The sequence below is a fragment of the Tubulanus polymorphus genome, chromosome 4, assembly GCF_964204645.1.
Source record: "Tubulanus polymorphus chromosome 4, tnTubPoly1.2, whole genome shotgun sequence".
NCBI classification, from domain to species: domain Eukaryota; kingdom Metazoa; phylum Nemertea; class Palaeonemertea; order Tubulaniformes; family Tubulanidae; genus Tubulanus; species Tubulanus polymorphus.
The window spans coordinates 24693284-24801937 of NC_134028.1; the positions used below are offsets into that span (position 1 = coordinate 24693284).

At 38.7% G+C, this 108654-nt stretch overlaps 9 protein-coding genes across 12 annotated transcripts; 5 read left to right on the plus strand and 4 right to left on the minus strand.

The window, feature by feature from the left end:
• Positions 1-268: 268 nt before the first annotated feature.
• LOC141903696 (ubiquitin carboxyl-terminal hydrolase 39-like) lies at positions 269-21109 on the minus strand. Its single transcript, XM_074791933.1, has 14 exons — positions 20951-21109; positions 4987-5059; positions 4627-4721; positions 4332-4468; positions 3847-3943; positions 3607-3662; positions 3300-3525; positions 2666-2811; positions 2533-2578; positions 1945-2168; positions 1610-1671; positions 1082-1223; positions 680-766; positions 269-574 (listed from the first exon to the last, which is right to left on the minus strand). Exons 1-14 carry the CDS (start codon positions 21033-21035, stop codon positions 362-364), a joined length of 1689 nt encoding a protein of 562 aa, XP_074648034.1. The 5' UTR covers positions 21036-21109; the 3' UTR covers positions 269-361.
• Positions 21110-21172: 63 nt separating this feature from the next.
• LOC141904013 (UPF0561 protein C2orf68 homolog) lies at positions 21173-23527 on the plus strand. Its single transcript, XM_074792452.1, has 4 exons — positions 21173-21390; positions 21568-21698; positions 22069-22322; positions 22910-23527. The coding sequence occupies exons 1-4, from the start codon at positions 21320-21322 to the stop codon at positions 23042-23044; spliced, it is 591 nt and encodes a 196-aa protein (XP_074648553.1). The 5' UTR covers positions 21173-21319; the 3' UTR covers positions 23045-23527.
• Positions 23528-25484: 1957 nt separating this feature from the next.
• LOC141903853 (piwi-like protein 1) lies at positions 25485-37623 on the minus strand. 2 transcript variants are annotated; one of them, XM_074792199.1, is made up of 20 exons: positions 37509-37623; positions 37081-37196; positions 36621-36795; positions 36099-36147; positions 35740-35922; positions 35079-35274; positions 34739-34863; positions 34407-34487; positions 34189-34302; positions 33648-33836; positions 32912-33092; positions 32410-32661; positions 32229-32249; positions 31384-31572; positions 30829-30924; positions 30372-30488; positions 29934-30128; positions 29413-29669; positions 28796-28973; positions 25485-28421 (listed from the first exon to the last, which is right to left on the minus strand). In XM_074792199.1, exons 2-20 carry the CDS (start codon positions 37186-37188, stop codon positions 28335-28337), a joined length of 2793 nt encoding a protein of 930 aa, XP_074648300.1. In that variant the 5' UTR covers positions 37189-37196; positions 37509-37623; the 3' UTR covers positions 25485-28334. The 2 variants fall into 2 exon arrangements, with proteins under 2 accessions (XP_074648300.1, XP_074648302.1); XM_074792201.1 differs by lacking the exon at positions 32229-32249.
• Positions 37624-40489: 2866 nt separating this feature from the next.
• Positions 40490-50723, plus strand: LOC141903997 (EF-hand calcium-binding domain-containing protein 6-like). Its single transcript, XM_074792426.1, has 15 exons — positions 40490-40880; positions 43777-43874; positions 44246-44343; positions 44435-44689; positions 44793-44915; positions 45047-45162; positions 45587-45744; positions 45905-46101; positions 46266-46376; positions 46720-46896; positions 47129-47401; positions 47655-47898; positions 48200-48372; positions 49020-49191; positions 49873-50723. Exons 1-15 carry the CDS (start codon positions 40490-40492, stop codon positions 50119-50121), a joined length of 2835 nt encoding a protein of 944 aa, XP_074648527.1. The 3' UTR covers positions 50122-50723.
• A 3001-nt stretch (positions 50724-53724) lies between these two features.
• LOC141903092 (S-adenosylmethionine synthase-like) lies at positions 53725-61114 on the plus strand. The gene is made up of 8 exons (XM_074791040.1): positions 53725-53851; positions 55905-56084; positions 56307-56384; positions 56825-56947; positions 57520-57776; positions 58323-58724; positions 59123-59256; positions 59807-61114. The coding sequence occupies exons 2-8, from the start codon at positions 55997-55999 to the stop codon at positions 59910-59912; spliced, it is 1188 nt and encodes a 395-aa protein (XP_074647141.1). The 5' UTR covers positions 53725-53851; positions 55905-55996; the 3' UTR covers positions 59913-61114.
• Positions 61115-68556: 7442 nt separating this feature from the next.
• On the minus strand, positions 68557-88638 carry LOC141904492 (uncharacterized). Its single transcript, XM_074793082.1, has 16 exons — positions 88487-88638; positions 77750-77992; positions 77246-77349; positions 75719-75804; positions 75341-75469; positions 74255-74579; positions 73470-73565; positions 73016-73115; positions 72667-72822; positions 72110-72339; positions 71791-72015; positions 71077-71350; positions 70393-70561; positions 69922-70084; positions 69045-69137; positions 68557-68619 (listed from the first exon to the last, which is right to left on the minus strand). The coding sequence occupies exons 1-16, from the start codon at positions 88500-88502 to the stop codon at positions 68557-68559; spliced, it is 2472 nt and encodes an 823-aa protein (XP_074649183.1). The 5' UTR covers positions 88503-88638.
• Positions 88639-89129: 491 nt separating this feature from the next.
• On the plus strand, positions 89130-93170 carry LOC141903673 (cleavage and polyadenylation specificity factor subunit 4-like). 2 transcript variants are annotated; one of them, XM_074791901.1, is made up of 8 exons: positions 89130-89270; positions 89501-89610; positions 89968-90171; positions 90570-90665; positions 90743-90836; positions 91262-91445; positions 91756-91983; positions 92408-93170. In XM_074791901.1, exons 2-8 carry the CDS (start codon positions 89508-89510, stop codon positions 92561-92563), a joined length of 1065 nt encoding a protein of 354 aa, XP_074648002.1. In that variant the 5' UTR covers positions 89130-89270; positions 89501-89507; the 3' UTR covers positions 92564-93170. The 2 variants fall into 2 exon arrangements, with proteins under 2 accessions (XP_074648002.1, XP_074648003.1); XM_074791902.1 differs by having other exon boundaries at positions 89504-89610.
• Positions 93171-93784: 614 nt separating this feature from the next.
• LOC141904183 (uncharacterized) lies at positions 93785-101757 on the minus strand. Of its 2 annotated transcripts, none has more exons than XM_074792734.1 (8): positions 101651-101757; positions 96256-96380; positions 95928-96030; positions 95629-95717; positions 95285-95342; positions 94996-95144; positions 94653-94826; positions 93785-93997 (listed from the first exon to the last, which is right to left on the minus strand). In XM_074792734.1, exons 2-8 carry the CDS (start codon positions 96298-96300, stop codon positions 93878-93880), a joined length of 738 nt encoding a protein of 245 aa, XP_074648835.1. In that variant the 5' UTR covers positions 96301-96380; positions 101651-101757; the 3' UTR covers positions 93785-93877. The 2 variants fall into 2 exon arrangements, with proteins under 2 accessions (XP_074648835.1, XP_074648834.1); XM_074792733.1 differs by lacking the exon at positions 101651-101757 and adding an exon at positions 96873-97187.
• On the plus strand, positions 97354-100518 carry LOC141904493 (meiosis 1 arrest protein-like). The gene is made up of 8 exons (XM_074793083.1): positions 97354-97399; positions 97814-97971; positions 98418-98615; positions 98914-99027; positions 99387-99627; positions 99804-99883; positions 99988-100131; positions 100360-100518. The coding sequence occupies exons 1-8, from the start codon at positions 97354-97356 to the stop codon at positions 100516-100518; spliced, it is 1140 nt and encodes a 379-aa protein (XP_074649184.1).
• Positions 101758-108654: the final 6897 nt, after the last annotated feature.

Sequence of the window (108654 nt, forward strand, 5' to 3'; positions counted from 1 at the left end):
TTGGGGCAGCACCTGACGGTTAGGATTTACTGCAAACAGTAGTGTCTAAAAAATCTACTGTGGCAGGCTAGTAATAGGTTAGTTCACGTTTTTGCCGTTGATATGTATAGGGGCAGCACTTGACGGTTGGAACCTTACACCGACTGCGGCATGCGAGTTATGTGGATTTTGTCCTCAAGAGGAAAAACACATCAAAACTACATCGTTTTACTTAAACGAGATTTCCATAAGATAATTTACAACTGAAGCAATTTTCAACAATATCAAATCTTTATTTTCGTAAATTTTCTAAAATTCACATTTTTTCTGTATAAAGTTGGCAGTGTTTTTGTGTTGCGGTGATATATCATCGTCATCGAGTTCAACTAGTTGTTGTTGTTGTTGTTGTTGGTTTAGTCATAGAACTAGTCTCAGAAGTAGTTGATGGCTTAGATGAGCCGGTCTCAGTTGGAGGTTTAGAGCCGTTACTACTGCTGCTGCTGCCACTGTTAGCGTCAGCCGCATCAACTGTAATATTACTGCTACTGTTGTTCAATGTGGATGAGGAAGACACCTCTTTTTTTAATTCATAGATCTGAAAAATCATAAAATCATACGTGCAAAACAGTGCCAGATAGAAAAGTTCAGGTCAACTTGAAGTAAGATTTCGTAGATGGTAACCTAGGAAAGGGATGATTACCTGTATATATGATTCAGACAATGTAATCATTTGGGGTAAAACATCGATTACATGTAAATCTTGTATTTCATGCCATTTTCCACTTCCCTAAAAATATACAAATGCATGTAAATAATATTCCTTAGATTATATTGCCAGCAGTTGATATCAAGAGTGAAATACACCAAGGAAAGAAGATTTACTTGGAAGCATTTTCAAAACGATCTTACTATTTCACAGGGTGGCCACTTTAGAGTTGCTTTTCCCTGACTATTCCCTCCCTGACTCGAAGAATCAAGTAGCACAGTTAAATACATAAGACATAGACCGAAGACTGTTTTATTTTACGTGCGATCCAGCAATCTCTAGACTTTCCCTGATTTCCAGGACAGTGGCCACCCTTGATTTGATTTAACGATCTACCTTGTGTAGTATATGTACTCTGTAAGTTCCTTTACCGGGCTCCGGTTCACCATCATGTACGATATTACACAATAAATCATACGCTGTGTGAGGATGACGCGATTTCACTTCAGGCGATAATAAATCACCGAAATCTATACCCCTGAAAACACGCAATCAAAACATATTCCATGAAGATTAGCATTTATTTTTGGAATCTAGAATGTTGTAAGGAAGCCACTTAATTTGGACCAATGATTGTGAGAAATCCTGATCAATATTTCACATATATTTATTCATAATTAGACCCTAAACAATATCTGGTTTAGAACCTGAACGTAACCAAGTGAAGACTTATGGAAATAGGAATCTGGACTAAAAAATAAAGACAACCAAAAGTACCAGTAATGTTGATGACTTAACCGAATGATGCCTTACACTTCATAAATTGAATTGGTAATACTAATTGGGATTAAAAAATAGGGACGAGTAAAAGTAATGTGACGACCTAACGGTGTTTCGATAGTCTGTCTGCCTGTCTGTACTCACTTGACGGGGAAATTCACGATCGTGTTATTTTTCTCAATCGTGTATCGATTTTTTGTGAAACGCTGAAAAAAGAACAACGTGAAGATATAACATTTATTTTCTCATCGACCCAAAGAAAACCGGCAGTTCCAGTTACAATAGATACCACTTCTTAGTATCAAATTTGCTCATTTCTCAAAACTGAAGGAGTTTTATAAAGAAAGTGTTTCAGGTATTTTCCTCAAATTAAAGGAGTATCAAGCACCTTTAAATGCATTTTCCGTTAAGAAGAAGTTTTTAAGGAATGAAGGAGTCATAGAGAACTAACTCCTGATCTACCACAGTGAATTAATTACCTTTATATATAGAATCAAATACGGCGGTAATTTCGTGATTTCGAATCGTTTCATCGTTGAATCTCTGAATGTTTTATACTCTTTCTCGTTGACGCCGTTGAATTTCGCGAGAATCGTAGCTAACGGAACTTGAGGAATGATATTCTCCTGTAGTTCATCCGGGTACAAACGAGCCGATGGCAGATCACACGTCAAAAACAGGAACGGTGATTCGATCATTTGTTCTACAATTAAAATGAATTAAGACATCAATACGACTAATTCATCAGTATTCGATAGCGTGCTGATAAAATGTCTAATGTCTGGGTCCAGTTCCACAGTTCCGAGATTCGACTCTGAGTTAATTAATTGAAAATGAACTCACTTTAACTGAGAGTTAACTCTTAACTCTTGGTCCTGGTGTTTGTAGTTTATTTTCAATTAAAAATGTCTCATGTGAAATACTGAACACATGTAAAGCGCAAACCAGATTTGAGTATTCAGAATTCAGTGGTTTTCCGATTGATAACTACAGTAATGACTGACTTTTAGCTACTTTCAGTCATTTGCATCGAAAATATCATAGATATATCGCAATGATCAACATACCTTTATATTCATCTGTTTGTAACAGTTTTGCTTTTTCTTCCTCTTTCTAAAGAATTATACAAAAAGAAATAGTAAACAGAAATCATAATCAAACAAAAACTAACAAAACATTAGAATTCAGAAGAGAACTTACTAAATCAATGGCCGGCACTTTTCTGTAGAAAACTTTCATTTTTCCACGGAATGTTTTGTTGATGATGCTGCTGTTGATTTTCTTATTTCCATTCAACGCCGAATGCAGGGCGTTTAAAAACCACGATAGGAACTCGATTGGGTCGCCTGAAAAAAATGAATCATCAAAAACATTGTTGCATCTAAATCTTGGGACGAGGTTTTTGGTTTTTTATTTTACGTGTATCTGCTAAATGAGGTACTGGCATTGATATTGCAACAAGTGAGGATACACCATTAGTCGCTTGTATTTCATCTACATTTCCATTAAATTCAAATCAACTTTTCCAATAAGTAAATTTTCAGTGAAATCTTTACCGGTACCAAACACCGAGTTAGAAAGTCAATTTAGCAATCAATATCTATTTAATGAGACTTGTTTGATAATATTCGGATTTGAAAGCCTAAAATTTCAGTTCAAATTTCATTCAGATATAAACTTATTTTTACTACAAATTACCGAGTGTATAGTTGCCCCATCTAGCAATCTGCCAGAACCCCAATACTTTCCAAATTTTTGTAATAAAATTCAGACATTCTACTGTATGTCAATAAAGGAAAGATCAATATTATGTACAGGTTATTTCTTCACAAACCTTGTTGCGTGATCTGATATTTCTTTTGACTGCACAGTACAACAGATTGTAACATTTCGTGCGGACTGACGTGAGCTTTGAAATTCTTCGGGTTCCACAGTTTACGGATCAGTTCTCCGAGCCTCTGCACGAGTAAGAACATCTGATCGCCCGGTGGACGTTTTATTGACTTGTAATTGTCTTCGTTCAGGAAATAGTTCCTCAGCGGCGCGACGTGAGACAATGACTGAAAGTGCGCGATATTCGATTAAAATCTGATCGTGGCAAAAGTGATAATATTCTTTGGAGAAATTCTCGGAATACAAACCTGTAAAATTACATTACAATAATCGTTGAATTTGATATTGTTTAAACCAACAATGCCTAAAAATATGGAAAAAATATTTTTAACGTGCAATAATCACCGGAAAGGCGGTCGATTTTAAAATATTCATTCATTAAGTCTGACGTCTTGAGTTGAACCTTGATACTCTTTTGGGTTTCACAAAATTTCGAACAAAGTTTCAAACTAACTCGGTGAAAATTCTGACACGTCGTCGGTATTTACCTGGTAGGTAGGTAGTGCCGTCGTAAGCGCGAGATGCTTTAGAGCTCGTTTCGAAAGCACGAATTTCAGCATGTCTGAACGTAGGATTTAACACATACTAAAACATGGATGAATATAAATACCATGATTTTTGATTAGAAAATCCTACATAGAAATATAAAATAAAACATTGAAAAGCATTTACATCCACTTCTTTTTAAAATTTGAAGCTGGTCCCAGTTCCACAGTCCTTGGTTCAATCTGACTCCTGAGCGAAGTTCATTTTCAACTATAAACCCACAACAGTGGAACTGTTTCAACAACCGTGGAACTGGCTCCAAAACCATGGATCTGGCTCCACAACGGTGGAACTGACTCCATAATTCAGAAAACGATTCCACAACTGACACTCCATAACTCTGGAACTGCGCTTTACTTAAAGATGACTTAGAAAACATGACTAAGAAATAAGTTGAATTCAATGGCAAAAATATTTCAATACTTACAGTAATATCCTCTAAGGAAGAATCAATGATTTCATAATTATCCGGTAAACAATAGAATTTACGCGAGTCTAAATTCAGGAATACGTGATGACTGTCCTGAACGCTGTGAGTGTACGCGTGAGATTTAAACCCTCGTCCTAAAATTAATCATAAAACAGATAGCATTCGTTAAGAGCTTGATGAAATTTCAACGAGAAATCTTTCATTTTTCGCCAAATCAGATTAACATAAAATTCGATAGGTCAAATTATCATATAAAATTTTTTTCGATGAAAATATAATAGTTTTCATTTACCTTGAAAATATTTTCCACAAACTAAACAGGCGTAGACGTTTAGATGTGACAGAGAAACTGAGCACAACTTCTCGAAATCGAAGTCTAACAATGACCTGTAATTAAGTGTTATACATCATCGATAATCGCACTAAGGTTATCTGCGAATTTAACATGGAAAATTGGAAAAACGTCAGAGGCTGCAGTTGCCTAAAAGTAGGTCAACCAGGGGATCATTCATTTATTACATACGCATGAAATTTGACTAATTTCAAGTAAGTTTCAAAAACTAGTTTCAAAAAAACTTTAGAGCAACTGGCCCCTCAGTTCTATCGAGTCAAACTTGGTCCTCTGTATCTGTTGTGGTATCCGGATACTGACCTGTTGATTGTATCTAGATACGGACAGTGTCGACTTCTTTTATCTTCTACGTTTCCTTTTCTACTGATTTTCACTGAAATGTTTTAAAACAGGTTGAAATGATTAGCTGTCAAAGAGTTATAGTCTTTAATTTCTATACGTTTATGGTCCGTTTAATGAAATGACCACATTCTGAGGTCACTTAGAATCTCATATGTAAGACTGGTGTGTTACTACTTAAAATGATGTGTTCTATACAGGCATCGTACATCAGTGAAAATATTAAAATATCATATGATAGATTAATATACAAAAAACCTGGTACGAAGTGAAAATAATTTGAACATGCTCAAAATATAATTAGACATCGATATGCATGGAAACATGAAACCAAAAATGCTACCTGTCATGTAGCTGTAGATGGTAATTACTGCAGGGAAGCTTGTTATTTTCGAAATCGAAAATTCTAATGACTGCCGGTAATCAGATATTACTTTGCAACTGCTGAGGGAAGCAATTAATTCAAATCATATGTTAGTTTATTCAGTTAACATTAGTGGAGGCCGGACTTATGCCTGGTGTCGACAACCGAGCAGTGAATTTGAATAGTGAAGGAATTTCGTACATTGTTGAAGTTGCTTGTTATGGAGCACCGACTGAGAGCGCGGCTTATAGCGTCGCTGATCATCTGGATCATCTGTCAAGTTCTCATCACACACGCTGATCATGCAGACTCTATCAAGGAAATGTCTGTGACGGTCAGTTCGTCTTGTAACAACACGTGGTACCAAGTCGATTCTACGTCAGGTTACATCGTTTCACCGAATTATCCGTCATTAACGCGCGGTGTTGAATGTCACTGGTTCGTCAACAGCTCTTTATCGGGAACTTTTCACGTTCAAGTTCATCACGATATCGAGCCGTCGATATTCTGTAGTGATAGCTACCTTCTCGTCTATGAGTCTGATAACCTATTGTGCGGTGAAGGAAAACGTGAAATCCTCCAGAACAATTCCATTTCGTTTATGTTTAAAAGCAACGTCAATGGTGCGCAGGGTAGTTGGGTTTATATTATATATCGTTATGAACACAGCCATTTGCAAATTAGTCATAACTGCAGAACACATAATCTCAGATTGAAGGAATTACTAACATCGAAGGGATACAAATACAGTATAAACAGGCTACATATTTGTCAGTTGTTTCTAGAATGGATCGGGATGCCTGATGGTTTTGCTATGAACTTGACATTGAGTGGGATAACTATAAAATCAATTCCATCTGCTGATCCAGCGACTTCTATTGTTAAAATCCACGATGGATGGAACAGCAGCAGTGAACCAATAGCTCTTATACAGCATCAAATCGGACATCCACCTTCATCCTTTCATACTAAAACTAATAAAGCCATCATCTCTAAGCTTGATTATCAAGTGGTTTTCAGGTCACAACTATCAGTTCAGATGTATAAAATATCAGATTGGAACGTCTTTAATCCATTGATTCAGATTTCTAATAACGAGTCTGGAGCGCTCATTCCTGATGACAACAGTTTACATGTAATAACTCGATCAAAACATTTACACTGCTGGTCTATCACAGTGCAGGTGTTACAGTACGTAGTCTTCAACTGGACACATGCACTCAACACATCCAATGACGTCATTGGTGTATATAAACTAGAAGGGTTACGCGTTGTTGGAACTGATATTTTACTCGGTTACAACTACCTGGAATCACTGAGTGTTAAATCTGATGGCTTTCTTGTGATATTGTGCATTCTTACCAGACCGAACATCAAACCATCAATCTTGAGAATAGATTTCAGGATGACACCAATGTCGATATCAAATCTACCCGTCACCAAGTACACGGTAAGTGCATATATAATTATGGGGAAAATAGTTGTTTCAGATTTTACCCAGTGATAACCTTTTTTTTTAAATTTCCTCAACCAACTTAGCACCACACAGTACATAATTAGCAGGTTCGATTTTTCCTTTCCCAATGGGGAGAGAGACCAGAGAAGAACCATCGACCTCTCTGTCGCTGCCAGTATTCCAACCGATAAACTGTGGACTGTGACCGTACGCGGCCACTTCACCTCACCCAGCGATTATTCATTATAGTTATATTACATTTATTATATTACATATATGTCCGTTTAGCCAAGTAAAGCGCATCTAACTCATCCATACTCTACCGTATCTTCCTCCACACTACGAACAAAATTGTCATCTAAGGCTAAAAAAAATTGATACCTTGTTTCTCCGCTCTGCTGAGCTTAAATGTCTATCTACCCTATACATTACTTGTTTTAAAATCGTGATCAATTTTACCATAACAGACCCGGCCGCTATAGAAATGAACTGTTTATAAATTTTATCATATTTTACAAAAATGACCCGGCCGCTGCGGAGAAACAAGGTATCATTTTTGTTTAGCCTAAACATCAAATACAATAATATTATTTCTGTATTCATTGTAGATTCGTAGCCTCAATCCGCTATTCATACGTTTCTCGCTGCCTGCACGGCCGAAACGGACTCTAGAATATAGCATCAAAGCATATGATTCGAAATGGAAAATGGAAATCCATGATAGTGAACTGAAATTACCAATGCTATCTGCGAACTGTGAGCGAGCTGGATTTTACATATATGATGGTGGAAATTTCACAGCTAGACGCTATGGTCCGTATTGTCCCAACTTATCATTACTCGATTATCGACGAAGTCTGGTTAATATGATTACATCAGGCAGCTCAGTTATCATAGTAGGATATATTCAAGGGCGCCAAAGCCACGACTTCGGCACGGGCAGGTTGGTGATACGTGCGTCACCTAACTGTGACGGCTACACTCTGCGGGAAGGAGAACACAAGGTGACAGTGACATCAAACTGTATCAGGCTAACACCCGAAAACCGCGGCGTTCCATTACATGCAATTCATGTATTATCAGCGTATGAATATGAATTCAACACGTGTTGGCCTGATCACTTATACGAATATTCCATGTGTAGAGTTAATATGCTTGTACGTGCCCAGCGTCTCAACAACAGTCTCGTACTAACCACAGTGTCATTCTCGGATGTCCATTTGTTCGTAAGACGCGCGTACATTGTTGATTTGAGACGTACTTGTCAAACATTGAGGAGACATAACACACCAATTGACCGGTGGAAGATTAGTAAAAATGACTGCGGAATCGTACAGTCACCAAACTATCCAAGATCAGTTAGAATTCCACAAGTTATTATCACCTACAGCATCAAGTTCATATGGAACACAGGCCTGATCCAATATTACCGATTTATTATAAAAAATATGAGCACGACGGCATGCATCAAGCCACATTCAGGGTCAATGGACTCTGTTATATATTTAGAGACAATATCGGAAGCAAGTAAAAGCTCTGCGCAGCACGAAAGAAAACTATGCGATACATATAGACAAGGAGTTATATTTCACAGCTTGGGGGAAACATCGCTGTTTTTCGAGGTGAAAGAGGAAATACCCATATTCCGCATACAATACATTTTAGAGAAACAGTCACCGAAGAAACAGCATGATAATGTCTGTAAAATAGGATTTCTAGATTCGGGAATTTCATGCGTCAAATACATCAGAGATGAACGTCTGAATTGGGAGAATGCTGAATTGTACTGTAGGCAGAACTACGCGGGACATCTACTCAGTATCAACTCAGAACAGGAAATGATTTCTATTAAAACATTGTTAGCTACAAAACCTTTGCTCAATCAGGCGTATTCAAGAAAAGCGTTCGTAATGATGATTGGATTGAAATTAAAGGTAAGATGCCATATTCTAAGTCATAAGTGTATAACAATATTAATGTGGAAAATGTGGTTTAATCTAATCCTCATATTTTTTTCTAGCTCGATACTGGTTATTACACGTGGACTGATGGGAAACCACTGAGCTACACAGAGTGGTTTAAACCTACAAATAATGAAACAATACCAGACGTTATTCAAGGATTGATATCTCCTCTTAGAAAACAACCGATAAATGACGTCAATATGCCGTGTACGGCGATGATACTGAATAATCCACGAGGATCGGCGAACTGGGTTCGATTCCCCTGCAAGATTGAAGAAGTTCATGCAAGTTTTTTCTGTGAATTGGAAAGAATTGATCTCGAGAATTCAACAGTAGTAAATGAAAAAGTAACAGACAAAATATCAATTTCAGGAAACAATGTCACTATTTCGATAGATGAAAATATATTGCGAGTCGCTGGTTTCAGTGATTCAAGATGTACGATTGGTTGGACAAGCATAAATAAAAGGTGCTATCAAATACTGACAAACTGGAACAAACATCGAGGTTTAGATTTAAAAACTGCCACAGAGATGTGTCATGGCGTCAATGGTGAAATTGGTTTTGCAATAACCAGTAACATAGAAACGGAAACTATGAATCTTATAAGCTCATTTCACTATCAATATCAATATAGCTCTTTACTTATGATGACTAATGACAGTTTGCAAGTAGTAAAACCAGTAATCACTAGACATGAAATCACTTATATCCAATCAGTTAAATGGATGATGAAACAGTTTGATAATGCGAAAGATTCAGCGCATTCTGTTTTGTGTTCGTACAATGTAACTGACGAAGAGTTAACTTCTATAAGCGGTTGTAAATCCTGGCAGTTTGAATGTAACGATCAAAGATGTATCAGCGACCATCGCGTATGTGATACCAGACACGACTGTCAACACGGTGAAGATGAACTCAATTGTACGGATATAAATCTACGTAATCACTTCCGTTGTAACGATGGTCAGGTCGTATCAATAAGTGGTTTCTGCGATTTCATACAGGATTGTGTTGATGGTTCCGATGAGAACTTGTGTTTTCATCCCCCGTGTTTGTCCCAACAATTCCGCTGTGCTAGCGGTCAATGTATCAGTAGTTCGAACAGATGTGACGGGGAAACTAACTGTAAAGACGGTTCTGATGAAATAGGATGCTCCGCTCAACTGTGTCAGGGATTCCTATGTAACAGTGGAGATTGTATCAGTTCTCAGTTGTATCAGGATGGTGTTGTGGATTGCACTGGAAGCCTTGAAGAAGATGAATTATTAACAACTACTAATGTTATAATGAATCCTACGATTCAGTGCAATAATGAGAACCGATGTACGGCTAACTTCACAAATCTCTGTACAGAATCTGATGAACAAAGGTGCTCTTTTAATTCTCCACATTGCTATTCTAGACGCCACAGATGTATATTAGAAAGATTAACAAATGGTTACCCAGTTTGTAGGAATCTTGAGCATATATTGAGATGTGGAGAATTTGAATGTCCAGCTGGAACTGTTAAATGTCCAGCATCGTACTGTATACCAATAAGACAGGTGTGCGATGGTCGATCGGATTGCCCGAATTCAGAAGATGAGCAAAATTGTGAGACACTTTTATGTCCAGGAATGTTTACATGCGGTCAGGAAAATCGATGTATTCCGCAATCTAACGTTTGTGATGGTGTTGTGCATTGTAAACATACAACTGATGACGAGGCTTTCTGTAATGTCACATGTCCGAGAGGCTGTAAATGTCAAGGTCAATTGGTTGATTGTGAACATATTGGCTTATCAAATATTAATCATCTTTTTTCAGCATCAATTCGAATTCTCATGTTAGCAAATAACAAAATTATCTTGGACAAGTATACATTTGTTTCATATGTTTATCTTCATATACTCAACATCTCATTCAATGAATTGTCTTACATTTTACCAAACTCATTCCTAAACCTGCATAATCTTCATTCATTAGATCTTACACACAACAACATAACAGCATTGTCCACAAACACATTCAAGGGTTTGTATAATCTGAAAAAGTTACTGATAACTGAAAATCCATTAAGCCATTTACAAGATGACACTTTTCAAGATTTAAAGTCATTAACAATTCTTGATCTCCAAGGCCTTTTCTTATTGGAGCTTGGTAGAAATGTATTTAGAGGTTTATCTACACTGCAGACGCTAAATATCAGCAGTAACAGAATCCATCGTATTTCGCTTTATGCCTTTGCTGAATTAACTTCACTTGAAACCCTTGATATAACCAACAACTACAAGGTTATTTCTGTCGATAGAAAGGTCTTTGACAACCTGACATCATTAGCATTTCTGATGTCTGATGCTTACAAATTTTGCTGCATGGCTTCGAATGTAGACCAGTGCCTTCCTGAAGCCGATCAATTTTCAACCTGTTCTGATCTGATGGGTAACACAGTCCTAAGAGTTATCATATGGGTCATTGCTTCATTCAGTTTTTTCGCTAACCTAATAGTCATTTCCCTTCGTGTTCAAGCAATTCGATCCTCCCCCTTAAATCCATCATCAGACATCATCATCATTAATGTTGGAGTATGTGATTTTATGATGTCTGTATATTTGTTTTTGATCGCTGGAGCCGATTACGTTTATAAAGGTAGCTACTTTCTGAAATCAGAATCATGGACGGGTAGTTCGTTGTGTAGTCTCGCCGGAGTCGTGGTCTCCATTTCTTGTGAAGGATCACTGACATTTTTGCTCATCATGACACGTCATAGATTCTCAAATATTGTTAATCCATTTTCTGGAAGCCTGATTGCATCTCCGAGATATGTATCCATCATTTGCTGTATATGTTGGATTGTCTTGTTCATTATTGCATTACTACCATTTTTGCCACTACCTTACTTTGGAAGCAACTTCTATGGTACCACGGGAGTATGTTTACCTATGAATTTAATTTCAATTGATGTCAACGCCTGGCAATATTCATTTGCTATCTTTTCCTTGTCGAACGCTACAATACTTGCAACAATAATGGCGACATACGCGCAAATGTACAGACTTGTATCTGGAAGCAGGTCTGGTTCGGGTAGAGCTGATCCTACCGAACTGATTTTGGCACGCAGGAGTTTGGTGATTAATCTGTGTAATTTATTTTGCTGGCTGCCGTTAATAATCGTTCAGTTTTGCGCGGTTTTTCGGGTAGAAATACCGAATCAGGTGGCGGCTTGGCTGGCAGTACTTTTCTTACCAATTAACTCATCCCTAAATCCTATTCTTTACACCATACTGACTATTGATATGAAATCCATACGAGCAAAAACTAAACGCCGATTACATCAACTGAACAAATAAACTGGTATCTAAGCATTATAGAGATGTAAATACTCCCAGTAAATCACGTTTCAATTTTATTTTGTTGCGAGGATACGACAGTCGTTATCAATATCTAGATCACAGACATTTCATATTCCTCATTCAGAATATCCACTAAAAGTAATACATGAAATCTCATTATACGTATATTGATGATACAAAGTGATAAACAATATAAAGAGAATGCAGAATAATAATGAATACTGAAATTAGCTGAAGGCAATAATTTCGTTATTTAAGCTACGATCACACAAGCTTTTTTGGCCCGGGCCAAAGCAACCTCTAAAAGCATTTTCCATTGAGAGTTTTAAGAAATCAAGGAGTCATAGGGACTCTGGTCAATCAACAACATCAATATTGACACAAAAGTTGACTTTTTTTCTGCACACCCATTCGAAAAAATTGCCTCTGGATAATGAAGCAGGATAAAGTCACTAAAAATCAATTGTATGACGTTGAGATTTGAAATGAAATTTCATTATGTTCAAATTCAAGAATTCACAAAATGGTGGTTTTTCTCTCTTAAAATTCACCTCGACTAAAGGAGACTCTTTGCCAATCCCTTTTATTGGAACAGAATTGGAATAATATCGAATATTCAGTTGTTGTCCACGATATTCATTGTCATGTTAAGAGCTAAATGAGTAATGAACCCCAAAAAGCAAAATATCCCAGAAAAACTGGTCTCATCATGATCAATTAAGCTTACACATGGAATAGGCCTACACCAATTTGAAATTATAAATAAATCTCTTTTGTAATATGCCCACAATGGGGGACCTGAACACCAATATCAGTTTCACCCAGTTATTGAATCCAAAATCTAATAGCCTTTCAGCAGTTTTATTTGAACTGGTTGAAATGATTAGCTGTCAAAAAGTTATAGTTTTTAATTTCTATATGTTTATGGTCCATTCAATCGTGGACTCTAAAACGATTTTCGTTTTAGAGTCCATGATTCAATGCAATGACCACATTCTGAGGTCACTTAGAATCTCATATGTAAGACTGGTGTGTTACTACTTAAAATGATGTGTTCTATACAGGCATCGTACATCAGTGAAAATATTAAAATATCATATGATAGATTAATATACAAAAAACCTGGAACGAAGTGAAAATAATTTGAACATCCTTAAAATATAATTAGACATCGATATTACTGCGATGCATGGAAACATGAAAACAAAAATGCTACCTGTAGATGGTAATTACTGCAGGGAAGCTTGTTATTTTCGAAATCGAAAATTCTAATGACTACCAGTAATCAGATGTTACTTTTCGCAAAGACCAGTTAATGTTGGATTTTGCAACTGCTGAGGGAAGCAAATAATTCAAATCAAATGTTAGTTTATCCAGTTAACATTAGTGGAGGCAGGACTTATGCCTGGTGTCACCAACCGAGCAGTGAATTTGAATAGTGAAGGAATTTCGTACATTGTTGAAGTTGCTTGTTATGGAGCACCGACTGAGAGCGTCGCTTATAGCGTCACTGATCGTCTGTCAAGTTCTCATCACACACGCTGATCATGCAGACTCTATCAACGAAATGTCTGTGACAGTCAGTTCCTCTTGTAACAACACGTGGTACCAAGTCGATTCTACGTCCGGTTACATCGTTTCACCGAATTATCCGTCATTAACGCGCGGTGTTGAATGTCACTGGTTCGTCAACAGCTCTTTATCGGGAACTTTTCACGTTCAAGTTCATCACGATATCGAGCCGTCGATATTCTGTAGTGATAGCTACCTTCTCGTCTATGAGTCTGATAACCTATTGTGCGGTGAAGGAAAACGTGAAATCCTCCAGAACAATTCCATTTCGTTTATGTTTAAAAGCAACGTCAATGGTGCGCAGGGTAGTTGGGTTTATATTATATATCATTATGAACACAGCCATTTGCAAATTAGTCATAACTGCAGAACACATAATCTCAGATTGAAGGAATTACTAACATCGAAGGGATACAAATACAGTATAAACAGGCTACATATTTGTCAGTTGTTTCTAGAATGGATCGGGATGCCTGATGGTTTTGCTATGAACTTGACATTGAGTGGGATAACTATAAAATCAATTCCATCTGCTGATCCAGCGACTACTATTGTTAAAATCCACGATGGATGGAACAGCAGCAGTGAACCAATAGCTCTTATACAGCATCAAATCGGACATCCACCTTCATCCTTTCATACTAAAACTAATAAAGCCATCATCTCTAAGCTTGATTATCAAGTGGTTTTCAGGTCACAACTATCAGTTCAGATGTATAAAATATCAGATTGGAACGTCTCTAATCCGTTGATTCAGATTTCTAATAACGAGTCTGGAGCGCTCATTCCTGATGACAACAGTTTACACGTAATAACTCGATCAAAACATTTACACTGCTGGTCTATCACAGTGCAGGTGTTACAGTACGTAGTCTTCAACTGGACACATGCACTCAACACATCCAATGGCGTCATTGGTGTATATAAACTAGAAGGGTTACGCGTTGTTGGAACTGATATTTTACTCGGTTACAACTACCTGGAATCACTGAGTGTTAAATCTGATGGCTTTCTTGTGATATTGTGCATTCTTACCAAACCGAACATCAAACCATCAATCTTGAGAATAGATTTCAGGATGACACCAATGTCGATATCAAATCTACCCGTCACTAAGTACACAGTAAGTGCATATATAATTATGGGGAATATATGTTTCAGATTTTACCCAGTGATTATCTTTTTTTTAATTTCTCAACACACTTAGCACCACACAGTACATAATTAGCAGGTTCGATTTTTCCTTTCCCAGTGGGGAGAGAGACCAGAGAAGAACCATCGACCTCTCTGTCGCTGCCAGTATTCCAACCGATAAACTGTGGACTGTGACCGTTGGCTTAAACCACGCGGCCACTTCACCTCACCCAGTGATTATTCATTTTAGTTATTAAGTAAAGCGCATCTAACTCATCCGTACTCTACCGTAACTTCCTCCACACTACGAACAAAATTGTCATCTAAGGCTAAAAAAAATTGATACCTTGTTTCTCCGCTCTGCTGAGCTTAAATGTTGACCCGGCCGGCCGCCTATCTACCCTATACATTACTTTTATTTAAATCGTGATCAATTTTACCATAAAAGACCCGGCCGCTATAGAAATGAACTGTTTATAAATTTTATCATATTTTACAAAAATGACCCGTCCGCTGCGGAGAAACAAGGTATCATTTTTGTTTAGCCTAAACATCAAATACAATGATATTATTTCTGTATTCATTGTAGATTCGTAGCCTCAATCCGCTATTCATACATTTCTCGCTGCCTGCACGGCCGAAACGGACTCTAAAATATAGCATCAAAGCATATGATTCGAAATGGAAAATGGAAATCCATGATAGTGAATTGAAATTATCAATGCTATCTGCGAACTGTGAGCGAGCTGGATTTTACATATATGATGGTGGAAATTTCACAGCTAGACGCTATGGTCCGTATTGTCCCAACTTATCATTACTTGATTATCGACGAAGTCTGGTAAATATGATTACATCAGGCAGCTCAGTTATCATAGTAGGATATATTCAAGGGCGCCACTTCGGCACGGGCAGGTTGGTGATACGTGCGTCACCTAACTGTGACGGCTACACTCTGCGGGAAGGAGAACACAAGGTGACAGTGACATCAAACTGTATCAGGCTAACACCCGAAAACCGTGGCCTTCCATTACATGCAATTCATGTATTATCAGCGTATGAATATGAATTCAACACGTGTTGGCCTGATCACTTATACGAATATTCCATGTGTAGAGTTCATATGCTTGTACGTGCCCAGCGTCTCAACAACAGTCTCGTACTAACCACTGTGACATTCTCGCATGTCCATTTGTTCGTAAGACGCGCGTACATTGTTGATTTGAGACCTACTTGTCAAACATTGAGGAGACATGACACACCAATTGACCGGTGGAAGAATAGTAGAAATGACTGCGGAATCGTTCAGTCACCAAACTATCCAAGATCAGTTAAAATTCCACGCATTATCCTCTACAGCATCGACATCAGATGGAACACAGGCCTGATCCAATATTACCGATTTATTATAAGAGATATGAGCATGACGGCATGCATCAAGCCACATTCAGATTCAATGGACTCCGTTATATTTTTAGAGACAATATCAAGTAAAAGCTCTGCGCAGCACGAAAGAAAATTATGTGATACATATAGACAAGGAGTTATATTTCACAGCTTGGGGGAAACATTTCTGAAGTTCGAGGTGAAAGACAGAATACCAAAATTCCGCATACAATACATTTTAGAGAAACAGTCACCGAAGAAACAGCGTGATAATGTCTGTAAAAGAGGATTTCTAGATTCGGGAATTTCATGCGTCAAATACATCAGAGATGAACGTCTGAATTGGGAGAATGCTGAATTGTACTGTAGGCAGAACTACGCGGGACATCTACTCAGTATCAACTCAGAACAGGAAATGATTTCTATTAAAACATTGTTAGCTACAAAACCTTTGCTCAATCAGGCGTATTCAAGAAAAGCGTTCGTAATGATGATTGGATTGAAATTAGAGGCAAGATGCCATATTCTAAGTCTTAAGTGTATAACAATATTAATGTGGAAAATGTGGTTTAATCTAATCCCGATATTTTTTTCTAGCTCGATACTGGTTATTACACGTGGACTGATGGGAAACCACTGAGCTACAGTGAGTGGTTTAAACCTACAAATAATGAAACAATACCAGACGTTATTCAAGGATTGATATCTCCTCTTAGAAAACAACCGATAAATGACGTCAATATGCCGTGTACGGCGATGATACTGAATAATCCACGAGGATCGGCGAACTGGGTTCGATTCCCCTGCAAGATTGAAGAAGTTCATGCAAGTTTTTTCTGTGAATTGGAAAGAATTGATCTCGAGAATTCAACAGCAGTAAATGAAAAAGAAACAGACAAAAAATCTATTTCAGGAAACAACGTCACTATTTCGATAGATGAAAATATATTGCGAGTCGCTGGTTTCAGTGATTCAAGATGTACGATTGGTTGGACAAGCATAAATAAAAGGTGCTATCAAATACTGACAAACTGGAACAAACATCGAGGTTTAGATTTAAAAACTGCCACAGAGATGTGTCATGGCGTCAATGGTGAAATTGGTTTTGCAATAACCAGTAACATAGAAACGGAAACTATGAATCTTATAAGCTCATTTCACTATCAATATCAATATAGCTCTTTACTTATGATGACTAATGACAGTTTGCAAGAAGTAAAACCAGTAATCACTAGACATGAAATCACTTATATCCAATCAGTTAAATGGATGATGAAACAGTTTGATAATGCGAAAGATTCAGCGCATTCTGTTTTGTGTTCGTACAATGTAACTGACGAAGAGTTAGCTTCTATAAGCGGTTGTAAATCCTTGCAGTTTGAATGTAACGATCAAAGATGTATCAGCGACCATCGCGTATGTGATACCAGACACGACTGTCAACACGGTGAAGATGAACTCAATTGTACAGATATAAATCTACGTAATCACTTCCGTTGTAACGATGGTCAGGTTGTATCAATAAGTGGTTTCTGCGATTTCATACAGGATTGTGTTGATGGTTCCGATGAGAACTTGTGTTTTCATCCCCCGTGTTTGTCCCAACAATTCTGCTGTGCTAGCGGTCAATGTATCAGTAGTTCGAACAGATGTGACGGGGAAACTAACTGTAAAGACGGTTCTGATGAAATAGGATGCTCCGCTCAACTGTGTCAGGGATTCCTATGTAACAGTGGAGATTGTATCAGTTCTCAGTTGTATCAGGATGGTGTTGTGGATTGCACTGGAAGCCTTGAAGAAGATGAATTATTAACAACTACTAATGTTATAATGAATCCTACGATTCAGTGCAATAATGAGAACCGATGTACGGCTAACTTCACAAATCTCTGTACAGAATCTGATGAACAAAGGTGCTCTTTTAATTCTCCACATTGCTATTCTAGACGCCACAGATGTATATTAGAAAGATTAACAAATGGTTACCCAGTTTGTAGGAATCTTGAGCATATATTGAGATGTGGAGAATTTGAATGTCCAGCTGGTACTGTTAAATGTCCAGCATCGTACTGTATACCAATAAGACAGGTGTGCGATGGTCAATCGGATTGCCCGAATTCAGAAGATGAGCAAAATTGTGAGACACTTTTATGTCCAGGAATGTTTACATGCGGTCAGGAAAATCGATGTATTCCGCAATCTAACGTTTGTGATGGTGTTGTGCATTGTAAACATACAAGTGATGACGAGGCTTTCTGTAATGTCACATGTCCGAGAGGCTGTAAATGTCAAGGTCAATTGGTTGATTGTGAACATATTGGCTTATCAAATATTAATCATCTTTTTTCAGCATCAATTCGAATTCTCATGTTCGCAAATAACAAAATTATCTTGGACAAGTATACATTTGTTTCATATGTTTACCTTCATATACTCAACATCTCATTCAATGAATTGTCTTACATTTTACCAAACTCATTCCTAAACCTGCATAATCTTCATACATTAGATCTTACACACAACAACATAACAGCATTGTCCACAAACACATTCAAGGGTTTGTATAATCTGAAAAAGTTACTGATAACTGAAAATCCATTAAGCCACTTACAAGATGACACTTTTCAAGATTTAAAGTCACTAACAATTCTTGATCTCCAAGGCCTTTTCTTATTGGAGCTTGGTAGAAATGTATTTAGAGGTTTATCTTCACTGCAGACGCTAAATATCAGCAGTAACAGAATCCATCATATTTCGCTTTATGCCTTTGCTGAATTAACTCCACTTGAAACCCTTGATATAACCAACAACTACAAGGTTATTTCTGTCGACAGAAAGGTCTTTGACAACCTGACATCATTAGCCTTTCTGATGTCTGATGCTTACAAATTTTGCTGCATGGCTTCGAATGTAGACCAGTGCCTTCCTGAAGCCAATCAATTTTCAACCTGTTCTGATCTGATGGGTAACACAGTCCTAAGAGTTATCATATGGGTCATTGCTTCATTCAGTTTTTTTGCTAACCTAATAGTCATTTCCCTTCGTGTTCAAGCAATTCGATCCTCCCCCTTAAATCCATCATCAGACATCATCATCATTAATGTTGCAGTATGTGATTTTATGATGTCTGTATATTTGTTTTTGATCGCTGGAGCCGATTACGTTTATAAAGGTAGCTACTTTCTGAAATCAGAATCATGGACGGGTAGTTCGTTGTGTAGTCTCGCCGGAGTCGTGGTCTCCATTTCTTGTGAAGGATCACTGACATTTTTGCTCATCATGACACGTCATAGATTCTCAAATATTGTTAATCCATTTTCTAGAAGCCTGATTGCATCTCCGAGATATGTATCCATCATTTGCTGTATATGTTGGATTGTCTTGTTCATTATTGCATTACTACCATTTTTGCCACTACCTTACTTTGGAAGCAACTTCTATGGTACTACGGGAGTATGTTTACCTATGAATTTAATTTCAATTGATGTCAACGCCTGGCAATATTCATTTGCTATCTTTTCCTTGTCGAACGCTACAATACTTGCAACAATAATGGCGACATATGCGCAAATGTACAGACTTGTATCCGGAAGCAGGTCTGGTTCGGGTAGAGCTGATCCTACCGAACTGATTTTGGCACGCAGGAGTTTGGTGATAAATCTGTGTAATTTATTTTGCTGGCTGCCGTTAATAATCGTTCAGTTTTGCGCGGTATTTCGGGTAAAAATACCGAATCAGGTGGCGGCTTGGCTGGCAGTACTTTTCTTACCAATTAACTCATCCCTAAATCCTATTCTTTACACCATACTGACTATTGATATGAAATCCATACGAGCAAAAACTAAACGCCGATTACATCAACTGAACAAATAAACTGGTATCTAAGCATTATAGAGATGTAAATACTCCCAGTAAATCACGTTTCAATTTTATTTTGTTGTGAGGATACGACAGTCGTTATCAATATCTAGATCACAGACATTTCATATTCCTCATTCAGAATATCCACTAAAAGTAATACATGAAATCTCATTATACGTATATTGATGATACAAAGTGATAAACAATATAAAGAGAATGCAGAATAATAATGAATACTGAAATTAGCTGAAGGCAATAATTTCGTTAACAACATCAATATTGACACAAAAGTTGACTTTTTTCTGCACACCCATTTCGAAAAAATCGCCTCTGGATAATGAAGCAGGATAAAGTCACTAAAAATCAATTGTATGACGTTGAGATTTGAAATGAAATTTCATGATGTTCAAATTCAAGAATTCACAAAATGGTGGTTTTCTCTCTTAAAATTCACCTCGACTAAAGGAGACTCTTTGCCAATCCCTTTTATTGGAACAGAATTGGAATAATATCGAATATTCAGTTGTTGTCCACGATATTCATTGTCATGTTAAGAGCTAAATGAGTAATGAACCCCAAAAAGCAAAATATCCCAGAAAAACAGGTCTCATCATGATCAATTAAGCTTACAAATAAATGGAATAGGCCTACATCAATTTGAAATTATAAATAAATCTTTTTTGTAATATGCCCACAATGGGGGACCTAAACATCAATATCAGTTTCACCCAGTTATTGAAACCAAAATCTAATAGCCTTTCAGCAGTTTTATTTGAACTGGATCACTAGCTCTGAATAAACTGAATTGAATTGAGATTGACGAACTCCGAGGAGAGGATGGATGTGATCTTACCTGGTAGAGGTGAAGAGACTGGTTCATCGTCATCATCATCTAGAGGATGTTCTCTTTTAGTGGCAGTTTGAACCACATCAGTCATCGTCGTTTAAGAGTCGAAAAAGCGGCCCTTAATTTTTAAAAGCGGAAAACTTTCGGAACAGCAATTCAATTCAATATAGCTCGTGCTGCCACCTAGTGGTCGAACGGTACACTAACCCGGAAGTGTTCTGGGGGTTTTCCAGGTAGTGTGCGGCGGAGTGGTACGTGTAATCCCTCCTCCTAATCAACTAACTAGAGAATGACCCCTCTAGAAATTGAAGTCAAGTAGAATATCTGCTGTTTCTGCAGCTCGTCCTGCTGTGAGCATTGCCATCCATCCAGAAAATGAATTCAAAAATGAAGCTGGACATGTCTCACGGATTCATCCAGTCAATTATCAAAAATCAAGTTGACAGGTCAGTTAGGCTAATTAATAGTTGATTAACAGCAGCCCCTCCCTTATGACAGTCCCTCAGTTATAAGTGACTGTTAGGCCTTAATCAGATTGAGTCCGATCTACTTCTACCGGGTAGTAGACCTACCCACTTCCAATTTCCTGGTAATTTCTGTAAAGTTGCTTTCATTATATTCAGGGATAAATACGATAAAGAAGTGAAAGCTAAGATCGAGAAACCGCCGAAGCCTGTTGTCAGTAATCAGTCGTCGCGGCCGAAAAAACCTGAAAGACAAACATATGTTCCTCCAGCGAAGGGAAATCGACAAGGTGAAATATGATCAGGAGTTTGAATAAAGTTCTACCTGCATCCAGGTTCACAAAAACGATTATTTCTCAATTTGCTTTAATTATTTCATTAATTCAGTTTATCTTAGGATTTAAAAGTTAATCTTTTTTGTAAAACTGGAACCTGGAGAGAATTCCTAATTAGTTTTTGAAGACAAGTGACTGCATATTATTCAATTGTCAAATGTACTTGTGACGTCTTGACTCAACTGCTTTTTGAAAACGCAAGTTACATCATTTTGTTATATATGTATCTTTTATAAATTGATATAAACCATTCAAGAATAAATTATATGAAATATATTTGGAATGGCTGACTGTAACTCGGGTGTTTAAATATTTGTATTTTCAGTAACGTACCCGACCGTGAGCTCAGCCGCTGAAGATCTATCAGAAAGGAACATGACGGAACAATCATCATCGGATAGGTTAAACAACAGTGGGGAGTGTAACGGTTCGCTACCGTGTCCCTCTCCGGACGAGCAGAAACAACTGACACCCGACTACGAACGATCTTATCATTACGAGCGCAGTCAGCCGGTTCCGATGTTTCTGTTACGATACGAAGATGAATGCGGTGATTTTCATGAAACAGTCGTCCATCGGGTGAGTAACAGTATCAGGTTCCCTACGACTCCTTCATTCCTTAAAGACTCCTTAACTGAAAATGCTTTTGAAGATGCTTTGACCAAAATGCCCTAAACTCCTTTAAAACTCCTTCAATTTTGAGAAATAGGCAACCAGAAATGGTCTTTAGTTGTACAGAAAACTACACCTAAATCGACAGTTGGGATTTGGCCGTTCCGAATCAGAAACTGAGCTTGGGTAGTGATGAAAATTGGTTTACGAAACCACTGAATCAATGGTTTACCGAGATTAACAGTACGGAGGAGAATTCAGTCTAACGTTGTTATAATGACCAAGGGTCTAATGGGAATATTTTAATTGGGATTCTGTGGCGTTCAAGGATACACCAGGTTTGCTAGTGTGTATAGTTAATGATTTTTCAAACGCTATGGATGATGAATAAAAACTGTTGAACCCTGAAGATAAATCTGAGAGGTGGGAGCAGGCCAAACTAGACTTTTGACATAACCTCCAGCTGAAAAATTAATCATCGTCAAAATCATTGGCCCGGCCAAAGCCGCACTAGATGGCAAGCCTGATTGTTTGTGATGTGTTTGTTTTTGTAGAGCGATGACCCGTTTGTTTTGGCTCGTCGATTCGGTAATGAACAAGGTTTGACCCCTCCGATGATTAAAGCTCTCAGTAAATGTTTACGTGAGGAGATGAGACGCCGAACACGCCAGCCGGAATCGGAGCAATGAACTCTTCCAAACCAGAGCCATTATCTGGAGCAGACGGAATTTATCTCGGAATATCACTGAGTCGTGGTTACAATGATATTTTTCTAGTCCCTCAAGTTTTTTCGGTTCTGTTTGATAAATCCGAGTTCCAACAAATACCAAACCATTGAGCATAAACATTCATCAGTCCATGAATCCACCAAGTAGCTGCATCTGCAGCAGCCGCACCAGTCATCAGATGCTTTTCAGGCATATGTTCATATTGGGTTTGAATTCTGTTCAACTCAGATGTTTGTTGAAATAGTTTTAGCACTATTTAGGATATAGATACCAACTCAGATATCACTGAAGTTGGACATATTCTGATGGTCCCATAAGATCCGAATTGAGCAGACTGTACTTGACTGTACTTGAATCATTTTCAAAAACCTTGACATGTAATTTATGCAAATCAGCTAATGTCTATTTATCAATTGATGAGACCTGTTTTTCTTGGATATTTTGCTTACTCTTTGGGGTACATACCTCATTTATGTCTTAACAGAATGCCAAAAATCGGGGACAACAACTGAATATCCGATATATTTCCAGTTCTGTACCATTTAGATGGATTGGCAAAAAGACTCCTTAAGTCCAGTTGAATGAGAGAGAAAATCCTCCATTTTGTGAAATTTCTTAATTTTTACATTATTGTCACCATGCCTACGAAATGAAGTTATTTTTCTCGTGGGGTCTCAACAATCAGGGTGGCGTAGGCATGGTAACAATGTTCAAATCCAAGAAATTTGACAAAATGGAGGATTTTCTCTCTCATTCAACTGGACTTAAGGAGTCTTTTTGCCAATCCATCTAATTGGTACAGAACTGGAAATATATCGGATATTCAGTTGTTGTCCGCGATTTTTGGCATTCTGTTAAGACATAAATGAGGTATGTACCCCAAAAAGTAAGCAAAATATCCCAGAAAAACAGGTCTCATCAATTAATAAATAGACATTAGTACTTTGTATGTGAAATTGGACCTAGAGAACATCTTTATTCAATTCTTTCGTTTATACCTCGGTGAAACAATGAAAAACAATGGAATTTTATCTAAAAGATGTCTAGATGTGAACACCAATGGTAGTAATCATGATGCGCAATGTGTTTGTGATTTTTTTTCACCGTGCATTATCACTCGGTTTCATCCAGTAACGTTAATATTTATTAGTATCACAAGGTAATGTCGCTCAAAGGGTGTTTAATGTTAACGTAGCCAATAATAGCAATAATGAAATTTCAACACCATAACACTGGTTAACCTTAAACATCTTTCAAGCTGCCCAAAACCCGCTTATCTTATAATGTATAAGTGTAATAGAATTCTTTTCTATGATCTCTAGTATTTTATATCAATTGTAAAGTTTATGTTTGCGTTTATACATTTTGTTTTACCATTACTGTTTAGTTCGTAGGAGACCTTACCCCGCACCGAATTGAAATTGTGTCTAATATACCGAACAACATACTATTTAATATCGTTGTTCATGTCGAATGAAGGTACATATTTTTCTCACTAGGTGAGGTTTTCTAAGAGCGCTTTTGAAATGCATTTGACGACTTTCATTCGTAGATGATCAGTACAATTAAATTGTATCATACAGAATGTATGGAAGACCTAGCTGTTCGGGCTGAAAATCGGACAATATTATTTCGTTACGAATACGAATAAAAAGCTTGTTTTTTCTACTAAAATGGTTTGTCTATTATCTGGTCGAATGCTTCATTCAGGCATTTCTGAGTTTAAGGCGATATTGGTCACAGTTAAATAGGTCACCGTCAAAGCAGCCGCTTTCATTTGACTTGCCTTTTCCAGTCATGTTCGTTGATTTCCCCGACTCGATCTGCTGAGAATGCAATCAGTTAACATGTGTAGTACATAGATGTAAACTGTTTGATTTTTAGCAATCTCCCCATTAAATTTCCCTGATTTTTATTTAGCTTTTTACAAAATAAGAAAATTCCCCAACTTTTCCCTGAATTCCAGCTACTGTAAACAATACACGTGACAACGGTGAATGGACAAGATTCCACAGTATACACTCCGTTTAAGTCAATTGCCTCAGATTATCCTGTGCCGATACATCACACATTTTTGTTCCCAATTCATCATAACGACCCCTCCACGCTCGGACTGCTGCTTAATTTGCATACTGCAGAGAATTTATTGGTCCTGTGAGATCCTTGGTAAGCTCAGAGTCTGCGTTCGAAGGTGATCAACTAGTAGTAGTTCAGCGAACAGTTACAAACAGTGAACCTTAAGATGGCCTTGATCGACTCGACTGTCCAAGACGTGACAGTGTGCGACCAGTCTTAAGTCACGAGTCACGTCTTGGTTGCTGCAACTACGACTTAAGCCAGAAAACTAGAACAGGGTTGCATCGAGATAAAAACACTACTAATAAACAGAACATTCTTGCTATTAAGATATAATCAAGTTTATTGAAGGTAAATCTTACTTTCCTGCGTGCACTGTATATACATAGAAATTCATATTTACAAATGGGCTTCTCCTCTCCGGTCTAGGTGGGTAGCATTAACGTACCCCTAATATTGCATTTAACTAATGGAGTTTAGCAATTGTTCCACATCTCGAGTTCAAAACAATCAAATTAATGAAGATTTCCTGGTTGATAATATGTAGAATAATAAGATTTTAAAATCATTGAATTTTGAGTAGGATTTAACGTTGTATCATACAAATCAAGTATAATATCACAGTTTGCCTATCCTGTAGTTGAATACGTTTGAATATTAACACGTGGTTTTATATTTAGATTTTCAGAGATCAGGGGAAAGTCTGCGAAAAACAGAAAATCACAAAACAAAAAATTTTCAAATGTCAAATTACCTTGATTCATATAAATACATTGATCCGATAAACAAACTGAACTTCTTGTCCATCAAAAAAAAAAAAAAAATTTTAAATCATGAATTTTCAAGTTTTCACGTATCACACTCGTGAAGTTCACACAATCTGGTGAACTCAATGAATTCCAAAAAACGCAAAACTAGCTAGGAAATATTTTTGATTCCCGTAGCCGCAAATAGCTGTATAGAAAGATCGCAAAAACCGTTTCATTTCCTAACGCATCAAGTAAATATCAGCATTTCGTTTCAAATAAATAAATTGATGTAGAACATCCAACTGCCTAAACGCTGTATGATGACACCAGTTAGGACAGTGGGGGATTCTTTCCACCTTTCAACAAATTAACAACATTATCGCCACAAAAACAAAAAGGCAGACGTATCTAATGGAGAGGAGAATTAGTCCCATAATGGGTTAATGGTGGACTAACTGTCTTCAACTCTGGCCGGCATTTTATGCTAAACCAACCATCCATTCATTTTAACTTCTGCATCGAATCTTATTAATTGCAAAAATTGCTTCAAATCTAAAATTCAATTCAAATTCGACTTATTTCGAGGGATCATCAAAAAATACTCGACCAGCCGTATAAGTATAAACAAATACATTGTTTCGTTACGTTTTTCTAAGTTCAGTCCACCCAATCACTGACGATTACGCGAAGCCGTCTGCTCTGCAGTGACCTTCACCCGGCAGACGACGCCCGTAAGGTCATGTTGTGATTTAACCCAATCACAACAAGTAACAACTAAGCTTCAGTTTATATCAACTATATATACACATACAAAATACATGTACATTAGATATGTGTACATGTATTTTAGAGCCTGATTCATGAAGTACATACTTAAAGCTAAATTCTTCCCTTCAGCACAGAGCCTATATAAAGCTAGGTTTAACTCCAGTCAATTCATATGCAGTAGACTCCAGATATTTTGTGGGTTATCAATAGATTCATCTCTAGATTAATCAATAAATTGCGTGCTGCTCAAATGGCCATTTTTTTAACACCTTCGTCAAATGATTACTCCAAGTTAAAACAAAGAATATGAAATACCAAAATACGCGGGATTAGTGATATTTGTTTGAGTTAGGCGATTATTCGAGTTCGACTATCAATAGAATTCAATTCACATTCTGGTTCTATAATTTGAGTTCTAGTTAACGGATAATTAAGACTTGAAAACATTTGAGTTATGAGGAGTGTCTACTATATATCTCATTCAGGGTTTATTATACGGCACTAGTCATACAAATTCACTGTTATTCCGTCAGTGAATAAGGTTTTCAATTCACCGATCTCTCTAATCCATGTAGGCCTAATAAACCCAGTTATAGTTCTAAACTTTTACCTTTTCAGTACTAATAAGGCATAGAATAAAAAGATTTTTTTTGTATTTGAAAATGCTGACCGTAGTCACACTATATCAGCCTATGTACTTCATGAAAAGCCCTTATGTTCATCTTCTTTATAAAGACATATCATCCTTAATCTATGACATTAAAATGTCTGAAAGTTAACAAAATAACATGTCGACTTCAATGAAAACAAATGCCGACATTCATCTAAAATGAATTCGGCAATTCATTTAAAACGGAGCCGTATCGTGCTCCTACCAGTTATCTTAATTCAAACATGCCGTATCGTGTCATATTTTTAAAACATCATATTAAAAATTACAGTTACAACTAAATACCAGCGATATAATATCTAGCTTTCAACAGAATTGCATAGAAAAACCTCAACTGAGTTGCACAGAAACAACATTAACCACCATATCTTCTACAGAACTAAGATCTGCTGATTTCGTGAAGTTACAGCGACTAAAACTCAAACACTTTCTAAGGGCGAACTCTTTTATCAAATCGGAGAATCCGTTTGCCTCCAACTTTTTAGAGTCTCCGAAACCTCCGGTGATTCGGATTTTGTGTGCAGCTAACCGGAGATTTCGGGCTGAGACTTCTGAGGTCATAAAAGAGTACGCCCTAAGAATGTCGAGATATCTCCATCAAAACCAAAAAGTTTATCTTAATTTCAGTTGCGAAGAATCCAGTCATAGACCGACAACTTCTCAGTCATTGATAAAAATAAATTCATAGCCGTACGCGGACGCTTAACTCAAGCCTATCCTCGACTATCTTCTTTTATTTACACTATTAAAAAACAAAATTAAGTCAGCTAAAAGAAATATATACGCGATATAAAAGACGGTTTCATTTAATAATACTTTTGACAGCAGTAGTATTCCACACCACGCGAGAGGTATGGTTGAATCGCGTACTTCGATAATCATCGTAGCGTCCAGAAGAGTACCGGTAATAAGATAGCGAATGTCACTAGTATTTCGGGTGTTAAATGCATGCGGCACGTACATAACAGACACAGCTGATGATGTACGTTTATAAGAAGAACAGCCGGTTGGACAGCTCCTCTGCGTGCTCCTTGTGAGTGTTCTGCCCAACGAGATACGCCAGTTTATGAGCATACTGCAAAAGGAATATAACAAAGTTTCGTCAGACAGAATTCATAACGTGTTAGCATGTATTTCTTCATCCTCAACTCAAACAATATTCAGCTCTGTTGTTTAACTGTATTCTATTAAAGGATCATTGTACAATACGGATGTTCAAGAAAAGATGATTAGCCATTCAAACGTGTTCAAATTAACAAAGTTTTACAACTGAGAAGAACTACAGAAAATGATTAATACCATCTACGTAGTGCGTATATAAGAACCTCAACCACAGTTTATAAATGCCCTGATTATGTTGCAAATATGGCTTTGGTACCGTCACGTGCTAGGCCTCTATGAATGCTTACTCAATTCAAAATGCAGCTGTAGCCAGCTGTATATACGTACCTGGCAGGGAGCAGGTACTCGCACTGTACCCGGCCAATTGTAATACAAGTGCGTCAGTTTATAAGTGAGTTTCTGTATGTGATCGGTCAACATTCCCGAATTATCATAGATGACGATGTAATGAGTTGGCGACACGGTGCCCTGTCTGACGTGTTGAGATACGAGGAAGAAATCATACCTGAAATACAACAAATAATGAATTAATCGTTTAACGTTTCTGCAACAGAAAATTCCCCGACTTCCGAGGTACAGGATCCCTACACATCAGTCATTCCAGAAGACTTTTCAAGGAGTTTTCACCGTATAAATTTAAATTTCGAGGAAGTGTCTGCATCACATTCATATCTCAATTACTGTAGACTCCTCTTAAATCGGCACTGTTTATCTTGGATGTTATGTGTGAAGCATATGACTACTAAGGGATTTTTCAAGGACTTTTGGGCATTTTGCTTAAATTCAAAGATATTCAAGGACCTTGAAAAACATTTTTGGTTTTAGAAGGAGTTTTTGAGGAATTTAAGGAGTCGTAGGGACCCTGAAGTAAGTGGCTGCCCGGTGGAGACAGTGACCGCCCGGTGGAGACAGTGGCTGCCCGGTGGCTATCTGGCTAAACTTACATCTGTCTGCGAGTGATGACATCATCAGCGATCGTACCCGGCGGAGGATTATCTAATTTACGATTGATTTCGGCGAATAATCTCGTGTTGATTCGTTTCGAAACGACGACGAATCCCATTTTCGGACGATAGTTGTCGCCGAACGACGCGAAACTCTCCTCTAACTGACGAGCTTCGTAATCGGCGGTCATCTTCAATCTGCCGTCTCCGACACCGTCGCGGTAGATCATGATTCTGCTCGGTAACTCGCCGTGGATCTATAATACAGAAAATATGTTCGAGTTGAAATCGTGAGGTTTATCACACATGGGTCATCTATGAATATTCCCCGATAGAAATATAGCCTTCGCATTTCTGGTTACTGGGAGAACTAATATCACAGGCATCAACGAAGCTGATGCTGTAGACGCTGAATCATTAACGAGTCATGCAATAAAGTTACCGATTTAAGACTAATCAGTGATGTTGGTCTTGGGAAAAAGTGTTCACTCACGTGATTATCATAGAGAAGGTGAACTTACGGAGTGATACTTGCGAAGACTAGCCACCATACATAGTTTCAGTTTGTCTCCTAACTCTTGCCCGGGAAGCTGTTGAGATACTTTACTGTACCAGGACGTGAACGACTGGTTCATCGACGCGACGAATCCTAACCACGAACTGTGTTGACCAGATTTATCGTGATACACATCGATTCCTATTATCATCATGTTTTTCTATCGAATAAAAGGAATATCGAATTTAAAACGGGTTTTGAGTCGGGTCTACGAAGTGAATTGTAGCGCTGAATTAAGTAAACGGTACTGAACTCGGTAGTGTTGGGTCTGCTGCAAATATTTCACACCGAGCTGAGAATTAGGGAACTTGGAAGCATATATTTGACTAAATATTTTAGCAGAACCGAGGCCGGAGGAGCCATTTACTCGGAGCAATATTGGACAGTATATATTAGTACTTACAACAGGAATATTGACAGCCCACAATTCACCACCTAGTTTGCAGTTAATCTGCAAAGCAATCTTTTGAACGACCGATCCCAGTTTTCTTTCGTCACCAATCGTTTTGCTGATGATAACCTAATAATTCAATCAAAATACAAAATGAGTATCTTTCAGTCATATTGGTGGCAAAAAGATCCATTCATAGGGTTCTCTATTCAGCGTTCTTACAAATTAGAGAATCCAAAAATCCCCTGAATAAATCATTAAGATATCCTCAGCGGGGGCTGTTTCTTACTCAAGAGTCCTCGTCCCACTCGTTACCAGTGAGAACAACAACACACCAAAAATATCAATCACAAACTTCTGCCTTATTTTCAAGAAGAGTCGGAATTCCCTAGTTTTCCCTGCAGGGAAAATTAAGCGTGGAATTCCGTGATGTGTAAGAACCCTGTGTGATTGCCGATGACAAACATACCTGCGAAGCTATCGGACATTCGACTGTTGCTAGTTTCTTAACAGCGTTGTAGCGGTCGTCTCTGTTGGTCGGGAATATGGTCACTATACACTGCACCTAAATCATGATTTTAAACACATTTCTGAATTGGTCTTAATTCTGAAATCTTTACAATACAGGTAACACCTATATCAACTCAAGACATGGGTAACTCAAGACTTTTGACTAACTTGGGCATCATTTTCTGACTTCCTCAAAGTATTTTCTGATTCTTAACTCGGAATTTCGCTTAACTACATATGAACAATTTTTCCCGTCCCTTATTGCCTGAGTAAGACGAATACTACTTTATTGAACATATCTAAGAGTCCCAAGTATATTGTAGTACAAGCAATTATCAAAGGTTAATAATGAATATCAATAAACATTACAGTACATAGAATCTTTTTAACCATCACCCAGAGATAAATAATTTGAAAAAAAATATTTCTTTTCAAATAAATCTTGACGATGGCCGTGGAAATATTCCCCCCCTGAAATTTCAGAATACATAATGAATAGTTATCGTTCTCTTACCCGTGGGTTGATTTGTTCGCGCATTTTTCGTATATACGACTCAGTTTTATCGTCGGGCAGTTCAATCATCATCGGGTTTTTGACGCGAATTCCCATACGCGGAGCCTGCTTCATGTACATCTGTACGAAATTGTTCGCCCTCTGGTTGTCACGACGATAGTAAATAATAATCCAGTTCTCCAAGTGCACCTAGAAATTATACGACAAAATTACATCATTTTAGGCGTGCATACTTTCCAAACTACGTCACGAAAAGATGATTCGATATAACTTTTTTACAGCGGAGGTGGAAATATATTGGCCTGAAAAATTATCCGAAATATTGTAAGCGAAAAATAACACCCGAAAATTTACAATCTTGTGAATGAAACTTCCTGAAAACCTGTCACGAAAATTGCTGATAAGATATTAGAAAATAAATTGCATGCGCAGAAAAATCAATGTATATCGTTCAACATCAAGAGCAAAGTTTCACAACGAGGATCTCATAACATTGATACCGAATTCATGAAGAAATTAAACAGATGTTCTAAGAAACCTCCTTGTGAAACTGATCCAGCGAATAAATTTGTTCCAAGGTGACAAAAGGAGGACATGGAAAACTGCAAGCTTAGCCTTGAACAAAGGTACGTTAAAAACTTCAATAGTAGAAAGAAGACAAATTAAATTTTCTATGAGGAATTAATTGGAGGACGCAACAAATTATGTACAACAACAAAAAAATTTTCTTTTTCAGTTTTCCTAATGCGCTTATCATTATCATCATCATCATCATTATTTTTATTATTATAATTTAAGAAGCACACAGTCACTACAAGGAGGTGGCAAAAAACATTGAACCATACCACTGTCTTCAGAATTATGCTCTAAAACGAAAACAAGATGACATAGACAAGCCGGCAGCAGCTGATAAAATCCTTATAGAATCCAGGGCCTAATAAATATGTTCCCATAGCTCATCTTAGACACCTAAATATATCTGAATTCATTGAACACCTTTTTTTTAAATAGGAGAAAATAACTCACCGGAGTAATGACTTTATGAGATAAACTTCGACCCCAATCAGCTTGCGGACCGGCGGATACGCTTGTGTTTCCGAATAGAATATCTTCGGGATTTAAAAGTCTACCCGGCACGGTTACTGTTTCTGTCGACAGTTCTAAACCCCAATCCGTTAACATCTTCGACGCTTCCGGCGTACTCGACACGTTATCGATGAATTTCTTCAACGCGAATTCCCTGCGTTCAGGCGTTACTCTCGTGTGAGTCGCGATATCCTATAACAGACAAATTATTCATCATCGGAGGAGAAATTATTTCTGGTGGACATTCTTATTCGATTCGCTTTTTCCGAACTATTCCCAGACATACACATTGTTTACCCTGACTTGACCTGGTTACAATCCAATCAATTATCGCAGTAAAATATGTAAAACATAGATAGAAACTGTTTCATTTTACGCGCGATCTAGTGATCTTCACTAATTTCCCTTATTTCGAAGAAGACATTACTAACAATGCTCATACCTTCATAATTCTGAAGTCTTTCCTCATCTCATCGGTGAGACCGGTCGAGTAAGAGAACTCTGGTATCAGACAGATTTGCTCTAATCGTTTCACCGTGCCGTGACTGTTATCTTTAGGCTGTTTCGGGATGTGTATCAGAAGCGGTTGACGCATGTCGGTAATTTGTTTGTTGTAGTTTTTCCTAGGAATGAAATACGCGACAAATCAAAACGACTATGATCACCGAGAACCCTCGACCCACTTCCATAGAGACTATAACTGTAACGCCGGGATGGGGAAAACATTTTTTCCTTACCACGTTAGGCTTACGCTAACACGCCCTATCAGGACAATTCCCCCTGGACAATTGCCCCCCCCCCCCACCTGAAGTAAATCCTTTTAAAACTGGATTAATACCACCTAAATACATATATCAATAAATTTATCTGAATTAGTTTTAGTGTAACTTTAGCAGATCTAAAATCCATTCTCAAGTAATTATAATGCACTTACCAAATCAAAGGAAACTTAGTTAGTCCACTTATAAGTGACTAATTCATTGGAATGAGTTTTAGTGTTTAACAAAGTATTTAGCTAAAGTTAGTTAGCTAGTCTAAATTTAGTTAGTTCTAAGTTAGTTAAGTCTAATTCAAGTTAGTATCTGTGCTACTTTAGGGTTAAAATTTACTTCAGGGGGGGGGGGGGGGGCAATTGTCCGGGGGGAATTGTCCTAGAAGCCCAACACGCCGCTACTTACTTGTAATAATCACAGTACGAGATTTCGCCGCTCTTCGTTGAGAACGTCGATGCCGGAGACAGGTCCCACGCGATGTCGTGCACCATATACGTCTTATTATTGTAGCGCGTCAACACAGTCGAACCGACGATAGCTTTCATTACCTCGTCCCGGAAACTGTTACCGCGACTTTTGTTGGCGATATCAGCGCTAGTGAGTGCGAAAAAGAGATATCAACCACACTGTTTATCATTGTACAAATATGAAGACAGTCGCGAGAGCTGAGAGGCAGAAACAGAAACGAGAGGTGACAGGCAGATTTGGGGGAGGAATGAGACATATTTGGGGGAGGAATGAGACAGATGTGGAGGAGGAATGAGGCAGATGCAGAGAAAAAGAAAGGTAATAGGCAAATGTGGACAGAGTTGAAAGACATATGTGGGAAAGGAGAAATGACAGAGGATGGAGAGGAGAGGCAGATGAGATGTGCGGAGGAAACTGGTTAAAGAGAGAGAGGGAGGGAAAGGAGCAGAGAAGATAAAGTGTTTGGGTGTAAACTTACATGACGTCCAGCACAGTCGTCGTGCGTAATACTCTATGATGTACATCTGCCAGCAGCATTAACCCACCTTCATGTTCTTTAATCGCGGTTATGTATCCTGGCCATATTTCCAGCCTAAAATCGAAACATCGAACAATGATCTCATTTAATCTCTGTTAAAACTCGTATTTCGAGCCAATATCGATATTTTTAATCGATCGATCGTGTTGGGTACTTACTTATGCTGCGGCACGGATTGTGGACGTTTCGGATCGTAATGATGTCGTCCGACCTGATACAAACTCAACGTAGACATCATTCTAGATGACAAACAACATTCATTGAAATATCACTTACTAATAATAGAGAAATACACATCGACTACTGACTGGGATGCAGTCACACGGTCATGGCTCAAGATACAAGACCAGTCAAACCGCATCCTCGATCTAACAACTTTAACCAAATTCGGACTTCCACAGTTCTTGGTTTAGTTAGTGAACTTACAATTAATCAACTTAACAGTTAAGTCGTACTCAGAATGGTAGAACTGAGTCCAGTTTTCCCTTACCTCTTAAAGATCGTGTTGTAAACCGGCATACACAGTTCACTGGCAGGAGGTATGATTTTAACTAGTTTCACTAATACTTTGATATTCACATTGTCGGTCGGACGAACTGAATGTAATACAGTTTCCTGAAATCAGTAATCCACACAATCTTAAATATAGACAGCGCATCCATGAAAACAGCCGCACTACAGATCAGTCATTACTTCTACTAGATATAAGGAGATTTCGAAGGGAAAATTTCAAGCAAGTGTCTGAATCACTTTCATATCCCAATTACAGTAGACTCTTCCTAAATTTGAGTATAAGGAGATGTATGGACCCTACACGGCCTTTTACTTACGATGTGTGGCAGTTTTTTCGGCAAATATAAAATGTTTCCGTCGAACGCTCGCACCTCGCCGATGACGTCAGTGTGGGTATATAGCAGACGGAATCTCATTCCTTTACTGTCGATTTGAGGAGTGAAATAAATCTGATACTGATAAATAGCCGGGTTTAGACTCTTCAGACGAATGTGATTCGCGCGCAACGGAATCCTGAAAATACAAACAATACGGAATCATAAATCCCCGTCTGAGAGTTATGAGAAGAATATCGCATATAGACTTATGCCGATTCTTAGCCCATTTCCTATCAAGTATCATAAGCTACGATTACGCAAGCATTTTTGTGGCCCACGCCAGATTAGGCCCGGAACAACCTTTCGCACAGGTGCCAAACAAGCCTGTTAGGCCCAATTTCGCACAGATCAAATTATTGCTTATGAATGCTTACTGTTTCTGAGTGAATTCACTCGTTTTGTCACAGCTTATATTTAATTAGCATCCATCGAGTGAGTGGTTTTCCTGTGAATGCACTCTCTAATTAGGTACGGGCCAAATCAAACTCGGGTCTAATTCCTGCAAAATTGCCTCCGTCTTATGGCAGCTTTATACAACCAGACAAGTGGTAGCCGACTTATGATCCCCTGGTGCCCGTACCGAGTATCACCCCTTACTTACTGTTTTCCGCTTGTTCCCACACAATGCATCACATTTTCTTCCTGGACCATCAATTTACTGAAATCATCCGATAAACTTCCCGGAGACGTCGACCCTGAAGGTTGAACGGCGGCTACCGGTCGAGGAGTGACGACTCCCGACGATGACTCCGGAGTCGTCGTCTGAGGCGACAACATCGACGCGCTGTAACAACAAATTCTCGTTGTCATCACAAAAATAAACTAGAAAGCAATTTTTGAGATCATATATTTATACGTATTATCATATAACTTTCCTACATCGGAACGCAGGGAAAATGAGTATACGCACTAAAAGTGATACAATAAAACTGTTTTGGGTGAGAAAGCGTTAATACATACTGAAATAGTAGACCTCTTCCTCTGCCTAACGGTGCTGCACGTCCAATACCTGAAATTCAGATATGTCTTCTGATTAGCAATAGTGATATCAAACCTAGACAGGGTCCCTACAGATATCAGCAATTCCTGGATATGAGGAGAAAATTTCGAGGAAGCCCTTCTGCGACACTTTTATAATCCAATCGGTACTGCGCCACGTTCATAAACTAGCCTATACTAATTACTGCAGTTACAAATTGCTACTATTTATCCTAAACTCAATTTCTCATCTGGTAACTGCCTTATTGGGTAAAAACAAATCCTGGTCCCACCTGTTTTAGTTTACACTATACAACTACAATCTAGACAGAGTTTCAAAGTAGGATTCAGGTATGTTGCTCACATTTAAGGAGATTTAAGCACCTTAAAAAGTTTTTTTAAAAGGAATCAAGGAGTCGTAGGGACCCTGCTATACTATGAGGCTTAGTTTAGACATAAGTTTATCAGCATTTAAGATGGCTACACCGTCCATCAAAAACGTACCTGATTGAGCAATATCTCTAGGTGCTGCAGGGGCAGCGGGTACTGAAGCCACAGCAGCAACAGGTGCGACGGACGTTTGCTTCAGAGCTTGTAGCAAGCTCTGGTTGTAGGCGCCACGACCCAGTCCTCTTCCTAACCCTAAAGTTGGCGTCGGCGCGGCACTCGGCGGAGGTGACTGAAAAAATAAAACCGATTACATGCTTGACTTGATTTGATCACAGTTATGGTGGCTGTGACAAAGATAGCACTTTTTATACAATACCTGATTTATGTATAAAAAGTGCTATTTTTCCAGTTTCTTTTCCAAAAAGGTAGCATTAAGTGGCACTTATTAGACTTGCTACGAACCATAGAGGGGGATTGAGTGAAGAGAGAGGGGGAGACAGGAGTAAAGTTACAGTGAGAGGTGTGGAGAGATACGAGTGAGAGAAGGGAGGGAGGGAATTGAAGTGAGACTGACCTGTTTTTCCGGGGGAGAATCAGATTCACCCGGACGTCTCTGGGGCTGCTGAAAGGCCGCCAGTAAAGCAGCCCCTCGCCCGCCTCGCCCATATCCAGGGCCTGACATGGTCTTAACTGAAACGAAAAGAGGGATGCCTATCTATATACCTGCATAAATTATTGCAGGACAAGTGCCAATAACATCATAACGCTTGTTAACTAATATATCACTTTACAGGGTCCAAAATGGACCCAGGAAAAGAAATTCAAATTGTTTATTTCTTTCTTTTGAAAAAGGTCACATACGGTAGATACTGAAAGTAACTGCAGCAATAAAAACAAAATGGCGCCGAGTCGTGGTGGTTCTGGTGAATCAGCTCAGATACTAACACTTCGTATTTATTGAACACAAACGATATTCTTATCAAAATGATGCATAATACTGACCTTAAAATACTGAATTCGCTAAATAACACCTCCAAACGATAAACAGTGTTAAAATGTGGATAACGTATCGTGATTTATCAACTGCTTTTCTATAAATTCTACTCCATTCCTTCACCTCATCGACTAGAGCTTAAAACCTCGCGTGCCACGGAACAGTTACAGGTGGCGCTATCAGCTGGTCCTGCACTATCATATATAAAGAAAACCTTTGATGACTGTGGTTAAGCCTGCATTTGGACGCAGCAATTCATGACTAACAGTAACTCTTTTTCAAAACGAATGAAACAGATACTCCGTGACCAGCACCTTCAAGAAACTGTATCTGCCATAAATACTAATCCGATATACACTAACTTTAGGCAATATAAAAATGATATTAGGTTAGAGAGGTATATAATAGAACTTGGTGATGACTTAGGAAATAGTTTATTTGAATTTAGGGTCGGGTCCTATATTTTACCCGTGAACAAATTTTCAAACCTTCATTTAGACAGAGCCGATAGAATATGCCCCACTTGTAATACTTTAGGTGACGAATCCCATTTTCTGTTTGACTGTACCTTACTTAACGAACAACGCAAAAACTTTTTGAATTTGAATACCTTTAATACCCTTGATATTCTGAAAAACCCAACGGTCAACTTAGCTAAATTCATTAAGACCGGCTTAGATGTATATAGATCCCTCCAATAGTATATATAGTATTGTATATAGTTGATGTTATATAATAGTATATATAGTATTGTAAATAGTTGATGTATATATATATTGTTACGTTTTCATTCTCTAAATTTTAATCACTTCAGTGTTTTTTGTAAATATTTGTATATACATGTGTAATAGTTTTTCTCCATATACCATGGAAATGGTTGGAGTAAATAAATCGTAATCGTAATAAATCGTAATCGCACTTTTCATTATTTCAATATGTTTATAATAACTTCACCTGTACCACCATACTACGTTTTTCGTAAAAAATTGGAGAGCTTTGTCGTCAGGCATTTTCACCGAACGCATTTTCGATTATCGATATCATAAGCCGTAAAAATATGACAAGCTAAAAACGGATCTTATTAGTGAACCATCCGTAAAATTCTTCTATCTATTAGCTCCGGATTTCAAACGTGATGATTTCGAACGGATGTTATGAAATTGCCATATTAAATAGTTAAATATTCAAAATTGTATTTTTATCTGTAAAATACTATATTCAAGTGATAGACATGGTTGTGATAGACATTAATATGAATTCATGAATTTATTTCAGCTACTCGTAGAGTTGCTAAGATGAGAACATTCTCCAAATACTGGGCTTATCGTAAAAACCCATGCCACAAAGCAATTTTCTGGGCAATTTTCTGGTACATATTTTAGGTATTCGCATTTTTTTTAAAGATTGAATAACGCCCAATGAAATAAACTAGACAATATTTAGACAATACCAAATACGTTACTTTCTACCGGTATTCGAATTCGTTGTTCTTCTTTCTTTTAGACTGAATATCGCTCAATAAAATGAATTCGGTGCATCGTTCAAGCTACAATGTTGGACGAAACAGATTTTGCTGAGTGATCCTGTCAATTTAGTGTGAATGGGAAGTTTATACTGATTTCCGGGCCGCGACGACAAATAGGGCTTAGAGTTTTCAGAATCGGCTTTGATATATTCGAATGTAGATTGTTAATAGTTTTGTTGCTGTTTATAATTATAGTTATTGCGTTCAGTCTTCCGAGTAAAGAACGCCATTCATATTCACGATGGGATATTGGACCATTCTGGACATGCTGTAACATTCGACTCAAACAACAGTTCATTCTTTCGGGCCATTCTATATTTCTAAAACAGTGCCGTGCATATCGCGGGAAGGGGAGGGCAACTGCAGAACATAACCGAACTTTTTGGAAATATTATTGTCATCCAATAAAAATGTTATGTAGAATCCTTCATTTGAGACTGACAAGCATTTTGTTATAGACCTAACGGAGTCGTTGAAAGAATGCTAAGAACGACCTTGCGAACTCGTAGAAAAAAACACAAAACCTACATTCAGAATTATGATACGGGACTGACTTCCGAATTTGCGAAATCAGGGCGGTCAAGTTTAAGCGTGGTTAATTCTGGAGGTCTTCGTAGGGGCCGGTTAGACCTATATTATTCGTATTGATGTCGCTACCAATTAGCTAACGAGTTTATTCAGACGATTAGAACTATTAATTCCGGGAGAGTTAATTTTAATCGTCAGAGAGAGAGTCGCATGGTAAGATTATCTCTGAGCGTTGCTATAGTGCTGTTTGCTTTATATAGATTTTCTCCTACACCGGCACATACCCGACAAACCGCCGGCGCGCGATCGTTTTCCCGCCAAAACAAATATTTGCCCGCGAGCTCCAAGGAATCGACGAATTGAAATTTTCTATATTTTGTTCGATTAAAAGGATTTTGGAGCCTAATGTCAAATAATTCACTTCTTTAGTTTACTTAAGTTTTTAATAATTTCAATCGTTATACACTTTTTCTTTTTCTTAGTACAAATGATTGCATGAATAGTTGAAAAATGATTTTTCCTTTTCATTTTCATTTCAAAATTTTCCAAAAGCCTCAACAATTTCTAAAAACTTTTAACCAACGGCGAATAAGGTTAAATGATTATGGTAGAGATTATCTAGGGGATTATCGTTGGATTTAATCCGGTTTCGTCAGTTGTATAGACTGTTATATATGTTACTGGATTTTGTCACGGTTCAGTGATTTCCACCTGTAGCACGTCAGACATTTCAGAACGTATATAATGATAACAGTACCAGTATATTACAACCAGTAAAACCCGTGTGTGTAGCGGCTTGAATTGGCACAATTCATGCGGCAAGTCACCGAGTTGTCAGGGACAACATTGACTACCAGCACGTCAACTAAATCAAGTTCGCCAGTCGGTGTTACCGCGTATCAAACTTCAAAAAACGGGCCCAAAACCGGGGCAAACATGGCCCAAGTTGGCGTAGCTTCGCGCCCGAATACGGGAATGAGTACATCTAGTAAAAAATTGTTGCTGCCGCAAATCGAGCATCCGCTATCGCGAATGTCGAATCCGGAAAATTTAGGAATACGCGGAACGTCTCGAGGCGGGGATAGAGCGCTGTCTAGATCGCAGTCTTTGATGGGTAATATTCGTCCGTTAGCCTCGGAGAGGGCTTACCCGGTCAGACGGTCTATCAGTCAGGCCGGTGGTAGACACTCGGTACTCAGTCAGAGCGCTCCTATCCATCCTCTACGCGCTGATGCGATTCCGGAAGGAATTGAGGTCAAGCATGGAGATCCCTGCACGACGAGACTCCCTATTTTTGGTAAGTGTTCATTCGATTGCTTTATAGCTAGTTTCGTAAAGAAGTAAATGTATATTTACACGTTAATTCTCTTGTATTTTCTTTTTTGAAATTTGTCGATTTTTGTTACTATATCAACGATATAAAATGTAACGATATTCTATTAATTGTATTGAGAATTCTTCAACGAGAAAAAGATATCTCACATGTTAGGAGAAAACCCAATGAATAGAAATTTAAGAAATCAAAAACTAAATTCAGCTATCAAAAGTTAAAAAAGGTGTGATGCACCTGACGATCAATCTAGAGAGTTCGAAACGTCGTGTCTTTCAAGTTTTAGATTTTAACTTTTTGACAAATGAATTTCGTTTTTAATCTATTCAATTCCTGTAGAGTTAGTTATTCTACACATTTGAGTAAACGGGATTGTTTTTCTATTCCGACATGGCGCCAATGAATATCTTCATTTACAGAATTGTTGATTGTCCTGCGATTACACCAAATCAATTGATGCGAAAATATATATATATATCGACTTTCGACTTGCTGGGGAACAGCTAATTTTTCTTTTAAACATCGTACACGTTATAAAGATGAGGTCAAACATAAAATCGTCTATAGAAAATCACAAAGAACAAGTGCATTTCATTATTTGAGTATCAGGTTTTATTCAGTATAGCATTCTTAGTGTTTTATTGTACGCGTATGATTACGGTGTTTTATACCTGTTTGACTGAAAAACTACATTTCCAGCGATTTTTTACCTATTTAGATATACATTATGTATGTTTATATACATCGCATTGCACGCAATACGACTCTGAACATGATTTCAGAGAACGAGTCTTCAGCGCATCCAAAAGCAAATTAACCATTTCAAAGCGGTTCCCTATTCTTGACCAGAATTTACTCAACAGTTGGTTAAAAGTACTTATTAAAGTGAAAAATGCATTTTTTATGGCCACTATGTCAGGTTTCCACTCGTTTACCACTTTTTTAGTATCATAGCCCAAGGACATTTCTTTCAGAAGGGAGACACTCCTATAACCGTGTACTAAACTTCGTCCAAACATACGTTTTCGGCACACGTACTTGGTTTCAACCAATACATATGGTTACATTTGTCTGTATTACCTAATATGCCAGGATGGTTGAACGAAATCATGAAAGAATTTATATTCAATGCCCGACCATGTTTTGTCAGACTTTTTCGATATGTTTTCTAAATATATAGTTATAAGATAGTTGTTACATCAGATATTCTGCACAGTTGGTGTTTATAGATTTCAGACTCAGCGATATCGACCAATCTTTTACAGTATTCATCGGGCTAAATCGAAGTTTTATGTCTCAATCAGGACTTTCTTTACTACATTTATATTCTGACACATCTAGGTGAATGGAGTGGCAAGGTTTGCCGTTAATTGCTGAAAGAATCACCCGTCTCCAAAGGGCCGATTTAGGTTAACCATAAAAACGACGGTCAAGGTCGCACATCTCCTTCTTCGTCAACCTTACTGTACCAAGAAGCTTCCATCTAACATGAACTGATTAAAAATGTTTCCAAATATAGGAACCGATAACGGCTAATGCAATGACTGAGTTTGCAAGTCTGTAGACGTCTGCCGCTGAAGTTCGCTGTTGACAGCTAATAATCCGTGGCTATGGCAATAATCAATTATTATATTAAAATCTCTCACAGGTGAAATTGTCCAATCGCCCATAAAGATAAATTGATCTAATTTGATATAGCAACAAAGCAACATTCGGAAATCTCATTATAATACAATGTGGTCACTATAGACCTTTGCAAACACTCATTATTAATGTCCATTAACTTTGATAATATCCTATACGTGTAATTGATATACTAGAATCCATGGCCGTGTATAGCATTTGGAAGTTCGGGGTGGGGCAAAAAACCCAAAAGGGCAGTTCAACGCCGATATAACGATTCTTCTTATAGGCCCTAACAACAAACAACATGCATATAACAATGCTTGATCAGTCCCAAGTAAAAGAATTTCAATACGGACATATTTTTAGAAAAAGCCCGGCACAAGGAGAGGCAAAAAGGGCACTTTAACCACAATTCTTAAACCGATCACATTGGGCCCAGGGACTTCGAATCTGATTCAGGTTTCTGTCTGGGAAGTACTCGGTCGAACAAGGTTCCTAGGTACACGTGTGTTAAATAGACAGTCATTTATCATCCATCTTGAGGCATACAATCTAATAAATATAAGTGCTACGTGAAATAACCATTGCGTGATGCATTTATAGCGACGGGAACCGGAACATTGGTTATATCTGGTTTCCCGAAGTAGTTGCGAAGATGACACCATTCCAAATTACCTGCGAATTTCACGTGAAAGGCGATAGATCTGAATTAGCTTTGACATTTTCGCAGGACCAGTTTTTATTGAAAAAGTGAACCGTAAAAATATACGTGCCGTCCTTCTGTAATTTATGATTGCCTTTGAAAATGAAAAAAACCAAAATCAAAAGTGGGGTAATTTTTTATGAAATACAGTCAAATTCCGTTATAACGCCATCCTTTTTAATGTCACCGCTTAGAACGCCAACGCTTTTCAGAGAATAGATTTGTTGAATCTTACTAAAATTCAATGGAAATACCATTCTTTATAACACCAAATTCATTATAACGCCATTTTTTCCAATGGTCCTAACAATATGGCATCTTAAAGGACTTTTACTGTATTAAGGATAACTAATCTCAGTAGAAGCGCGCTAAAATGCTTTTGCAATATACCAAATATCTTATGTTTCATTAGATCCCATGTTTTCTCTGGTGCGCTAATGCATTGCGTGGATCGTATTTGCGACGCGACGGTGAAAATGCATCTGCGACATTTTTCAAATCTATAAAAATCACCAGTTCGGCTTATGGATTAAAAACGCCTGCGTCACATTCGTCTATTTTCAGGCAGTCGAGCCGGTATTGGCACTAGAGACGGAGGGATGGAAAGCCGTATGTCATCGAGGTTGTCTATGGTATCACAAGCTCGGCTGGAAATTGATGAGGTATGATGGATTCGTGATAAGTTAAGAAACAAAAAACAAACCGAGTGACATTTGACGACGCGCAGTAGAAGTTGCGTATACAGTCTGAGGGGATAAAAACAAGCGCTGAATAGGTTCTTAGTTCGTTTCATTCATTATAATCCTTGTAACAAATCCCTTCATAATAGCCGTAGAAAGTTGTATTATATCATATAATGCAAACTATCGCGCATCATGGTGGTCGAAATGGTTGAATTCCCAATGTATGAAAAATATCTAATCTTAAGAATGCTTTATGGTCAAGGTTTATCCCTCGTGGTGAGAGTTCGCGTTACGGCGAAAATATATTTCAACATCTGATTGATCTATGATATTTCTTTTTGCTGTTGTAGTTGGAAGTTATGTTAAAAGAAAAAGTGCACAGCGGATTTTTCGAGATACGAAACCGATTCAAGATGAACGACCCGGAACAAAAGGGTAACGTTACCAGGTATAAATTTTCGTAAATTTTTTTAGAAAAATAATTTCAGCATGAAACGATTTAAAGAAATTTAATAATGAACAATTCTATTTATAAACAGGGAAGCGCTGGCTCGTATCCTGGTGTCGGTTCTGGCTCGAGCGATCAGCCAATCACAGTTCAATCGTCTGATGGACCGAATCGGTTTGAAGGAAAAGCAGATGGTCAGCTATACGGAATTCTTCAGCTGTTTCAGAGAGCCCGGGGACGGTGAAATTCCGCAATGGATGGACCCGGTACAACGACACTTCCAGGAAAAAGTGAACATGTCCGCTCAACAAGTTCACATGCACCTGAAAGAAAAGGCAAAGATGAAGTAAGTCAAACATGAAAGAAAATTCAAGGAAAGAAGATTTAAATGAGGAACTGTAATTGAGCTATAATGGATTTGAATAATATTGTTTGTTTGTTGTTTGTAGTATGTTAGGTGTTGGAGAAGTTATAGACACCACTGGTAATTTACTAAAACCTGAATTCAGAAACATGTTACTCAAAGACAATCTACCGATGGACGACGAAGAATTCGACAAGTTATGGGCCAAGTAAATATAATCTTAATCTCTGGAAATTTCAGTAATATTTTTAGCCTGGAGAGAATTTCTAACGCCCGACTACAGCTCCATATTGAGTCCAATATCGAATTCTAACGTGTTGAAAATTTCGGTTATTCCAGGTACGACACACACGGAACCGGGTGCATCAAGGGTGAAACACTTTTGAAAAAACTCGGCGCTGGAAAGAAAAAAGAGGCCGCCGCACAGAAACCTAAACCAGCACAGGAAACAACAGGTAATTGCTGTCTGATTCAGACACATTTCTATGATTTCGCTGAGGTTGTTGATGAGAAATAACAGAATTCGTAGAAGTTCTATGCAAGTTGAATATAGTTTATAATTACAAATCTATAAATATCCACAGCTTTAACTTAATTGTTTCAAATCTTGATGGATTCTTGTATTGTACAGTAACTATTGATAAGCAAATGTTCATACCGCAGTAGAACAAGTGCATCGGCCAATTAGTCAAACTTCTAAACATTTCGATCACCATGAAGAGATTTGCTCCGTCCAAAAAGCTCACGACATATGTATGAGGATATAATGTTGAATACTTCCAGAAGGCCACTGTTGTAAAATTTCTTCAATACTACCATTTAAGACTAGAAGATTTGTTCAACTGCCAAAATTTTGAAAAAGCGAACATTTTCTTTCAGCTTCAGAATGCGGCGATGATAAGAGAACACCTCGTCGATTAGAGTTGGAACGTCAACAGTCGATCAACGTGGAAAACTGGCTGAAAAATAAATTCCGCGAAGGCTTCAGCGGCATGAAAGAAACATTCCAAAAACGAGACCCAGAAAATACCGGAATGGTGAGACCAATAGCAAATATGTTCATGTTAGATCGGATAAATAGTGCACCCAACTCTTAGACAAACCCAGTCTAGACGGTGTATACTTATCGTTTCAACGTGATATGTCAACATGAAAATCACTTATTGACAAACCTTATTCCCTTTTTTCTATCACCAGGTTTCGCACGACGTTTTCCTCGAAGTACTAGCCGAATACGGATTGAAATTAGATCGACCCTACATATATACATTCATGGCGAGATGCTGCGTAGAACTGCGACCACAAGGCGTGCCGTATAAAGATTTCTTGTACCGCTTTTTGGACCGAAGCGAAGCGGGAATGGCTCACAATATACTCTCAAATCCGAAACACAGGTGATTTCACATATTCCTCTATCAAATTGTTCACGCTAAAATATATCTTTATTGTAAGTTAAGTTTTTATCGTAGATTCAAGGTATAGTTTTCTATACACGAAGCAGAGAGTTCAACGATTTAATCATCAATATTCTTTATCAATTGCCATTTTGTTCGTTCAGGTACAATGAACGTGGAAGGTCAGCGACGAACAAATCAACGGTCAGCGCCATTGAAACGCAGCTGATGAATCTCTTCCAGAGAGATTTCCTGAAACTTTTAGGAACTTTCCAGTAAGTAACGAACGCCTGTCTTGACCCAGCGGTCCGAGCCCAGAGAGTATTTTACATTAACGGGATCTTGAAATAGGAAATTGTCCTGTTACTTATTCGAATTTACTTTGATTTGATATGAAGTTCGTGTCCCTTAGGACCCCCCCCCACACCTAGGGACGAAATCGAGTTTTATTTTGAAATTGGAAAGTACAAAATCTGTTGGTCGGACGAATTTGACAATTTCTTGGTTAAATCGAAACATAATATGGAAATTTCTGTTCCAGTTCGTTATAACATAAGGACAGTCACTCTCTACCTGCAAGGCCTCTCTCGACCTGCATGTTCATATTCTCTCTTGTAGCCAAATAGATAAATTTGGAACTGACGTCATCACTCAAGAGGAATTCCGCGCGGCAATCGAAAGCAAATTCGACCTTGAAATGACAGACGACGAATTCCGTAGTTTTGTCGATAAAGTGCCTCTAACTGACGATGGTCTCGTGAAATATGGCGACTTTATGTCACTTTTTGACACCAAGTAAGTTCCCATCTGACATTCAGTCATAGATATAGCGATCACTGATATTTGATAGTAACTTATCAACCCTAACCGCAAAATGCGAATAGAAAATCTTCGAAACGAATCATAATTGAAGATGGAAAAAGGAATACGAAAATCAATGATAATATTAGTAAAATTCCAAAACCCATGAGCTCCACAGAAAATCTTATAAAACAGTAAGTTGTATTTTGTTAAATGATATTTTTAGGGGTCAGGCGCCAAGTCTTTTTGATGCTAAATCCCATAAGATACCCCTCGCCGAGTCAGACGACGGCGGTAGTGATGTCATCGAAGCGGAGGATCAGCTCGTAATGGAAGCCGAACCTACGAACGTCATTCACCGATCGACTCCTGAACTTTTCAAACTAATTCGAGAAGTGATCAAAAACAATTATCAAGAAGTCGAGAGAAAGTTTCACGAATTGGATGAAATGAACACAGGACAGTTTACACAGGAAATGATGTATCAACTGTTCAGAAAGTAAGACATGAACCAATCTCAAATTGAAAAATCTAGATTACCAACCTTGATATATATCTATCCTTTTATTCCCTACTATTTAAATGTTTATTCATTTATACTTAATGTAAATTAATGAAAATATATCTGTAAGATTATTATCATAATGTAGTGGTTAAATAGAATATAATGGGAGGTTTTGAGGAACTGTGCAAAAACCTGGACCACTTTATGCTTATGTTTAATGATCCATATTTTTGTCGTCGATTGATAGGTTTGACATGGCGCAGGAAATCACTCGTGGCGAAATTCGCGACATTTGGAAAACGTTCATAGTCAATCGCAACAAGACGTTGAACTTCTACGAGTTCGTGCGTCATTTCGGCTGGACCCTGCGATCGGCGGCGTTCCCCAACGCTAAAGTATGTCCTCCCAGACGCGGGGATGCCGATTGTATGATGCGGTCCAGGAAGTTGAACGGCGTGTCCGACATGTTACAAGACAACGTTAGAGCAAAGGTAAACGAAATAATTCGAAGAGAAAAGCTGTTGGATCTAATAGCAGAATAGGAACACTCGAACGCGTTGAATAGATTTATGAAAGAAATTGTGTACAAATTCAAAAGCAAAATTCATCCAAATTAGAAATTAAAAACGGTGGATACTAGTTTTGAACTCTCTAATAAAGTCCTACACTGAAATTCTATGCGAAAAAAATTTGAAAATCCATTATGGTTTCGTTTAAAAAGAAATCATTACGGGACGTGGCTTCACTCACAATTCGATCAAACCTGAAAATCACTGTTTCGTCGTTCGATAGGTTGATTATTTATGGGAGGATTTGAGACAGGAGTTTGTAGCTATGGATCCGTACGTCACGAATAACGTCACACGGGAAGAGTTCCAGGATGTTCTCACTGAACTCAACATTCACCTCAGCGACTACGAACTGCAGCTTATATCGAAGAAATTTGATATGAAACGGGATGGCCGGTAAGAAAATCAGTCGTCATTTTGTCCTTTTGGCTGTAGAATCTTTTCTTAAGAATTCCTTTTTTAACCGAAAAATATCTTATAAGAGATTTTTGTTGTCGATGTTTATGTGAATAGTTTTTTCGTGAAAATTATATCACGCACTTTCTTACGCCATTTCTTACGCAGATTCTTTCACTTCCATGGGAGCGTTCCTAAATTACGTACCTCCATTGGGGGAGGGGGGTTACTGAATTTTGGTACAAAGTGGTACATGGGGGGAGGGTTCTCACTCAAATGAACTCAAATGAAAATAGCCGTTGGTGTTTTATTAGTGCCCGCATAATCTTTTTCGTAGGAATTCACCCTAACCCTAATTCAGATAAAAAATGGGAGATTTTGAGGTACGTAATTTGTGAACGCTCCCCATTTCACCGCAAAAAAATTCATTTTCTCATTTCTGTTTGAGATGCAATGTTTATGCAAATGATCTTATTCTGAAAACATTTGAAAAAAGAACAAACCTTCCTGTGGATTTTGCAACCTTGGTGTCGGTAGAGTGGGCTTGAATCGGATTCCAGGAGTGATTATTCATTTCTAGTCGCCAAAAAATGTATTCCATCACGTTTGAGGCGCCCAGTGTCTAAATGTATTCATCTCTTTTTTAGAATTAACTACGTCGAGTTTTTGAAACCGTTTGCGTTAAAACGACAAGTATGGCGTCACGGAAACAACATGTTATCGCTGTTAGCTCATCCGCAGTCAGAATTACCAATTCCCGATATTGTTGAACCTCCTCAGAAAGGGCTGCACGGTGTCACTGCCAAACTCAGACAAAAGGTACCCAGAAAATAGTTTCGATTGAATTTTAGAACTTTTTCGGATCTGTTTATCATAAGAATAGTAGAATGCTTAGGAAAAATTTGACGAGGAACCCGTGCCACCAGCTATCCCGCTAGATGGCGTGTGCTGGGAGATCTGCTAATCTTAAGAATAGTAGAATGCTTAGAAAAGATTTTACGAGGAACCCGTACCACCAGCTATCCCGCATAAATGCATCAATACAACTTTGAGTTTTAGCCACTTTCATATCAGAAATTAGGCAGATCATTAATTGATAGACTAAGATTGATCTTTAGGATTCATGAAGATATATTCATCAATTTAGTTTGACAAATGAATTCCCGTGGTCGACCTCAGTAACCTGTCCGTAGTTTAGTTTCACGATCGGATATTTTCACAGTATTTATAATCCCATCCGATTATAAAAGCTTACTACCAACGATTAGGTCACTAACTAGTGGATGACCATAACCGAAGTTCGCCCTGAATGCACACAAGCGAACCTGATGGATCATCGCAAGTAAAAGTTTACCACGAGCGGAATCCTCGATTTCCACACTAGTCGAACAGTCCTCATTCCCTAAATTGAAAGTTGATTGCCGAATCTGGATCTCTTAATTCGAGTAATGATCGGCGTTTATATTCATTATGAAATGAATCAACTGTTATGTTTTTTAGATGGCTGGAGATTGGAAAAATCTGCGAAGAGCGTTCAAAAAATTGGACGCCAGTAACCTGGGTTATCTATCACTCCCAGAATTCCGCTCCGTTCTCAAACTGGCTAACGTTGTTCTCGACGAGGACGAGGTATATCACGTGATGACGAGATTCGACGAGAATATGACCGGAAATATCGCCTATCAGCAGTTCCTCGACGAAACGTTTAAAGTTCCGCCGTCGCGCGCATCCAACTCGCGAAAAGTCTGAGAATCGAAGGATGAATCAAGTTATTAGATTTTCGGTCATGGTTTCTAAAGCCCAACGCACACGACACGGGAAAAAACCTTACTTTGAAACCTGAATAATGTTTCGTTTGATCGATTGCGAGTAAAACTTTTACTCAAAAACGTTTTCTTTTGTGAAAAACTGTTTTCTGTTTTGATGAAGCAAACGTTTTAGTAAATTAATAGTGATTGTTATTCAATTTCTATAGCGCCCTTTCCACTGATACAATATTCAACAGTGCTTTTCATTGAATTGGTATTATTAATCCCAGCCTAAACTCTTACCAGTCATCTCTGCTTGTGGCTAGGTACACGCGAGCATGTGCTAGGCGCTCAGGAGTCATCTATCAGATCAGGTACCCATTTACTACTGGGGCGATGAGGATAAGTGTCTAACCCGAGAACACGATCGGGCTTCCCGGAGTCAAACGCTCCAACCACTCGTCCACACCGCTCCACTTTCGTCGTCGTGTGCGTTTGGTTTAACATTCCTCAAACAAAACCATCGACTCAAAACATCACCTAAAGTAGTTAATTTTCGATAGTTATATGATTGAATTCATCAATGGTACGTAGGTCACCTTATCGCTGCTTTGCATAATCTTAGTCTGATAGAGCTAGCAATTTATTGTTCAGTAAAGAAGTCATCAGATCTTTTTGCGGGCGTTATAACGCTGTGACACTAAATGGAAAAAACGAAAAAAATGTTTTGGATGTTTTGAAAGTCAAGTTATATTTGATTGATTTTCTCACTGGAATAATTTTTATTCGGTACCTTCGCGCATAATATTCATTATTTAAGCTAGAATTTTCCTGTCAAAGCACTTTATACAATATTTGTAAATACAATGCACTATATATAGATAAATAAATATATATATACGAATATATATCCGTTTGGTAGAGTAAAGTTTGCCGTCCAATGATTTGTGATAAATGTACAGGTCCCTTATATTGTAACGTAGCCTATAAAAAAACAAAATATATAAGTTAAGTATATTTTTCTAATGTCAAAGCTCTTGTGATAACTTGTACATAAAATATAATCATTTAAGTTTATATTCTTCTCATTTATCAATATACCAAAATGATGTATAATTCATTATCTATTCTTATCTATGAAATGAAAGTGTTTTTTGACGACGATTGGTGATACGTTGTATTTTGTTTTAATTGATGTTGAGAGTGCCAATTACTGTTTTAAATAAACTGTTGACCAGTTCTAAAATCTGCGAGTTGTTTTCGATTTGTTTTTCTTGTGAAGATGATTCGTTTGATTATCCTCGTTGGCGACGACGACATCAGTCCCAGTCCACAATGCCTCTATTCTAAAATAGATGGCGTCGGACATGTAAAATGAAATGAATGATAATACAAGCACCTGAGTCTGGTATTTAGGCGATCATTTATAAGGAAGACACGATTTTCAAAGAAGTATGAAATAAAAGATATTTATTCTATTTTCACAATTAAAGATTTTCTTACGTCATATCCCATTTCATTTCTAGTGTGTTCGTGTGTTTCCCTATCGTGTGTGTTTACGAGAAACATGGTTTTTGGGAAACAATGTTTCCGCGATCAAGAATGTTTGAATCTGCGCGATCGTAAAGGTCTTCCTTTTTCGAATTCGCGTCCACTATTTTCAAGAGTTGGCGAATTCAAAGCCCTTCGACATATAAAACACAGCTGTGATCTGAAGGATGTAACTGCACTGATAAATCTCGTATTATCTAGTCATCAACTAGTTCAAAACACTTTGAAAAGGAGATAGTGCGGGTGAAATTTACCGGTTGAGTTCGGTTTCGCATAGACTTCGATCAGCTGATTTCGCACGAGAATCGCGAACATTTTAACCTTTAAAATTAAATTCCATAGGTCAATTATTTTTAATACATACAAACAATTCAACAAAAATATCAGTGACAATTTTCAGTGACAACTGGTTTTTGTAGGTGACCCCGTTGTCCGTAGCTTAAGATATCAAATAATAAATTGCACTACATTGGCCGTTGCTTGAATAATACAACTTAGATAAGTACAAGCTTTATAGGGCCCGATTTCACTAAAAGTTAAACTCAAATTTCTGTTTGTTCTATTCATGTTTTCGATGAGGAAAACAATTCAAGCTTAACCGTTTCAAGCTTTTTTTGCGAAACCCGAGGACGATATTTCAAGGACCTTAATTCCAAAGAGACTAGTCTATGAATTTAACCATTTTTACCATTGGACAGTCCAGTCCAGCCTTATATACTATATATGGTAAAATATGTTTTGAACACATTTATAACAATTATACAAATACACGTGTTATATATCTGTGGCAAAGAAACAAATGATTAGTATGATATAGTTAATTTACTGCTGTTAATCAAAATCGTCTCAAACTCTACTCTCTATCAAAATCGTCTCAAACTTTACTCTCTATCAAAATCGTCTCAAACTCTACTCTCTATCAAAATCGTTTCAAACTCTCTAGTGTGTCTATCCATATTGGCTCAAACTCATCCTTCCTTAGGAAACAATAGGCGAGTGCCTCTTTAGGACCTGTCGCCATTTGTTTTACTGTTGCCACTGATTTGTTTACATGTGTTTATTCCTACCCGTGACTGGACTTAACAACGACGGGTCGGTTTTAATTACACACAATGGAATCCGTTGACAATACAGATAATGAATTCGTCCAAGCGTACGAGAACATGTACCGGACGATATTGTCACTGTTGGCCCAAACCTTTCTTTATCTGTTCATTTACCCGGAAAACCAAATAAAACATGTATCAATGTTATTAAGCCGTTGATTGGCTCGTTGTTTCACGTTACTGTTTAAATCCAGTTGAGGCATAGCAAAAAACAAAAAAGTCGCATGATTTGCTCCCAGAGCCGGAGCGAACTATACTACCACCCTACTTATACCTCTAGTGATGGAATCGAATTTATCGGTCCTGTTTTATAATGAAAACTTATCCTAGTGCTTTTTGGAAGAAAACACAGGGTTAACTTGAATAAGTCCATAACTTGACCAGAAATGTGTCACTAAGTAGATTCTGTAACTTTCACTACTGCAAGGGCATGGTTGAGCTGCCCTTTTATTCCAAAAATCGAAGGAAGGTCAAATAAAAATGGGTTTGACCGCGGTCACGTAACCGAGCGCCTGGTCCTCGTAGTAGTGAGGTGGAGGTACGTAGACGGCTTATCCCGCGGGGCTTATCATCAAAACCACAGGAATACAAACTGATAAGAAATGAATTCTGCCTCAAACCGGGTCTTTATCAACAATAACGGTGCCCTACAATACTGATTGTACTGAAGCCAAATCTTAATTCACGCGAAATGCGGAATATTTCCCAATTAAGTTATTTTTACTTCTCAGCGCGGATGGCATTCTGAAATATAACCTGTGGTTCTCAGGATACAGATTCCTCTCTGGGAATCGTAACCGCGCGGTTCAAGTTAGCAAATTATCTATTTTTGTACGAAAAGAACCACACCAAGATATGAAAATAAACGTCTTTGCTTCCAAAATCTGAAATTTTGATCTGACCTCGCGGAATATATTACCAAAACTTGCAGTTAATCACAACAAACAGAAACGAAGTCGTCCAGGAATAAACACATGCGTGTTGTATTGAAATACTTGTCTTTCATTAAAATTCTATAGGAATTATTACGTATTATCAGTTTAGAATTTTTCTGAAGTTCGAATCCTTCTGGCGGTAAGTAGTAACTTGAATATCCCTCCAGTTAAAGTCCGCACATTGCAGAAATCCCTTTTCTTACTAATCTCCATTTAACCCTATCTGCGCGTGAAGTCGAATTTGGCTCGAGCTCGCAGAAAATAACGGTCGCATCCTTGTTTACTTGTTTTGAAACTATAGATGTATCTGCACATAGTCAGATATAGTTTTACAATTAAGTTAGATCGGAAACACATTTAACATATATACATGTTTAAACTACCGAGATCACTGTTCCACAAACTTAAAACTTTGTAGATCAAGAACGATCGGTGCAATGATAAGACTTCCTTTAAAATCGATCGTTTAATGGAAAATTTTTGTCCACGATGAATTCACGACTGTCACACTTCAACCACAGAATATCAAAATAGACGTTTGAGACAATAATCATTCTTTAAACTTTATAGCTGGTACTTTGATAAGAAGTACCAAGACTCTAACCAGACGTTCAATGAGAAGACTTTGGCCTCATTGGTACGTAGGTTACATTGTTTGAAATTTCGGCTATCAATTAAACTATGGGCCAAAGAGCAGACTATAATAAATCATCGAATTCACCTTGGAACTTATACAGCGAATTATTCTAAGAAATAGAAACATTAGTCTGTATGGAAAGATTCGGAACTGATGATAATGTGTCTATTAAGCCAAACCGCGGATCAGTGCGGATTTCGGTTCATGGGTTTTAGGAGGAGCTGCGCCACGAACATGCGCGAATCCAGGCTGTATTGAGCCTGATTTGGCAATGTGATAAGTCCAAGATTATTCTATTCGGAAAACCTGTAGTTGTGGCGAGTGAAGAAGATGTGACCCTTTCCCCTGAAAATGCCCTTTTGGATTTCTACCCAAAATAAACAATTCTACAAAAATATCTCTGCCAAGCATCTTATCTTAATCTAATCCCTGGGTGACCACACAGTTGTAAGGCCGTAGAGCTGGGTATTTCTGTTAATTGTTGAATGGCCGTAAAAATGTACCCTGTGTGTTGAATAAAAATGGTCCTCCGGAATACGGTGGAAAATATGGTCCTGGATCACCCGCCCTCGTACAAAAAGTGTCTAAAATCAATTAACAGCTCATACGTAAACCCGTTTAGTTTAGATATGTTACAAGAAAACAAAAAGCCCTCGCCGAAATAACACTCTGCTCAGACTGGTTTGCAATTAGCCTCTCATTAACGTAGATAACAGTAATTAATCAATCTCACTGTAAGTAATTGTTTGGTCACGTAGTAAATTCGATCCCCTTTTAGAGTACCAGATGTTGTTATGGCGCGCGTGAAAACATTGCTTTTTTCCGTGAAAATCCTTAACTAGAATGATGTAATTTAAACTGATGCAATCATCAACTTTCTTTTTTTCTGATGAAACTTTCTAATTTCCCTAGTACATGTATCTAAAAAATCAATTTCGGATGTTTTGAAGAAATTGGGGCCAATGATCGAAAGGCTAGACTGACAGTTTGTGCAATTTAAACTGTCTTGCGATGAATTGAATATTTTGAAGTAATTTTCCAACTGATCAACGTCATTGTAATTGTCTCCAATCGAACGGTCAAAATGGACCGAATAGATGGTCACAGGTCAAAGGTTTAGCTGGGACGTGTTCGAGTTTGTTTACGTCGCATTCCACGCAGCAAACTTTCCATCGTAGCCAACGTATAGGGGTGGAAGCATTCGCGACACCTTCCTGGAAACACAACCAAAATCATTCCTAACACCAGATTTTAATCGAAATTACTTCTAAATTACTAAGATGTATGTTAATTAACTAGAGGTAGACTGAAATAAAGTGCTCTTTCCGTAAAAACTAAATGCGTCATTTCTGGCGGCAATCTACGCTTTTCTGTTGGCAATGTTCTCGTCCGGAAGAACTACTCAACCTATATTCGAATGAACTTGCCCAGTGAGTATGATCCCTATACTCGAATGAACACGCCCGGACCAATCGCCTGTGTCGAATGCGATCACGTGATGCGAGTTGACTATAAATAGCGGAGTGAAATTTATATCGTCCTCTTTTCCATACAGTTTTAAAGCTGAACAGGCGACGCTGAAATTTCTCTTGTCTGCCGTGGGATTACTGTACACTATAAACAACAGATACATAAACTACAAGCAAGATGGAAAACGGATTAATACTGAACGGAGATAATGGAAAAGACAGAACCTTTTTGTTCACGTCAGAATCAGTCGGAGAGGGTCATCCAGGTGAGTAAAATGATGCATCTTCTCAATCGAGGTGGTGCCATTTTCGGGGAGAATGGCGGCTGATGGAGATGACAGCGTCCTGTGTAACTATGACAACAGGCGTACCTGGGCCACGGTTTTTTACTGATGGCCTGCATCTTCGAGATCCTCAATTTATTGACTATGGTTTAGAAGGGTTTTATTAATGAATTAACCCAATGTTTATTTTGTAAAAATTTGTAGATAAAATTTGCGATCAGGTCAGTGATGCAGTTTTGGACGCACATCTAGAACAAGATCCAAATGCTATGGTCGCTTGTGGTAAGTTCATATCTAATTCTCATTATTTATTTACCAATTATATAGAATAATTAATATTGTGCATTTAGTTTGTCTTTGGTCACGGCCAGGTTACCGAAAAAAGCCAAAACTAAAAATCAATTTGTTATTAACTTTTTATGTGAAAAGTAAAAATCTCAGGTATAAAGATCTTGCAGAGACTTTTCCGAATTAATCAATTAATTGTGGTTATGGTTTGGGAAGATAGAAAAAATTAGAATTCGGGAAAAAAAATACATCAGAAGATGAATAATTTTTGATATTATTAGTTAGTGAAATTTGAGAAAATGGTATCCTTTAAACATTAGCATTAGTAGTGTAATCAAAAACAATTTTTCCCACGTTCACGTAAAGAAATAAGTTGCGCCGAATATTTTTACTGAAAGACCATATTGAATGTATTTTTGTTTTGTTATTCGCAGAGAGCTGTTGTAAAACTGGAATGATTCTGGTTTGCGGTGAAATCACGTCTCAAGCCCACGTCGACTATCAGCGAGTCATTCGCGACACGATCAAACATATCGGTTATGACGATTCCAAAAAAGGTACGATATTTACAGTCAGTCACATCTTTAAAAAACATTAGCAGTGTATTTTGCACAATAATTAAATCAATTGAGTAAAATAATGAATTCAGTTTTTAGCGGAACTTTACATCCTTTAGGTTATCGTGAAATTTTGCTTACTCTGAAAATTGACATTGAATGATTCGAAATTAACCGAAAGTTAGATCTAACAATTTAGGAAGGCATTCGTGACGGTTTACGGGGCTTAATATTAATCGGGGTCTGTGGCCACCGAATAGAACTTAGAAAACTCGACTGGATTCCATAAAAATTAGAGAATTTGACAAGTTTTGCCAAAAAGAAAATTCATGAGAAGCATTTGACGCATTTCGTTAGTAATACGTTTCACGAAAAAAGAATGGAAATTTGAACATTTTATACTAAGAACTTTCTCCATTCACCTGCAGCAGATTCACTTATGGAATTTTGAATTAGAACATTTAACAAAAAAACTTGGGGAATCAATAAAAAAGCATCCCTGATAATTCTTGAAAATGTCGCAATGAAAACGATGAAAAATAGCCGCTAATATTTCGATTTCTCCTTTCTAGGATTTGACTACAAATCGTGCAACGTTTTAGTAGCCATCGAACAACAAAGTCCCGACATCGCTCAGGGCGTCCACGTCAACCGAAATGAAGAAGATATCGGCGCCGGTGATCAGGGTTTGATGTTCGGTTACGCGACCGATGAAACTGAAGAATGTATGCCTCTCACCGTCGTACTGTCGCATCAACTGAACGCTAAAATAGCTGAACTGAGACGCACTGGAGAGCTCTGGTGGGCTGGTCCAGACACTAAAACACAGGTAAATACAACGCTTAACATTCTTTCATTTGAATATTCGTTACTATTGACAGCCACTATCTTGACAATTGATTGAAGTGCTTTGAAAATTACCAATTAAGATTCTTTTTCAATTGGAAACCAAGAACCACTTCCACAGTAACAATTTGATTTCCAAACATTTAATTCTGAACTGTTTAGAGGCAAATCAGACCCGGAACTGTTGAACTTGGTCTAGTTAGGGCCAGAGCTTGGACTAGTTTCAGACCATGTTAGTTCTATAGCCAATCTTAACAAATTTATAAGACCACTTGTGGACTCAAAATCACTACTGTGCATCTGATTGTTAAGTTTTTAGTTGGTTAAGTTTGGTTTTAAAGTACGTTTTATTAAAGTTCTTCATTCAAGCCAGTGTAGGGATGTATCTCTATGGTGGTCAGTTATAACTTAAACTTGGGCTTTCAATGGGAGCCTGGGTAGAATTGGCCCCTGAACTAAGGACAGGTCCCATTGCGTAGCTTTCACTCTACAAGCGGAAGATTAATAGTTGTTTAATGTTGATTCGCAGGTTACTATCGACTACAAATTCCATATGGGTGCTTGTATACCCCAACGCGTTCATACAGTTGTCATTTCTGCTCAACACGCCGAAGAATGCACGATGGACGTCCTACGCTCCGATCTCATGGAGAAAGTCTGCAAGGCGGTGATTCCCGCGAAATACATCGACGACAAGACCATATTCCACTTGAACCCGTCCGGTCGTTTCGTGATCGGCGGACCGCAGGGCGATGCCGGTTTGACCGGGCGTAAGATTATCGTGGACACGTACGGCGGATGGGGTGCCCACGGTGGCGGAGCGTTCTCCGGTAAAGATTTCAGCAAGGTCGATCGATCTGCTGCGTATGCTGCTCGCTGGGTCGCCAAGTCTCTAGTCAAAGCTGGACTTTGTAAGCGAGTTCTCGTACAGGTATGCAATGCATTTTCTCGCTTCGTAATAGTTTTCTTAGTGCAGGGTGGGGCCACTTACTTGGAAATCACGGAAAGTCGGGGAGTTTTCTTTACTTAAAAAAAGTGAGGAAATTTTGTTTAACAAAAAATAACAAGCTAAGAATTGGGGGAATTTGTTGAGACAGTGGGAGAAAAAGCAGGTCACCTGCAGTGGCTTAAACAATCTTTTTCTCATATCTGGGAGGGGCGTAATTTCTTGTAGTTTTAGAAGTTCTTCATTGATGATTGGATGGCTGTATATATATATAGATGTAGCTTGGATTTACTTAATTTATGGCGTTAAACAGTTAAAGGGGAGTTAAACTGAATCTTGGTGCTTGAAATGACTAACGGAAAAATGTATTTGTTATTTTCTAGTTATCGTATGCTATTGGTATCGCTCAGCCGATTTCCATCAGTATATTCAGCTACGGAACATCGACGAAATCTGAAGATGAATTGCTGAGAATCGTCAAGAAGAACTTTGATCTCAGACCAGGCGGTATCGTCAAGTAAGTTGATTGATTAAACTCGCGCATCAGATATCATCAGAACTTATAAGGAGCCCTTTAAATTATTGCACATAGGGTATGCATTCATGGAGAGGGGTCAAAAATCAGCCATTTCTACTGTGCTGAAGATGATAATCAAAAAAGTTTTCCTATGTTCAATTTCTAGGGTCTCTTTAAGATATTAGGAAATCATGGTTTTTAGCAAATCGACTTTGTGCAACTACTTGGGAAAAATCTGTTAAAGCCATGATTAATGCTTACTTCCCAGAAAAATGTAAACAAGTGACTTGTATGCCATCCAAAAAGTGTTGCAGTATTTCTAATTGTGATACTAAGCGTTGGTCAAATATTTAGAAGCCAAGCACACGCCACTTAATTGAGTGATTTTGACAAATTGTGATGAGCAATTACAATTGGCGCTATTCACTAACAACTGCTTCTACACAACACTACTACAAACCATGATTGAACTTTAAATTCGAACAGTTGTTTTCTCCAAATCTAATTCTGAAGTTCTGGAGTTGTATATCTATTATTTTTCCATTTGCAGGGCTCTGAACCTGAAGAGACCAATTTACCAAAGAACTGCCGCATACGGACATTTCGGACGCAAAGAATTCAGCTGGGAACAGCCGAAGGAACTCGATTTAAGTTAAATTACGAAAACGAATGAACATTTTTTAAAAACTGTACACGGTGACTGCTGCACACACACGCATAACGTGTACAACTATATTGATTTATATCGCGCGCGAGAGAGAGGTGGCAGGTCAGGGTCTCAACAAACTGGCTCGCAAGTCAACGGATCACAGTTGTGGGGGTTAGCAAAACATGACGGACATTTTGTCGTTGGCGATAATTGAGGGTTCGGGGGGTCATTGAGAAAATTTTTAGGTCATCTTCACGTTTTTTTTTTTTTTTCGCGCACATTTGATATCTATATATATTTTTTATTACGAAGAATCATTCTTCACCGCATGTTTAATAATCACCAACGCATCGAGGGTCGGGGAAATTATAATATCGATATACGACGACAACGACAAAAATGAAATGATAAGAAGAGAACGCACAAAATGTCCTTCCGTTCTGTTCCGGCTCCACAATCTGCAAATACGCCGTCATTTATTGAACGCGTATCTGTCTTGTGTTCATAAAAAAGCATTGGAAAAGAGCGCCTTTATGTACACTCGGGTTCGTTCTGAAGTTGTGCCGCCCGTATCGACGTCACGCCCTTCACTCAAATCTATTTTATATATCGTCGTACTTTATTTTTTTGTTGTAAATAATTCTTATATATATATACGTGAAGTGGTACTACTCGGTACGGAGGGCGCGCGCATCTTTAGGGTTTGTTATGATCCTGCCTGGTCGAAAATAATATCATAATAAAATCTCAACGATTATATTATTCGAAGTCTTAGAATTAGGATCGGAAAATTCGGAGAGGTATTTCTCGATCGTTTTCTTATGACCCCGGTTACTTTTCAAACATTCTTGTAATTATAATATATACTTGTTTCGACTTGTGTGCAGTTGATCTACTGTTGTTTTACGATGTCCAGCATATATCTTCTTATATTGTGTATATCTGATTTGTGCTGTAACAAGGATATATTTAATGATTTAATAATATCATGTAGTGTTATTATTATTGACAAATGAAAATGATCACTATATTTAGGTGTATAGATTACAAACGCACTTGAATTGTTTAAAAAATTCGGTCGGTCGGTTGGAGCAATTAAGTTTATATTATTCTTTGTGTATTAATGTCTCGATATTCCAATTTTAAAGAGTTCTTTGGTTTAATTTATGACTATTGCTTGAATCTGAATAAATGTTACTCTTAGTGAAATTGAACATTTTTCGTTGGATTCCTCGAGACACTTGCCAGGGCTTTCACAACCCTTTAGCTTCCTTGCTAGTTACTTGGATTTTTGCCTGCTTGCTAGGGCTTTTGGAACTTCTTCCCTCACTTGCCAGAGCTATTTGGAGTTGTTTACCTCACTTGCCAGATAATTTTGGGGCTTCCCATCTAGTTCTAGTTGTCGTTCAATGCAAAGCCGAGATATGGCATCTAGGGCACTGGAATGACAGCGAGTTTGAGTGGAGGAGTTATTGGTTAAACTGGATGGATCCTAATATGATATCTTCCCCAAGTGATTCCACTGGCACTTCTGATGTAGAAAGATCCTTGGTGTTGTTGGGATTCATTTGAGGTGGAAGAGCTACAACATCTGGAGTGTGTGCATATAGAACAGTCGATATGACTACCACTGACATGAGAGGCTTGATATCTGGTAGATGGTCAGACTAGTTGCCTCCCTGTTTTGAAATGGCAGTGCATAAGGCAATCCTCTAACTTAGGCAATTAGAAGTTTACAATGTGGCAGAGACGCAGCCAGGATTTCTTGACCGCATAGTCACTGCTTATCAGGGTCCTAAGTGTCTCCTTACTTGCTACAAATAAAAACAAAGAAAACTGAATTCATTTAATCATTCAATTTATTCAAAATTTCAGATTACAAAAAATCGTCGACTCACGGGAGACCAGAAGGACCCGGCACAGTAGAATTCTGGATATCAGTGAAATTTGGTCACTATCCCCCAAAATATGACGGCAAAATCTCCAAACAAATACATTCATCATTTTTACCACAGTATACATTTTTCATCATCTGACACAATAAAAAAATACACTACTGTATCAGTAGGTAGCTGATTCGTGCTAGTGCAAATTTAGGCCGGTTTCGAACTAAACCAAACCTGCTCTGCAATCAAACACAAGGGTTTGCAATAATACGTAACAGCATTTGTGGCAATGTGAAAATATTTCATTACATCTATCAAGGCATTTTATCTATTTATTTCAGCATTTAAAGAGAATTCACATTTTCATACAGCTATCAGTGGGCAGTAGAATTATCTGCCCATAGCTGTAATAACTTCATATACACACCTATTTCAAGATATGAAATATTCATTCGAAGTCCTCGAAAGAGGATTTACAGTTATGACTAGACGCTACAACACTATCACAACACATATATGCATATCAATCATTATACATACTATCAATTTTAATGTATACAATGATTATTTGAATATTCAATATAAGCCAAAGCTGATTTACATATTATCACTTAAACATTATCATCATGATCATCATTATCATCATCATCACAAACACCACGCGTAGAAACATGCGAGAAACACCTGCACAGAGATAAACAAGTCATCAAGCAATAAACAATTGAGAATAGATAGTTTCGGCGCCATGTTATACAGATTTAGACGTCCGCGTCCTAGTAAGACAGCGGGCCGCAACTCTATTGTGTATAAGTCTGATAGCAGTCTTAAGCTTGTGTGGGGGAATTACCGGTAAGGTGCAGTCAAAATCTGGTCATTCAAATGCTTGATCATTTTGACCACCGTTGCCAGTTCCTCGTAGTGCTGGGACGGTATGCCCTGGCTTGAGGAGTGGCAAATTTGCTAAACGATCGAAATATTGTATTCCAACCTGTGAAATAAGAGGCAATACGCTTTGAGGGAACTGCATCAAATATTTGAATGGTACGAGCTCCTAAATTTAGGTTATCGAAGGTATCTAACAAGACTTTGAATCGTATTTTTAGGTCAACTACAATAGAAAATCGTTACTACATTAAGTCCATTTTTTTTAACCCTTTTTTCATGATTTTAGGATCGTGGACATTGATGTATCCTATTCAGTAAACCGAGTGAAGGGTCCTGATATCATCAATTCACCACATCCAGGTGAAGCTGTTCTTCTAATATATGCTGTTCTTCTTCTCTGACTGTACATTTTTATTTCTACTACAACAAATCTTCATATGTGTGATTTCTTATGACGCATGCGCGAGGCCCAGTATCTTCACACCGCGAAGGACAAGATATCCGTGGCCCACATTACTATCAATAGTTCATTGTATATTTACAACAGGACTGGTTTTGAATTATAAGCGCTGTTAAAAACGAAACTCACACGCCGACAAAAAACATGAATCTGAATATGAATATACAATATTGGCATTCCTATTTACACAGCAGAATCAGAATGATTTATATTTATATATATATATATATGAATTAGAACGGCGCTTCAACTAGTTTCGAACATCAATCATTTTTCCGTCCTTTGGTTTTCGATGATTTTCAGACACAGATGAAATACATTCAGCGAGAAAAATGTTTTTTAAAAATATTCATGAATGAAATGATTTATGAAAGGGCAGTGTAATCACGTTGTGTAGACGATGACGTTTCAAGCAGTGAAAATTGAAAGCACAATCGAAAACTCTTTCGCCCGGACGTGAACTTCGATACTTCAAATTTGAATGGCCTTCAAACCTAGACACATATTCGAGACAAATAAAATTCCAATCCAAATGAAAGACACAAAAGCATTTGAAACCGATCCAACGATTGTGATTTGAAACAGAATAAGAAACAACAACATCTTTTGAGAATGAACTTATTTAGAACTCCAAGTCATACTTAACAACGATGGAACTGGGTCCACCATTACCTACTACTAATTCTCAGTTTAACCGCGAGACCTAATTTTTCTCAAAATATTTCACAAGTTTAAAACCAATGTTTAAGCAGAAATGATATGCATGAAAATTAATTGATATGCACTAAATAGAAAAATGCTTATACAACTAGAGTTGATATGAAGGCACTGACCATACAAAAGCAATTTCAAGTCTCATATATATCGACATATAAGACTCGCGTTCTTGCACAGACAAAATGTGTCAATTGATATGAAAAACCTGTTTCAACATAGGTAATAACTAAATCATGTGACGTATGAAACATATGACGTAGAAAATAGGATTTTAGTGACTAGCGTCATATACAAAATTGAAATAAAAAAACAACAACAGGGGTATACTTTCAGAAGCAATTCATTCAAATACTAGTTGATACAAGGTGTCGTATGCAAAGCTAATACGCTAAAAGCAGGATTAAGTAGGGTTTACATCCCTGCAAAATTCAAACAAATACTTGAAGCTTATCGAGCTTAAAAATTCATAGGACACCAAATATATGTGCTTTATTAAGCCCACTGCACACAGCAGAACATTTGTTTCATCAGAACAGAAAACCTATTTTTCAGACAACATTTTGAGTAAATGTTTTACCCGCAAATGATGAAATGTTCAAAGCACCCCGCATAATAGTAATAGTAATTTATTTCATCGTCAATTAAATTGAAGCATAATTACAAATAGAATGCATAACGCATAGGTAGATTGATGATAGGGACTCGAACAGAGCCATCACTAGGACGTTCGGACCCCGTGAGAAAAAAAGGTTAATGATGATAACACGTAGAAAATGGTTGTCGCAATAAAACGATAGACTCAGTTATTTACGTCAATTTTTCTGTATATCACGTGATGCAGTAGTGTCCCTTGATTGGTTTCGGCCGTGGATATTTTGCAAAACATCCAATGTACCGGTACACGAGAAGAAAGACGTTTTCGACGTCACAAAACCTTTCAGGTGCTTGTTTCGTGTTTCTGTTCGGCGTTTTCTGTTTTAACTTCACAACGCACGAGAAAAAAAAAGAAGTTTTTTCCTTGCGGTGTGCACTGGGCTTAAGATACGGGTTAAAAATGCATGAAAGACGATTGAATATGGATTCATCGAAGTATGGATGCAAGATCTAATCAGTTTTCTAATCACTTTATGTTTCTCTACAGTACATTCATAGATAAAAGTTTTTGACCCCTACACGTTGGTGTTTTGTATACATACTTAACGAACTGTGGAATGATTCATGAATTGACTAGGAATAATAATTTCTCGTATGTGATGTCGTGCAGTGGGAAAAAAAAAACAAAACAAAAACATCATTAACATAAAGCAGACAAAACGTGTAAAAAAGAGACACTTTCATAGTCGTTTTAGTAAAATATGAGCAACAGGAATAAAAGTAGAAAATAAATACTCTAAGTAAACGTGTAGGAAAAAACACCACAAAAATACATCGGTACCTAATACAACGAAAACACATAACAATGAAATGCATTCATAAAATTATCAATTTATCAATTAAAACTTCAATACCTCATGAAAAACATGATCCCACAATAAACCCTTGTACCTTAAGAATGGGCCAAATCTGTTTATTTCATTTCCTCAATCGTGAATCCGACTTGAGGCATGTTTTATAGTATTAAAAGGACCTAATCAAGTAGAAACTAAAAGTAGCATCGTAGATGAATAACATTAACAATGCACAAAACTATAAGTATTGACAAAAAATACTGAATACTGAATAAATGTTTACAAATTATAGAAAGCCATATCGAAATCTGAGCAACAAAAATGACAAAAACTATGTATTATATTTTCAATGACCATTAAAAAGGGTTGCATTTCTTTTCCTCTTAGATATTCTACTGACTGGTATTTGACTGAATCGCAAGTAACACAAGCAACACGGTAAATCATAAGTTTTTACGGTATGACTAGAGTTAGCAGATGATCATAAATGAAAGTTTCCAAAATAAACAACTTGCGCGCTTCTCGCGTTCGTCGCAAAACAGAGGAAAAACCAATTTTTCTACGTACATGAATTCATACCGATTTGTGCTCATGTTTCAGCTCCACATTTTTGAGCCGACTGTTTCAGCTATATCGGAGAGGTACTGATTGAGATCAGAAAGATCCATCCAGTTGACGACGATAGGATGAACCAAGCTGCCTGGTGACGAATTATCAATATAGTCGATTTCACATTCAGGAACGAAATGATCTCATTGGTTTATAAGCTCTAAAGCCTGCTGCAGATTGTCGCATAATTGACACTGAAAGCCATACCACGCACACTAGCAACAAGTACACAGCTACGCCTATCAGTACTCAACGCATGCAGAGGCAGATTTAGGGGGCCTTATTTGCCAAAATAACATCATTGTTGGTAAATTTGTTTCAGAATTACTCACGATGCTCAGAAAATAAGATATCTTTCGGATTCTCTCAGGGCCCAAACTCAATAAGACTTTGTGCTGTAAAACATTGTATCCCCTATTTTAAATTTCTGCATCAGTCCCTGGATCGAAATTGAAACTAGATACCCTTGAAAATTCTAGCCGCATATTACGCAAATCCTACGCCGGTGTATTTGCTGTGGCCAGTGGTGCACTTGTCACTAGCGCGCGGTGGGTTTCGCATTCAAGCCAGCAATAAACGAACCGAGTTAGTTTTACTCATGTATTGGGTCCACTGTGGAAACAGGTCCCGATATTTCAGGTATCTCTGTGTTAAGCACGATGATATACTAAGTAGCGAACGTTTTAACTTTGCACGAATTTCGATTCGATAGAGAACCGAACTCGAGCACCGGACAATGTCTGAAAATTAAACAACAGCGTATGACGAATCCCATTGAATCATTCAGTTAAAATGAAACGCATGAGTCTACTGCAAAATCCTTATATCTCGCCGAAAGGTTGGGAGATTCTTGACAGCTATTCAGTAGAATTTATTCATTTTTAAAGTACGCCATGAACGCTCCGCAGTATTCAGTCAGTCAGTATTGTCTAACAGTAGACGTCTCTGGTGTACTAAGTGAACTACAGTACTGGTGTACTAAGAAGTTGATTATTTTATACAATTGTCGTACGGCGAAAGGTAAAGAAATTGTTTCCGCTTTTTTTCCTCCCGATTGAGACGCGCGCCGATCTCACGACGAGTGATCGCTATATTTTCGTAACGGACTGTATCTGTATCGACGGTCTCTCTCGTATCAGGACTGAGATTCGAATTGCTGAAATATGGAAAACGAAAAAGACGATCATTAGTACTGTTGTAAATAGTTGAAAAATGTGACGCTTAATTTGAAAATTCTTATTTAATGAGAACTTTGAGTATATAAAATATCACATTCAAGTGAGACCCTTTTTTTTCTCATGACATTAATTACTATCAAGATTATGTATTATCATTTTTACTGTGAAACTTTTATTTCTATGAGGAACCGGTTTTGAAAAGCATTAAAAAAATACAGTCACCAACTTTGCGTCAAACTGAATGAATTTCATACAATAAACATTTGAGCATTTTGCTGAAACTTTGGCACTTTTATGAACAAAAGCCGAACGTCCTGTAGTTCATTGAAGTGGAGAGTATTCACAGGCCATTTCTTAACTCAAAAATAACAACTGACCCAAATTTGAGATTAATTCGTCATATTCTTGTATAAATATCCTGCTATTTGATTTTGTTCTCAGTACGCCTAATGATGGCTAACAGTTGTTAGCTGAAACGTCGCTCCTCAAATATAATCAATTTTGGCTTCGTTATTGTGGGATTTCTCTCGTCTTCATCATACACGGATATTGTGTATCTTCTCGTCTTATTGAGATTAATGTCTTGAAATTCACAATATGGAACTACAATTCCACTTCAAGAAAACTACGGATTGCACAACTAAAAGGGCTTATCAATCAATACAGCTCAAATGAGGGGTAACAATACGATATTAAGACGATGTTAATATAAGCCCAGTTCACCTGATATTTCTGTAGATTAAAGCAGCAGGAAGAAAAAGACAAAGCAGTGTTAAAAATAAATAACAGCTATTCACATTAATCCCTACAGATTTACACAGAGAGACATAGTGTGGGACTGAATGTTAGTAAAGTTAGTTGAAGCTACGAGCAATTGTTGAGATAATTGCTCGTAGGTTGAAGCTTATGATAGTATAGTAACTTAGCTGTGACCCAGAAATGGAGTTTGAACCAAACCAGACAGAAGTAGTGTTGGGAATCACATTCGTACCCCGAGAAGGTGTGCAATGGAGACTGGATGCATGAACGGGAGGGTTGGTTATGCCTCATAAAATGTTCAAAATCTAAATCATATTCATTGCATTTTGATCAATGGGCATTTTAGGCTTTGCTGATTATGAGTTTATTTCTCTGGAGCGAGTTCCACAGTTTCTGGGTAGTATTTGACTACGAATTAACTCGTTGAAAATGAAATTATTTTCACTCAAGAACTACGTCTAACTCACAGCTGTGGAACTGGATAATGTATTTTTCTATAGGGCACCACAAAATTCACCAAGACTTTAGATTTATTGTTTCATCACAGATATTGTGATCTACTGATTCAACCGTAAATATTGTCTGGATGTTGCATGACACGGATTAAAAAACTTAATTTGAAAAATCCAAACTCCAAATCAACAACAATCCTTCCTGGCAGAAATGATAAAACATGTAGTAGTATCGTCGACACTCACCAGGTGTCAGGTCACGTGTGACAACCGTTGCATTCGTTATTACTGAGAAAATATTCGGTCAAAAACGAATCGAACTAAAAACCAGAAAAACACGACATCGAAAATGTTTACAACATCGAAAACAAACTAAAAATCACATTAAAGCACACATACATCGATACATCAATCAAATAATTATCATAATTTTGAGAGGTAAATAATTTCAATGGACTTAAATTTTCAATAACAGGGGCGTAGTAAGCAACAAAGAGTGTGTTCGAAAAAATCAGTTGAACTGAAAGTTTAAGAATAGATTTTTCAAATTTGACACCTCAGGCACGCATCCTCCTCTGGCAGGGATTTGAACCTGATGACATAATATTGAAAACATCATGGCAGAACTTTCGGGCGCGTTTGTTTGAAACTTGGCTACACCCCTGAATAAGGTCCAGATTGTGACCCGTGAATTTATATGTATAGACACAGTGAAACACCGTGACAGTAATTAACACAGACTAACCTTCATTCGTTCTAAAACGCTTTTTCTACCGGAATGTGGAGAATGTTCACCATCGCTCACGCTAGCTGAACGCACATGCACAAAATCTAAACTCTGTCAATGAAAATCATAAATCATTATTTTCACACGATTAAAACCCTTTCAGTGCTGACTAATTAATACTAAGACTAATTAATTCAGTGCTGGAGATAATTTGAAAATTTGAATAATTCCACCCTAGTGTGTTGAATAACGGGAATACCACTATAATGCGTCTACACCGCAGCGCAGTGTATCGTTAGTTACTAGTATTTCACTATGTTTGACAAGTGCTGCCATTTTTCAAGAGAGATAATTACTAATTACATCAATACACCGCAGTGCGGTGTACTAGCAAAATCTATCACTGATTTTACACTGCACTGCGGTGTAGACGCACTGAAAGGGTTAACAACAACAGAGGTATTAAGAATAACAGTAACCTATCAGTGGTTTAGTTTCAAGATCGGATATTTTCACAAAACGCATTGGTTCATATAAGCCTATCCGATTATAAAAGCTTACCACCAATGATTAGGTAACTAACTACAAAAGGAAGAGTCTAAAAAACAAATTTATCATGGTTTCCAATGCAAGTAAAGAGAGAAAGCCAAAAAGGACCATTGAAACCATAAGGACTAGTTGCATGAAGCTGGGGTTAAATCATCCATTTGTAATGGTACCACAAAAAGTTTTGTTTTTTCTCAGTGTATGCTAGGATACTTGGGGTTGAGCTTTGATTTTCATACAAGTTGGTCGCTACAGAATCTGAGCAGTTTTCAATAAGTATTCCGGGAAGAAATATCGAAATTTGACTCGAGCTGGCAATGACTGAATCGATAAGAGAAGATATCGGTACCTGTGATACAGTTCTATATGGACTCTGAGTTAACTGACGTTCGAATTGTGATATATCGCAATCGACCTCTTTACACAGATCATCAACGCGATTAAACTCGGCCGCTAAACGTCGCTGTTCTACGAGAGTTTCCGCTTTTGCTTTTTGTAAACGAATTTGCGTCCTGCAATAAACAACAGCCATAGCAGTTCAAATAAAACGAAACCATTTATTTTTGGTCGGGCCTTGTTTAGCACGATGTTTTCTGATGTTTCCTAAGCGAAAATATCTAGAGATATTATTTCAAAATTTCATCAACCATCAGTATGCGACAGCGTAGCACATGCAATAAGCCTAGGCGCTACCAGCCGGCCAACCACCCGAACCAACTGGTGAAAGTTTCGCCATCTTTCAGAATAAATCAGAACGAATTTGTCGCGATGACTAGTGCTACGCAGTGAAAAAGGTTAACATTGATTTGATTTTGATTACCTTTGTTGTCTTAAAGTTGATAATTTCTCGCGTAGTTTCGCGAGCTCTTCTTTGATTTGTTCGTGACTCGTCGCCACTTTACTGATGCGTTTTTTCTGAGCGCGTATCGAACTGAGGAATGGGTTCTCGGTCATCTCGAGAATATCTCGATCTTGATCGATCGTTCGTCCTAACAACAACAGAGAGACACAAAATATCATCATTACAATCGACAGAAAATTTGTCACACATTCACTGACTCAGGATCCCTACTGATCAGTCGTTCGTGGATATAAGGAGTTTAAAAGGAGATAATTTCAAGGAAGCGTCTACATCACTTTTATCTCCCAATTACAGTAGACTCCTCTTAAATTGATACTTTTTATTTCGGTAAACCGTTAATTCAGTGGTTTTGTAAGCGATAATCATTATCAGCCTTAACAATGGTAACCGCCTAATTGGGCTAAATACAAATCATGGTCCATTTTGTAGCGATTTATGGCCATTTATTATACAACATAAAACTAGACAACAATTTCTAACTGCCTATTTCTCAAAAGTTCTAAAGAAGTTTCAGGCATTTTTCTTCAAACTAAAAGCAGTTTCAAGCACCTACAAAAGATTTTCTGTTTATGGAATGGAGGAGTTGTAAAGACACAACAAACGTAGGAGACAACGTCTGCGAGGGTACTGTATCTCACTAACCGGTTGAGCAGTGTATAACCTCGGGCTCTGATTCACGTCTGGTAACAATGCGTTCGGTAGTCATGGCTTTCCGCGCGGCAGGCGTATCTCTCATTATACGATCTCGCTGTCCGAGTGTGTACGACCTGAATACCGGACGATTGCGGTCTCCGAACCGGTACGAATGTTTCGCAGAGTCGCCTCCGACGCCGCCGGTGTTGTTGTTGTTTTTACGAGTCGTCTGCACGTCCATCGATAGTCGATTAGTCGCCGCTGATAAATACTCCTCAACTTCCTGCAATTAATACAAATACGTTCTCAATGAGGACTACAAATCAAACTAAGCTTAATAAACCTTTTCATGAAACTGCACCTAGATCTGCTATAGGCCTACAGATCAGTAACCATTGCAGGTAATTATTTATAATAGTTTCCTTTGAGTCATCTTCAGGACTACTCGGATAGTCATCTTCAGGAAAACAGGACTACTAGGATAGTCATCTTCAGGAATACATGACTACTAGGATAGTCGTCTTCAGGAATACAGGACTACTAGGATAGTCATATTCAAGAATAAAGGACTAGGATACAGTCGTAACGTTGAATAGAATGAAATATTAGCTCAAAGGAAACATTTCAAACTTTATCTAATCATCACCGATGTAATGTAATTCTCTATACATTTATTTCACAATACAGACATAGACATTTCATCTCTATCTCTAAAACACTTACTAAAGATAAACTCTTCTCATCTTTCTTTTCTTTCATGAACGGTGAATCGTAAACGTCGTCGTACTCGTTCTCAAGGTCGGTGATCGATTCCGACGTTTCTTCCTTGTCGAACTTCTCGTCGATGTAACAATATTCCATCGATTCCGGGTCGGTGTCGGTCGCGCAGCCGCCCGTCTCTTTCAACAGCAGACGTATCCAGTCGCTCATGTCTAACATCGTCGGAGCCTAAATGAATAAATTATGATAATAATGAGGCTTATGTAGCACTAAATCCAGCCAGGCTTTGCTTCCATAAGTTGGTATTATAAATAGTACTCACCTCCATGAATATGCGATCGTTCGTATCGGTGATTTTAAACGTAAGATTCTGATCGTTTTTGTCGTCGACGGGAATGATATCACAGCCGGAGAGTAACAGCGAGAATTCGGGATTGTTATCCGGCTGCGACAGGTCGTTTAACGTGTAAACCTCGAGGTTATTGCGACGGATCAGACACCACCGTTTCGACCAGTCAGTACTCTTACCCGGTATCATCACATTCAAGTTTCCTAAAAATGTACGAATACAAAAATCCACCACAACGAAAATGTTTTCCCGGGTCCAATTCACAGCTTTTTCACATTTGACCTCATGTCTCTCCCAGTGAAAAATCCTTTCTAAACTGCTCCATTCCATTTTAGAACAGACCAATTTTAGACCGAGCAGAAAGACATTTCTAGGCCGGTTAAAATTTTAAGATGGAACCTTTCATTGAGTTTGAAAGCATGTGTGAATGCATAACATTGACTTAAGTCCGTTCTGAATTGGTTCTTCCAGGTACTGGTCAAATCAAAATGGACTAACTAGCACTGGTGTGAACACGGCTTAGCACTCACCTGATATAACAATGTCATCCGCCTCCTGGGCGTTGACAATGTCGGCTAGATCAACTGCCATTTTCATCACTTTCTTTCCTTTCTTTTTACCGAACGTTCCGAGAAATTCAGTCAGTTGAGCACCAATTCCTTTCCTTCCTTTACCGTCCAAACCATCTACATCGACATCACATCAATCAATAAACACCCGTAATCAATACAAAAAAAATACCACAATAATTTCAGCCGAAAATGTATCAAGTTCTTGAGTAGGAGTATATATCAGAGTATACATCAAATTGGCGTAACCCTCAGAGCTTGATCCTGGAACTGGCCAGTACACTCTTGGCTTGGCGTTTATGTGTATTACCTCTGGATGTACTGTTTGGCATACCACCAGGTCTCACTAAACCATCACAGCTACCACTATCACTGCTCGAATAACCCATACTGGGAGACTTAGTTTCACACTGAAATATACGTCATCAAAAAACGCGATTACTGGCTGTAAAACGTCCCGAACTGACTATCTGGCATTTCTGTTTGGGAGTAGTTTGCAACACGAATGATTGTTATTTGACATCAAAAACCTGACTCCAACTGCTGAGAATCCAATCAATTAACACACAGCCAAATACGTAAAACACAGATGGAAACTGTTTGATTTTACGCGTGATCTAGCAATCTCAACAAATTTCCCCGACTCTTCCCTGGTTTTTAGCTTTTTTACAAAATTCACGGACTTTTTTAAAGAAAAGAAATCTCCCTGCAGCCGGCAATAGTTTACGTTCATTGTTTGATTATGAAACAGATAATATACTTACAGGCTGACTAGTATTACATACACCACTGTCAGTACTACCAATACTAGTGTTTTTATTGTCCGTTTCCAGTGACGCAGTTGCAGCAACTCCAAGATGCTGAAACGGCAAGTCAACATTTAAATATTAATGATCGACGATTTATTCATACGATAAAGTATTCATGTAACAATGGACGGATATTTTCTCAAATAACATCAGAAAAGAGCAAGTGAAATGGAAATCTAATATGTGGCAAGTGAGGATTCTGTAGGGATCAGCCTGCTATTCTAGTTTGCAGTAAGATATCAGTTACTTAGGCAACCAATGATTCCAGTGGCAATTAAGGATCCGCCAGTCATCCACGCTTCATTCTACATTTCGATTGAAATTGAAGCAACTTTTTCTCTTTAACCCTTTCAGTGCATCTACACTGGAGTGCGGTGTATAAATCGATGATGGACTTTGCTTGTACACCGCAATGCGGTGTATTGATTTAGTTAGTAGTTTGTTTTTATCTCAATTGAAAGATGGCAGAAACTGCCAAACGGTACAGTAATTAATACAACACACCGCACCACGGTGTAGACAGTAAAATGCTGGAGATGGCGGTTTTCCACGGTCTTACTATTGGCATTTTCTAATTTAGGGAAATATTTTTAAAAAGCGAAATTTCACACTCCGCATTAATAAGATTAACCCTTTCAGTGCTGGCTAATTAATACCCTATAGTGCTGAGAAGATAAATTTGAAAATTCTGAAAAAAGTGCGTAAACATTTTCATTTAAATACGTTTATATAAGGTTTACCTGCATCCAGTGGTCGGCTTTATCCTTCGTTTCCGTGCTGAGAAAGTGCGTTTCTAAACCGGGAAACGAAAGTCGGATGACGTTGTTTCGTTTGCCGTCTTTATCGAGATACGTGACGTCGTAGCCGTACACGGCGATATCCAACAACGGTTTATTATCCTTCTCGTTTTTATAGCAAACCAAACGCGCGTTGTTGATTCCGCACCAGCGTAATTTCGTCCATTTGTTCTTCAGTTTGTAATACGCCTCGCCGAGGCAGTACGCGTTCACGAGGCTCTTCACGCCGAAATCTTGCATCGATCGACGCGTCGTTTTCTTCGATTTTCTGTAGCAAGAAAAACAATTTCAACTACCATAAAATGTATATGAACTGCTACTGGTATAGTACCTTAGATCTGAAACGCTATTGCAATGTATTCAGACTTGTTTGGAAGAGTGAAAGTCTAAAGGTAACCTTGGTTTAAGGCAGATTGGGGTAGTCAAAGTGTGAAGGGGTGTTGCCTAATTCAGGGCTGAAGGGGGCGGTGAATGTCTAGGAGGCTGTTTAAGGCTGAAGGGGTGTAGCCTAGTTCAGGGTTGAAGGTGGCGGTGAATGTCTAGGAGGCTGTTAAAGGCTGAAGGGGTGTAGCTAATTCAGGGCTGAAGGGGGTGGTGAATGTCTAGGAGGCTGTTTAAGGCTGAAGGGGTGTAGCCTAGTTCAGGGTTGAAGGTGGCGGTGAATGTCTAGGAGGCTGTTTAAGGCTGAAGGGGTGTTGCCTAATTCAGGGCTGAAGGGGGCGGTGAATGTCTAGGAGGCTGTTTAAGGCTGAAGGGGTGTAGCCTAGTTCAGGGTTGAAGGTGGCGGTGAATGTCTAGGAGGCTGTTTAAGGTTGAAGGGGTGTAGCCTAATTCAGGGCTGAAGGTGGCGGTGAATGTCTAGGAGGCTGTTTAAGGCTGAAGGGGTGTAGCCTAATTCAGGGCTGAAGGGGCAGTGAATATCTAGGAGGCTGTTTAAGGCTGAAGGGGTGTAGTTCAGAACTGCAGATATTTCGACATCGAGGTTCAATGGATTTAGCGGTACAGCGAGAATGAGTAGAAATGACTTACTTGACTCTAGGTTCACCGCTGCACTCTCCATCCATCGGCTCATACGACGTGTTACTGTCATCTGAATGTTCGCCGGATTTCTCCTCAACCGGAATCGGAATCTCATAAAAATTCTCATCATCAGCACCACTAAAACATAACACGATCAATATCAATATCGAAATATTCTATACACATGTCGATATAGAATACAGATTATTTGAACTGTGGATCAGTGACCAGTTGCACTGTCAGGACTTAATCGAAGCACATATTGGTTCTATCACCATTCCAACAACTTATGACTGTCTTATGATTTAGAAACTTTTGCCTAAGTGATAACTCAGCACTTCATCCTGGGCTTAGGGCTCATCTCGGGCTCAGGTATTGTTGACTTACTTTTCATCAAATTTCACAACATCGTAATCCTGATACGTCGGTTCCGCTTGCGGTTTTCCGTGGCTTTTGATACTTGGATTAGGACTCTGAAAATATACGTAAAATCAATTCGATAACTTACTTACGACAGAAGAAATAGCGATATCGATTTTTAAGTTTAGCTTAATTCCCAGGCAACGAACAACACCTTCGAGCAATACACTATAATTCTTAATGTCAATATCGTTCATTATCTCGGTCGGCATTCTTACGGGGAAGGATAATTTTTAGAAAATCGATCGCGCTTTTATCCAGACTTCTATAGATCGTATATCTATTTTTGAGTTAGCGCATCACGTGTAGATTTTACCACGTCACGTAGCCTATCACAGCCTATGACTATATTTAGAAATATCGACAAGGAAAAAGCTGAACGAAGGCATTTGAATAGGCTGTATTATTGATTTGATCAGGGTTCTTAAGGGATTCCCAATTTCATTTTCCATACCCCTAAGTTACACATGGTCAACCTAGAACAGGCAACGTAGGCCCATTCAAAGTAATATAATAAGTGCCAATTATCGATTGCATCGACAAAGTGTTTTCTGAAAGTATGGTTATCAAATGTGTAATAAGACATTTAGGCATACAGCCTAAAATTCAAAATAGAAGGAAAATTATATTTTGAGACCATTTTATGATTTTTCATAGCCATAGAGAAAAAAAAAAACCAAAATTTCCATGGCTTTTCCAGGCACTGGATAAAATTCCCATTCTCCAAAACCTCCCAAGACTTTCCAAAACCCGTAAGAACCCTGTTTGATGTAGCTAGCAGTCAGTATTACTCGCACCGGTGGAGGTAGATATAATAAGTTCGATGAGACTTTCAGAACTCGTTGGTTATAATGATGATTACTACTGAAATCGACTCGCTCAATTACAGACAGATGTTCGTTCTAAGCGTAGCAAGCTGTTCTATGATTAGACAGGTTAAATACATATTTATATTCCGAAAAAATTTCCTTCCAGATGATATCTATTTTATACTTAGGAGTGCTAAAACTACTGACTTTAATATACCAGATATAACAACAAAATGCATATGTATTTGTAGTAGAGGTCTGTTCAGAGAGTATTTATGCAAAATATTGCTGATTTGCAACTGCCAACCTCTGGAAAGTGCTGTAAGTAAGAAGTTGAATGTTTTTTAAGGAATATTTCATTGAAATATGAAAGAAAATGTTCATATTAATCCCTTATCAACAGCAAGACCCTCAGACCATTCACGATAAAGACCGATCCTCATCCAGGTTCATTCTAAATCTTACAATGGGCCATATCTCTGTCCACCTTCTATCAATCACAGTATTGTGTGTAGCACGGACTCATTGACTTTGGTCTGTTTAAGTATGGGCCAAATAAGAACTAACTAACTAGAGTCTGTACGCAGGTCAAGTTGCTTTAGAAAAGTATGATCAGCCAAATCTGAGGCTCTTCACCAACCACCAGAGATTGTTTGTTTTCATTCGAGTTCTTATTGCCGTTTACCTTTTGTGGAGGAGTTGTATTAATATTGCGATTAAGAGGACTCGTCCACGGGTCATCGTACGACAGAGCTGGAAGAGATGCACGACCTGCTCGTACTGGCACTTCTAGAAAATGAGATACAAGAAAACATGACAATCTTTAAAAGAAGCTTTGGACCGAGCTTTCTAAAACATTTGATAAGTTATCTGTGATCTTCTAATGTATATCATCCAGGCTCCGCCCAGGATTTCCCAGAGACATTTGAATTGGAAATGAACTAAAAATACCAAAACTGATCTTCCACACTTAACATGTGTTCAGTGCTTTCCAATTGAAATTGACATTTCCAATTGAAAAGTGAACTACAAACTGCAAACACACTTTCAAAAACGGATCCACATTTCCACGTAGGTGTGAATATCCTGAGGATGGAGCCAGGCTGCAGATGTCGAGGAGGTTTTACATTTCTTCAATGTACTACAAATCATGAATTTTCAAGATTGAATGGAACAAAGTAAAACTTACTGCTATCATTTCTAGGTGGAAGACTAGGTGGTACTTGTGGTTTTTTACTGCTAGATGTCACAGTCGCAGGTGACGCTGCTGCTGCTGCTGCTGCTGTTGTTGGTTTTGAATTTGATGTCGTCGATGATTGTTTCAATGTTTCGATACTCTCCGCGTAGTAGACGCGTTTACGTTCCGTCACTACCGATAATTTCTCTTTCGCCAAAATGCGGCAGATGAAATCCTCAATTCCGGGCAGCTTTTCTACAAAAACAGATAAATGAATAATGATAATAAATATAGCTGCAAAGCAGCGATAACTAGTAGTTTATTCAACGTTTCGACTATATCCTAGTAGTCATCTTCAGGATTTCTAATAATACTAGGATATAGTCAAAACATTAAATAAACTACTAGCTCAAGGCAACATTTTCAGACTGTATTTTTTGTTATCGTAGTGGGATTTTCTTAATATCATCGTCTCAACACACGCATATAGAGTCTTATTATTGGTGAGCCATGAAAGTCTATCGTATTTTCGATATGTGATGATATTTTCTATGCCCGATGTATTAAAAATACATGCAATACGATCACTTTCTAAGATAATCCGCTGCTACGCCAAATGGAAGCTCACCTGAAAAAATTCTTACGCCGAAAGAAATTGGACAGATTTTCTTCGGCAGCAATTCTTAGTAATTTCTCAAATTCTACGTATGAAGATTTTCTCTCTCAACAGCAATAACAAGAAATGTGACAATATTTTGCTCCGACAGATTCAATGGAGCTTCACAGTTATGTTTGGAGGATAGAAGTGCTCAGTAGTAGGAAGTATAAAAACAAGCTTTGATAAAAGTAAAAAAGATCTCATTACTGGCGACTGGGTCAGGTTTATCTGAGTCATCGAGATGATAAAATGGAAGCCGATACGTCAACATTCTCAACACGTTGATTTTATTGATCGAAGACGACGACCGACGACGAGGTGTCGTTATCTCTTACCATTACACAGTGAGTCAATACTCACAACATGAGCAAACCACCTGTGAGGAACGCACATTCACAGCAGACACTGACAACCTGCCAGACACTCATGAGTGGCAACAACCAGTGAGGCACGGACACTCACAGCAGACACTGACAACCTGCCACACACTCATGAGTGGCAACAACCTGTGAGGAACGCACACTCACAGCAGACACTGACAACCTGCAGGAGTTTTATCAGACTGACACTCATGAGTGGCAACAATGTGTGAGGCACTGACACTCGTGTGTGACAACAACCTGCGAGGTACGGCAGACAGCAGTTTACTCTGTTTGCAAGTGAATGGTATGACATCACTGCTGCTGCTGCTGCTGCTGCTGCTGCTGCTGCTTCCGTCGCTGTCATAGAAAAATTCAATCAATCGTTTTACGGTAAAAATGAAAAATTGTCGCTTGATCCGTAAAACGTCTCATGAAATACGAGTTGATTCGATTGACTCGGTGCTTGTGTAATACAACATATATTCATTCAATCTGTACTGATAACAGCTTTACTTCGCTCAGCCCTTACTTCGCTCAGCCTTACTTCGCTCAGCCTTACTTCGCTCAGCCCTTACTTCGCTCAGCCCTTACTTCGCTCAGCCCTTACTTCGCTCAGCCCTTACTTCGCTCAGCCCTTACTTCGCTCAGCCCTTACTTCGCTCAGCCCTTACTTCGCTCAGCCCTTACTTCGCTCAGCACTTACTTCGCTCAGCCCTTACTTCGCTCAGCCTTCACTTCCCTTAGCCCTTACTTCGCTCAGCCCTTACTTCGCTCAGCCTTTACTTCGCTCAGCCCTTACTTCGCTCAGCCCTTACTTCGCTCAGCCCTTACTTCGCTCAGCCTTCACTTCCCTTAGCCCTCACTTCGCTCAGCCCTTACTTCGCTCAGCCCTTACTTCGCTCAGCCCTTACTTCGCTCAGCCCTTACTTCGCTCAGCCCTTACTTCGCTCAGCCCTTACTTCGCTCAGCCCTTACTTCGCTCAGCACTTACTTCGCTCAGCCCTTACTTCGCTCAGCCTTCACTTCCCTTAGCCCTTACTTCGCTCAGCCCTTACTTCGCTCAGCCTTTACTTCGCTCAGCCCTTACTTCGCTCAGCCCTTACTTCGCTCAGCCCTTACTTCGCTCAGCCCTTACTTCGCTCAGCCCTTACTTCGCTCAGCCCTTACTTCGCTCAGCCCTTACTTCACTCAGCCCTTACTTCATGGTTCTTAATCTCACTCCTTTACGCCTCTGTTCGCCGGTAAAAATTTTTCGAAACAAGATATGATGATGGCGTAGAACTTGGCGGTGGTAAAATGCATTAGTCGTCCCGGGAATTCAACCGGCGTTCCACCGAAACAATATTCAAGGAGTTCAGTTACTGAATGTCAATCGGTGTTCATGCATCGGCGCAAGATAAGGTGGAAGAGCTGAACAGTGATTCATCAGTTCACTCGAAGAATTGAAGAGAAGATCAGAAAGGAACTGAGCAGTAACATCAAACACGAGATGGATAATATACAGGATAACGACTATACCTCGATAATCTCTGCTGTCAAACTTTAAGTCTTATAAGTCTTTTTGTATTGAGCCATGAAACAATATTTCTGTAACAGCGAGGATTTGATGGGGCCTCGATTTGACGCCCGTTGCCTGATTCGGACCGGACTATAACCCGATATCTCTAATTGAAGTAGTCTTCATGAAAAATGAGAGCGACCTTGAAAATAGCAGTTTAATCGAAAATGAGTCAGAAATCATTTCGATTTTGAAAGTATTTTGAAATATTTGGGAGAAGTTGAGCTATCAAAAAGAGTAGAAACTGCTCCCAAATAGTCGTCATTGTTGTTAGATTGGCTATAGAACTGATCTGAAGTTGTTAGATTGGCTTCACTAAGATGGTCATGGACTGGTCTGAAGTCTAAGCTCAGACTATAGAACACCCCCCCCCCCCGAGTACTACAGCTCTTAGTAAACAATTTGACTATAACTGATTTTAATTCTTGAGTCAAACTTATTCTATTTCACATCAGCTCCTTAGCACAAGAGCTGCTTCAGCTCCTGTGCACCTGGATTCAGGAGCTTGAAGTGTAATAGAATATATGTCTTCGGTAAGAATGAAGTTGAGAGGGATTCTTCAGAGGTGGTCCCTTTCATATAGAAAATGCTACCACCTTTCAAGATGATCGCCATTAACGAGATCGATTAGATTACGAGCAGGAAATGTACTTGGAAAATGAGCCGGTAAAGTATTACACGCGTGAATGACCACAGCGAAATGAGCATCATATACACACTATACCACTCTACACTAGAGAGAGAGAGAGAGGTCGCTAATTGCCTGAATAAGTTTCAATCACTGATTCTGAGAGAGGTTGTATGTATGCTATCAGAGCCCGGGGTGAAAACTTCCGACGACAATAATAATTACATCATGTCTAACATTAGTACTAGAAGCAGGAAAACCTTCCCTGCCCAGTTGCACTGTTCCTAGGGATCAGGGAATCCAAAATTGCCTGCTATTTCTTTGATCTTAAGACCCGAAAATTCCCAGATTAAATCGTAAGATATCCTCAGTGGGAGCTGTTTTTATCAAGAGGTTCAGAACTTTGGAACTGGATCCTGATTTATTTTTACGGGGAAGAATAATTCCTGTAGATCACACAGATTTCACTGTAAGTGACAGTTTCTACTGCTACCAGTCTACAGTAGATCACACAGATTTCCCTGTGACAGTTTCTACTGCTACCAGTCTACAGTAGATCACACAGATTTCCCTGTGACAGTTTCTACTGCTACCAGTCTACAGTAGATCATACAGATTCCCCTGTGACAGTTTCTGCTGCTACCAGTCTACAGTAGATCACACAGATTTCCCTGTGACAGTTTCTACTGCTACCAGTCTACAGTAGATCACACAGATTCCCCAGTGACAGTTTCTACTGCTACCAGTCTACAGTAGATCACACAGATTTCCCTGTGACAGTTTCTACTGCTACCAGTCTACAGTAGATCATACAGATTCCCCTGTGACAGTTTCTACTGCTACCAGTCTACAGTAGATCACACAGATTCCCCTGTGACAGTTTCTAATGCTACAAGTCTACAGTAGATCATACAGATTCCCCAGTGACAGTTTCTACTGCTACAAGTCTACAGTAGATCACACAGATTCCCCTGTGACAGTTTCTACTGCTACAAGTCTACAGTAGATCACACAGATTCCCCTGTGGCAGTTTCTACTGCTACCAGTCTACAATAGATCACACAGATTCCCCTGTGACAGTTTCTACTGCTACCAGTCTACAGTAGATCACACAGATTCCCCTGTGACAGTTTCTAATGCTACAAGTCTACAGTAGATCATACAGATTCCCCAGTGACAGTTTCTACTGCTACAAGTCTACAGTAGATCACACAGATTCCCCTGTGACAGTTTCTACTGCTACAAGTCTACAGTAGATCACACAGATTCCCCTGTGGCAGTTTCTACTGCTACCAGTCTACAATAGATCACACAGATTCCCCTGTGACAGTTTCTACTGCTACCAGTCTACAGTAGATCATACAGATTTCGCAGTAGAACGTGTAATGAAAAGCTTTCTATTATCCCTCGTAATGTGAAGCCAATAATTTACAGATGACGTTGATTTATAATCGTACTCCGACCCGACATCTCTAGTAGAAGATGAAATGCAATGTCCTCACAAACAGAAAATTGGCTTAGCACATTCATGTTAATTATCGATCATATATCCTTCAAACTCAGAATGTCATTATTAGCGCCATCTTCATGGTCACATGGCCTGGCATAACTGAAGTTACCTGGAGTATTCTAGATCAACATAATATTTATCCGAGGGGTCTCTAGTGAGAGACTAACTCTTTCCAGTAAACTCACTGGCTCTTCGAAGACAGGAAGGTACGTACTGCCCTCAGGTGCTATTTCGGAATTTTAGTTAAGAAGTAAAGAAGTAAATTGATGACTCAATGAACGGATCACACAAAAAACCGAAATATTGTCCCACTCTGAAAGGGTTTATCTTAGATTTGCGTGTTTTTAACTGTACTATTTCGTTAAGGGTTTACGAAGTTGTAGCTCTTCTTCACAATACAGAATTAGATGATAGCAGATTGAAGAGTGAATCCAGTGTAACGGGTTATCACAACAGTATCAGTAACGCAGTACTATACCAACGCCTCAGGACATATTGAAAGGACAGTCTGCACAGGGTCACAGTGTATCATCAATTGATTCGCACTTTAAGACTCTTTGATAATTATCAGCGCAGGATGGCGGATGATGGACGGATAGTTCAAACATGGACATTTCTGCCTAGTTTATGTGTACATCCGTGGTTCACCAAGATGATGATTAGAAAGCAATTCAATCTCGTGGTATCCAGTTCCAGGTTTGTCCTTGAATTTGACCGTAGGGTCAATTGAGTGAAATGTAACTGACAAACGGATCCTAGGTCAGAAATCATTAAAACTGGTGTCAAATCTGAACTCAAATTTCGATGGCACTCGATCCAAATCGCCCTGATCACAGTCAAAACTGAATTCATAGTTCTGATTACACATAGTCAAGGCAACAGATCTGAATCCGCTGATTGCAGCAGTCAAATCCAAAGATTCCATGGAAAGTGGGTTCAGATGCCCTGATTACGGTGAAGTCATTCACTGAAATATCGCGGAATAAAAACTGCCGGCTAGTCATTCAGATAATTCGGATTGATTGAGCGTCTCTTGACTGTTTGAAACTGGATGATTTTTCTATCCCCACATGACCAGCCATCTGTGCAGCAGATATCTGCTGATGTATGACTAGTAGTAATTAATAATCGGGAGAATGTGACACTAGACTGAGACACGAGAGGCTGTTACACACACAATCACATGTAAAATGATTAATCATTGACAGGAGTATCTGAGTTTAAGAGAACTAGTGTTAATTACAAACAGGACAGTAAAACCCTGATACAGGACAGTTCAACCCAGATACAGGATAGTTCTACCCAGGTACAGGAGACATGACAACTCAACCCTGATACAGGAGACAGGATAACTCAACCCTGATACAGGACACAGGACAACTCAACCCTGATACAGGAGACAGGATAACTCAACCCTGATACAGGAGACAGGACAACTCAACCCTGATACAGGAGACAAGACAACTCGACCCTGATACAGGAGACAGGACAACTCAACCCTGATACAGGAGACAGGACAACTCGACCCTGATACAGGAGACAGGACAACTCAACCCTGATACAGGAGACAGGACAACTCGACCCTGATACAGGAGACAGGACAACTCGACCCTGATACAGGAGACAGGACAACTCGACCCTGATACAGGAGACAGGACAACTCAACCCTGATACAGGAGACAGGACAACTCGACCCTGATACAGGAGACAGGACAACTCGACCCTGATACAGGGGACAGGACAACTCAACCCTGATACAGGAGACAGGACAACTCGACCCTGATACAGGAGACAGGACAACTCAACCCTGATACAGGAGACAGGACAACTCGACCCTGATACAGGAGACAGGACAACTCGACCCTGATACAGGAGACAGGACAACTCGACCCTGATACAGGAGACAGGACAACTCAACCCTGATACAGGAGACAGGACAACTCAACCCTGATACAGGAGACAGTACAGCTCGACCCTGATACAGGAGACAGGACAACTCAACCCTGATACAGGAGACAGGATAACTCAACCCTGATACAGGAGACAGGACAGCTCAACCCTGATACAGGAGACAGGATAACTCAACCCTGATACAGGAGACAGGACAGCTCAACCCTGATACAGGAGACATGACAACTAAACCCTGATACAGGAGACAGGACAGCTCAACCCTGATACAGGAGACATGACAACTAAACCCTGATACAGGAGACAGGACAACTCAACCCTGATACAGGAGACAGGACAACTCAACCCTGATACAGGGGACAGGACAACTCAACCCTGATACAGGAGACAGGACAACTCAACCCTGATACAGGGGACAGGACAACTCGACCCTGATACAGGAGACAGGACAACTCGACCCTGATACAGGAGACAGGACAACTCAACCTACTCATCAATGATTACAAGGGCTACAAGAAACTGTTCATTAGAGTCACGATCATACAAGCTTTTTTAACCAGGTCAAATTTATTCCGTGCCAGATTATACCAGGCCAATTGTTCCAACAAATGTGTGCGTGCGGCAGAGTGCGAGTTAGACCAAAAATGTCAGACCAGGCTCTTGGCAAATTTCGTGGCATATCTTGTGTGAATGCTACTTGGTTTTGGAAGCAACTCGGCTCATTTGCCACAGCATCGAGTGAGTGAATGCACTCTCTTATTAACTGTGGGCTAATTTGACCTGCACCAAATCATCTCCGTGTGTGATTGCAGCTTGAAGCAGTCAGTAAAAAACTTTGAATTCGACTTATTCTGGCTCGTAAGTCAAACATAACACGGGATAAATGGTCTATTACACTAAAAATATAAAAAATCGTATTACTTATACTGGATATAACGAAATATCTTTCATTTGTATGCGTAGTTTATGAGGAATGCAGGGATGAAGGTTTTTTCATGGATATGATATAAATATAGACCACTTGTATAAAACCACGAAGAAAATCTGATAGCAGCAGAAAAAAACGTAAATCTCGAGAGAACATTCGAATCGCCGGAGTCTGGTAACAATTATCAACATGTTCAAAATGCCAATAAACATTCAAAGCTATAATAGTTGAGAAGTTGTTTTCAATTTCGGCGGGAAGGTTCATTTCATCGCAGAACCATCAGAGGCTGCAGTTCGATCAAAATCAAAAGTTAGTTATATAGTTAACCAGTGAACCAGTGGATAGTTGACATAGTGACAATTAAAACTTCATTGTTGATTATGGTATTAATCCGCCGGTTAACTTTAACCAACCGTTGAGCAACTGCTGCCGTTGATGAAACAACCCCGAAACATTTCGTACAATTTTCCAGAGGAGCCAACCAGACGAACCGCGCTATCGGTCTGTATTATCCAAGGAATGCCTTTTCTTTTCTTTTAGATGCCAACCTTCCAATTTTCCTATATCGGCACCTGATATACATAGCACAGTCACACGCAGTTTTTCTACCATCAAGGTAAATTCATGAGTACCACAGCAACAATATACCGCTACAGCTGCTGACTCAATGTAAGGATGGACGAGTAGCTGCGTACAGTGTCTCCATCATCCACAGACACATCCATTCTTATAGTTACAGTACATGCACATATGATAAGATGGACCTGCTACTAAAAACGACAAAGCAAAATATTGGAAAAACGCTGACACCGGCGAGACCAAACGGTGTTACAACGCCGGTATAAATACATTTCACGCCCCCCCCCCAATCTCTGTGACATCATCGCGTAACATTCATAAAGAAAGTCAGAAAAATGAAAAGATCGCAAAAATGAAAAGATCGCAAAGATCAATAGTCCTAGCAAATCATCAATAAGAAAACTAACTTAAAAGTATATTGAAGCCTTAGAAAACTAACTTAAAAGTATATTGAAGCCTTTAAAATAACGCATGTATCGCAAAATTTATCAAAACTAAAATATCTAAGACTAGAGTCATGAAATATATTTGATTATAATATAAATGCCAAAATTCATAGATGTAATAGTTAGAAATGCTAATATTGAAGACAGTCACATAGTGCACATCAACTCACAAACAGAACCCCTTGATAACGCATACTAGGTAGGGCCTATCAATGTAAATTATAATGGATCTTACGGCGTCAAAAAACTAGGGGCCAGTAGTATCAGTATCAGCATATAAGTGAGTGACCGCTCTGCCATCTTGCACTGGTTAGCTGTACATAGTCCGTTATCTGAGTAGTAAGCTAGTCTGCTTCCGGCTTCAACCTGAACTGCAAGCCAACTTCAGTTACCGCCTGAAGTTAGAACCCGGTCTTAAACCGGCTGCGGGCATCTTGTTTAACGGATGAAATAATAGAAAACAGCATCAATTCGCGGTAAACAATTACTGATACCCGTATAGTACAACAACTGCTAGTCGTTTGTTGCGCCGGTATAGGTTTCCATGGTAACTGTCATGGCTGGAAACGGGTTATAACGAGAGAGTCTGGTTTTTGGTTTTAACGACGGCAGACAATTAATTAATTAACAATCTAATAATCGTTAGTCGGTAAAAATAACTTGCGCGACTGTGTTAAGGGTTTTTTTATGAGATACATTTCTATTAAGCATAACTGAGATTACTATTCACCTTGTACTGGCTTTTGGACAGAACTCTTTCCTACAGTACACCTTATCTTGCCATGGAGGGGCTAGTGCGGCCGTTATCAGGACTACGGATAGATTTAGGCAGATGAAAACTATGAATTACCCTGGATGTCGAGATATGAAGAGTAGATTTTCAAATTTGTCATCGATAAATATTTAGATTTTCGATTTAAATTTAGTCGAAACATACCCGGTAGTTAGACTGACCATTAAGTACCATTTGTAAGACACTATATCCATGTAATGAATATCATCAAGTATTCATCAAGATAAACTACAAGCTCAAGGAAACGTTTTCACACTTTACATTATCTTTTCATTATTGTCGTGGGATTCTCTATGAAAGATCCAGGTCCGTTCTAGAATTCAGTCTAAATTGGGAAAGGAGTAGTAAATCTAAGGTGGTTTGTTCCATCAACTGATCTAGTCGACTCAAATTCAAGTTTTTAAATAATTTTCCATATTGATGTAATTATCGATCATTGAATGTAATGAGTTCTCTCCACTGCTCTCATCTCAATGTCAGTAGTAGTCTAGTAAGTACATGTAGTAACAGCACTGCTCATTAATATTGATATCAGTTCAGTAGTAAATATTGACTACCATCATACTCAGCACTTTCATACATACCGGTATAGGAAGCTAATAATATAGGCCTCAGGCGTTTATACCATGTCAAACTGAACTGCATTATTCATGAGTCTCTTCATTGCTGCTTGCAACCCTAAGAGGGTTCAACCTACAACCCTTCAACACAGGGGGTCCAATCATCAACTACAGGGGGTCCAAACCTAGATACAACCCTTCAACTACAGGGGGTCCAATCATAGATAGGCCTACAACCCTTCTTCAACTTCAGGGTCCAACCTTTAGATAGTTACCCATCATAGGCTACTATAGACAGGGTTCAAACTACAATCCCTGTGATTATAGGGTCAGTTTGAATCTCATATCCAAGATTCACTTCCAGAAAATACTGGTTGTATTATTTCAGAAAAATAGATTTTATTCCCAAAAATATCATTCAGGGCCTTAGGGGCCTAGATACCACAGGGCCTAGGCAATGTAATTTCATAGCTTACCATAAGAAGGATGAAAGCTATGACAACAGAACTATGACAAGTTTTAATGAGCTGGGATTTAATACTATTAATAACCTATCTAACATTTGGCACTCTGTCCCTGTGTAATCAATTTGTGCCACAGCCTTTTGGCTCTGAGTCCGAGAAGGGCAATATAATAGCAGTAGGCCCTATAGTAAATCTAACCAATTCCTGGACCAGTAATTGGGCGGATAATTTGGTAGTGATACAGACAGTGACTGTGTTATGAGTCTGTCAGGTGTTGTGTCAGTGTGACTGTCAGTGTCAGACTCTTCGACTGTTATAGTAACACCTCTCTGGAAATAAAATGTTGTCTTCTTACCTTCAATTAATTCCATCCTAGCGAAGCTTTATTCGGTACTTCGTTTATCAGTAGATAAGACTATAAATCCAGATATCGAATTTACGGACGCATATTTGTTGATTTATCAGCTTCATCTAGACAAATATGAATATCCCAGCTTTCTTGTGAAAATCCACCATCATGACACAATAATGAGGCACGTGGCGCCATCTCTTGTACGTATCAGCATCGTCATCATCCGCATCATCTCATCAACGGGCGAAACGCGGTATCGGGCGCATTTTTTTGGGCAGGGCCCCAGTTTCACAAAAAGTTACTAATTTCAACTTGAGGAAACCCGGGGAATACACTAGGATTGTAGAATGACGTAGATCACTGCGGATACAGCCACCTCCAATCCAAGTCTCAGGGAAAGGGGGCTGCTCGGCCGGGCCCGGTGGTAGCTCTTAACTTCAAAATGTTTGATTCATTGTCCGTGTTTTTAGTAGAAGAATTTTTTTACAATCGCTTGCGTGTTTCTGTTCATCCTATTTACTTCATCACTGTCTGATCAGCTTCGGTGATGTGTTGTAAAATAACTTACCAATAAAGTAATTTTGAACTGAATTGCTTAATCATCCTCTCCCGGTTGTAATCTAACCGTGAGCTCCGGTGCAGTGCCTCGAATGCGGAAATAAAAATTTTTTATTTTTCTGATTAATTAATAATTTCTTAACCAATGTGTTAGTTATACGCGTTTTCGTGAATCGAATGAAAAAATAAATGAAGCTGATTTTAAATTATCCAACATACGAATAAAAAGGTAGAGAATTATCGTCGATTTGATGATAGAAATCTAAATCTATATCTGATAGTCTGTGTATAAACTGTTCAGTTGTATTTATCAGTTTATACTTCAGCCTACAACTATACTACTAAACCCAGTTCTACAGTTATGAGTTAGAGTTAACTCTGATTTAAGGGCCAAGAAAATGCATGATTCTTGTATCTTTCCCTTGTTTTATGTTCTGTCAAATTTTCTATTTGATGCAGCAGCAAGATGCAAGAAATTGTTTCAAACGTAGAGAATATTATATTTGATATAGATGTTGCCCTCGAGGAACAGCGAGGGGCAATTCCTCTACCATTCCCTGGCATGGACAGTAAGTATTCATAGAAATTATTTCGCCTGAACTCATATTTAAGTTGAATTATTGAAAAACTTTGTTGGCTTAGTTAGCTTTGAAATTTTTGGTATTATGCTGTGACTGTGAGGATGGCCAACACTAAATTTTGTCAATATTAAGTTGTTGAATTCCAGTGATGGAATTGGGGCGAAAAATCATGGAATCAAAAGATGGGGCATGGAGACTATGAACCTTGAAAAGATAGTGAATGTCAATTATATTAGTGGTTAATAGTTCTGCTGACTATTCCAGAATATCCTATGCATTTTTGAAAAGTCATAGATCGGTTATGTGGGCTATGAACGCTATAAAATTTCATTCCGAATTTTTCAGAATCGGGAGCAGCTATTTGCACATTCTATCAGAAGGCTGTGTGTCACAAGGGAAACGCGTGTCCGTTCAGACACGTGAAGGGCGACCGTGAAATCGTTTGTAAACATTGGCTTCGAGGATTGTGTAAGAAAGGAGATGATTGTGAATTCTTGCACGAATACGACATGTCGAAAATGCCTGAATGTTATTTCTATTCGAAATTCGGTAAGTTTTCAATGACCAGCCGCAATATTTGATAACTCTCAAACTCACTTATCGTCGTTGCAATTGGAACAATCATTGTATCATTATCTGACGTCTCAAAATGTGTTTTGTGTTTTGACATCGAACAAAGGTTTAACCCTTTCCGTGCTGACTCATTAATACCCTATAGTGCTGGAGAAAATGTGAAAATTTTGAAAAAACTCTCCCTAGTTTGTTGAATAACGGGAATACCACCAAAGTGCGTCTACACCGCGGTGCAGTGTATCATTAGTTACACCGCACTGCGGTGTAGATGCACTGAAAGGGTTAACCAGTTGAATCGAATATATTTTCTTTTTGACTAATTTGCGTGTAAAATGTTATGTTGCTCTGTATTTTGATTTCACTATGTTTTCCAGGTGCGTGCAGTAATAAAGAATGTCCTTTCTTACACATTGATCCCGAATCAAAAATAAAAGATTGTCCTTGGTACGACAGAGGTTTCTGTCGACACGGTGAGCGATGACATGAATGAATATTACAATTATTTAGCTCGATCAATAGTGAGAAAATTTATGAAATATTTTTTCAGGTCCGAATTGTAAGAATCGACATGTCAGACGTGTCATTTGTCCGAACTATTTATGTGGATTTTGTCCTGAAGGACCGAACTGTAAATTCATGCAGTAAGTTACTCGACTATAAGTGAAATGAGTGATAACCCCTTGTTTCGGGTATCTATCTGCAGCTTGGACCCTGTACCCTCAGACATTTGACTACATCCACCAAATTCAGTACAGGACTTTCTTTTTACCCTATTATGTTGTTACTGAATTAGAAGAAAAAGAGTTAAGTGGTGTAAAGGATACAAATTTTCTTATAAAACCACTGAATAAACAGTACCATTTTAGAAGGAGTCTACTGCAATTGGGAGATAAAAGTGATTTTGAGAATTCCTTGAAAGCTCCTTATACCCAGGAATGACCGATCTGTAGGGATCGTGATTCAGTTAATGATGTCTGAAGGTGTGGATCAGGGGAGCTGCTGATTGATGCAAACCTTATGATAAACCGGGCTAAAAAACTTAACTGTTGACGTTCTCTTTTTCTAGTCCGAAGTTTGATATTCCGTCGACCGATCCAAATGATAAAACTCGTAAAACTCTCCTCATTTGTCACTATTGCGGTGAATTCGGTCACAAGGCGAACTCGTGTTTCAAAGCTAAAGACGCTGGCGTGTTAACTCTACCGAATACAGGACCGGCCGGTCAACCGAAAAACTTCACTAATCCAGCTGTAAGTTTAACTACAGTAACTCTGTTTATCTCGGACAGGGCGGCCGCTAACCTAGAAATCTCAGGGAGTCAGAAAAATTTAGAAATCAGAGATGATTGTCGACTGTAATGCCATATTTTTTCCTGATCCCTATGATGGCCTTGCAACTGGCTTCGACTGTATACATCTCAGAATTTCTATAAATTGTTGCAATTTCTTTCTGAAATAAGCAATATAGATATACAACTGTTAATGTTTTAAAATAAACCGGTGAAGTAACTCCCTAAATTTTTCTGTTCATTCGAATAAAACTTGTTCTTTCTTTTTACAGACGATTCCGCTGACTGACCGCACGAATCAAACGGGAGGTTCGGCGTTATCGATCAATACGGGAAACCCCGGCGTCGGCGGCAATACGGCCCCGGTCCCTCATACCCCGAGACCGTTCTATCAGCAGGGATTCCGGCCACGATTTCAACAACATTACGGTCATCGATTTCAAGGTCAGCACAATAACGGTACTCCGAAACGAGCCCTAGAAACCGTCACTTGTTATAAGGTAAGAGAGTCGTTCAGAATCGGGTTAATTTTCAACACTGTATCCAGGCCCTGTGTACACACTACTAGGCATAATGGGAAATATCAGGGAATTTTCTTTTCTTTAAAAGAGTCGGGGATTTTTGTAAAAAGCTAAGAATCGGGGAAATAGGGGAATTCATTGAGATTGCATCTTGCATCTACATCTTACATATTTGACTGCGTTTATCGATTGCATTCGTAGCAGATCAAGTCGGGAAAGCAACGCGTATGTCAGGGAAAAAGCGATTCAAATTTAAGTGGCCAACCTGCCATTCAAACTCCTCTAGCATTAGCTACAGCATTTTAATTAGCGTGCCCACTCAGGATATACATAACATCAGGCTCGTCCTGCCGAGTAGAAATCTTATCATTATCTCCTAACATTTTTGTTTTGTATTTTTCAGTGCGGTGAGAAGGGACATTACGCCAACAAATGTCCGAAAGGTCATTTAGCATTTCTCAGTAACCCGGGTAACCTGCCCGGCAATGCTGCAGCCCAGCAACAAGGATTCCGTCATCCAGCACCCCAACCGACTGTTTCATACGGCTGGGGCCATTGAAATCGGGAATACAAGTGACCTTTTATTCATGTATATGTGTTTCGATTGCATTAACACTGCTCAGCATGTAGAACAGCCTCGGTGAAAATGACGAATGAATTTCTAGTGTTAAATATTGTGGATATCTGCAATATATTTGTTTTAAGAAAACATCTGGAATCACATGGATTTGAACTCGGGGGGTTCATACAGATCAGGGAATTCTGGATTTGTTATTCCCTGCAAAGAAACCGAAGGAATCCAATTCATTTCTTGAGAATCAGAATTCCGGTGTGTGTCTTGTTGGTGACGAGTGTCACAAGGAGCCTCAAGAAACAGCCCCATACTGAGGATATCTTCATCAGGGGAATTTTGGTCAGTGAAATATCGGTTATTTTCGATTCCCCGTAGCGTAAGAACTCTCAAGCTTATTTTTTTACTACCACTTTGAATGAAAATATATCAAGAGTTTGTTGTAAGAAATTGGAAAAATTTGAGATTTATCACCTGTCTAATTTTTCCAGTTATCCCTCAAATTTCACTAATAACACGATGCATTACAGTCATTGTTTATGTGCTGTTTTTACTATTGTTATTTGTGTAGTATAATGTATATCGTTGCTTGGGAAAAAAAGCATTATTTGTATAAAATGTAAAGATTTGTCATAAATAAAATGATTTGTAAATATATTCTTAGTGTTGTCATTTTCATATTCATTGGTCAAAACCTCGTTATTAGTAAGTCAGATATAATGATTCTTCAGATATAACAAATAAAGAATTTCGTTCCAAGCAAGATAATTTTTTAATTTCATACCGGCAAATGGTCTATCCCTGGAACAAACTGATTTTCTGGTCCAGTGAAGTTTGTTGTAACGAGGTTCCACTGTCTGGTCCGGGTGGATATACATATCAGAGATCCTATTTGACTGGATGACTTCAAGTTCCATTTGTCATAACAGAAATGAAACTTTCATGCTGGCGCCAAAATATTAACAGCATCGAAAGATAAATGAACTTACAAAAGATGTACATATTTACAGTATGGAATATGAATAAATATATTTTGTGAAATTTAATAAAAAAATTTCATCTTTCAGAAACAATTATCTAGTATAATTTCTAGTTAGATATACATTAAAATTGATGTATCAAAAATAGGCTAGAAATTGAGCATAATTATATATATATATATATATATATATATATATATATATATATATATATATATAGAATCTACTTAAAAAAATAAATGAAGATATGATAATTAAGTTGTCAGTTTTTATATGGACGGATATAAATAAAATCTACTGGTTTCGAGATGGAGAAGAGAGATCACGGGTAAAGTAACATAGCTACATCGTTCATACCGCTATCCCTCAGGGCCTTCTCCAGATTGATCGCATACGCGTGGTTTCCTTCACGATTTCGCCATGATTTCAACATGAAAAATGCCTGCAACAAAATCAGCATCGATTCATTAAAAAGACAATTTTTACAAGCCAGGAATACATCATCTTTCAGAGACCCATACAGAAGACTATTTTTCAACTGTGAGATGTTGGCTGAAAATATTTTCTGTCCATGGTATAATAATCCATATATAATAATAATAATCTATTTCCACATGTCGTAAAGAGATACACAAAAAAATATACAAAATATGATGTTTTTATGTAATGTGGAGGAAATTAGATGAAGCCAACAAAGGCTTATAAATATTTTCCGTCGAATCAGATGTTGCTTTCGCGTCTCTCACAAATTTTTCATGGACCAAAAAGATCTGACTTGAAAGCAGAGTCTATTGTACGTAAACGCGTAATTCTATGAATAATCAAATGAGCCCAAACAGTCTAAGTATAAAACGCGTTTAGTTTGAGCGTGGACACTAAACCAAATGGCAATATATGTTTAAGGGGATGTTTAATCCATTGGAAATGGTTCTGGAATGTTGCCTTTGTCAACATATAATAAGGATCCAGTTCTACAATGAAAAGTTCAACTCTAAAATCGATTTATGCAAAACGGTAATGACTATCAATAATCAATTTTTATGAGAATGGTTCAAAGATTAGAAATTTTCTTGTACTCAGCATTTACAAATACTTACAGTGTCTTTATGATCAGGAAACCGAAGTTCAAATTCGTTGATATCTGTTGATGTAAATCCCAGTTTATTTGCTACTAGATACCAGTCTCTTCTATAGATCTTTCCAGCTATTTCGTTCAGTTTGTAATCGGTCGGGATTTGTCTTGAAAACTCGGGTTCTGGACTTTGGCGTTTCTGCATTTAGAAATCTTAGAATTTACACTCATTTAGTATAGATTTGGTACATTATTTCTGCTAGCTCTAGTTCGACAATTACAGCCAAGAGCTGTATTATCCCCCCTCCCCCCATTAAAACACAAAATCCCGCAGTAGGTGAACAGAGAAATTTCTTCGTTGTTCTTACATGCTGTGATTTTTTAAATCCTGTAATATCAGGTCCAGATGAAAGTTCTTTAATGTCGGCGGGAATGATCTCGAAATTGAATATTTCCGCTTTAGCGTCTGGTGGTATATTCCGCGCCCACTTCACAAAATCAACTTCTTCAATTACACCTACAACAACAGGAATAGAAATAAAATACAAATCTGAAGAATGAAGGGGAACACATTTTCGTTAATGACTCCGTATGTACATAATACTTCGCGTGTAGTTGGTTTTCCAATAGCTATTGCAAAATATATAAAAGTTCTACCTTTATTGTTGGGATCCATTTCTCGGAAGAAAACTTCTACTAAAACAGTCAGCGACTCCTTCAACAAAATATTAATACATATATTTGAGATAATTAGTGTACAAAATAAAATGACGGGATTTAGTTTCAAATCCCTAATGAGATTCAGTTTAAAATTTTCATACTAGGTGAGTGTAAAGCTTTTCCTTGAAGACGGGAGATAAAATGGGGGATAAAATGGGGATAAAATGGAACTGTGCAGATGTGGAAGGTAAATTGTTCTAGAGGGCACGACACCTGCACAGACGCCTCAAGATAATTATTTTGAAAGAGAATATTTTCAGCACAAACAGAAATACCAGTACCTGTGAGTCGTCAGGGTAGATCTTTGCTAATACCTTCTGCAACAGGTCTTTCGATAAGGATTTCCCGTTATTCAACAAATGAAATAGAGCTGTCAGAAGAAGATAAATATCAACAATTTTATGCCAATAAAGATAAACTCGTATTTTAGAAGGGAAATAATCAATAATCGTTTCAGTTTCAAAGGCTAATTACATTTTTATTGAAAATGAGATGTCATAATAGCAACTACTAAACATAAATCGTCTTTGTGAAACAGGCCCATATATATTTTATCACCCTTTTTGAAAAATGTTCTTGCCTTTGATTTTGGTTTCCGTGTTTGTGGTTTCTAACCACTGCATCGCCGTGCAGAATGATAGGAACGTCACATTTCCATCTTCACCTTTCATGTTTTTCGTGATCTAGAGGAAAAGTGTACAAGGCATACAATATACAACCCGCTTAACTCATCGAGTGCCACAGTTTTTACCATCAAGGCTTTTTGTAATCAACTTTTGAAAAATAATGCATATTATCAAGTTCTGATGTTGTTGAATATCAATGGAGTTAGTTGCATGAATATAGTCACTACCTTTGGATAAAACATCGATTTACTAAGATGGCCGCGTAGAATTGTTGACACTTACATTTCGAATGAAGACGTTATTATTAAGTTTCGGTTGTTGTAACATCGATGGTTCAAGTATTCCATACTCGTTACAACCGAGCTGTTGAAATCGAGTCCATAACCGTTCCACCTCGAGGATGCTTACTAAATATATAAAATAGAAAGTTGAGAGGAGCATTTTATTGCCTGCTGAAAATGAGCATGAACTCAATTGTTTGATTTAGGTAAGCAAGCTCTAGTCAGTAACCTGTTTGTGGTTTAGTTTCATGATTGGTTCACAAGCCTATCCGATCATATACAGACTTACCACCAACAATTAGGTAACAAACTAAGCAAGCCTTGACTAGTCTGGGAGCAATATGGCAATATAGAAAGTTACGCAGAAAATTTTTTTGCAAGGAGCATAAACTGTTTCAATCGATTAAGCTCGGCAAGCTTAGATTATTCTTAAAGCAATATGACAATATATAGCAACTTTGTCACCCAGGTGAGGGAAGTTTGAATGCCTTTTCCTATACCAGACCTGTACATTTGTAATACTAATGTGGGTAAGGTTGCAGCCTATATGATGAGTACTAAAATCTACTGCCTGGTTGTTCGGGGACAGTAGGTGCGAAGAAAGTGAAAAGGACTTACATGCCGTTACTTCAGAATGAGTACTGATCCATTCAGCGTCATACGGCGTCACTTCAATGAAACCTCCTTCATCATGTAAATGACTCGAGTATGCCCCCATTGAACTGGATTTTGAGCAGGAATGGTGAAGCAATTCGAAAGGATTGTAGGCCTACTTCAACTGCAATTCTAGTGGATTTTTGTTTTGTAAATTTTTGTTTGGCTCAACGACCTTGCAACACGAACTGCGCGCAGCAAAATTCTCTTTAACCGACAAATCAAATCTTCTTTATTGTTCAAGTGACGCGTGATAAACATGAACTCATGATGAAATATGGCAATGAACTAAAGTGAACAGAAAGGCATAAATGTAAAACTTAAAAAGAAACAAAACTTACAGTTAACCAACAGTTGAGAAAGATTTACATCATTATTCTCAAGGTCGTTGAGACTTATTGACAGTAGTACCCGCCAAAATTAAATCCGTCACGCTTTAGGAAACATGGAAAAAGAAACGACTCATCGCGTGGTGTTTGCTAGACAACCTGGTAGGCCGGTGTTTAGCACGAGATATGCGCCAAGAGAATGAACGGAGAGAGAAGGGCGCAGACTCTGTAGCGTCTTTCACGTCTCGACTCCTGACCTCGATCAGCCGCCCTCCCGCTTCGCCTTCAAGTCCAGGCCGCGTGGTGGGGTGGGGCACGTGCGTCTTACGTTTTGTGGTTTACGTGGTTGTGTTCGTGGGTGGCTTTCTCTAGGGGTTCCCAGCCCATCCGATCACAAAAAACTAAATAATATGCATTCCCATCAGATTAAGGCTACAAAGACCTCTAACATAATTGCATGCAACTAATGAATGAAATGAAATTCTTGAATTGTGAGTGAACACAGTTCAGGCTTTCTCTCTAGCCTGACCCAGCGAGAACGCACGGTAGTAATTGAATTGTGTTGTTTATTTTCAGCGAGGATTTTCATGGTAGATCTAAACCACCCTTTCGACATGGACATGTGTCACTGTTTGAATCAGGCATTGGATTGTTTTATGAATTTAGTTTCCAGACTGGTCGGACCGAGTCGGGTGCCATTTTTCGGTTTGTGCGCTCTGACTGACAAATGCCAGGTAAAAGGTCACCGAATCACATTTCAATCGCAACCCGATGGCAGTAATATAGCTTGATTCATTTTCAGAATAGAAGGATTCCTTTACACGCATAACTGCTAATTGCTCTTCATTTTCAGCATTTCGTTACTATTTTGTTCCAGGAAATACTGATTTAGTTTGACGCCACAAGCCTACAGAAATATGAAATAAGTTACTGGGGGCCTTAACTTAACATTCATTACTGATTTGATTTAAATCGATTACAAATGAACTGAATTGACGAAGAAATTAAACCGATTTAAAATTTAAACCTTTTTGTGAAACTGGGCCCGTAGGCTTTCATTGGCAATCTATGATTCTTTGATCTATTTTTCGTGGCCAGGCTCCAAGATCAATTTGATGAACAATTTAATGAAACCATAGCGCTATCTTTCTGAATGTCCTTTTTCTGCCAAATTTCGTAGGTTTTATTTCCACTGCAATGCACAAAAGGTAACGTGAACAGCTTACGAATGGCGCTCGGTGAGTTGCAGGCGATATGTAACAGCTATCATGGTGGTAGGCTTACCGGGAATAAAGACTTCAAAACGGACATCTACTTGCGAGACGCGCTTCAAACTGCAACCGCCCAATATAAACAACAAAGCCAATCACTTATTCAGGTAGTCGGAAAAATCATCGTTACGTGTATTCGTACAGCGTCGGATCCAGGATTTCGGGTAGGGTTCACGCGGTAGCTTCTTCCCCAGAATACGTCTGAGGCGATTAGACGCGCTTAGCACGATCTCTACTTCGGGAAAACCAAACGCAAATGGGGTGGGTGCTTCACGTACTTACAGTGCCCCCTAAGATCCGCGGAAAATACTTGCTGGAAATAAGAAGGGCCTCGGAATGAATGAAGTTAAAATCTGTAATACGCATGCACGTATGTTAGGAGCGAATCTAATTTATCTGTTATAGTCCAGTGGTTACTGGTGTCAATTAGAAGTATTTTTGGTGACGTGTCAAGACGGAATGAAGATCGCACGGCAAATTGAAAACGCGATACACACTGAAAACCTCGATGATTTAAAGGTAGCGAATTTTCGGCTAATTCTCGCAATTTCCCTTTCGCCATTTTCTCAGTTTCATAACCACGTTCCACACTACGCCACTTAGAACAATTTTGAATCCTTGACATTGATTCAATGCCCTTATTGAATAATCTTAATTTTGGAACTGGAACTTTAAAGGCAAAATATGAAATTTCCGGTGAAAAATAGAATTTAGAACTTAAATAATTGCGGAACTTGGATTTAAAAAGGGGTCGTCCACACCCCTTCCCTTCTAATGACGCCCATACATGTGTAGCTTTTGCCTTTGACTGCCTGTCAATCACAAAATTATATACATTGAAAATTGCTGTATATCTTTATTTCTTTACTCATTTTCAGAAAGTGCAAATCATTCTATTGTCGAACCCGGAACACTTTGGATTCAATTTGCAATTGTCGGGCCTCAGCAACAGTCAATCTAGCGACTGTTCGATTACAACCAGCAGCGTCGATAGTATCGTTGACGTCACTAGAGTGAACGCGGATCCTCTGAGTTTCGATCAGTTTTTCAAGTCGTGGATGCGAGATGGTGGAACTGAAAAAGAGCACTTGCACATCATCATGCCTCCAGCAGCTCCAGGTTTATAAATATGATACAGCAGATTCCGCTCGAGTCGTGGACTATATTTGTCCGACTTAGTCTGATTTTGAAATCGGATATCGAAGAACAGATAGGCCTACAGTCGAGATATGGCCGTTCGAATTTTTCTTTTTTATCGTAGTGCTCAATTGGAAATTTCGTAAAATATCTTGTAGGTGGGCCAGACTTAGTAATTAAGTGTGATATACACGAAAGACTCGTAAATCCGGCTTTGCTTCCACATCCAACGTCTTACGTACGTAGATTGGTACACTACGCGCAACGTCATTGAGGTCATGACGAATTCCTCTAAATTCACGAAAATCGAATCATAAATCTTTGCTGTACGTCTCTTTTCAGTCGTTACACATCGACGCAGGACTTTGTCGTCCTGGTCTAGGTCTGGGTAACAAACAGGGTGGATTTACAGTGCCCGTGCATAGATTACGAGCAGTCAATCAGGTCCAGGGTGATCAGATGTGTGAGTCGGTATTGTTCGGGCTGGTAAGTATGCAACTAGAAGCATATAGGGGGAAAAGTGAAGATGATGAATAAATGATAAATAAAGATGTATTATGATAATCGATAAGCGATATATAATGATCCAATGTAGGATGCTTTACCGGTCTGTAGATTAGACAATGTAGCTTACTTAGGAAATCTTGCGAAATGACCAATTAATGAATTTAATGACGTTTTTAAATTAGAATACGCTGTTATTTGCTTTTTCAGCCGTTGATTTTGAAACCTACGTCTTGTTGGAAACTCGACTGGGACGATCTGGATAGCAATCAACAGCATTTCCAAGCAATTTCTCAACTACTTCTAGAGAAAGTATGTGAACTAGGTGAAACCGAATGTCAGTTAGTCGGAACTATAGTCCGCAAATAGTGAACCACGTTACTGAGCACGGTCGCTGTGGTTCAGACCTAGTTTCAAGATGACTGATACCGCGTATGACCGAACTGATAGTGCCTTCGCATAAAAGTTCGGGCCACTAGTTACGAAATCTGAAGTTTACCAAGAACTCATTCAGTCTATGGTTTCCCTAAAAAGCGATGAGTTGACTTCAATTGTCTTTTTCAGAACAAGTTTTTGTTGTGTAAACTCGAAGATATGAACTCCTCTGCGCCTCATGGATATTTCATTATTTTGCCGTCAAATACATCGACTTTATTATTAAAATCAGTTGCCTCCTCGGAGTTGATGCTGCCCTGTACTAAACCGGTATTGGAAACTGTCTCAGCTGATGCGATGCAGAATATTTCAGATTCGCTGCATAATGCAAGTATTTAAAACGGATTTTATGTTCAACTAATGAATTTCTGATACGCTCCAACAAGCTCACGATCGGACAAGTAGGTTGGTACAAGCCTATCCGATTATAAAAGCTTACCACCAACGATTATTTAGACAGCTTCTAGGGAAATAAGTGAATAGGTTCTTACTGCCTTTAGATCAACATTTTGCATTATTCATAACAGGTTGAAACATTGACTGATTTTAACCCTTTGCTGTTGGATTCTGGATTGTACGACATTCTCGCAAACTCCGCCAAAGAAAATATAGGACCGAAGCGGAAGCTAAACATTCAGGTGCGTGTTACTTGACTGAATGCTATGTACAGGGTCCGATCTAAGCACTTGCCCGATTGCCCGGAACAAGTATATTCTCATCAGGGCAAGTAAGTTATCATTGACACTTGTCCCCCGGGCTAGTGCAATTTCATGTCACAAAGCTTTTCTCCTAGTCGATACAACGGATGATTGTGCCACCAATCGGGACTGCCTGTATAGGGCAAGTAGCTTTTGGAGGGGGCAAGCGAAATTTCAGATATGCTTGCCCCCCCCCCCCCCGGGCAAGTGGCTTTCATTCCTTAGATCGGACCCTGTATGTACTTTACTTAATGAATTCTCTTTTAGACTGACATTGATTTTTTATTCATAGGAAAATAAGTATAATAGTGGACTAGGAGACTGTGTGCATGAGCAGCAGCAGAATCAGATCCGTAAAGGTTACTCACACGCTCCAGTGTTCAGGTCGGCGAAATCCTTATTTCCGACACGTCTGTAGCCGAAAAATCGCGATGCGTCAAAGTTTCTCTATATGAATAATCTAACATCATAAAATATCTGTATATATGTTTTAGAAATGATAAACATACATGTATAATGGACTATATTATATGGTTCATATTATGTCGTTTTCATTCTTATCTTTAATCTATACAAGAATTTATTGTTAGGTCGTTCGTCATTTCATTGAATAAATTATCATCAAGTTACGTTTATTGTTTTATCAGCGTGCGTCGTGCGTTCATTAATTGCTCGTTTCACCACGCCTGCTGGTTTGTTGAAATGACGTCCATGGTGCAGCGATGTACACAGGTATGTACAAAGTTTAATTCGAGAAATGGACGATTGATAAACAACAAAAATTCATTTAGGGAAAAATCAACACGTAGCTAGGTTTCCATAAGCAAGTAATTGTCTAATTTAATTGAAGAACCACAATTACGAAGTGAAAAAAAGCTTCATCCCCAGAAGAAAAGAATGACGTTTCGACTCGATTCCAAGAATTTCCGAAATAGCCCCCGACACCTCAGGTTAAAGCGCCACCAAGGGCACCTTGTTAGCTCCCCCCCCCCGCTAAGTACCCTCGACAAATCCCGATGGATCGTTGTATCGTAGAGGGTTATTTTTAGCGCACGAGTAACGGTTAAAACTCTGCGTATCGTACGGATCCTGTACGTGTGGATCAGGACTCAAGAATCGTCCGACCTCCGGGTCGTAGACACGACCGTTCATATGGATTAATTGCAGCTCATCGATTCGTTCCTGTCCAGTAAAATCTCGTTTAATACCAGAGACCGAAGCGGCTGAATAGGAAACAGAAGAACGCTCGAAAGCCCAATCTTTGAAGGGTTGAGGTTTTCCAAACACGTTATAACGTTTTCTCAATAGTACCTGCCCGCTCTCACCAGTAATCGTATCAACTGATCCAACATGGTCGAGATGGACGTATCTCATATATGTATTGGAATTTATAGCCGTCTCGATTCCCACTAGTTTATTATTAGCATAGATAAAATACTTGTGTTCATCGCCCTGATCGTTTTTAGTAACTTCGTACACCTTTCCGATGTAGTATGCCTTCCTTTGATTGTTGTTATGGTGGTCAAATGTTTTTCTAACATATCGACTTCGATCTGGATCGTATTTGAAATTGACAACCTGGCTGCCCGTTTCAAACATTTCTAGCAAGTTGAAAGAGGTCCACCCAACCAACTGCATATTCTTGCGTATTACGTTCCCATTGTCGTCGTAAGCGTTAGAATTATGCCCAGTTTGGACGAGAGCCCTGGGCTTCTGCGAATGGTACACGTGATGTGGGCCGCCCATTCCGCTGAATCTACGAATATTACCGATTGCATCGTACTGCCAATCTTCGGTGAATGCGCGCTGATCAGCAGGATTCTGACTTCTCATAGTAGCTCTTACCACTCTATCGAGATTGTCGTATTCGAATGTTTCGATGGTTTTTCTCTCGCTGATGAGATCCTTCCTGCTCAGCATATTACCGTCTGTATTATAACCATACTGCCAGTGACGTAAGGTCCGCTTCGATTTGTCCGTACTACGTATATGGGTCACGTGATTCATCAAGTCGTATTGATACTCGGTTAGTATCCCATTCCCAGACGTTTCCTTCGTTACCTGGCCAAACTGATCGTAGTTCAAACCAGTCCAGTAGTTATCAGTAAGAGGACCACTACAAGCCGACTTGCGCACGGCAATCAAATATCCAGTTGGCGAATAGCAGTAATGCACAGTCTTTCCACCAGGGTATATTTGTTGTGTAATTTGGCTCTGCCTGTTATATGATGTTTTCACTTCCAATACCTTAGTTCCAATTGTTGTATTGACGATAAATTCTCTGCCAACTGAATCATAATTATACTCCCTCGTGAAACCACCAGGCGCGGTTACCTTTGCCACCTTGCCCTTACCACGGGGCTTTGTATCATAAAACCAAAGCGTATCGCCTTCTGGTTCATTCCTCTTGACGATCCTTCCGAGTTCATCAAAGTATTCTAGTTTCTCTTGCCCTTTAGCGTCGGTTTGTCGAACCAGTTCGCCAAACGCATTGTATCCATATTTCCATGTTCCCATATCAGGGTCAGTCATTTGTATTTTATTTCCAACCTTGTCATAAATGAATTCGTCAGCATTACCAGCAGGATCTGTTATCTTTTTTAAATTGCCCACAGCATCGTACTGATAATTAAGTTCACCGCCATTAGCATCAATAACCTTAATCATTCTATCCATTACATCTCGCTGAGTAGTTGTTTTATGTCCTTTTCCATCGAACGATTCCGTTATCAATCCTTTAAACACTTTTCTCGTCACGTGTCTCAAATTGCTGTCCATCGGCCGATCGACCTTCACTTCGCGACCAATGACGTCGTAAGTGTACTGCACCCAGGATCGTCTACAAGTTGATTCACAAGGTAGTGACTGTTTTGCTACAAGTCCCAGTCCACTGTATGTGATATCTTCATAAATATCTTTACCGTTAAAATCTTTCGTGTGAATTCGAATCACTCGATCGAGTTTGTCGTAGATTCTGCTTTCAGATGGTTTTCCAGGTTCAGATGTGGAAACCTTGTAACCAGCATGCGGTATGGTATTATCCCACTGATAGGACCAATTGATTTGCGACCCGTCTGGCCTCCTCTCTGAAAGCTTCCTTCCGAAATCGTCGTAGGTCCAACTCGTTTTTAAACCATTAGCACCGACCATAGCGATTGTGTTGCCTAATCTATCGTACTGATACGTTTCCGTGTGACCGAGGCTATTTGTAGCGCTCACTTTACGGACACCATTTGAATCATAGGCTGTCGTGACTGAACGAATCTGTTTCGCTTGATTACCGTGAGTGAATTTCGGAGTACGAGTTTGCTTTATCATGTTACCGAACTTATCGTAAATATTGTTACTTACTAATGCCAGATTATCATCAGGTTCAATGACCATTGATGCGAGGGTTCTCTTAGTGACGTCATACGACCGAATCGTTTGCCGAACGGATATGTTTTCGTGTTGATCTGTATGTGTAACCTTCAGACAAAGAACCTGCCCGATAAACCAATTCTGCTTATTATTCAAAAACGATCTATTAGTTTCCTGTTTGAACGTGACTCCACCTCCACTAATCGTTCTCGTGATGTTTCGTGCATTTCCGTATTCATCGATGTTCTTAAACTCTTCCGTTTCCACTTTTATCGGGGCTCCATCGATTTCATTGACCTTCTGTATGATCTTATCCAGAACGATCTGAATGTTGTTGGCTCCGGCCTGTGGATTTTGACGATGGCTGAATGTTTGACTTTTTTCCGACACGACTTTACCATTTACGTTAATAGTGCTCTTCGCCACCGTTCGAGTTAACGGGTAAATAAGGTTGTAAACATCTCTTCGAAGTTCGTTACTTTGAAGCGATTTCGCCTCTACCCACTCGTAGCCCAAGATACCACGACCTTTCATGTTAATGAAGAGTGGTCCATAAGTAAAATCAGTAACATTTTGTCCGCCAATACCATTATCATTAGCGATGCGCTTCACCAGTTGTTGGGCGTTGTTAAACTGTGCATTTGGATAAGTATTTACTTTCTTTATTGATTTATAAACGGTTTTATCCGCTTGTGTCGTGTACGTGATCGCATCTTTGTTGCCCAAACTGTCCGTGACACTAGTTAAAAGTTTTACTTCATTCTTATTCAAAGATACGTAAACGCCAGCGTCCACAAATCCGACAATATCCGTTAACCCATCCCCATTCACATCGACTAGCATTCTCGGATTTGCTGATACTCGCCAACCACCAGTAGAAGCACCAAACTGCCTCACCCAACGTGAAGGAGTTCCGAAAGAGCTACCTGTATTCAAGGATATGTATGCGCCGGCGTTTGCGAATCCTACGACATCTGGGAGTCCATCACCGTTCATATCACTCAGATATCGGGGATGAGACTCGACCCTCCAACCACCTGCTGTAAAACCGTAATCTTTGATCCATAATTTTGCGGTAAGAAATGATTTACCAGTTCCGATGGATACATAAACTCCAAAATTAGCAAAACCAACTATGTCGGCGAGACCATCTCCATTTATATCTGTTACATGTCTCGGATCTGATTTGACTCTCCAGCCGCCTGCGGTGTAACCAAATTGCCTCAGCCACACTGATCCAGAAGCGAAGCTACGTCCAGTATTCAGTCCTACGTATACACCGGCATTAGCAAAACCAACAATGTCTGGAAGTCCATCTCCGTTCACATCTTCGACGAATCTCGGGTGTCTTTCAACTCTCCATCCCCCTCCAGAGTATGAGAAATGAGCGTTCAACCACAGAGCCGGGGTTTTAAATGAACTACCCGTATTCAAAGACACGTAAACCCCACCCGAAGCAAAGCCCACCACATCAATTAATCCGTCACCATTAACATCTTTCATGAATCGGGGATGCATATTGATTCTCCAATCTTGGCTATAACCGAAATCGGCCACCCATATGTTTGGGGGAGCAAAGCTTTCTCCAGCCGTATTAAGGGCTACGTAAACCCCGGCATTCGCAAAACCTACAATATCGGGAAGGTTATCACCATTTACATCTACTACGAATCTCAGGTGAGATGCCACTGCCCATCCCCCTACACTTCGGCCGAATGAACGAACCCAGTATTTTCCAGGGCTAAATTTGTTGTTGCCCGTGTTTAGGGCTACATAAACACCAGCGTTTGCGAAAACGACGATATCAGCCAGACCATCCCCGTTCACGTCTACGACATGTCGAGGATGATTACCAGTTGACCAGCCTCCACTCGAAGCACCAAACGCATTTATCCAATAGCCCGGTGTTACGGTTTGTTTTACATCATTTAACCCCTTATATGACATGTCTACTGGTTTTAAGCAATTTCCGCTTCCACTACAAACCTTAACCTTATTCAAAACGCTCATTTTACTCTCGCCAGACGAACTGTATGTAATGTATATTTTTCGATGCAAATTTCCACCGACTAATGTCTCAATCGTCTTCAATCTCATGCTAATCTTACTCAGAATGTGTCCGTTGAAATATTCACTTCTCACATCTGGCCGATTTTCGTATCCGAATCGCACCTCCATTCCACCCGAACTGATCTTTGATAAATACGGGTAATCTTTGCCGGTCAAGTAAGTGAAGTGGATTGAAGCGTCGTTGTAGGCGCTCATTGATGTAACCAGCCATTCGTATGTTCCAGGTTGTGAAACGCCTTTCATCGAGGAATCGCCAGTTTTGCCGTAATACGTCTCGCGGTCAGTCGTCTCCACCTTGAAGTAATCGGGTCCAGAAGCTTTCGTTCCGTATGATGTGATTCTACGTAAACTGTCAACTTCTGTATAATAGGTGGCGCCATTTGACCCATACGACCCGGATGCGCTAACCAAACGAGCGCCATCTAGACAAAACCGATCAGAGGAAGTATACGACAATCCTAACACGCGGCCATCTTGGGCAACAGTTTGGCGGCATCTGAAGACGAGAAAACACATCTTTATGATTATAAAATTCTTTGAAATACTTTCAAATCATTCATAAGACCTCGACACATTTCCTCACCTAACTATTGAGCCGGGAACATCGATGTTCCAGCCCAAACCGACAGCGCCATTTCCGCGACTACTGTGGTATGAAAGAACTAGTTCCGGCATCAGACCATAGCCGAACCCATCCGGCAGCGGTATGGGTATTTTGTAAGCCACATTACCTTGTTGGACGTTTAGTTGTGTAGGAACATTGCCTACGACCTCTGCAGCGTCACCCGTCGATGGTAAGCTGGTGACGAGGAGGCCAAAAAATGTGTAAAACACACTTCGCAACATCTCACCTACAATGAAAATTAACAGAGCTGAATATTTGTTGACACTGATTTAGAACAGTTCACTTTATAAAGATATATAAATACGTATTAATATTCGCTCTCTATTTATCTATCGATAATTTAGTGGTGCAGCCCATTTAATTCCTGGGCCCTGTTTCACAAAAAGGTTTATCTCTTAAATCGATTTAATTAATTCAGTTTATCTTAAATCGATTTAGGCCTTAATCCTTTTTGTGAAACTGGGCCCAGCTGGTCTGATATAGTTATCATATTTACAAATATTTCTTCTTCGATCCAATATATATTGGAACTAAGCATAGATATAAGCATTTAGATAACATACAACTAAGTCTCGATAACAATAGATTACTTATTTCTCAAGTGTCTATCGGATAATTCTTCAAGATATAAAAGTTGTCCAATATCCCGGACACGGGAGTTAAAAATATGTGCCCGATTGGAAACTAGATAAGTTACAATGTACGTGAAAAACATTAGCCTCAGCACAAAAGCTACCGATGCGACTTGTACGACATACATTTTTCGTAGTAATTGCATTGTACGACATACATTTTTCGTAGTAATTGCATCATTTCGAGTGCATTTTTTTAAAACAATTCTCTTCCCCGAGCGGTCCCTACATGCTGCTTTCAGCCACCGCGCTTTAAGCCAATGTTTGCCTTACTTTCTAGCGTTTACATATTGAATAGATATATTAGATTTCAACAGCATCTTCTACGCCTCAGAAAAGATGTGACCGTGGAATTTCCTTTACAACTAAAAATCTTTAAAGATTTTGGATATTTGGAAAAGGTGAAATTTTCCTCCACAGCTACTAACTATAGTTACTGATATACACTCTGTAAACGCAATGCTGCGTGCAACGAAAATAAACAGGAAAATGACGACGGTTCATAAACTCTAGAAATTAATTCTAACCAGACATAAATTCCATACAATGAACTTAGAAATCGGAATATTTCTCAAACCAAAACTAACATCGTATCAAAACCTTATTGTTAACGATGTGTTTTAATCTTGGTGTAATGAGTGTGTTTTTTCGGAAAATCGAATAATCATGTTTCAGTCCTACCATT

Excerpts from the sequence above, each read along its gene's own strand:
- LOC141903696 (XM_074791933.1), bottom strand. The coding sequence starts at position 21,035 with ATGACTGATGTGGTTCAAACTGCCACTAAAAGAGAACATCCTCTAGAT. Across the intron at positions 2,812-3,299 it reads ATATCAGATCACGCAACAAG|GCGACCCAATCGAGTTCCTA; the intron begins GTTTGTGAAGAA and ends CATTTTTTTCAG. Across the intron at positions 2,169-2,532 it reads ACAAACAGATGAATATAAAG|AACAAATGATCGAATCACCG; the intron begins GTATGTTGATCA and ends TTTTAATTGTAG.
- LOC141904013 (XM_074792452.1), top strand. The coding sequence starts at position 21,320 with ATGAATTCAAAAATGAAGCTGGACATGTCTCACGGATTCATCCAGTCA. Across the intron at positions 21,391-21,567 it reads ATCAAAAATCAAGTTGACAG|GGATAAATACGATAAAGAAG; the intron begins GTCAGTTAGGCT and ends CATTATATTCAG. Across the intron at positions 22,323-22,909 it reads ATGAAACAGTCGTCCATCGG|AGCGATGACCCGTTTGTTTT; the intron begins GTGAGTAACAGT and ends TTGTTTTTGTAG.
- LOC141903853 (XM_074792199.1), bottom strand. The coding sequence starts at position 37,188 with ATGTCAGGCCCTGGATATGGGCGAGGCGGGCGAGGGGCTGCTTTACTG. Across the intron at positions 35,275-35,739 it reads GTGGGAACAAGCGGAAAACA|GATTCCGTTGCGCGCGAATC; the intron begins GTAAGTAAGGGG and ends TTGTATTTTCAG. Across the intron at positions 33,093-33,647 it reads TCGTACTGTGATTATTACAA|GAAAAACTACAACAAACAAA; the intron begins GTAAGTAGCGGC and ends TTTCATTCCTAG.
- LOC141903997 (XM_074792426.1), top strand. The coding sequence starts at position 40,490 with ATGGCCCAAGTTGGCGTAGCTTCGCGCCCGAATACGGGAATGAGTACA. Across the intron at positions 43,875-44,245 it reads CTCGGCTGGAAATTGATGAG|TTGGAAGTTATGTTAAAAGA; the intron begins GTATGATGGATT and ends TTGCTGTTGTAG. Across the intron at positions 44,690-44,792 it reads AAAGAAAAGGCAAAGATGAA|TATGTTAGGTGTTGGAGAAG; the intron begins GTAAGTCAAACA and ends TGTTGTTTGTAG.
- LOC141903092 (XM_074791040.1), top strand. The coding sequence starts at position 55,997 with ATGGAAAACGGATTAATACTGAACGGAGATAATGGAAAAGACAGAACC. Across the intron at positions 56,085-56,306 it reads AGTCGGAGAGGGTCATCCAG|ATAAAATTTGCGATCAGGTC; the intron begins GTGAGTAAAATG and ends AAAAATTTGTAG. Across the intron at positions 57,777-58,322 it reads GTCCAGACACTAAAACACAG|GTTACTATCGACTACAAATT; the intron begins GTAAATACAACG and ends GTTGATTCGCAG.
- LOC141904492 (XM_074793082.1), bottom strand. Across the intron at positions 75,805-77,245 it reads ATACAACTCCTCCACAAAAG|AGTCCTAATCCAAGTATCAA; the intron begins GTAAACGGCAAT and ends GTATATTTTCAG. Across the intron at positions 73,566-74,254 it reads AAGCCGACCACTGGATGCAG|CATCTTGGAGTTGCTGCAAC; the intron begins GTAAACCTTATA and ends TTGCCGTTTCAG.
- LOC141903673 (XM_074791901.1), top strand. The coding sequence starts at position 89,508 with ATGCAAGAAATTGTTTCAAACGTAGAGAATATTATATTTGATATAGAT. Across the intron at positions 90,172-90,569 it reads TTATTTCTATTCGAAATTCG|GTGCGTGCAGTAATAAAGAA; the intron begins GTAAGTTTTCAA and ends TATGTTTTCCAG. Across the intron at positions 90,666-90,742 it reads CAGAGGTTTCTGTCGACACG|GTCCGAATTGTAAGAATCGA; the intron begins GTGAGCGATGAC and ends ATATTTTTTCAG.
- LOC141904183 (XM_074792733.1), bottom strand. The coding sequence starts at position 96,972 with ATGGGGGCATACTCGAGTCATTTACATGATGAAGGAGGTTTCATTGAA. Across the intron at positions 96,381-96,872 it reads TCATTCTGAAGTAACGGCAT|TAAGCATCCTCGAGGTGGAA; the intron begins GTAAGTCCTTTT and ends TTATATATTTAG. Across the intron at positions 94,827-94,995 it reads GATTTAAAAAATCACAGCAT|AAACGCCAAAGTCCAGAACC; the intron begins GTAAGAACAACG and ends TTCTAAATGCAG.
- LOC141904493 (XM_074793083.1), top strand. The coding sequence starts at position 97,354 with ATGGAAAAAGAAACGACTCATCGCGTGGTGTTTGCTAGACAACCTG. Across the intron at positions 99,628-99,803 it reads CATGCCTCCAGCAGCTCCAG|GTGGGCCAGACTTAGTAATT; the intron begins GTTTATAAATAT and ends AATATCTTGTAG. Across the intron at positions 99,884-99,987 it reads TTCCACATCCAACGTCTTAC|TCGTTACACATCGACGCAGG; the intron begins GTACGTAGATTG and ends GTCTCTTTTCAG.